General features: G+C 54.9%; 19 protein-coding genes and 1 non-coding gene across 20 annotated transcripts in view; 7 read left to right on the top strand and 13 right to left on the bottom strand.

Annotated features, from left to right (window-relative positions):
- Nucleotides 1-3,733, bottom strand: part of NCLIV_063510 (GH23102, related) — a gene marked incomplete at both ends in the record, with an annotated part of 4,491 nt that extends 758 nt beyond the window's left edge. The window contains 6 exons of the mRNA XM_003885902.1: nt 89-380; nt 567-732; nt 1,169-1,319; nt 1,816-1,984; nt 2,319-2,612; nt 3,206-3,733. Of these exons, the coding sequence (XP_003885951.1) occupies nt 89-380; nt 567-732; nt 1,169-1,319; nt 1,816-1,984; nt 2,319-2,612; nt 3,206-3,733 (1,600 nt within the window). The remainder of the gene's footprint in view (nt 1-88; nt 381-566; nt 733-1,168; nt 1,320-1,815; nt 1,985-2,318; nt 2,613-3,205) is intronic.
- A 2,470-nt stretch (nt 3,734-6,203) lies between these two features.
- On the bottom strand, nt 6,204-8,510 carry NCLIV_063500 (conserved hypothetical protein; the record flags this gene model as incomplete). The annotated part of the gene is made up of 4 exons (XM_003885901.1): nt 6,204-6,720; nt 7,014-7,218; nt 7,794-7,865; nt 8,255-8,510. The coding sequence occupies 4 exons, from the start codon at nt 8,508-8,510 to the stop codon at nt 6,204-6,206; spliced, it is 1,050 nt and encodes a 349-aa protein (XP_003885950.1).
- A 2,752-nt stretch (nt 8,511-11,262) lies between these two features.
- NCLIV_063490 (conserved hypothetical protein) lies at nt 11,263-12,825 on the bottom strand (the record flags this gene model as incomplete). Its single annotated transcript, XM_003885900.1, has 1 exon — nt 11,263-12,825. One exon carries the CDS (start codon nt 12,823-12,825, stop codon nt 11,263-11,265), a length of 1,563 nt encoding a protein of 520 aa, XP_003885949.1.
- Nucleotides 12,826-14,922: 2,097 nt separating this feature from the next.
- NCLIV_063480 (conserved hypothetical protein) lies at nt 14,923-16,275 on the top strand (the record flags this gene model as incomplete). The annotated part of the gene is made up of 1 exon (XM_003885899.1): nt 14,923-16,275. One exon carries the CDS (start codon nt 14,923-14,925, stop codon nt 16,273-16,275), a length of 1,353 nt encoding a protein of 450 aa, XP_003885948.1.
- A 2,118-nt stretch (nt 16,276-18,393) lies between these two features.
- NCLIV_063470 (putative 1,4-alpha-glucan branching enzyme) lies at nt 18,394-27,730 on the bottom strand (the record flags this gene model as incomplete). Its single annotated transcript, XM_003885898.1, has 15 exons — nt 18,394-18,644; nt 18,848-18,947; nt 19,497-19,650; nt 20,361-20,449; nt 20,807-20,834; nt 21,340-21,404; nt 21,633-21,770; nt 22,108-22,162; nt 22,857-22,994; nt 23,427-23,491; nt 23,885-24,034; nt 24,400-24,445; nt 24,743-24,911; nt 25,880-26,057; nt 26,531-27,730. The coding sequence occupies 15 exons, from the start codon at nt 27,728-27,730 to the stop codon at nt 18,394-18,396; spliced, it is 2,826 nt and encodes a 941-aa protein (XP_003885947.1).
- Nucleotides 27,731-30,348: 2,618 nt separating this feature from the next.
- On the top strand, nt 30,349-30,419 carry NCLIV_t140008. Its single transcript has one exon. It is a non-coding gene; the product is annotated as a tRNA-Gly (tRNA).
- Nucleotides 30,420-31,420: 1,001 nt separating this feature from the next.
- On the bottom strand, nt 31,421-33,315 carry NCLIV_063460 (conserved hypothetical protein; the record flags this gene model as incomplete). The annotated part of the gene is made up of 3 exons (XM_003885897.1): nt 31,421-32,029; nt 32,518-32,780; nt 33,078-33,315. The coding sequence occupies 3 exons, from the start codon at nt 33,313-33,315 to the stop codon at nt 31,421-31,423; spliced, it is 1,110 nt and encodes a 369-aa protein (XP_003885946.1).
- Nucleotides 33,316-38,086: 4,771 nt separating this feature from the next.
- NCLIV_063450 (uncharacterized protein) lies at nt 38,087-40,216 on the top strand (the record flags this gene model as incomplete). Its single annotated transcript, XM_003885896.1, has 1 exon — nt 38,087-40,216. One exon carries the CDS (start codon nt 38,087-38,089, stop codon nt 40,214-40,216), a length of 2,130 nt encoding a protein of 709 aa, XP_003885945.1.
- Nucleotides 40,217-41,784: 1,568 nt separating this feature from the next.
- On the top strand, nt 41,785-45,821 carry NCLIV_063440 (putative zinc finger DHHC domain-containing protein; the record flags this gene model as incomplete). The annotated part of the gene is made up of 4 exons (XM_003885895.1): nt 41,785-43,219; nt 43,419-43,504; nt 44,566-44,618; nt 45,740-45,821. The coding sequence occupies 4 exons, from the start codon at nt 41,785-41,787 to the stop codon at nt 45,819-45,821; spliced, it is 1,656 nt and encodes a 551-aa protein (XP_003885944.1).
- Nucleotides 45,822-46,947: 1,126 nt separating this feature from the next.
- Nucleotides 46,948-53,004, bottom strand: NCLIV_063430 (conserved hypothetical protein; the record flags this gene model as incomplete). The annotated part of the gene is made up of 6 exons (XM_003885894.1): nt 46,948-47,282; nt 49,154-51,122; nt 51,304-51,476; nt 51,837-51,974; nt 52,274-52,487; nt 52,915-53,004. 6 exons carry the CDS (start codon nt 53,002-53,004, stop codon nt 46,948-46,950), a joined length of 2,919 nt encoding a protein of 972 aa, XP_003885943.1.
- Nucleotides 53,005-56,928: 3,924 nt separating this feature from the next.
- NCLIV_063420 (conserved hypothetical protein) lies at nt 56,929-60,845 on the top strand (the record flags this gene model as incomplete). Its single annotated transcript, XM_003885893.1, has 6 exons — nt 56,929-57,275; nt 57,856-57,936; nt 58,177-58,370; nt 58,914-59,023; nt 59,704-59,780; nt 60,287-60,845. The coding sequence occupies 6 exons, from the start codon at nt 56,929-56,931 to the stop codon at nt 60,843-60,845; spliced, it is 1,368 nt and encodes a 455-aa protein (XP_003885942.1).
- Nucleotides 60,846-62,953: 2,108 nt separating this feature from the next.
- NCLIV_063410 (putative G10 protein) lies at nt 62,954-64,263 on the bottom strand (the record flags this gene model as incomplete). The annotated part of the gene is made up of 3 exons (XM_003885892.1): nt 62,954-63,004; nt 63,366-63,544; nt 63,843-64,263. The coding sequence occupies 3 exons, from the start codon at nt 64,261-64,263 to the stop codon at nt 62,954-62,956; spliced, it is 651 nt and encodes a 216-aa protein (XP_003885941.1).
- Nucleotides 64,264-66,028: 1,765 nt separating this feature from the next.
- On the top strand, nt 66,029-68,207 carry NCLIV_063400 (conserved hypothetical protein; the record flags this gene model as incomplete). The annotated part of the gene is made up of 3 exons (XM_003885891.1): nt 66,029-66,136; nt 66,417-66,880; nt 67,361-68,207. The coding sequence occupies 3 exons, from the start codon at nt 66,029-66,031 to the stop codon at nt 68,205-68,207; spliced, it is 1,419 nt and encodes a 472-aa protein (XP_003885940.1).
- Nucleotides 68,208-70,135: 1,928 nt separating this feature from the next.
- NCLIV_063390 (putative ABC1 family beta-lactamase) lies at nt 70,136-75,979 on the bottom strand (the record flags this gene model as incomplete). The annotated part of the gene is made up of 2 exons (XM_003885890.1): nt 70,136-70,261; nt 70,721-75,979. 2 exons carry the CDS (start codon nt 75,977-75,979, stop codon nt 70,136-70,138), a joined length of 5,385 nt encoding a protein of 1,794 aa, XP_003885939.1.
- A 3,850-nt stretch (nt 75,980-79,829) lies between these two features.
- On the bottom strand, nt 79,830-82,243 carry NCLIV_063380 (hypothetical protein; the record flags this gene model as incomplete). The annotated part of the gene is made up of 3 exons (XM_003885889.1): nt 79,830-79,911; nt 80,278-80,893; nt 81,622-82,243. The coding sequence occupies 3 exons, from the start codon at nt 82,241-82,243 to the stop codon at nt 79,830-79,832; spliced, it is 1,320 nt and encodes a 439-aa protein (XP_003885938.1).
- Nucleotides 82,244-83,953: 1,710 nt separating this feature from the next.
- Nucleotides 83,954-87,431, bottom strand: NCLIV_063370 (conserved hypothetical protein; the record flags this gene model as incomplete). Its single annotated transcript, XM_003885888.1, has 7 exons — nt 83,954-84,353; nt 84,713-84,819; nt 85,307-85,474; nt 85,932-86,059; nt 86,285-86,396; nt 86,627-86,706; nt 87,260-87,431. The coding sequence occupies 7 exons, from the start codon at nt 87,429-87,431 to the stop codon at nt 83,954-83,956; spliced, it is 1,167 nt and encodes a 388-aa protein (XP_003885937.1).
- Nucleotides 87,432-89,192: 1,761 nt separating this feature from the next.
- Nucleotides 89,193-89,879, top strand: NCLIV_063360 (conserved hypothetical protein; the record flags this gene model as incomplete). The annotated part of the gene is made up of 1 exon (XM_003885887.1): nt 89,193-89,879. One exon carries the CDS (start codon nt 89,193-89,195, stop codon nt 89,877-89,879), a length of 687 nt encoding a protein of 228 aa, XP_003885936.1.
- A 1,805-nt stretch (nt 89,880-91,684) lies between these two features.
- On the bottom strand, nt 91,685-93,696 carry NCLIV_063350 (putative vacuolar ATP synthase subunit G1; the record flags this gene model as incomplete). Its single annotated transcript, XM_003885886.1, has 3 exons — nt 91,685-91,888; nt 92,656-92,756; nt 93,606-93,696. The coding sequence occupies 3 exons, from the start codon at nt 93,694-93,696 to the stop codon at nt 91,685-91,687; spliced, it is 396 nt and encodes a 131-aa protein (XP_003885935.1).
- A 5,582-nt stretch (nt 93,697-99,278) lies between these two features.
- Nucleotides 99,279-103,984, bottom strand: NCLIV_063340 (hypothetical protein; the record flags this gene model as incomplete). Its single annotated transcript, XM_003885885.1, has 9 exons — nt 99,279-99,422; nt 99,550-99,738; nt 99,967-100,026; nt 100,183-100,419; nt 100,550-100,690; nt 101,143-101,395; nt 101,820-101,893; nt 102,358-102,732; nt 103,502-103,984. 9 exons carry the CDS (start codon nt 103,982-103,984, stop codon nt 99,279-99,281), a joined length of 1,956 nt encoding a protein of 651 aa, XP_003885934.1.
- A 2,825-nt stretch (nt 103,985-106,809) lies between these two features.
- NCLIV_063330 (Ubiquinol-cytochrome c reductase cytochrome c1 subunit, related) overlaps nt 106,810-109,472 on the bottom strand; it is a gene marked incomplete at both ends in the record, with an annotated part of 3,045 nt that continues 382 nt past the window's right edge. The window contains 5 exons of the mRNA XM_003885884.1: nt 106,810-106,995; nt 107,512-107,759; nt 108,080-108,272; nt 108,742-108,930; nt 109,312-109,446. Of these exons, the coding sequence (XP_003885933.1) occupies nt 106,810-106,995; nt 107,512-107,759; nt 108,080-108,272; nt 108,742-108,930; nt 109,312-109,446 (951 nt within the window). The remainder of the gene's footprint in view (nt 106,996-107,511; nt 107,760-108,079; nt 108,273-108,741; nt 108,931-109,311; nt 109,447-109,472) is intronic.

Below are 109,472 nucleotides of genomic sequence, written 5' to 3'. Positions count from 1 at the left end.
TACCTCCCCCCGTCTCCCGTCCCATCCCGCTTTATCCCCTTTCGGGAGTCGTGCTTTTATGTCGCAGGGAGAGTCTCTGCCGTCTCACCTCCGAGCCGCACGGACAGCCCGCCCGCTTCTTGGTGAAGGGCCTTTAGAGCCTGGAGCCTCTCCACAACGGACGGCAGCGCTGCGGCTGTACCCTTCCACCTCTCGCACAGATCAAACATTTCTTCTACTCGCTGATCGTCTCTGTGGCTGTTTCGCGTGGCCAGCGCAGACTCGCGCTCTTCGCCGTCCTGGCCCGAACGCCCTTCTGAAACTCTCCCGCTCGTCTGAGAACTCGCCAGGTCGATCTCCCGACGCCGGTGCTGGAGCGCATGCAGTTCGTGCAACAAGCTCTGAGAGGCAAAAGCCACACAAAAAGGAGGCGTGATTTCGCAGAAGGCGGACGCCTTTTCCCGGCGAAACGCACCTGCCAAATAGTCAGGGTCTCTGCGGCTCCCGCGCATGCAGGCGAGTCCAGGGAACCCCTTCCGCGAGAACCTGAAAGACCTCGGCACTCGCGTTTTCGGCCGGAGACTCACTTGCGTGCGCTTGTGAAGCTGTTCCACTTTGTTCTGGTCCAACAGGGAAATCTTCTGAGAAATGCTCGAGACAGCTTGTTGAAGATCTGCAAACGGCAACAGGCTGATGTTGCTCATGCCGATCCGACCCTCAACCTGCGCCAAACGCCTCTCCAAAGTCGCCACTCTGTCCACGCAAACATTCAAAAAGAGAGAAATACATCGACCAAGAATCCTGACGTTCGTCATGCCGGCTTCGTCCACACACCCTCGAAGCGACACAGTCACGTATTGACACATCCACGCAGTTACGCATCTACATGCATACCTACATACAAATATATATACATTTATATGTAGATATAGGTAGGGTCGTCCAGACACGTAGAGGCATGCGCACAGGTATGAAAAGAGAACTCTGAGCACATGCAGAAAAGATTCTTTCGTTTGCCCCACCTAGCTCCACCCTCCCGTTCTCCGCACTGGAAGCGTGCGAAAGAAGACCCGCGCACGCCTGCAAGGTCGGAAAAACGCGGACTTCTACGATATATGCGCATAACTGATTCCATTCATCGGATTTTCACGCGCGCGCCTCAGTACTGGAAGTGTGACAGGCTCCTTACCTGCCGCTGTCGAGCAACGGCCGCAGCGAAGGGACACAGTAAATGTCGTACTGCGTCGAAACCGTGCCTTCGCCAGAGGCGCTCCCCGCGCTGGGCGCGGTCGACGTGCCCGCAGGCAGCGCATGCGCCTCGCCGTTCGCGTTTTTCTCTGCTGCGAGGACACACAATTCCGCAAAGAGGCGAGGGGAAAAAAGGACGGCGCTGGGTGTCTAGACGGGAGCCCCTTCACCTAGAAGGTGGAAAAGAGCCCGGGCTCCACCGCAGGGTATGTTGGGGCTTTAAGACGATGGAAAACGCGAGTTCTACAGATTCTGGAGAGACGCCTCGGGTACACCTGTTTGCGTTGGCTACGTCAGTCGGCTGTGCGAGGCAAAACACACGCGGCGCAGGTAAGCCCAAAACGGGCGGGAAACACAAATCCCCGTGTCCCCCCCCCCTCCCCCAACCCCAGAGACCCATGCCGTCGCCAGCCCTTTTTCCCGCAAGGTTTGCCTCGGAGACTGCGCGAAAAGGCCCCTTCAGAAGAGCGTTTGCCTCGTGAAAGAGAGAAAGACCCTGCGTGACTTCGTGGAAAGCCGCGCGCGTGTTCCCGCTGTCGAGGCGCGAGCGTCGCTAGCGCTGCGCAGCCGCATTTTTGTGTCGCTCACGCTGCTTCTCTTCTTCACTCTTCGAGCACGCCCCCGCGACACTCGTCAGATTCAACTTGACTTGCGTGAGGTGTTGGAGCAGCAACTGTGTGCCGCTCTTCTTCCCGGTAGTCGGCTCTACCCCCGCAAAGAGACGCTGCAGGGACGGGTCGTTCATCACGCTCAGAATCTGAAAAAGCGGAGAGACACCAGATATCCGCGCTGCCGTCGTGCACTCAGACGTCCTCTCGGCTCCCTCAACAACGCATATGAACACCCATACGCACATGATCGGTAGTTGCAAAAAAACTTGACTGTTTCTTGGTCTATCTATCTATCTATCTATCTATCTATCTATATCTATCTATCTAGGTAGATGAGCATGCGGCTTGCAGCGCGGTTGATCCCCTTTAGGACGCACACGCATGTGCCTGTGTCTCTCTGTGTAGATGTGAGATGGCTTCGAACCCGTGGATTGTGGCCTCGATAGATCCCTCGCGTGTTGAAATTGAGTTCTCGCGCACCTGCATGCGCAAGCAGTCGAGTTCGCCCATGAGTGACAGCGGATCTCGACCGAATAGCAGCGTTTGCTTCTCCTCAGGCGTCAGGATTTTCTGCGTGTACATCGTCCGCGACCCAGAGCCCGCAGCGCCGCCGTCGGTTGTCTTCTCTGTGTCCTCGAGGCTAGCCTCGTCCACGTTTTCTCTGACAATGAACGAAGAAACAAAGTCCAGCATCTCCTCCACTTCCATGCGCAGGCGCTGCAGCCGCCCCAGAGGCGTCTCGAAGCACGTGTTCCCCAGCTCAAAAATCGACATCTGAAACCAAAAGCACACGTACAAGCAAGGCACACAAAACGCTTGTATACACCTGAAACTAACCATATGCTTATATATATGTATATACAAATATCTATCTATCTATCTATCTATCTATCTATCTATCTATCTATCTACTTATCCATATATATATGCATCTGAGGTCCACCTCTGTGTTTCATCAGGCAGTTTTGTGTACACTGGATTCACATGCGCACTGTCAAACTCGAGACTCGAAAAAAGAGATATGTGCATGGACAGGTGGACAAGGGGAGAGTCCGGGAATGCTCCACACCCAAAATCCCGAAGCGAGTTGATTGAGCGCCGAAACAGGTCTACACGAATGCGCGGATGGTCAGAAGCCCGCTGCGCAGCTCCGCTTAAGTGGGCAAGGAGAACCCGAGAGAAGCACGAGTGTATGTACAGCTCTCGAACGCGCTCTAGGCAGAGCGTGGGCGTTCCTCTGAGGCGCGTCAGAGCCACCCGTGTTTAGCTGTCTGTGGGTTTTTTTCGGGTCTTCTTAGGCGCAAAGCCGCCGCGGCGTGCCCCAGAATCGCTGGCCTTTCTCGTCTCCTCGGTTTTCCCCAACGCACCGATTCGAGTTGCTTGACGCCATCGCCGGGTCCTTTCGAGCCGACGCGCGTGACTTCGACCTCAGGGGAGGCGTCGTAGTCGCGGAATGCGCGCGTCTTGCGCGCGTTCGCGGCAGGCTGTTTGGCGAATCCCTGATTGAACTGAGTTGTTTTGTAGGTTTTCCCTCGGAACGTCTCGAACGCGACGCTCGGCTCGATGCTGTCGTCGTCGACGTCGTTCCGTCTCCCGCGGAAGGCGCGGGAGGTGGACCGGGAGAGCTCTTCAGTCTGCGAGTTTTGAGGAGCGAGCGAGAGAGCAGGGTCGGGGATGTACTCGTAGACTTCCTTGTCCAGCGGGCCGAGCGACGCGGTCGGAAGTCCCGGCGCAGTTTCCTCCGCGCGACCAGCTGGTGGACTGCCTAGACGCGTGGCCTCTGACGAGGACGCGCGAAGAACAGCCACCGCTGGGGGGGTATGCCGCGCGCTTGCCGGGCGCTCAGACTGAGCTGAACGCGGAGGTGTATCGGGAGACTCTGCAGACTCCGCCATTGCGAATGGAAGAGGGACAGGAAAAAGGAAAGGAAAAGGACAGGGGGAAGGGAGGGGGAGGAACAACACGAGGGGCGGGAGAGAGACAGGAGGTGAGAACGTCTGAGAAGGTGTCCGACGGGCCAGAGGGAAAGAGAGGAGAGGAAAACAGTGGGGCAACCGAACACGGGAGAAGAGAAGGCAAGACAGCAAGACCGAGGGGGGCTGTGGAACCTCCCGGAGCGGAACCGTCGTGCACAGAAAACAGAGGGCGAGACGCACAGTCACCACGGGAGGCAAAGGGAGTGAAGTGTGTGCGCAGAGCTCTCAAAGAAACACGCATGTATACATGCATGTGCGACGTCGATCGCGACTCTCTTGAATACACATCTCGCTAGACGGAGGCTCCTGTGCGAGACAGCGAGAGGATCGAACCCTGGGACTCGAGTCACTTCACGAGGCAGCACGCGTCTGCTTTGCGGTTCAACTTAAACAGAAAAAGTCTCTGTTCTCTCGCGAACAAGACACCTTTTTCGTTGCGAAACCGAACGGGCGGCGGGTTTCCTGCTCGAACCGCTCTCGCAGCAGCTAGAAACCGGGAGAGGCGCGGTGGTAGGCGGAGAGGCGCGGGGCTCTCGGAAAATTGGGCACTCTGCGGGACTTGCGGAAGAAAAAGGGGAAAACGCGTTTCTCGACGGTCGCGCGTTTCCCCGAGGAAGGCGCTAGACGGGCGAAGGCGCGCGCGACGGGGTCTCAGCTAAGCTGCTTTCCAGAACTTTGACGGTTAGCCGGCACCTCCGGGACGTTCCGTCTTTTTCTCAGCTCGACTGCGAGGAGAAAAGTGCGCCCAGACATCCTCTTCTCTTTTGCTTCACTGCGAAGTCGGCAAAACGCCGAGAAATCGGGAAAGCAGCCTTGCCAACCAAGCGCGGAAAAACTCTCTCCAGCGCGCCCGGGAGGCCGCCGTAGTTTTTGCTTGCATGCGCGTCCTGGCGAGCTTTCCTGACGGACCGTCCCCCCTTCCTGCTTCACTTCCGCATTCAGATTTGCGTTTCTCTGAAGACACCCTGGACTGTGAATGCCTCTGTGACGCAAAGAAACAGAACAGAGGGAAGTGGAACAGGAGAGGAGCGAAGCTACCCAACACACGCGAGAGACCGAAAACTCACAAAACTGACAGCGCCTCCCTGTCTGTGTCGTGCTTTCCTCACAATCCGATACGTTGACTGTACACCTTACAGGTGTGCCCCGTCTAGGACTGTGCGAATGGAGATTTTGACCAAGGGATCATGGCACACACACCAGTCACTATCCGATCGGCTGGACATCTATCTACGCTGCAGCTGGCTAGATGTCTCGACCTCTCTATGAATCTTTCCCGCTGCAACACGGTATCGGCCTTGTCTCTGTCTCTATATATTTACGTTCACGAATCTGCGTTCACCTCTATATCCTTACCACACACGCGTCTCCAAAGTGCGTTTAAAATGTATTCTCTACATACAGATATATATATATATATATATATGTTTATATTTAGGATCTAGCAGAGAGAGGCCTGTTTGTGTTATCTGAACCGCACTGGCCTTTTTTCAGAAAGAGCGTGTTTCTTATCGGATTCGACTTGTCAGAAAAGTAACTGATGTGCAGAGAACGTTCGCTTCTTCGGAGTGGTCAACTGCCAGCGCCTGACTGAGTTATTTGCTGAAGCCTGCTGACGTGTCAGGACACACCGAGAGATTAACGAGGCGCCTTGCAGAACAGGTTCTGCTTCCCAGGCCTTGGAATGACATTTTCCTTACGTTTGCTGCTTCGATATGACTAGGCAAATGCAAGCGTGGACTTTCATGAAAGGTTAGTCTTCACATATACCATCTGTCTCCCCACTTGGTCCTCCAGAATCGGTTTCTCTCTACACCCCCCCTGTGTCTCTCTGTGTGTCTAGACCTCTCGCCCGCCTCTTCCGTCGCGCCTTCTCTGTTTCCTCTGCCTCCTTTAGCACCCCCTGGACGCAAGGGCGAGTCCCTCCCCCTCTCAAACCTAACCCCCCCTCGGACCTTGCTGCCAAAAACACCCGCGCCCGGAAGGCGGTCGCGTTGCGCATACTCGCGAATTTCCCTTGGGACGAACTCGAAAGCAGAGGCGTTTCGCTGCGCACCTTCTCCACGCAAAACATTGGAGACGAAGCGCCTGCCGTCTGGCCTGTTTTTCGCACGTCGAGGGCCCCGACCCCGCGCGGTAAGTGCGCGCAAGCAAGAGCCAGTCAATCCGAGTCCAAGTTTGACGCGCCCAAGTGTGTCTGTGAGAAGAGTCTTCGCGTCACCTCCGCATGTTTCTTTCGCGCGTTTTCTTTACGAAACACAGAAAACGCCCTTGCGCCATGTATCCCCACCTCTCACATGGATCCCGTCATGCGCGCGCCGCCCGGCTCTGTTCACTTGGCTCTCCGCTCCGTCCGGTTGCGTCTTTTTTCGCTCGGGTCCTGCCAAGTTCACTTCCTCTTCTTTCCCCATCTGCTTCTCTGCCGCTTCTTCCCGCTGCCCTTTGCGTCTGCATCCACCTCGCCTCTCGCGCGCTTCTTCCGCAGTTGCCTCTGCGCCCGCTCCTCCTCGAGGCTGTCCTGATCCTTCTTCTTGACCCACGCGTCGAAGGCCGACTCGGCGTCCTGGTAACCGTCTCCACTGCGTGAGCTCTTCGCCTTTTGCTCGCGATCTTTCTTCCACGCCGCAATGTCTTTGAGCTCGGCGTTGCGTCGACGCGCCTCCTCTTGTTCGCGAACCAGTTTATGCCCGCTGAGGCGCTGGAACTTCTTGTTCATCTTCTTTCGCTTCTTCTCCTCAAAGTCCTCCAGCTGGTCCTTCTCGGCGGCAAGACGCTCGCGCACACGCGCCATGTGACTGTCGCTTTTTAGCATCTCTGCGAGGAAGTCGGACGGCCGAGTGAACTTGAGGTGGAGCTGCCGAAGCCGAGTCAAGCCCACGCGCGCGGCCTCCGTAGTCAGCGAAATGCTGAGAAAACCCGCAAAAAACTTGAGACACGCCGGAATACAGTCTGGACCCAGGGGCGTGGGCGGAAGAACGCGTGACACAGCGAGGAACAGAAAGAAACGATGCGAGATCGACCAACAGACGCGGCATTCCCCTGCGTACGCGTGTTGAAAGACATGCTGACACACATATACACATACACCTATATATATGCGTCTATACATGTATATATATATATATATATATATATATATGGGCGTCGGAGGTTGAAATCTCTCAGCGTGTTTGGCTGTTTGCGGAAACGCGTTTCTTACAAGTATTTTTCTCTCGCGAGGTCTTGACTGGCGCCTGGCAGATGGGTCTTCTTTTCCTCGTTCCCGACTGGCTCTTCGCCGTCAGCTCCAGTCGTGGAGGCCTCAGCCTGAGGAGAGGCTACGACGGCGAGCGTCTCGATCCAGGGCACGCGCCGCATCCCCGCCGGCGGCTTATACCGTATTTCCTCCAGTTTCTGTTCCAAGCCTACAGTCGCGTTGATACGACAGGAGACAAAACAGCCGCGCACATGGAACATGTGTCTCTCTCTCACCGGGGGGGAGGGGGTACGTGTAGACCTCTTTGACTAAACAGAGACAGGGTGTCTGCGCTACTGAATGAGACTCCAGCTGGAAGAGACATACACACTCCAGCACGTTTAGGAATGTGCACAATTGGATTTCTACGCTTGATCAGCGTCACCGCCCGAGGAGTAATATCGGGGCCAAGATCACATGTGGAACCGTTTATAAGCATCGGTGACTGAAAACGTCTCGGGGTTGTGGCGACAACGATTCGAGGCCCTCACAACTGGCCTTTCTCTCCCCGATGTGCGGCACCGGGATCGAGACTACAGCGCGTTGCGACGGCTCGCCTTTGCAAGATGGTGAACCGGAACGGCAGGCGACCTAGAGGCGTCTTGCCTCCGACCACTCAGCGAGGATGTTTTGAGGATGCCTCGAGAAATGCGAAGAAATGGAGAGAAAGAGACACGTGTGCTCCAGTTGCAGATGCGCCCACGGCCTTATACCTCTCCGGGTCCAACAGAGGGACCAGCCTACCTGCCACGTCGTTGACTGCGATCATGCCTCGCGTGTGGTTTCGCGACTCCGGCACAAACCCAGCTTTCTGATCTGCAAAGAGAACGAGACGAGACACGGAAAGGCACATACGTTGGCCGCAAAAGGCGGCAAACGCACCACCATTCTGATGGAAAGAGGTGGTTACGGAAACGCGCGGAAGACCGGCTACCTTCTTCTCACTAAAGCGAGACGCACACACATAAACACATACGAACTCTTGTACATATCCATATTCACATGTGGATGTACATATACATACAAATATATACACACATACATATACACATATATATGTATACATGGCATGTATTCGTAGCTGTCTGAGGCTATGGAGCATTTGTTTCCGTCCAGATGGGGAGATACAGACTCCTCAATCTCGATTTGAGATGCATGCTCGAACGGCAACTCCTCCTTTTTCTGGTGATAGCGTAGTGACTCACTTGCTGAGGTTAGAACCCGTTCATGGGGAAGTCTTTTGTACCCTAACTCGGCGAGTCTCTTGTCTCCAATTTTTTCTTCCTCGTCAGAAGCTTCCTCAGCGGCGGGCTCTCCGTGCAGCCCCGCCAGCTTGCGTCTGAAGTTCGCCAGGAGCAACGCCTGTTCATCTTCACTCAGTTCCTCGTCTTCGGCAAAGGCTGACAGCGAGGACGGGAAGCCTGGCCGCGCCGGCTTCTGTCTCTGTCGAGATGTTCCCATGGCGGCTCTGCGCTGAAGTGTGTCGCCTCGCACAGAGACTACAGGCAAGAGCGTGGAGCAAGAGGCGAGATGAGCAGCGCTGAGGAAACGAAAGCGGACGCTAGGAACCGGAACGTCTGTGAATTAGCGGAGACTGTGTCCGCTTCGGATTGACAACTCTTGGGTTTTCCCGAGATCTGTTTCTTCTCAGAGCGAGACGGCTCCGTGGCGAACCGTGTACGTTCAGTTTCAGGCACGCGATTCACCCCAAAGGAAAATGTAGCAGTCGGCGCGGCGAGATCGCCTTGTTGCCTGAAGAAAGATAGGCAGAGCAGACGAATTGAGCAGGAATACCCGGCCAGGCGGTATCTAGGAAACCGGCGAGAAAACCGAGATGGGCCATTCGCGAGGCCGCGGAAAAGGTGGGTTTTGCAGGGAGAAAAGAAAGAATCCAGAGGCAAGGCCAGTGTGGCTGTGGAGGGCGAACCTGACTGGGGAACGCAGGAGAGATTCCCGAAATCCTTGCTGGGAGAAGACGAGGACAGGGGAGACGCAAAGAAACGGAAAAGAAGGCAAGGCCGCGAACCGCCTAACGAGGAAAGGGATGTTAATTCCGAAAAGGCCTTTTTCCTCGACCCCACACGATGGCTTGGGGGACTCAACTCAAAAAAATCGAGCTGGACCCTTCCACATGCAAACTTGCGCAAAAAAGGCGCGATTTCTCTGCGCGGGAATTTTCGCGGGCGCATGCGACCGAGAGGAGAGCCGGTAGCTCCGCCGTTTTCGGCAGAGTGACCCGCAGAAAAAACGTTTTCTGCGGATTCTCGCTCTTCCCTCGAGGGTTTAGTCTCCTGTCTCTCTCGCCTCTCCTGTCTTTCTGCGTGTCCTCCGTTCTTCGCCACTCCCGCTGGCTGATTCTTCTCACGACTCCTGCTGTTGTTCTCCCGTCAAATTCTCGCGTCTCGCTTGCTCCTTCTGGGTGGTCTTTTCTCTCTCGGACTGGGTCTCTGGTCGCCCGGTGCTCAGGGGACCGCCTCACCGAGAGACACACTTTACCTTCACGGGAATAAAAGTTCAGGAACCTGCGCAGTGACGCTTTTCTCTCTCTGGGAATCTTTGTCGGAGTGAGGAAAAGCGTAGGACACAAGGGGAAAAGGCCTCTCTACAAAGAGGGGGTTGGGCGGCGGAAAGGCGCAGAACAAAAAAAACACCAAAGAGTGAAACATCGAAAGCAACACATCTTCGGGGGTTAGTTTTCATCGTGGGTGTCTCCGAAACACACGCATAAAACACTCCCCCCTGCATTTCCGTCTCTTTCGTTCACGACCACGAAATCGCCGGAACAACATTGCCCAAGGGCGCCAACCGCCCGTCAGTTGCGAAGGCGCTGCGTCAAACGCGGGGGGGGAAGGACCGAGGGTTTGGCGTGAGATAATTATCGCCAGAATGGGATGCAGTCAGACGCGTTTCTTTATGCTTAAAACGATATCTTTCAATGTATGTTTCCATGTAAAAGTATATATATATATATATATACATGCATAGCGCCTGGAGATGTGCCGCAGTCGGGTGGCAGTAGAGAAAGGAGAACAACAGGTGTGTACACATACTGCGGGAAAAGTGGGACCACTCCAGGGTTTAGGACGAGATATCTTTTCACAACCTCCACGCCGTGATCGCGACAGTTCGTTTTTCAGGGGTACGGTGGTGGGTTCCTTCTCTTCTCGCCACCGTCCCCGTACGACGTGGGCTTCCTAGTTGAAACGAACCTGGCAACGATGTGCGATGTATATATATATATATATGCATGCATGTGTGCTTGTAATCCCATCAACTGTACTTTTATGTATAGAAGTATTATGTTGCGTGCGTTATCTCTCGCCGTTTCCTCGAATCAGTCACTTTTCACGGATGAACCGCCTTGAGGACTTTCCGCTTCCCGCGTCGACAGAATAGAGCAGTAAACCTGGAAAGAATATCTTGCGGAGATAGGTATGCCTATGAAGGGGAAGGCGGGTTCGTCTACCAGTGTAGGAATATGCACGATAATCTCGAGAGGCTAGCTTTCCCTACACTTTTCTCCATTGGACAGCCAGTCTCTCGCGTATCGTGTGAAGAAATAGAAGTCAGAGGAGGTTGTGGATTCAGACCATTCAGAAACCAAAGATATCGTGGACTGATCAATAGCGACAAATGTCTCCGGTTCCGCACAATATTTTTTCCCCTGGTCAGTAGCAAGCTGCCGAGCGGTCAACGGAAAATGCTTCCTTGAGTCAAAACTCGTGCGAACTCCCTCGACTCTTCGAAAGCAAAACACACACATCGGCAAAATCTTTCGAAAAACACATATAGTACATCCAGCGTGAGTACACACGATCACACGTTAGATCCCTGAAGACTCGGTGTTCCTTGTATGTTCAGCCCTCCCGCGTGGCCGTTACGCTGTGCTCCGGAAATTTGGAGACCGCTTAACGCCCCAGCCCGGGAAAAGACGTGAGAAATCAGACAGAATCGCGGGTGGACGGGTGTCCTTCGTGGAAAAAAGGAGATCCTCTGCCAAGCAGGTTCGTATAAGTGTCTGGGTTTTTTGCTCAAAAAAGGCCATGATTAGGCCAGACCAGACACAAATCAAAAAATATCAAAGCCGCGGTTTGCTGGCGGTTCCTGCCAAGCTCCAGTTTGTGCGTCTGTAAACGAACACACAGGCCTTGACGACGCCCCGGTCGTCGAACTGTAACTTTCGTTCGGGGGAAGCTCGAGGCGCCTGTCGCACTCAATACGTTTTCCCCCAGGTGATAATATTTCCGTGGCCGTAATATGCGTGGTGCGCGGTTGCTCGGTTGGCTAGGGCGAGGGTCGCGTGCTGTGCAGCCCCGTAGTCCGAAGGCACATAGATCCCTTTAGGGTCATCTTCGAATTTGCTGGCCGTCTCTCGGGTGTACATCTCCGTTTCCGAAGGATACTTTACTCCTGCTTCGCGCAATTCTTGCGCAGAGGCTTCGATATCTCCCTCGTCGATTTGCGTGGGAATGGTCTCGGCGACTCGGTGCGCGAGCTCGCCTACCTGCGTGAGTTTGTCTACCACGACGTACGGCGTCTCCCGAGCTGCGTGCGCCTCTGCGTCCGCGCCTGCGGAAACCTTTCTCATTTCCTTCCGATAGATTTCACTCTCTTCTGCAGCCCGGAAAACCGCGACAGCAAACGGAGTGAACTGACCGCTGTTGTCTGCTTCGTGGGCTCGGATCAGCGCGTCGAGCTCCTGCGTGATCGGGACATCCACCTCAACCAATTCTTTCCTCAACTGCGTAGCTGACAGCCGGTCGGCCAGATAGAGGGCCACCAGTTTCTTCAGAAAATGGAATTTCTCGGGGAGCGAAGAAGCGTCCTCCCCGTCCGTGGCAGCCGCTCCTCTCTCGCTGCTGCTCCGTCCCTGCAGCCCCGCCGCCAAAGGCAAGTTGAGCGCAAGGTGTCGGACGTCTTGCGGATTGACAGGCACGCCGCGAAGCGGCTGCGGCGGCGACCAGGTCACTGGGTTTCTCCTCGGTTCGTAAAACGGGATGCGGTCCGCCACGGGAGGCAGGGGAATGTCTCCGGGATGGCGACTTCGGGACCGTCTCAGGGAACAAGAGGCGAGAAAGCCGCTGTCGCCCATCATCAACGTCTGCATGACCTGCGAGAAGGCGACGCTGCCGCTCGGGCCGTAGGTCGAAATCAGTCTCTCGAACTCGGGCGTCACGCAGACCCCCAGGCGCTGAATGGCCTCCTTGAACTGCCAGTCGCGCAAACAGGACCGATCCCACTGCGCATAGAGTCGGCGGATCGCGTCAGTCAGCTCGGGTGTATATACACCGTGGTCGTCGTCTCCCATCTGCTCGGAGTCAACACCAAGCGAATCGTCGCCGTCGCGCGCGACGTCTCGCTGGCAGGAAGCGAGGCGCGGAAGCGGAACCAGCCGATCCTGTTCACGGTTCGTGGCTGAGGCCAGACTCTCTGTGATGTGGTCTTCGAAAACGTTCGGGAAAGGCCGAGTCGCCAGCATCAACTCTTTGAAAATCACGTAGCCGTCGTCGGTCACCTGGCAGTAGCGCATAATCATATCCGCCTCTGGAGTCCCGTACTTCACTCCCATGTCCGACAAAGCTGCGTTGAATCTCTCCGCAGTCGTCAACCCCGTGCCTTGTTTGTCGATGCGCTTTAGTACCTGACACACTGCCGTCAAAAGGTGAGGATTTTCCAGAGAAAACTGCGGGGAAGGCGTCGCTTCGCTGTCGCCCGAAAGGCAGCCTCTCCCCGAGCCCCGGGGCAAGCAGTCCTGCTCCGCCAGTGGAGGAGCCATTCTGACGGGGATCAAAATGGAGATGAGTCAGGAGAAATATCCAGGGAGAAAGAAACCGGACAGTGAGAGGCAGGAGCCTCGCGGAAAGAAGGGCGAGAAAGACACGGAAGCGGGGGAAAACGCTACAGCACGGTCCGCTAGTCTCTGAAATCGAGAGTTTCGCCAACCGGGAACAAAAGCCTATAAAGTAACGCGATGCGAGACTCCACTCCCTCTTCGGTTTGTTCTTTTGCTCGGGTTTTCTCGCCTCTTCGAATCCTTCCCGCCCTCGAAACTCCGTGAAAGACAGCAGAGACAGATAAAGGCACTTTTTTGTGCTGAATCCCCGAGGCTACACGCCAATGTAGACTCCCCTGAGGAAATGGGTTTCTTCGGTAACTCCGATTTCGGAGAGCGGCAGATACCACCGCTCGTTCGCCTGTCTGCTCCGGTTTTCCCCTCGGAATCCGTAACGCAGCCGTCCAGTCAGCCGACTTGTTGGCGGCGAAAGACCACGAAACGCTGCTTTGCCTGTCACGTGGGGGTGGGGATGAACGTACAGATGATCTGAGTCACTCGAGCGGGCCCAAAATTGTCATTCATAAATGCGCCGATTTGTGTAGGCAGGTTCCTGCGCGAGGCCTGGCACGAGGAATGGATTTCGCCGACACAGCTGGGTCCCCTTTCTCGCAGTGCCTTCGCACAGCCCTGCACGGAGGAAGGGTACTCTCTTAGATGAAGTTCCCTTCTCGGGCCGAAAAGGGAGAAAAACGCGGCGCACGAGCGACTCACGGACGCCGATTCGCCACGAGTCTCTCGACGAAAAGCTCGCCGGGCTGTCCGTGCAGCCACTCTCGCTGTCGCAAAAGACACGACCCGTCAAACGGAGTTTCTAAAATGGACAGCGAGTGAAAACACGTAGGAAATCGAGAAGCGGCAATCTGCGGAGAAGTTCCGTCGAGAAGGAAAGTTCCCACGAAGCCATTCAGGCCTTTTCGCGCGTGTCTTGGGAGCTGTATCTCGCAGCAATGTGCGCGAACGGCGAAATGGACTGAGCGAAAAACTTTTGATAGGCCGCACAGAATCGCGTTTTCTGAGGGAGAATTCGCTTGAGACGAACAACAAGGCATGCGTGGAAGGAACCCAGAATAAGCCTCGAAGGCCGATGGCTAGATCGCAGAGAAAAAGGAGACCGAGGCCGCCTGTTCTCATTCGCGTTTTGAGAGAGCGGCTGTGGAAGCGCGCTGCCTCATCTGCGGTGAGAGAGCTAGCGGTGGGCGCGTGTAGGAAAAAGATGCATGTCCGCTGTGGAGCTGTAGTCTGTTGTCTCTCGCTGCACGGGATATGCCTTTCTTCCCTCTTGCGAAGGATTTTTTCACCTCAGAGACCAAGAGAAAAAAATGTCTTGACGCGGGTTCGCTGGCTCAAAGCCGCTTCGTGCCCGAGGTCGCGAGACGCTTGTCTTGCCAAAGAGTCCAGAAGGGAATTTTAGCGACGGAAGATGCTGCGTTTGCCGACTTCGAGTCGCCAAGCGAAGTGGTCTCTCCACTGGCATCTGTCTTCCTCCGGCCTTGCCGTCTTTCCTTAGCGGCGAAGATAACTTTTTCGTCAAAACCGACGCAGGCGAGGCCCAGAGGAGACTGCCACGCAACGAGCAGTTCGTTCTCAGCTTCTTCTCCCTGGAAAGGGAGACGCAACCTCTCAGTCGCCACATTTGACCTGCAAAGGGGGACACCGAGCGAGCGGAGACACTGTGACGTCCCTGTCTTCCTCTGGCTTCGCACACGGCAGCCAGCAGGCAAAATCGGTTCGGCTAAAAAGCTGTCGCTGCGCAATGTCTGTATTCATTCAAGAGCAGGCGAGGGAAGAGTGTACTCACCATGCGTCGGGCGCCGCAACGCCGTGAGGGGAGATTTGTCGCTTGCAATCTAGCCTCTGCCGTCAACTCTCGTCCACGCCACCCCCTTAGTTTCTCAGACGGAGACCAGAAGACGCTCGCTCCCATCCCCCGTTTCCTCCGCTCTGTCCCTTCCCGTGCGTCTTTCCGTCCCTCGCTTCGTTCTCTCTCTGTCTCGTCTTTCTTCCGCCGCGCTGCTTCTCTCGCTGGCTCATTCCACCATGGAGGGCGGCCCTCTCGCGGGTTTCGCGAGCGGAGACGAGGAGCGCAGCGAAGAAGACGAGACAAGCGCTGCGTCGCTTTCTCGCGCTCCCCCCACATCTCCGAATGTCGGCGGCTCGTCGTGCACTGTCCATGCCTCGGGAAAGGCGTCGGTTCCCCTCTACGAGGGCCCTGACATCTTTGGAACTGAGGCCTTCGACGCAGTCTGTTGCGTCGACATCCTCGATCAGTCGTACAAACCGGAAGTTCGCCGCATCCTTGCTCTCTGGGGACTTCTGTTGCTGGCGTCGACGAGTCTCCTCCTGGTTGGGTTCTTCGGCGCGTTCCGCTTTCTCCACCGCGATGGAACCCTCGACTTGACGCACAACCTCTGGAAACAGGATTTGTTCTGGTCGGCCGTCGTGCAGTTCATGGTCACCTCCGTTGGCGTCGCCTGCGGCTTCATTGCCCTCGTCAGCCACACGCAACTGGGCACGTCGTGCGAAGTGCACGCGTTCCAGCGGTTCTTCACGTGGTGTCTCCTGTTCCACCTCGCGGGGGCTCTCTTTTGTTTCGTGGCGGCGATCAAACTCACCGCTGTCAATGTTTTTGCGCCTTCAACAACGCCTCTCGCTCACCGCGCGGTCTCTCTCCCACGCGACCACAGGGTCTCGCTTCGCTTCCAGGACACTCCTCCACTTTTCTCTGAGGCATCAGGCGCCTCCCCTGACGGCTTGTCTCCGAGGGCCGAGCCTGTGGACCCTCTTCCGGGGAAATCCCACTTCAGAGTCGCGCCGGCGTCTGCCGAACCGTCCGTCGCTGCCTTGTCATTGTCTTCTCCTTTCGCTCTGTCTCCTTTCTCGGCGAAGCGCGCGCTCGGCTCTTTCCAGTTTTCGCCTCCGTGGCAAAACCCAGATCGTAGCGCCGCAGCACACTCGGTCGCTCCGACTTCTTCTCGCGGGCGCCAAGGCCCGACGGATCCGCAGGCAGACGGAGAGGCTCTAGAGCCAATCGTGAAATCCGTTTCTCTGCGTTCTATGGGGACGGAGAGATTCCGTGTCCCGAGACCGAATCGTCTTTCAGTCTCGTCCCCGTCGCTGTCTCTTGCCAGATCTTCCAGTTCCTTTTCTCCTTCCTTTGCAGAGAGGCTCGTCGCCAGGACTGAGCTGTCGAGCGCCAGCATTAACGCACACAAACTGCGGGCGGCGCCCCCGCCGAGGGAAAGCCCCATTTACCGAAAAATGCTGTTTTCGTCTCTAACAGTCAACTTTTTTGAAGCGGTTTTGCATGCGCTCTGCTTCGTAGCCACCTGGCGCCTCGCTCGGAGACTCGGGAGGCTTTTCGGACTCAAGATGCCCAGAATCCCTTTTTGACACAAAAGCTCGCGACCACTTGCTAGGGGCGATGTTGTGGAAGGGAGTGTGTGTGTGATGGAGGGGCCCGTAAATGCCTTACACAAAACTCGCAGAAAATGAAGCGCGTGGACCCTTGCATGCATGCTTTTCTTCGTGAGTCCACATCTCGATATATACATTTTCACGTAAATACGAAACACATGTGGCTGCATGCATGACGAGATCTGTTTATACGGGGACGGTACGCGAGACTGCCAGGCAGACGGCTCGCCGCGTGCGCCCAAGTCGCCTCAGCCTCAGAATCTTTGCATTCCTACAAGACCTTTATGAGACAACCGCGCACGAAAGCGGGGCCCGAAATGCGTATATGCACCTGGACGAATAACGGATATATATATCTATATATATATATATATATGTTGCAGTAGTATATGTGTAACATGAGCTTGTAGTTATATAACCTATTATTGCATATATTGCTGCATGCGGATGCAGGTATTTAGTTCTTGTGTATGGGATCTCGATCCAGAGGGGTCTTAATTCTTATGTGTTTCTCCTCTCTTTCAACAGAAAGCAAACGCAAGTCTCCCAATGATTTGTGGCAAAACACGTAGGGGTTCCTGTGTAGAGGCATGCAGCGGTGGACGGCAACTGATAGGTGAAGCCAGTAAAGGAGAGACTGAGAAGCGAGACGGCGCCGGCAGAGAGAAAGGAAAAGAACAGGAGGGATGGTGCATTGTTCGGCGCCACGAAAAGGACAAGTCGGGTTCGCTTTCCTTCGTCCTCCTTTGGTGTGTTTCCTTTCTTTCGTTTTTGGAAACGCTAGACAGTCCAGCGTCTCTCGGTCCTCCCTGCTCTCGCCGATGCGCCTTTTCCTGAGAGGCATCGACTGTTTTTTTGCCGTCCTGCCTGCTTTTTCATTTTCCTCTACTCACGAACCGAGACTTATTCGCGGAAAATGGAATTCCGAAACCCAGAGCCTCTCTGTGGCCATTTGGCGAAAATGGAGGCAACCCGAAACACTGAAAAACCCGGACGCGCCGCTGCTGTTTAGGATCCGGCGCCCACCTTTGAAAGCCCCTAGAACTGCTCCTCTCAGACAAATAGTTTCTATCCTCCAATCTTCCTCACGGTATATATACATATAAATACATATATTTGTTTACTTTTATTGATATATCAGTGGAACCATGTAGCTGCTCACAGGACGATGGAGGGTCACGCGAGTCTTTCCTCTGTGTTATCAAGTGCGGAGTTCTCCCACTCCGACAAAAGGTTCTTAACGGTTCCCTCCTCTCCCGAAAGCCTACGGCGCGTTGCGGTTTACTCAGAAAAAACACAGGTTCTCTTTACATAAACGTACATACAGAGGTATACGCTGAGACAGCTGGTCCGTGTGTATAGACAGCGCGTAAATGGCTAAAGCGCTTCTTCAGTTCTGTGAAAAAGACGCGCGAAAGACGCTCTCTGCAGGATGTCCCCTGTTGTCTTCCTCTTTTCTGCGACTCGGCCGAGTTGCTTTTTGCCAAGAAGGCAGACTTTAACGGCAGAATTTTTTGGGGGGCGGCGAGCTGAGACAAGGCAACCCTCCCACAAGGCCGAAACGCGTGTCGCCAGAAGGAACGCGTTCCCGGTGAATCCGCGTTTCCTCCACGAAAGAATCGGAGTTGAATTTGGCGAAACTCGAAAGGCACAGGCAACACACACGTTTGCGTCTCACGCTTGCCTCGGCGCCTTTCTGCGCCGCATGCGTTTTCCCCGGTTCGACGCAATGTCCAACCCTGGCTTTCTGGCTTGTTCTCAGTGCGACATTTCCCGTCTGGGATTGAACCCCACCGTGGCCGGGATCGATGAGACGCCGCTAGTCTAGACATCCGTGCAAATGCTTACACAAGAGTTTGTCTACTTCCAGAGACTACGACGCGTGCACGCCTGCGAAGGAAACGTGAATACGGCGTAAGCGAGTCTGCCACGTCCTCTCGATCTCTCTCGCTCCAACCAAGTATCCATGAGGCGTTTGGACTGTTCGGTCCCGATCTGCGTCCATGTAAAATGGTACCGAACCGCACATCCATGGGCGACAGAAACGCGAATACACGCGCACGCACTTGTTCCCCAGAGCTAGAGCTGACTGTCTCAAGCCTGAAGCTCGTAGACAGTGACGGACCATTTCGGCAGATTCACGGCCAGGCGTGCTTGCGCGGAAGAGACAAGATTCCGGTCCCGAGAAGACCAACTTCCTTCCCATCCCCCGAACTCAGCGGATTGCGAATTGAAGATTTCCTTGAAGCTTCGATTCGCGCACTCAGTCAGGACTTCGTAGTCGCGATTCTCCCACTGCGACTCCGAGCAGTTCAACACAATTAGCAGTGACCCGCGAACAAAGCCTGTAGACAGAAGAAGGCAAAAAGGACAGAATGCGAAAAGGCGGAAGAGAACGAGAAAAGGCGAAAGAGAACGAGAAAGACTACGAGAAAGTGCGGCACAATTTCGGGAACTCGAACCGGCAGAAACCTTCGACTTTGACGCGCAGAGCCTGAAATCGAGGGACGAGAGAAGGAAAAAGACGGGAAGAAAGTGACCAACTTACCCAAGACGCGGTTTTGATAGTCAAGGTGAGGAAAACGGACAAGAGAATCGTCGTCGGTCAAACTCGGGAAGGAAAGGCGCAGTTTGTTCGCCGCAGCGACCTAAGAAACAACTCACATCGCGCAGGCTTCCGACTTGCCTCTCGCAACAGAGAAATCTGGACGCCAGGTAGCCTGTCTCCCGTGAATTCAAAGAAACCGAAAATTCTGTTCGCCCTTGTCTCGCAGTCGAGCTTCTTGCATACCCCTTATTGATATGCAGATGTATGTACATGTAAAAGATAAATGTGCATATCTGTTTATATAATATCGACAGAGACGCGTGCTGACACAGGTATACACCCGTGTGGATGCACGACAGTCATGGATTAAAGATGTGGCTGGGATCTTTACAGAGATTGCATTTCACCCAATTCTTCCCATGCGCCCTGCCAAACCATCGTGGATATCGACAACGCCCCCATTTTTCACCATGCAGGACGAGTCCACAAACACTCCCAGCTGCGTACATGCATATATATATATATATATATATATATGTCGATACACATGCCTGTATATGGGTAAGTGCGAAAGGAGAGTAAGATCTCGACACACTCCCGCTTTTTAAATGCATAGAACTTGATGAGATCCCTTTGAGAGCACGTTTACCAGTTTCATCATTTCCTGTGCGTGGGAGTCCTGGCCGTCGACAAGGCCCCAATTCATCCTGTGGGATTCAGCGCAATCCCACCAGCCGTCTTGGTGCGTCTCCGTCCCCATGAACATCATCGGAAGGCCTCGACTGACTGCTTGCAAACTGTACCTGGAAAACCGAGCCGAGTCACCCGAAAAACCAGGTTCGTTATGACTGCCGTACACCACCACCCCACTGGGGACTGCTTAAGACAGATAAAAGTGTGGATTTCAATATCCTGCTACTCATTAATGCTACTCCACATCGGTTATGTTCTAGGCGCAACGGAGGTTAACAGAGGTTGATGGACCGACAAGCGGTGAGGAGAGATTGGCGGCCTGAGTCTCACCCTTGTGTGATCGATCCTCCGTCAAGATGGTTTAAGGGAACCAAAAAGTGCAGGCACACGCCCACAGATATACACGATGTACACAAGTATACACAACTATATATATATATATATATATATATACATGCATGTTAATACGTACGAATGCACACGGGTACAACTGTATGCACGTATCCACACATACGTTCACATGCACGAAAAGATATACAACTATGTGCACAAATACACAAATGCATTCACGTGTGTATCTGCATATGCTGATGGGCACATCCCTGTTTCTGCATGATGACATATGGACCTCGAGGAAGACTAGGACCGTCGTTCAGAGAGAGGAAAAGTGTAAAGGAGGCACGCATGCTGGAGAGACCCAGAGAGGAAACGCCGACAGAACAGGGAGACAAGCAAGAAGAGCACGTGCGCTCAAAACGGCAAGGGGGGAAACGAAGTGGGAATCCGGAAACCGCCGATCGCTGCCTGAGAGTGAACTTACCACATGCGGCACTGCGCGCGACTATGCCAATTATTCCTGCCTCCGAACAAATTCACAAAGTATCGCCCCGCCCGACCGTCGGTGTGTCCCTGAAAGAAAAGGGGGGGGAAAAAGACCCATGAGACGAGATGCATGCGCCCGCTGAGCTTCGTCGGCGAGGGCACCCGGCGTGAAATGGAAACAGGTGAAAGATGGTCAACTCGAAATTATTTGCCGGAATCTACCGCCTGCCGATCTACGTCAACTTGTGCTTCGACTCATCCCTGCATGCCCATCGAGAACTACGTATTGCTCTACAGATACACAGACACATACGCTCCACCCTTATATGCTTGTGTACATCTGGAGACACAAACATGGATAAATATAAAAAAGTGAACAAAGACGGATGCTTATAAGCGTATATCTACACAGGGCGTTTGAGCACCGGTCAACTTGGGACGTACGCCTTGTTTGTTTCCTGCCTGGTCATGGCTGCCAAGGACAGAGTTCACGCATTGATGCGATTTGTGGAAGCCTCTGCGCGTTTGCGTGAAACACAATGGAAGTTAAACAGTAAAAGAAACACCCCTTTCCTCACAATGGCTCTCGTTCACGGGACCATGTACGTGCATGCATGTGCATGCCTACACACTCATCCATTTAGGTATAAATATCAGTGGAGCTGATGTGCGGTTCAGTCAGTGGATGAAGTTGCGAGCAAGCGAGGGGTACCCTTCCGGTTTCCGTGCAAATAGCGCTGCGCGCGCTCCAAAAAGCTTAGCAGAAGTATGTTTTGTGGTGGAAAGCGAATGCGTTTCAAATACACTAGATAAAATGAGCGCATGAGACACCCACAGAGGCTGTCCTTCTCCCGTTTGTCTCTTGCCGCTTGCTGCCTTGCACCGTTCTGTTACATGTCGTTCTCTCTGGCCAAACTCTCTCTCAAAAATCTCGTCTCCCTTCTGTATCCGGTAGCGCTGGTCTCTCGCTCACGCACCGGTGGATGTCGATCATTGCGCGGAGCATGTCGACGTGGTGATTTCCGTCTTGGCCACGCGTGACCTGAGAGATGCGAGCCCAGAAAGAAGCGCGCACCGCTAAAGCCGAACATGCGGAAGAAATCCTGGAAATCGCCTCAAGAGCTGATGTGTGTTCTACTCTCGACCAGCCAGAGCGTTACAGGTGACCATAACTGCAGCTAGAGATCGGCAGCGAGAAAAAGAAGGCAGAGTCCAAACACAGGTGTCTGGGCACAGTCGACAAAAGGAGACACAGAAAGGTGCGCCTTACCTTGACTGCGTCGTAATACGTCGAGTGTATCCAGCACGAGTCGAAACCCGCGCCGTTGCAGATTTGCGGATTTTCCGGAGTAACTTCGGCGATCAAAATCTTCGACGGATGCTTGCTGCGAACTGCATGCGTCAGCTCCTACACCACCAGACAGCAGGGAGGCTCCACGCACGATCCGCATGACAGTGCCGATCTTACGTCGCCCATCCATGCCCAAACCTATCTTTCGACATACACTGACATGTACCTATATGTACGCATCTCCAAAGAATATCAGTCTCCACCTACGTGGCTGATCCACCAGCTGACGTATGTAGATGCGGATAGATATGCATGCAGATGCACGCATATGTATGTATTCATACTCACACATATACATGTACGTGTCTATCTGTCTATCTACATATATATATATATATATAGGTGAAGTGAGAGAGGTCAGAAAGAGTGCGTTGGAAAGCAGATCGGGTCTTACCTGGAGGAGGTCCCACGGCATATTGTGGACGGAGTCGAGTCGTAAGCCGTCGGCTCTGGATACAGCGCCCGCATGCACAGAAAATGCACGCACGAATCTCAGGCGGCAACGCGCTGTTTGAAGGCGAGAACACGTGCGTTCACACAGAGCGCCTGACGCGCTTGCCTGGCATGCCTCCGTGTGGAGAGCACGAGGAAAGAAGCGACAAAACGTCCTTCATGTCGGCTGCTCTGTACTGAGAATAAGGTAACGTCTTCTTCCGAGGTTTTATGAAAGATTCGCAAGTCGTGTGTTTCGCAGGTCAACGGTGACTCTAAAACCGCGCAGACGAAGCCTTGGAGGGAAGCAGAGAGAATGGCTTTCCTCGCGTACTGGGTGAGAAACGGTTTCCAAGTGGCGTATAAACTCTGTGAAAACGTTCTGGACCTATCAAAGCTCCGAACGTTCAGTTCCATGAATGCCTCGACACCGTCCGTTGGCCACCTAGGCGGCACAGGTCTTGGGTCCGACGCACTGGACATGACTGGAACCGGAAGAATATTTTGTCTTCCCCGGAAACGATTCGCATCTCCCTTTTCAACAACGCTCTCTCTCCCTCACATTCGTCTCCAGAATGCGCCTCTGCTTCACTTTGAGTTCGTTCTCCTCTCCACCCTCTGAAACAGCTCGCCCCTTTCTCGCTTTTCCTTCCTTTCTTCTTGGGTCCTTTGCGCTGTCCCTGCGCGTCTCTGCGAATTTCACGGGCGTACCCAAATTCTTCGACGAAACAGAAGGCAGCCGCGATGATCATGTCGCGAACTTCGCGTTTGTGGAAACTGAACTTGCGGCCCCAGCCGCTGTCGCCTCCGCCTTCGAAGTAGATCCCGCCCGACGAATCCTTGCCGTATCTGAAAAAATCGAGCAGAGGATCGCACAGCTTCCACTCTGCTTCTTGACCCAGCCTCTGCTCCTGTCATGCCTGTCTCTGGGAAGGGCGCGCGGACCACCGCAAACGAAAAGGGGGGTGGACCTGGTTTTATTTTAAAAGAAAAGGATTTAATTCGTGTACACGCTGCAAACTTTCGATCCTCTGTGTCGTCGCTCTCCTTCGGGGCACGCCTCGCGGTCCCAGAGAGAAAAGACTTCGTTCCTGTTTTGGCCTTTTGGACTCGCAGTCGAGCTTGTTTCGAGAACTCCACGGTGGCGGAGGACGTTGAAGGCTAACGAGCTCAACTCGCCGTTTCGCCTGCGAGGGAGACGCGGCCGGCGAGTTTCTCCGCATTTTGCCTGACAAATTGGTGCCTCCGAGCCGTCGCGCGACGCCGTCAGAGACTACGTACCCGTCCCAGTTCCACAGCGAGTTCAACTTTGAGCTTCCGTGGTTCAGCACGAGATCGAAAATCACCTGAGAATGAAAGACAGAAAACGAGGCATGCAGCGGTACGTGAAAAACAGGAGACAAGGCGCGAAAGGGAACAGAGACACAGAGAGCGAGAAGAGATAGGAGACAGAAAAAGGAAAGAGAACAGGAAACAGGAGAAAACAAGAACAAGGAGAGAACGAGAGAGAATAAAGGAGTTCCGTTGCGGATGAGCGATTGTGCAGCCCAATTCAGAGATTCAAAAAAACCTCAGAACTCCCGCAAAGTGTTTGCAGAGTCGCGCCCGAAAACACACAGGCAACTTGGCGTCTGCGCCCTTCACGCACATTCCGTCGCATTCTGCGCCTCTGTCTCTCCATTCTCGTTCTTCCCTTTCTCTTGCTGTCTCGCTGTCTCTTCGGTGTGGGGTGCACGTACCGCAACACCCTTTTCATGGCATTTGTCGACGAGTCTTCGCAGCTGGTCGGGAGTTCCGTACTTGCCGTGAATCGACAGAAGCAGCCGAGGATTGTAGCCCCACTCCCCGCCGAATTCTTGGACAGGCATGAACTCGATGGCGTTGAAGTTCTGTTCGTTCACAAGATTCCCAGGAGAAAGAGTAAAGACAACCAAGACATGCGAAACGGGGGCTACACGGAAGCTGCGCGGGGTATTGGCAGCGACGGGAGGAAGGTGAGTAAGTCTTTTGGAGTCTCGAACAGGGACTTGGGTCTCGAAGGAACGCATGTCTGTCATGTTTTGGAGTACACCGGTCATTGCAACGAAAAAAAAAAGCGAAGAACTGAAAACGCCATCGCATGCAAGTGAACAGAAAAAGAAAAATCAAGAGGCTGGGCAAACCGGCTTCAGATCAGCAGAGAAGAGCGCCACACCCGAATTCTCCGGTCGTTGCTGGTGTCTCTGCATATCCTCTCCCCGTTAACAACACCTACCAGCGACTGAATATAATCCAATTTGTCCATCAAGGTCTCAAATACCCTGGAAGAAACACAGAGGCGAACCCCCTAAAATTCAAATGAAAGGATTATATTATCGGGGCAAGAGACATACGCATATGCATGGTATATATATATATATATAGGTGTATATATATATATATATATATAGGTATATATATATATATAGGTATATATATATATATAGGTATGCATGTGGAACCCGGCATCTCCTACAACTGTATCGAGACAAAATGTCCGTAATACGCGCGAATCTTCATACATCTATCCACGTCAATGCAGGCATATGCAGAGGTATATGTAAATACTTTGTTCCTACGTGCGGCCTGCGACTGCAGGACTAAAGGTTCCTGGGTGTAGCTCGTAGATGATGAGTTTGTTCCATGTAGGGGCGTTGTAGGTTTGGAGGTGCGTCCAGGGAAATCGCGAGGCGTCTGTTACGTAGCATGTGTTGCTGAAAAAGTCCGTTTGGCGAGCGTAAGGATCCCCTGTGGAAAGAGCACACAGACCCGCGGAAAACTCGAGGAAAAATGACCCATCTGCAACCCTCTGTCGAGAGAGCTGGGAAAAAGGCGTTGTTGGCGCGCCTTTTGAACCGCCATTTGGAAGAACATGGACAGTGCTACTGGAAGTACAAATGTACAGTTTCACCACAGTAGCGATGAAACTGTGTAGCAGAGATTCTCTCTGGGACGTTCCTCACTGGAACAGATGGAGAAAGCCGCCTTTCACTTGGACTCGAAATTCTACGGTACCTCCGGCGACACCGCAGCTGGCCTTCAGGGTCCATCCGCTGGCCGTCAGCCCATGCCGTCTGCTTCCCTTTACACTATTCGCCCTCACACTGGTGCGGTGTTTTCACGCCGCCTCGGCCTCTCTTAAAGCTCCGAAAAAAGAAAGAACTGCAGATGCAGACCTATGCTGTTACACTTATAGGCACATATATATATATATATATATATATATATATATATGTTCGTATGGTCATGGTACGCGTGTGTGCCCAGCTGTAAATACACCCTAGGCCCCTACCGAATTCAGAGCAAAGACTGTGAGGGAAACGAGCGCCGAACCCAATGGTGCGGTAGATGTGCAACTGCGTCAGGCCCTGAGAACGCGATCTCCCAGATAGAGAGTTCTAAATACAGATAGATATAGTCAGTAATAGATAGATATAGATTTACACAGATAGCTATATATACATAGGTGTAGGTAGAAATTGATACGTATATATATATATATATATATATGGAGATATGTGAGGATACGCATAGATATACATAGGTATAAATATAGATAGAGTGATATGTGTAGATATGTATGGGTAGGTAGAGATAGATACAGATGTGTATAGATGAATACAAGTCGATACAGATAGGTGTAGATGCATATAGGTAGGTGTAGATATACATAAGTTAGAAGGGAGCATGTGTTTGGTCGTGGATGCGTGGCTTACTCCTGTGAAGTTCGTGGCCTTCCTGGGCGAAGCAGTCATTCCAATTGGAGTGGATGACGAACTCATAAGGCGTCCCCAAAGGCACGCCGCGGAGGACAGTGCCCCAGAAGGCCTTGCCCTCGTTCTGCATTTCGAAGCGACGGGGACTGTCTCCTTTCTTCGGAAGATTCAGCTGCACCTGCGACAAGAAAGGAGACACGGAGGTGGAGACGCGGAGGTGGAGACACGGAGGTGGAGACACGGAGGTGGAGACACGGAGGTGGAGACGCGGCGAGAGACGAATCGAACCCTCGGGAAAGAGCGACAGCGAAGGAAAAGGAAGACGACAGGAGGCAGGCGGGGGAGAGAAGAGGAACGACAACAAAGGAGGGCCAGGAAGGAGAAAAAGGAGGCAGAAAGACGATGGAGACACGAGGATAAACGAGGAGGGAGAACGAGGGAGCAACGAAACGACACACGACGCGATAGATGAAGGGTGAGGGGAACCGAGAAAGCAAGGTCGCTGCTGTGCGTTTTGGTAAAGAAATCGACGGCAGGCATCCCCTCCATCGCCTGTTCATCGAAATTCCGGGAAGGAGAGACTGTGAACACTCTGGACCCCAGAGTCCCTGAAACACATTTCTTTCCCGTCTGATTTCTCCTCTCGCTCACCCAGCACTGCGCCACATGCGGACCCCAGAGTCGAAAGAGACAGAGTTCCTCGTCGCTGTCTCCCAGAACGACCGCTCCCATTTTCCCTCCGTGTTCTCGGAGGAGTTGCGCCGTCTCCGCCTCTTCCAACTCTCGGGTGTCTCTAGCCTCCAAACTGTCCTCAGACGCCCTCGTGGACCTGGATTCCGCTGCACTCTGCTCGCCCCTGTCCCTTCCGCCGTTCTTCGCGGCGCTCTCTCCCTCGACCTCTTCGTCTCGCGCCTCCCCATCTTGGCCCATACACCCCCGCGGAGGCGGGAAAGCAGAAGACGACGCGTTCGTCCCCGCCCTGGCGACGGCTGTGTCGTGGATGGCTGTCTCCACCTCACCCTCTCCTGGTGGCGAAAAACACGGCGACCCTGGGGCTCCACACGGTCGCGGCGGCGGCCCGGCAGCCCCGTCCGCCTCCTTGCCCCCCAGCAGGGCGGCGAAGAACCCAGACAGGCCTTGCGACTGAGAAGCGGTGTTGGGCATTTCGCGAGAGCCGCACCCAGATGAAGCCCCATCTGCAAGTGCGTCTTCTCGCTTTTCCTTCTGTGGCCAGTGCCTCTCCCGAGACGAGCTCGCGGGGAACGCGCGCAATCCCGCCTCCCCACTCTTGACCTCCGACTCGCTCGCTGCGCCGCTCTCGCCTTCACCGGACCCTACAGACGGCCCCTCGCTCTCTCCTGCGAGATGCCGCCCTCCTGTGGGGTCAAAGCCGGCGACTCCTTCGCTTCTCTTTTCTTTTTCCGCCCTCGTTTCTTCCTCAGCCGCTCCGCCTCCTGGGGAGCTTTCTGCTGCGGTCGCAGGGTCGTGACTGGTCCCGACAGGAGCGGAGACAGGCAGCCGTGAGAGGGGCGAGAAAGGAGGGCGAGGCGAAGAGAACTGTTCGCTGTCGCCACCATCGGGGGAGAAGTCGCCGGAGTCGCCACAGCACCTCGGCGCGGCGTCGGTCATGCCATGGAGTTTCGCCGACGCCCGGAGATTTCCCACGCTCATCTTTTCGCTGTCCTCGCAGATGCGTGTCTCGTCGGCCGTCGATACAAAGCAGGCTTTGGTTTGCGCAGCTGCCTGGCTCGGCTTATCTTCGGATGCAAGTGCCGCGGGGCCGTCGGGAGGACTCACGCGCGGGTCTCTGGAGAACAGAAGACAGGGTGCGTGTGTGGGGGTTGTGTGCATTCTCGGCAATCGAATGAGAAGGCCGGTTCCGGAGACAGTTCTCCGAGGGCGGCGCTTTTAATGCCGAGACACGCGAAGAAGGCGAGCGGACCTTCGGGGGCAAAAAGCGGCCGGCTACTTTGCTCTCTGCTGCGGATGTGCCAGGACACGAGGGCTCTTCGAAGGAGAGAAACTCCCCACAGAACCTGCGCACGCTTCGAGTTGCCGGGTTTCCTGAACTTCTCGCGAACGACGCAGCTGGCAACGCAGAAAGGGTGATCGAGGGAGAAACGCCTCCCATTTGCTGAGACCAGGATCCAGGGAAACTCCCTTAGCGACACAGTCCCGAGAGAAGAGGAAAGCGCGAGGTAGCAACACACGGGGACGTGAAGAGACAGAGAGAAGACGAACGCGGGGAAGAGCGAGACAGAGAGGATCCCTGAGAGAGCAGAGTGCAGGATGAGGCGCGAGGCGAGGAGAAAACGGGAAAAAGAATGGACAGGGAAACGAGGGAGGTTGGCGGTGAAAGGGGAGAAACAGACTGAAGGTGACGAGAGAAAGGTACACAAGGCATAACAACTGACGAGTGGGAAGAACAAACAACTCAAGGGGAACTGGGAAAGGTGTCGATGGGAGGAGGAGCAAAACGTGGCAGGGCGACGGCTCCTCCCATTCAAATGCCGCCCAAACCAACCACGAACGCCGCAGGAATTCAAATATCTACACGTACACATACACAGTGCAAGTGTATGTGGATATATCCCTACACGCAAATATATAGAGATATTTGTATACTGATTTCGGTATGCATGTATATTGGCGTCTGTAGGTCTCTATGTACGTGGATCTGTTGCTGCCTTGGAATATAAAAAAAGCAGCTGAGGAGTGCGTTTACGCAGAGAAGGCACGGTAGCGCTGGCGTCGAAAGGTGTGAAGACGCGCGAGGAGGATGTTCCGGTTTGTCTCCTCCCCAGGCGCGAGCAGACAGCAAAGTGACATTGCCGCTCCAGAAGTTGGGGAGTTTTTCGCGACGGGAAGGAGTGAGATGGGCGGGCAGATATGACGGCTCACCTCCGGCGACCTGTGCGCTTCACGTGAGAGCGAGACCGCCGGCAGAAAGGCGAGTTAAAATGCACGGAATCTGCATGAACCGAAGGTTAGACACAAAAACGTTCAGAGTGTCGCAATGTAGGCAAAGTGCATATACCCCGATACACACTGACACCGTACTCTCTTTTCTTTTTGGTCTGTTTTTGGGTGAACGCCGACTTTAGACGCCGCGTCGAGTGGGATAGCGGCGCGCTTGTCTCGTTGCCTTGTCGGCATGGGTGCGTTTTTCACTACAAAGAGGGGAAAAGTGGGGATCTCAGAGGACCAGGCAACACATGACATGCGAAGGGAAACGCAAAGTGGAAAACACATATGCAATTCTGTGTTTGGCGGCGCAGGGATTCGGCAAAACACATACGACGTCTTGTCGATTTGCGGCGGTGACCAGCCGCATCTCAAACCCGTGTGCGCGAAGCCGCGCAGCAGAGAACGGCTCTAAAAATAATTAGGGAAGATCTCCCCCATTCAAACCAAAACAGCTTTCGTCTCTCAGCGAAGAACAGAAAAGGAGACACGTACCCACGCAAAAACACAAAAGAACACTTGGTTTAAAATATATAATACGTGTAGCTTGAGGTAAGCACGTGCCCGTGCACCCGTGTTGCAAAGGTGCACATGCACGTATGTGCAAAATCATGTGGGTTCTTTTCCACAAGCATGCATCCAAATACACATCTCCACGTATATTTGTGGGCACAGCCAGTTGCTCGGCCTCTGTAAAAAGAGTTTGGCAGCTGGAGGAATCTTTTAAACCACTACGGATGTACAGGAGCACGTTGGGATGGGTCCAGGAAGGCGTGCTGAGCATAGGACTCGACGCCAAAAACGGACGGAAAGTCGCTTTACCTCTTTTTTCCAGCTTCCAAGTTGAATCCCGACTAGCCGCTCCACACTTTTCCGTTTGCTGTCCCTCCACCGCGTTTCTCTCGAAACAAACGCGTTTGTCTTTACACGCATGGAGAAAGAGGCGTCTACCAGGAGGTCCACAGCTTTCCTGTTGACGTCATTTCCTCCTCGTCCGCGTCCATCGACTGGGAGAAATAGAGTGGTTCAAACCGCAACGGTGGTCTTGCCTTTGAAGGACCGTCTGCGTCCAATACATAAATCTAGAGAGTCGAGAAACCTCGACGCAGAACGAGGAAAAACAATCATGGCCGTGGCCATTCCACTCGATGTTTGGCTGTCAGGATCTGCAGGCATGCCGTAAACAGCAAAACTGCACACATAGAGAGACCAGCAGTCTACATTGCGTTTTCTGTGCTTGAACGGATGCAACCGACTTGAGCGGAAGCCAGTCCAGTTCGCAAACAACTTGTGCAGAGTCTTTTTCTTCACCGTGGACTTTCCCGCAAGCAGCGGGGGTATCTGCTCTAGTGTGTGAACTCGTGTCAACTGGAACTTGGAGATACGCAGAGCCTTCTACCGCTACAGAGCAGCGAAGCACCCGCACACTTCACGCTGGGCCTGAAAATCAGAAGCACCGATAGAGCGATGCGAAAGAGTAGATTGAAGAAAAGGGATAGGTGGCAGCGTCAGTAGTCCAGGGGTAGGATGCAACCCTCCCAAGGTTGCGACCCGGGTTCGAGTCCCGGCTGACGCACGCACTTTCAAGGAAATTCTGCTCGGATTGCACCGGTTGTTCTCGGCAACTCATGCAACCTGTACTTCTTTTGCTGACATACTCGAGGGGAAACCGAGCCAGGATGTATCGCAACTTGCGGTGCCGCACACGGGGGGGGCATTCTCACCCCATCGGCTCGTCGATGTCAAAAAAGCGTACCGGCTGCAGATGCAGCTCTGTGGACTTCCAGGCTATTTCTCCATCCGTGACGTGCTGTCTGTCTTCCTGTCCCTTACGCATGCGTTTACGCGTTATTTTGAGCACGCAGCAAGTGAAAAAGCACATGCGGATTCACGGTTTATTGCCGGATCGGTATCGAGCGCGCGACCGTCCAACTGTCAGCGGAACGTTCAGCCGCAGAGAGGCGCCCCGCCCCGGAAGAGTTCCTGACGCCGGGTGTACGAACAAAAACGCTCGGACTATTCCTTGCGGACGCGTATAACTTTGTTTCCAACTGTCAGTCACACAAAGCATTTAGACCTCGCTGTCGCGCGTAGTTCGCTAAGCGTAGCAGAACCGTCTCAGGAAGGCCGGAGCAGCGGTAACAGAAAGAGAGGCGGCCTCGTCAGAGAAAAACCAAACTGAGCAACAGGCTGGATTAGCCAAGCTCGCAGCTCCAGTGACAAAAGGCGGCAGTCCGCATCTCTCGTGCCGCTGTCTTTTCGCGTGAAGACGTGTCCGAGCTGGTAAACATATTCCTGTACATCATAAATCCTAGGAGTCGACACGTGCGCATGCACCTATCAATACATCCATATAGGTACGCAGCTCCGCACTTGCAAAGACATATGTACGTCTATATGCATATAGTTTATGGGTATGTATATATACATATATATTTATATATATGTATATATACATGAATAAAGGGGGTTCCCACAATTAGATGTGCAGGAAAGCATATATATATATATATATACATATATGCATATATGCTTGATTCTCCATTGACAGATGTTTCAATTAGCACGGCGAGATGTTTAAAAGAGGTGTTCCTTTTGAAAGAATATATCGGCTGCGACGTCTCCAGCTTGTCCTGAGGGCCACGCCCCGCCGTCTACGTGGCGCTCGTCTGTTACGGTTTCCTCTCCTGCCGTCTCGGCGCCTTCCTCTCGGTGCCTGTTCCGGTTCTCTGCCTGCGCCACCGAGGCGGTCGCTCGCTCCCGCGCTCCGCCCTCTGCATGCAGTTTGCCGAGACTGGCAGCGGTCGAGCGGAGGGACCAAGACGGCATGAGCGTGTTGATGTTAACGTCTTCAGGGAGGTAAGGCGCCAAGCCCTGCGGCGTGGTTCCCAGGATATGCTTGTTTGTCGCCGTGGTGAGGATTGCATGCGTTCCTAGAGACGAGGCAGTGCGACTAGTAGAGCCGCGCGAAGAGCCTCCGACAAACGACGACCCAGACAGACCTGAAGAGGTCGGCACTCCGCTGGTGGACGAACTGTCGACGGGGCGAAGAACGAAAGGCTCTCCAAGCAACGGCGAGGTATTCTGCATGCTTCCCGTCGGTGTAGCGCGATGGAGAATCAGCTCAGCCGCTGTCGACTGTCCACACGCCAAACTGTTGCTCAGACTGCAGAGCCGGGCACTATCCTACAGACCAGGACAACCGAAGAAGACCCGAGGGCAAAGCTGCATGCGCACTGCAGACTGAGAGGGGCCGAAACACAGAGAGTGAAGGCGAGGAACAGCGTGTGCAGAGACGCAGCGGAGAAGAGCAAAAGCTGTACGCCCGCAGAAAGAGACACTCCGGTTTGTGGAGCGACACGATCGGCGAGGCCTTAACAGCGGCACAAAAAAGGGGGGAAAGCACTCGTGCGCTCGTGGGTATCCGCCTCGTACAAAATGACCGGTCGAATCAAAGGTTAGGAAGACACAGTCAACAGCGGAGAACTGAACGGAGACGACAGGGACAAGGGGCGAGAGAGGAATGAGCGAGAGAGGAAGGAGCGGGAGAGGAAGGAGCGAGAGAGGAAGGAGCGGGAGAGGAAGGAGCGAGAGAGAAAGGAGCGATAGGGGAAGGAGCGAGACAGGAAGGAGCGAGGGAAAGCGAATGATAAACCTCAGCCCGCACGACCTACCAAAACGACGCTCGGCTGGACGACATATCTCTGCGTGTATTCTTGCACCGCTGCATTTGCGTCTTCTTCTTCAATGCACATCGACGAGGGAGGACCGGCCGGGCGTCGCGCAGGTCGCGGTTTTTCGTCGCCTTGCGCCGGAAGCGCTCCCGCTATGCTTTCGTCGCTCTCGGGTTTCTCCACAGAGGCCAGAGCGCCGACTCGTGCCGTGTGGCGGTAGTCCACAATCTCTGCTGCGTCGGCTAAGAGCGAAAGAGTCTCTCCTGATGGGGAAAGGACACACACGGAGTCGTAGCTGTGGAGAAAATCTCCGAGAGGCGAGAAAGAAGGGAGATCCAAGGAAACGCCTGGGGCTGGCGCGGCAACCGTCTCTGGTGTCGCCCTCCTGAACGGTATCTTCTCCCGAGAAAGACGAAAATTTTCCGAAGCAAAAAGGGAAACAGTGGGAAGAAATGATGGAGTGCTGCTCCGGGACACACGTCCCCAATGTGCGCGGCACTTGCTGAGAGACAGTCAATCCTGAGAACACAGAAAAGAGCGGGGATGCGTGACAGCCTCACTTTGAAGAAGGTCGATGAGAAGATGGACCACCCGATCGTCGCGTTTTTCGATGCCCGCCTCCGCAAGAAGTCGTTGGACGGTTTCGGCCATCGAGGGGAGAACCACGACGCCGTTTCCCTCTCCTTTCCCTTTAAACCCCTCTTTCTCTGCTTTGCCTTCTTCTCCATCCTTTCCTCCTTCTGAGGAGTGCAGACGCCCTCGCGGCCTCATCGCAGCCCCGTTGCGCTCTTCCCTCATGGTTCTCGTTCGCTGACACGGCAGGATGCTTCTTTCCAGAGACTTCCGCTGGAGCTTTCAGCCGACTCTCTCGGAGTCTCTGGAGGGGAACCTGTTCAAGAGGCGAACCCCCGGCGAGATGGAGAAAGCAGAAAAGAACGAACCCGCGGCGCGAAGGCCTGCAGAGTGCAAAAAGTGCCGAGAAGAGGAGGAAGAACGCGAACCGGATCAGGAAGACGGGCAAGGAAAAGAGGAAGGTAGAGCGTCAACAACAGGAGAGCGCAGATCGGATCATGTTTGAGTGCGTTGTCTCGGGGAACAGGGAAGAGATTGTCTTCCTTCGCAAAGAAGAGGAAGCGAGAGGCATGAGAAAAAAGTAGAGAGGGAAGAGAAGAAGAGAAAGCAACCAATTGAGCTCAGCGGGTTCAAGTCGCGTTCAAGTCGCGTTTCGAGATAAACAGACGGAACGCCGAGAGAGGAAACAGAAAGGAGGCTGGGAGTCACGCGCAAGAAGAAGAACGGACAGACTGGAAAAAGAGAAGACCATCCCCTGACTACCTCGGAAGGAAAGGGTGTTTGGGGCCATCCCCTATGCGGGTGTAGGCGCATCAGGGCCGAGGCGACGGCAGCCACGTTCGTGTCACGGGCATAGAAATGGGGAGAAAGTAGTCCTGGAGACGGAAGGGAAGACTGCAGAGAGAACTAGAAGTCGCGGAAAACGAGTCGTATGGGAGTCCCTCGCTTTGGAAGAGCAATTGCACTGAAGGTCAGCGAGAGTAGAAAGGCGACTCCAGAACAGTAGTGCGCATGCGTTCAAAACCTGTTCGCAGACGAGGGAAACGGCTGGTCATACCTTAGAGATGCATGTGGAAGTGTTCTTCGAGCTGATCTTACATGCTTTACTGTAAACAGAAGTAACAGGAAGCAAATTCACAGGTAAGGAGACGGTCAAACACTGGCATGGAGGAAACCGGAAAGTATCCGCCTCCGACATGCGCAGTGTGCCTGCAGCGAAAGAGGATGCTGTCGAACAAAGACCGTCTCCATTTTTCAACGATGGACGGTTTGACCAGAGAAACTCCTCGAGGCGAATCGGAAAACAGGGGAACTGAAGTGGACACGATTTGTGTCGTAAGAGAAGGACTCAAGACAAGGTTCTCACTGGCGCATGCAAACCATCGAGCAGGCCGGCAGGGCGTCGTCTCTCAGGGCACAGGAGACATTGCATACTTAGTCGGGCTATGTACATATATATATATATATATATATATGTCGTGTATGAAGTGTGAACAAAATTAGCGATGCAATATGCCTCTGTGTGAGCATATGTGGCTGAATAGCCTCTTCTCTTGATACGACACCTGACTCCGTGTGTTAGAACTTCACAGTCGCCTTTCGAGGCGACCGGCCGTAGCCTGTATTTCAGTTTCACTTTAGGCCCGAGTTTGTTGTATTCCGTGTTTCCTTACCTGAGCAAAATCTAGTTGTCTTTGGGAAGTCGTTCCTTTGGAACATCGCCGCTGCAAGTTTGATCAACTCCGATTTCTACATTTCCAGAGAGGCCACACTTGCTTGCGGTATTCCTTTTTGCTGTTTCCAGCGTCTGAATCGTTTTCTAACACAGTGTGCCCTGAATCGTGAGCGAGCGTGAACCATCGGGAGACAGACAAGCTGCTTTTTCCCTAGTCTATTGCCTAGCAAGATTCCAAGCGATGATTTTATTTTGGATTCACACCTAGCCCTTTAGGGAGGAGCAGCCATCGTAACATCCGACATTCAGGAAGGCTGCTAAAATGAGTTTTATACTGCTCCCTGGATGCTGAGTAGTTCAATGCGATAGTCATACCGACAGTCATACCCCGGGGAATGTGGATTTGCACCGAGCACGAGTGCTCCGCTGTAGATAATGCCCCGCTTTACTCTTGGCCCGTGTGTATAGTGTCCAAATGCCACTGCGCAGTTCCACTGGATGGCCAGGCTGCCGTCCGACCGATGCAAAAAACGCATCCTTTCTCGTTGAGCCGCATACTGCTTTCTGCACCATGGGCACTTACACCCGAAGAAGGCTTCACTTGTTCCCCAGAGGCGTCGTCTTCCGGCAGAACAAAGGCACCCTTGTAGCGTACTAGCGTTTGTGAAATTGTCAACATGTTGTTTCCCTTTCTTAAATAGATGCAGCCAGCGCTGCACACTTTACATGCATTTTGCTGGAAAAAACCGAGAGACGCGTCGACGCTGACGCACACTCCGCTGGTAAGCTTCATAAAGCACCCAACAGTACACCAGAGCCGAGCGTTGCATTTGCACTATCAGGACTCCAAAAATCGGGATGAAACCAGCGTTCATGAGTCGCTCACCGTGCAGTGTTGCGGCTGTGTGCGTCCACGCCGCTTAATGGCGCCATGCAAACTCTGCAGCACAGGCGGATCAGTTCTGCCTGTGTGGTCCGTCTTGGCCGTATTAGGGTCACCAGCTCTCCTACACTTCAGCGCAGTCTCTCGGCGGAATCGTGAGCTTACATCATGAGCGCGTGCATTGGTCGCGGCGGTCCTTGGCTAGTAACACAGAAACTGAGTGATGCGCGACGGTGGCAGTCTCGGGTCTCCAGGTGTCATTGCTAGGTGCCGGTAAATGTCGACACCGCTCCAATTTGCAGCAGATTCACCCTGCGACTACGGACGTCCTGTGTAAACCAAAACGCCCAGCGGCTAATCTCGCCGAACACAGCTCCGGGCTTCCAATCACGCCGACGAGCCTTCCCACTCCCTGCATCTAAGACGAATGGCAGCGACGCCTGAAGTTCTGCTACAGTTGTCATGCGGCCTTCTCGTGACATATGATGACTCGACCTGCGATTTTTTGCTGCCATTCGTATCCCAAGACGTCGAGGTTGCAACCTCCATCCAGCGCGCCACACGCAAGCGTGTGAAGCTAGACGAGCGACCAGTTGCGCGACCGTCCGTGGAATGTTTCTCACGCAGTTAATTCGACGCATGATCTACATTTCTCCGCTTGCACATGCTGACATAGGTCATTTTTTCTTCCTTTGTGTTGCTCATTGATTGGTCTTCACACGCCGCCTTTTCTACCCTGCCGGATCCAGCAAGCTATCAGCCCGCGGATGCCGGGCGGCATCTTTTACAAATACGCAGTGTTGGGGCATCACGTTCTGGATCGTAACTCAATTGAATCAGTCTTCCTGTCACTTTGTTCTATCTCGATTTTCAGCCTGATAGCGGTTGCTAAACACTAATGTCGGTTTGTCGTGTACCGGTACTTATGTGTACCTTGGAACGTGAAGAGACGGAGAGTTACCGCGAATGGAATACTTGGATGAACATCCCGTGGTTCTCTCCGGCGCTTTTCAATCTCCCGAGGACTGGTCTTTGCCACGAATAGGAGTTCGAAATGGACTACAGCCTCTGTGGAAAGAAAGAGCTTCTTCCTCCGTTGTTGGGCTGTCACCCGTTCCACATATTTATTCGTTCCATGCGATGGCAGCAAGTGGAAGCGAGAAGTAGCAAGAACCGAAGCAGGAATTGTGATCAATCTGTGCGAGGACCTACGTGAAGAGCGTCTTCTGGGAAGGACAGAACTAGGGGCTGGTCATAGTCTGAAAAAGTGTACCACAGAACGGAGGGGGAGAGACGCGGAACGAAAACACGTAAAGAGTGCGCTTTTTCTGCCTCGCGTGAGGAGCACAGAGAAGAAAACCGTGCAAATCGAAGTGGTTAATCCGAGCGGGTCTTACGTGTCCGCATCTTCTCTGCCTCTTTTCGAGTAAAAGCCCGACGACAAAGAGGAAACATGTCCCAGTAGCGGTGGCACAGGACGGAAAGATGGTGAGAGAAGCCAGGTGTTGTTGAAACCATCGGGTGAGAGGTGTAGATGCAGAGGAGCAGAACTGGTTATGTAGGAAGAAAACGATTCGTACATGCGCCGAACTCTCAGGGGTCCACGGAGAGGAAAGGAAACAGGAGAGCACGTAGCGACGGAAGCACCAAAGAATACGAAGAGCCCAGCCTCGAGACAAGAAGAGAGGTTGATTAGGATCAAAGCAACGTGGCTTACAGGACTACAGAAAGGAAGACAGTATCGAGGAATCGCAAGGCGCTCTGGTCCAGCGATGGTCAAACAGCTCAGGACAAACTGGCATTGGGCCGTGTGGCTCTCGACTTCCGTCTTGTAGTATCGTGGTTCCTCGATGTTCTTTCCCGTCACTGTCTCTGTTCTTCAATTTCCTTTCAGATAATCGATGGGCTTTAATGCTGTGCCCCCCTCTGTCGCATTCTATGAGGTGGGACAGCAACACAGCATCAGCGATACTACAGGAACGGAAAAGGTGGAAGCATCGCATCCCTCTGTGGAAGTGTTTCCAATCTGTGGAAGTCCACCGGGAACCTGCGAGCCGGTCAACTCCTTCGCCTCCTGCACTTTCTCGCTTAGCCCCAATTCTCCAGCGAGTACTGCTTTCCGGTCTTCCCCAGTCCCTTTGCCTTTCTACAACTTCATCATCTCCGGCTTTCGCTCCTGCGTGGGGCGTATCTGCCTAGCCTCCACTAGGTGTCTCTCTTTACGCCGTTTTGCGTGCTTGTTTGCCTCGGCCATTCTCTTCACCTTCAGCAGCTGCGTCCTGTGCCTCTAGCTCGCTTCCATAGTTTTTCTCCCGCTGCCTCTCTCCATTATCCAGCTCTGGTTTCTTCTTCCGGGTCTTCTTTGTCAGCCCGTAGCGCTGCGACCTGCAATAAACAGGACGGTAACGCACACAGAGCGCCTCTGTGACATACCAAGCATGGATGTCGACTGGCAACAGCAGTTGGGAATGATGCCCCCCCTTGTGCATACCGTACCCGTGTTTTCTCTAGGAGATATCCCAGAGCGACTTCCGTCCTCCGTCCCCTTGTCAGCCGTGGCCCGTCACGAGAACAGACCACATTCTAGCAGTAACCTCCAAAGCTGTCCCTTCAGGGATCAATCCCACAGAGTCGATAAGCCGCACGGAATGAAGGTCACTGAAGAGGAGAACCGTTCTGCGCCCGGAGGCCCTCTGTTCCTTAGCCTCCAAGAAGAGATATTAAGGGCCAAGGCGGGAGAAAGCGTGTGTGCGCAATCCACAGGACAGCACCAGAGAAGGAGCAGAGAAGAGAACGATGCCGAAGTGGACTGGCACGCGCCAGTGCAGCCGACAGAAATCACGAACTATACAGCAACGGGAAATTCCTCCGTCGCTGCGACAATGCAGACAGTTTCATTTGGGGACAGTCACCGTGACGAGTACGGTGTCGGGCACCAGACGTCCCTCAACAGAATGAATACTCCCGTATGCGATACTCACGAGACAGCGGAAGTTGTAGTCCCTGCATCTCTCGGAGTGAGAAACTATCCATATCTAGAGCAGGAAGGCGCTTGTCTAGCATGGGTTCCCCAGTGGCTCTCCCAGTCTCTCCCTTACGCCAACTTTCACCCTCTTTACTCTCCTAACCAAGTGAGTTCCCTCTGTTCCTCCTCATGCTGCAATTCTTCGCCGGTACCGTGTCTGCCAGAGTGTTCCTCTTCGGTCCCCGTTTTTGGTGACGCGTACCGTCAGTCTAATTTTGAACCAGTGGCAGGTACGAATAGCGTGACGTCTTCGTATCAAGCTTGCTCTCACAGTGAGGAATCTCAGCACCTTTTACGATCTTTCTGGTCTTCCACGGGAAGCACCTGTCCACGTCTCCCTCTGCCTATCAGAGCAGCAGCGCAGGCGAACTGTTGTCCCTCTCTCGCCGACGAGGCTCTGCCCATGCACGTTCTGCCTTCGTTCCCTCCTTACTCTTCAAAGCCTTCTCCTACTGCTTTGGATCGTGACACATCCGGGGGCTGGCGCCGAAAGCAACGATGCCGAAAACAAGAAACCGACCACCGGAAAGAGAGGAAGAAGGCTGAGAGTTACAATGGTCGAGTTTCCGGACACCGGGGGTCGACTCAATATATTCGGGGTCACGGAAAGAAGAGCGGAGAAGAACTGCAGCTGTCGGACCGTCACGCGGCAACCTTTTCTCTGCCTCCCTGGTGTGGATCGCCTCCGACACTGCCTGACCCGGATTTCTCAACACCTTTTTCGGCGTGCCATGGGGACGAAACTCTCAGTATACCAGAGATGCAGCATTTCCCTCTTTCGTTCCCAGGCCGGTTTTCTGGCGTGCCTGCTTCTGCTCCATCCTTTTCCTCTTATCCTAGTGAGACAGGCCAAACAGACTCTAGTCGTCCGCCCCCACAAGTCCCTCCCACGAAACAACGGCCAGGTGGGGTGTTGACAGAGATGTCGACAGGACGTACAGGCCGCCGTGGGAGTCGCCAGCGCCCTCTGTCGCCTTGTGTTTCCTCTCTCCTTGGCCCACTAGCCGCTGTCGAGTGGAGAAGTCGAACAGCTGGACTTCGGCTGTCTACTAAATTCGGTTACTTGCAATGTGACCGGACTGGAGAGCCTCTCTGTTCTCCTCGTTGGGAGAGCGGGTGTGAGGGAGTCTTTTTCGACAACCAGAAAGGTCTATGGAGAGTGACATGTTCTGGGGAGAAGAAAATAACAAAGAGTTTCTCTCCAAAACTCCTAGGCGGGTTTGACGCGGCAAAGACTGTAGCCATGTTGTACCGGATTTGGGCGGCAGAACGAGAAGATGTCGTGACAGAAAAATTGAGTGAACTTGCTCTGGAATGGAAGCAACACGAGGGGAAGATTTGTGGGGATGTAAACTCACAGGAACGCGGAATTTGTGTATCAGGAGCCTCAACCATGAACCGAGAGAATATAGTGATTCCCTTTTATGCGCCGTCAGAGGCAGTTGTGGAGGGCATCTTGAGGAACGAAGCGGAGTCGGGAAGCGACTCTCCTCACTCGCTTCTTGAAGCTGCAATTAACATCGTCTCCCAGATGCACTGCTAACAGTTCTCCGCGGAGTAACAAATGGGACCACGGGCAACGCCGGTAAGTGCGTCCAAGCCCCGCAAGCATCCGATGTCGTGGCTGTACGGCGATGACCGCTCTACTGAAAAGCTATTCTTCGCCAACAGTCGGTTTTATGGGAGCTTGCAACACAGGCAATCGACGTTGCTCCTGTTGGAAGCCATGAACTCCTTGCCGAGCACCCAGTCGAGGTGAACTTTCCGTTCTGCATGAGTATCAGTGCTTTTTTGCCTGTTTTCCCGGTGATGAACCTGATGGCCTCTCTTTAATGGCCGTAGCCAGCAGGCGACAGCTTTCACATTCTTTCAGATATCAGCTACTCTGGAGAGCGACTCCGATGTTTAGCACCGATTACGGGAAAACAGAGTTGCGTCTTGTATTTTGTCATTTATTTCATCTCCATCGACTGCTGTTGAGATTAACGACTTCCCCCAAATGTAGCGACAGCCTTCCATGCCACCGCAGGTCCCCCGCGTGATTGTCATACGAGGAAAACTGCCCAATCGTGACTTGTGAGGGCGTTTTATGTCGCTTCCGTGTGCCTTCGTACGGAAGATGATGTGGTGGCATTTGCTTCTCGGCAGCGGTCGTAACCGTATGTCTCTAGCACATGATAATAAGCTGGTGTTCTAAAGCGAGGCAGTTTTCATAGAGCACGCCCCACTCTTGTCCCTTTCATTCACCTTAAAAATTAATTCTGGTGAACATACGTAGGAAAACCAACATGGCAAAATCCTGCCCCTGCCCCGATCGAGAGACTTATTGGTGCTAACTACCGTTCCAGTTCTTGTCCAGCACCGAATCTGGGTGTTCTACCGTTGCTATATGCCTCGCTCATTCATGGGGCATCTTCTTTTTCGCCAATACATTTCGTCGTGCTTAGTGCCGTATTCAAGCTGCTAGTTCGTCGAATTCGGCGACGGCACACTGGGACACTTTGAAAAGTGACAAATGGAGGGAAGGGGAGAGTAGAAGAAAGCAGAAAGCACACTTTCTGTTGCAGCTATTCCACGTAATCAATGCTTCAGCGCAAATTCAGGGTCGATCAGGAAATAGCACTCTGATTAACTGAGGGATCTGACTACAAAACAAGTTCTGCTACATGCCCTACACACTACGGTTTTCATACTTGATGAAAACGCAATATCTCGGAGAACTCCCGCGAGCCACCTCCCGAAGAGCGCGCTCCGGAAGGTCGCAGACAGTAAAATCTACCGATATAGCAACCTGCCTGTCGGCTTTGCGCGGCTAGAAAAGTGGAGCTTCTTAAAAAAAGCGCCTGATACACCGTTCGGTCTACGGGTTTCAATGGATTGTCAGTGAGCCACGCCAGCTGCGCAAGGTCACTGTGTCAATCTGCCTTCGACCCTCCGTGGGCTGCTTTTTCCGCACTTCATGTGAAGTACTTCCGCCCTGTATCAGGCGTTCCTTAACCTGTTCTCTGCTCTCCGCGGCCATTCCTGTTCGCTGCCATATCAGATTTACACGCTGTAATGCAGTCATCCGTTCCCGGAGCTCAATGACGCGACTCCGTTTCGCTTTCCGCCATGAAGTCACCTGCAGCCCCGCACCCTGCTCGAACTGGAATGGAAGCTCCACCGGACGATGATGGAGCACAACAAACTTCCCTAGTCGTCGAGCCGAGGAACATTTGGTTAGATGGATGTGGTGACCGACCTTCGACCTGCAGAACATCTCGAGAGCAACGTGCCTGTAAAAGTGGTCCAGCAGAGAGGGGCACCCATACTTGCCGCCAGGCAGAACCCTCCTCCTGGCAGACCTTTCCCGCGTATCCATCTCCCCCATCGCGTACCCGAAGACAGCAGAAACGCACCGGCAGCATCCACCTGGCCGCCGACGGAGATCAGACTCCACTGTCGGATTGTGTTCAAGGAAATGATATTGAAGAGCAAGCTTCAGAACCACCTACGTTTCATCAGGAAGCCTCTGCGTTTGCGCGTGCCCCTTTTTCGCTCGACCTCTTCCAGATTGCTGATGCATCCCACCCTCCGGGCACTTCCACTCACGACCCTCACACTTACACGATCTCAAGGCCATTGAAGAGCTTGCGGGCACGCTTCATCAGCACGATATGTGCGTTTTTCTATGTTTCCACTCTCACTTTCTCCGTTGCCTTTCTATATATCGAAGATACGTCATGTCGTCAAGCATTTGCCGAGCGTAGGACATTCGAGTGTCTACTATGGGTTGCTGTACACGTCTGCGCCATCGCCTTCTACATCTGGGTAGGCATTAACCCCGGCTACATCCGTAAACCTGAAGAGTACCCCGAAGGCCTGTCAACGACGTTTCCAGTTTCTGTACCCGCAGAGGGCGGTTCCATCCATCGTATTTCCTTCATACCCAGTCACACTAGCGACAGCGAGAAGGACGGTCACCAAAGCAATGTGACTGGACACAGCTTTCTGGAAGTTTGCACCCAGCATACGCTTTCTCCCGAAACAGGGTGTGACAAGGGTGGCAAAATGAGGAGAGCAACCTCTGCTGTGTCGATGTATGAAGACTTGGCGGCAGCCACGTGTGCAACGGACGTGGTTGCAATCACGTGTTCAACTGACATGGCTGCAATCACGTGTTCAGCTGATCAGTGTGGAAATAAAAGCCAGTGCTCATCGACGTGCTATGTTGGTGAAGGGAAGACCCCCTCACCACGTGACTCGTCGAATTCCCAGAGACGGGCGCATGCCGCGCACTGGGAAAGCGGGGCTCTCTGGAAAGAAACGAACGTCGACGGGAACGACGATCCCATTGATTTCGGATGTAGCGTTTCCGAAAAACAAACGACTGCTGGCGTGGAAACTCGAGACAGTCTTATTGTCACTAACTCAGGCTTTTGTGTGCTTGACCGGCGATGTTATACGTTTTGCATTTACTGTCGGGTACTCCAGCCACTCCGTACACGGCACTGCGCAGAGTGCAATCATTGTGTTCTCACTTATGACCACCACTGCGCCTTTCTAGGTAAGTTGAAGAACTGGCCCCATCCTAGACTGGAGATTCCTCCACCTTTACTAGAGCGGCTACCTGTTATTTTGTTGCGTAACATAGCGAGAATGGGAACAGTCCGTGGCAAACCTTGAATGATGGGGCACAGTTTCTGCCTGCAAACTGACACCATGACGAATTCCCTCTCTTCAGCATGGCTTCTGATTACTTGCAGGATGCTGCATCGGAGAGTTCAACCACTGGAGATTCTACCTCTTTCTTCTTTCACAGACAATTGCTGTCACATGGGATTCGGCAGCGGTGAGACTGCTAAAGCCCCGTCTTTGCATGGACGGAAAGGCCCCGTTATGGCCAGATTTAGCCTTTGGTAGGACCCCAGATTTGCCGAGGATCGGGATCTACGAAGAATGAGTGAATGGCAGTTTCAAATAGTTTGTTCGTTGTAACTACGCATCCATCCCATAGCACCCAAAAAGCAAGACATTCAGACGAATCCGCTTTTACTAGTTCCTCTCGAATGGATCACTGGAGTTCCTTCTACGCCTTGAAGTGACCTCCGCGGTCGTGGTCGACGACTCACAAACGTTATCGAGCACAGCGTGACCAGGTGGGGAGTCGCTTGAGTTGTGCGCCAAGAGTGCATCACCTGTCCCCTTTTTGTCATCGCCACTATTGCACAGGATCTGTGTCTTCGTCTAGGCTTGGACTGGCTTTCAGAGGCGTTTCCGCGTAGCCGATTGGGCAATTCGTAACTGCTTCACAGTTCTCTTGTGGGTGCCGATGACCCTGACAGCCATTGGACTGGTGCGCAAGTTGAGAAGGAACAAGATCTTTTCATGTTGCACATGAAGGAAAGTGTGCGGATGTGCAATTCAGAACTGTCAATGTGGAGCATGCAATCATACAAAACCAGCTGTGCAACTTCCGTGAACCAGCTCAACTTGGACACCATTGTCTTGGTCACATTACCGAAAAACAGTAAAAGTTGTCTTCTGTCTCCCCACTAAGGACCTCACCTGGGGTTTTTCGTCTGGCATAAAAGCGGTGCCACAATGAACTGGGCGCAGCGCCACCGATATACGTCAATCCGACTCACGACTTTGACGCGTCACGAAAATGCAGGGCTGTGCATAGCGAGAAGGGGACGATACGGTAGCCTTGCCTCCTCACTGAAACGTCTCCGTGTCTCGTTACTATAGCATGTACTATTCACGGGGTGGCCACATGCGGGAAAACGTCCCAAACACAGGCTGATGACGCTCACTCTGGGATCGGAACTTCTTTTTGCCTCCGAACAACCAAATCTGGTCAGACAGGTTTGAGATTTTGACAGCACTTTTTCGTGCTTCTGTGGGTTTCAGGCAGGACTCCTGGCCTACCACACGTACTTGATCCTCTCCAACCAGACAACGTGGTGAGAGAATCATCAAGTCGGGTAAAAACGAAGTGGTCTCTCACGCTTGCTGATTGCGTCGATAAACGTTTCTTGACCCTGTAACGGGGCGTGTTCTATACTACTGCAAGACAATTCAGCTTTCTTGCTGCAGGGGAGGCGCTTCCGGGTTCCAGAGCACCATTGTGTGGCCTTCATTTTCGGTGGCAGCTGATGGTTTCACCGTGGTAGGGGGTTACTGGGTGGCCATAGCCGAACGACAGCTAGCTGCAAGAAGAGTGTCAGTCAACGAACCCAACTGACGAGAGCAGCCGCTGGTGATTTGATGATTTGTACATAGGATTCACCTTGTATACTGCCAGCCTGAGGGGTCTCGACAGGCCGCCGCAGTCTCCGGTACCTGGTGCTGAGCAGCCCAGCTGTGCAACGACTTTCTTTCACGTCACGGGAGGTGTCAAACTTCGGGAGAAAATCGCCTCGAACCTGAGCATAAAGCTAATTTGCGCTGTTCGATTTCGACTAGAAGTCGTATTCTTCTTATTTGATCTATTCCCCTTCCCATCGGTGGATGTATGCTTGCAGGGAGCACCTGCATCGGCGGCGCATCGCGTACCTACGACATTTGCCTAAGAATGTTTTTCCCTTTAGCCAAGGTACGGGCCGAGCACATTTCCTTTCCTTCGGCACTGGCGCATCTCCCCAATGCATTGTGAATGGGGGGAATAGAACGGAACCTTCATGCCGCGCATCGCGTTCCCTCAGTTCTTGACTCTGAGTGCCGCTTCAGCGGATTCTAGAAAGAGGTTCCAGTCATTCTGGCTTCTTTATGCCCCCTCATGAGTACAGGGCAGGGATTCCGGAGTCTTATAGAGAACGCAAAACTTTTCTTCCATCGACGAGGTCCCCCGGCAAAGTGAGTAATCGCACAGTTTTGCGAGATTCGAAAGCACTTGGATGCCAGATTCATCTGCACCCGTCCCCCAGAGTACCTGACTCCTCTTGGGTGTAGCCATTAAGGACAACTTTGAGTACGGTACTCGGCTGTAGGCGCGTCGCGGCACAGAAACGAAGGCGTGAGAAAACCCTACCGCACAATCGACGACGCGAGTTTTTCTGCGTAAATGAATGCGGTTTTGTTGCAGGGACTGGCATTTAACCTGGAAACACGGCGACGAGATACCGTTCAACGTCTTCGACAATGACTACTATGACTGTGGTTGTTGAGGAGTGTCTGCAGCCAGAAAAAAACAATGTTCTTAACGGAGCCGATCATCGTACACAGCAGCTGATTTTAGCAGTGCCTAAATTTGCACGAGAGGCTCTCTCCTGACTTCACTATCTAGTTGCAAGCTACGATTTGCGGTTTAAGGAAATCTACACATCTGCTATGCAAACACCTCTACGGCAAGGGAGGTACTAGGTTATTACCCCTGTTAGTCTATTCTTGATACTTCGTAAAGTCGCATCGGTCCTTGCACTCGGCCGTCGATCTTACTAGCGACTCGTTGATTTCGGCTGTGATCCCAATAGTTCTCTATCTCTACAAAACCCGAGATGTTGAGTACGGTTCGCAGCTGCTTACCGGACCAGTTGGCAACCAGTTGTTCTGTGCAAGGAAACGTTCCCGATACGGGTCACCAACGGATTAAACCATAGTAAAAAGTAGCATGCCGATACGTCAGCAGCCTGGTGAAGTAGTCCCTTGAAGAAGGTCGAACTGAAAAAGTGTCTGGCGTGGCAAGGGCGTATTTCGCCGGCAGCTGTGAGGGTAATCAGCCCTATTTGTGAGTGAAGCAGGTTGGCTGGCCCGTTAACCACCGCGGCTGCTATCATTGCTCAAAACAGTGAATTGTAAAACATGAAGTTGTGTCCTCTTTTTTTCGTAACACCTTAATCAACTGTTCTGACGCGTACGGATTCCATTGTCGTGGTCTGTGTGGATAACCGCGAGAAAGCTCTGCCCGCTCTCGCACCCTCACGACTGGTGCATCGGTGGACTTCAGTGCCGGCGCATACCACGGTTAATGCACTCCACTTACGAATGTGCGGTCTATTCCGCATATTCGTTTTTGTTGGGAGCTCAAGAAGACATCACAGTGGACACTCTTTCACGGATGCCTTTCATACATTGCCTGATTTTGAGGAGAATAGTGAGCTAGCAATGTCAAACGCCAACGAGACACGAAGTATGTAGCCGCATAGAAAGGGTCAGCCGGTGAGCCGTTGGTCAAGACGTTTCACACAGTTGAACGGAAAAGTAGGAAACAGACGGATCTGGTGAAGGTGACTGTCCCGAACAGACGATACAGGTTTTGTCCGTCAACGTTTGTGTCTCGAGCTCTGTGTTTCACTACGGGGGTAATCCAGCATCTTCGAAGAGAGCGTTGGAGTGCGCCAGGAGTTCTTCCATGCTCATCTGCGTAGGGTCGTCATCCGCATCTACACCCTCAGCAAGGATGTCGGGGAAGAACCTATCTTCTGGTTCTTCAGATGGATGCAGAGTGTTCTGCTGGAGCTGCATAGAGTAAAACTTGTGCATGGCGGCATAATACTGAATTTGCCACCGAATTTTTGCTTCCTGCAAGGCGAGGGCCATGTCATTGGGAGGCAGTGGAGCAAGAGTTCGTTCCTTCTGGCGGAACGTTTTTTTTTCTCGAAAGTGCTGTGAGCCGCATTCCGGAGCAGCTGCGAGGAAGCACGCACGCACAGACTCCACTCTAACTGCTGACGGGTGCTTCTCCGTAACTCCGCTGCACGGTTCCCGTGAGAGCCCCAGCTTAGCAGTGTAATCTGAAAGGAGGAACGGTCTTCTCGCCGCTGTGTTTGGCGTCGGTACACATGTGTTTGTGCACGACGGCATGATCACTTATCTAGGCAGTCTTTTCCGAACTACAGACACTTGTCCTGCACCATACCGGAAACATGGTTTTCCTTCAAAATAGCAGGCTTTCCAGTTGACACTTTCGCTACCATGGCGTTCTTATCGTCTGAATGGTCAACGTTCCGAGAGCTGCTGGAGGGGCATGGAACACTCGACTTCGGCTGTCCGGGTGCTATCGAAGACTCTTCGGCGTGCGACACAAGCACGCTTGCTGCCACCCCCGAATATCCTTTGGCATGTTCGGAACCCAAGAGACGAGATTGGAGTAGGCCAGGGACCTCCGTTGTCGACCTGTTAGCCTCCTGTATGCATGCAGTTGCCTGGCCAGGGGAGGGCGAAGCTGTCCTATCGCTGCTTCCTCTGCGTCCGACGCCCGAAGCCTGCTTTCGACTCTTGTACGAACGCCACAGTTTCTGAATGGTGCGGGCGGCGCCGGCGCGGACCCGCTGCATGACGTCAGACTTTATGTCACTCCCAGTCTGAAAGCAGTGCACGGAGATATATGTGGAAGCTCTGAATTCAATTACAGCCGTGTGTAGATTGCGTTCCGTGAATCACCAGCATCCCATTATGTGTGACTCTTCAAACAAGGTACCTCTTCGTCGAAGCGTGACGTTCGCGTTAAAGTCCACCGCTGCCCGTTGGCCTCATAGATACGGGATCGGTTTCTGGTCCAGCTGACCGGAAAATTCAGCTGAGATGAATCAGGCCAGTGAGAAAGAATCGTGTTGCGCGAGACTTCCCCTCTCGGTTTCTCGTCCCGCACGTGCGACACTGCGACAGTGGGTTCACGATAGACAGCGCGCTGCCTCACACCATCATGTGTCAGACTGGCAGAATGGTGGTCGATAATGAATCGTGACTGCATGCCGGTAGCTCACTAGGCCGCTGGGAATGCCCCAGGTGGTCCCCCCTCGGTGTCGTCGGCAGTTACTGGGCACATTCGCGATTGGCCGTAACCAGCCTGTGGACGCCGCTTGTCCCTGACGCAGTTCTGCTCCGGTTTCCTCTGCCAAGCATTTGAAAGGGTCAACTGCAGGTGGAGCTTCTGCCGGAAGCAGTGGACTAGCTGAGCAGGAGTCTTCGCTGAGACTCATGTCAACTGAGTCAACTCCAGGCGATGCTGAAAGCGAATCGCACGAGATGGATATCCGACTGGATTCGTGGAATATCAGGCCGCCGGAAGTGCTGCTTGATGTTCCTGACAGGCTACTTGTCAGCGGTGTAGGTAGGGATTTCACCGGGTCCTCGGCGGCTGTGGACAACAAGCGACAACAGGCTTCTATCGGCACACTGTGTACAGAAACAAGTGATGTCTTCTCCGCGACGGTCCTCTTTCTTTGTCGCTTTTCGTCGGTTAGAACACAGCTAGTTCGTGTTGGAAGGCGCCGTCGACGCACAAGAACAGAGTCTTCTGCCACATCTGGTTCATCATCCAGGAAATAAACACACGGCGTCCACCGGGTAGCGAAAAAGATCGCTGCCGCCATTGTAGCTGTTGGCAAACGTCGAGGACGTTCACCTGTATCCCAGCGTCAGACACTTCACTTTTCTCAGCATGCACGCGGAGTTGCGTGAGCCGTCCGCCCTTTTTTTTACAGGAAATAGGTTCTTCTACCCAGCGTGAGGCCGTGTCTGATAGGTTATCTCTCGGAACTATTGGCCGAGGACATACCCGGAAAAGTTCCTGGTGACTTGAGTGGGCGTTTCTCAACTTCCTTGCTCCCCTTTGTAGTGTCAACGCCGCAAGCGGCCCCAGTAACCGGCACGTGTCTTTCCTTTTTTGCAGAAATCCACTCCTCTGGATGGTGCACGCTACCCTGGGAGGCTGTTGGGACTGTGTAGTCTTCCGGGGACTTGCCTGCGCCGGTAACGCTGCGGGGGGAAGGCGGTACAGGCGGTTTTCTGCAATGACCTGTGTCCGATGAGAGAGGGCTAGCTCCCAGTGAAGACTTTTGGAAGCCTTCTCGGCTCATGACGGAGTCCCCCCTCCGCGGCCGCTGACACTTTTCCACACCCTGCGAAACAGCGCCTTCTGCTCGTCCTTCACAGTCACGACGGGAGGCTGATGCGACGTCTTGCGTGGTCAAGTTCGGTTCGCCCTCCGGCGGAATTCCGCTCCAGCCCAAGGTCTTAAGGGTTCCGGTAGGCTCGGAATCCTGCGTAAATACTCCCCGAGTGTCTTGTTGACGCAGAGTTCCGTTATCTTTGCGTTGGACTTCCGTCAACTCTGCAGCGAGGGCCCGATGAGGTCGAACCTCCTGGTCACTCTGATCTTCTTCCGTGCCTGGTCCGGCCTTACGCTGAGGAATGCACCAATCATCTTCGTGGCTGAGAAGGCTGTTTAATGCCTCGCTGCCTCTCGGGCGAAACGGGTGTGGTGGACCAGTGCAAGCGTCTCCTCTGCCTTTCTCTGTCTCGGTGCTTGAAAGCGGAGATTCCGTTGTGTGACCTCGTGCAAGTTGCCAGTCGGATGGTGAGTGGAGCTTCAGACGGTTAAGGACAGCATGGGCGCTGCTGGTCTCTGTTGACACAACCGAGCACTTTTCGGCTCGAGTTTGCTTCCCTGGGCGTTGCCCGTCGACAGCCGGTTCTCCATAAGGAGATTCGCTCTCAAAATCCCCTGGAAGACTGCGAGGAGACGTGGGTTGGCAGTGAGGCGTTGGAGGGGCCATTGGCGTGATGAAGGAAACGTTCACGGACGGCGAGGGTCGAGTGCTTAGCGTCACGGGAAATGCGCCGCCGACATCACTCGTGTTGTCAGGCGGTCCCTCACTACATACTCGGAGTGCTCGGTGCCTGGCCTCGTCTTCTCCTTTGGTCCGCTTTTGGCCTGCATGCTGCGAGTGACCTGGGGACTCTTCCACGCGTTTCACAAATGAGCTAGCCGTCCTCTCTGTGGGCGGGGGAATACTCTCCCTGTCGGCGACTGATTCCACATGAGATGACAAGGGCTGAGCCTCTGGATCGGACGCAGTGCACCAGAGCGGCGGAGTCTCTCCTCTTGTCCATGCCTCGTCATGCGCTCGCACATTCTCGTCAAAAGATAGCTGCTCGACAGTCAACTGAATCGCCGCTGAGGAGGAGTGTTTCACTGGTTCGCCAAGGTTAGGTACTAACACGGGCCCCGCCTCGCTTTCCGAGGGCTCGTCACCATAGCCTTGCATCTGCGAAAGTCCTCTAGCCTTGAGAAGCCTAAGACGATCTTCAGGCGTTGAACCTCGAGATCCAGTCCAGTCTGTCGCACTCTCTGTTGCGACGTTGGATCGCGGAACACCAGGTGAGGACGGGAGCAACACTCTGCTGTCGCCTGACGGCGGGAACGCCCTGAATTCGGAGGCACTGGGATAGACGGGCGAACGCCCATCAGGCCGTGAAGCACTGAAATCGCTCGCTGGTTTCGACAGCGAGCGGCAAGCCACCCTCCCGCACGGGCTGGGGGCCGTCGATGAGCCGGCGAACTTCTCCATCTGTCCTGATGGACTGAGAACGCGAGGGTCCAATGCAAAAAAGCTGGGAGGCATCTTCTGCATGCGGTGACGAAGCTCGACAACAACGTCCGGTACATACAGCTCGAGAATCTGCAGAAGAATCTGGCGATTCTCCTTCTCGCTCGCCAGCTCAGCGCGGAGTGCAGCGATTTCCTGTTACGGAAACGGCAAGGACACTTCTCAACATACGTCAGTCGCAGGTCACCTCTCGTTTTCTCGTCTAAATTAAAAACACACATTGCTCCCTGCCGTCTAGCCAGTGCACAGAACAAGCGTTGAGAGAGGCGGACACAGGGGCATCCGCATCGACACAGTCCTGGGACGCGGGGCGAACCTGTGCTTGGCGACAAGCTCGTGCCTCGGTTTGAACGCGGTGACGCCTGAGACTGTCCATGCGTTGCATGAAACACGCGAGTTGCTGCTGAGCCTTTTCCGCTCTTCTCCGTTCCCCATCGAGTTGCGCTCTTGTCTGCGACACTTCCTCTTGAAGCTGACGGCCTCGCTGATCTGCACAGCCACAGCGGCGCGCCCGCAGCGATTTGCACGCTTCAGACCCTCAAAGAAAGCTGCGAGCATTCGGTGGGGAAAGAACCCACGTGCAGCCTCGTGCCGAGCTTGCGTTTCGTTTCCCTGCAACGGCGGGCCGTTTCTTCATGGAGGTGACACGCAGCTGGACAAAACTGTCGTCCCAAAGTGTCGAACGAGGAACCAGGTGGTGCGCGACAGGTGAAGACCTGGCAGGCTGCCGTCAGCTTCATCGGCAGCGGTCACCCTCCGTGAGGCGTGTTTGGGCGGCATGGGGCTGATAGCGCGTGAGCGAGAGCTGTGTTCGGCTCTGAAGTCGCGGTGTTGAGCGGCGAGACGCACCTTTCGCTTTGATAGAGCTGCGCAGCTTCTCGAGCTCGCGCAGGACGTTCGTGACCCCAGCGGGAGATGGCTGTTGCTCCGCCCATGCGACGGCTTCTTGGTTTCCTAGGCCTCGTCGTGCGCCTCGCGACACTGGCTCTGACCACGCAACCCCGATGGAACGATTCAAGAAATCGTCCTTCCCCCAAGGCAGGCCCCGTTCGCGAGGGGATTTCTTCACTTCCCCCGTGCTGTGTGAACCCCGTGTCGTGGCACTAACCTGGTTCGATTCTTTCCGTGTTTACCATGTGGAGGTGCGAGCGTGTGCCTGCAGGGTAGTCTTCCTACTTTGAAACACCGGAAATGCGTGGCCGTGAACGCTTCCTCAAAGAAAGGGAATGCAAAAACACGCAACGCAAGGCGGTGGCTGCTCTGTTGAATGAACTGGACAAACATACGTTTCAGGCTACTCAAAGCCGTTTGGAGCTTGGCGTTTTCCTCCCGTTCCGCCTGAAGCTGCTGCTTGACCAGTTCCATCTCCATAGCCTTCGATTTGATCGTCTCTTGCGCGTCACACAAGAGAGCTTTAACCTCATCATGGGCGGTCTTGGTCACTGTGTTGGTCCGCACTTGCTCCAGGCATCCTTCGGCGGCCGCGAGATCTTCTGTGAGCTACGAGTCGCAGAGCAGTCGGAGTGCCACGCACAGACGCACTGGATGCGAGAGATTTTTGTCGAGTAGAAATAAATGCAAATCAAGAGTCCACAGCCTTCGGCCCACTCCCAGCAAGGAAGAACCCGTCCTGGTGGCTTCCAGTCCAAAGAAGGTTCGTCATTGGAGCGAGAACGAGGAACGTAAGCTCTAGTTCGAGTGACCACAGAGTCAATTGCAAGTGACCGTTTTTCTGGTCTCTACGTTGTGTCCCGCGTCATTCTGTGTTCATTCTGTGTCAGCACTTTACCCCCTCGTCCACGTAGGCGATCTCTATCGACTGTTGGGAGGTCCCCTCGTCACAGGGGAAACAACCGTCTTCGTAGCTTCTAGTTGAAAAGGTCGAACACTTTAGTCAAGCTCAAAGCTGCGGGGATAGCGCAAGCACCTTTCTGTTGGTTTCCTTGGCTTCCTCGAGCTGTCCAGCAGACTCCTTTGCCTTTGCCTTGTACCCTGTATTCCGTTCGAGGCAGAGCATTCCTTCACGACTATGTGGTCACTCCGCTCATCCAAACGACGGATCGATATGAATTCAGAAAAACGTGCCGCCCCCAAGCACCTGTCAGGAAAGCCTGGTTCGCCCTTCTCCACTGTCGACGACGCTGCCTCTGGTGCTCACAGTCTGGAAACACTTGGGATCTTCACTCCTTCCTGTGCGACTGGACTCACGCACCTAAGGATCGAAGGGTATGAAAGCTGGACGTACCCGCTGCCAAACGGACAAGATTCGAGTATTTCGCGGTTAAGCCTTGCAACTTCTGCTGGAGAGCTCGATTCTGAGCGGAGACAGAATCGGCCGCGATCTTCCGATCCGCAGCCTGCGCACAACGTTGACAGACGTTTTTGCATCCAGGGGTGTCTGGTGTTCTCGCCAGTCTTTTTTACCCTTACTCCGGTTCATGTTCCAAGATAGCGGCTAGGAGTTTGGAGACTGCCTGCTGTCGCGGGTTCGCAGTCTGCGATGCGGCAATTGCCTGTCTTGGCGGTTTGTGGGAAAAAGGTTTCGAGCCGAGAACCCGGCCTTCTTCTCTGTTCCCGCACAGAGGCGCCAGAGTCCAAAGGTTGGCCTACTTGCGAGCACTGTGTCTGCGTCTTGATTAGGCAGCAGGAATTGGAAACCTACCTTGGCTGCGGCAGCAGCCCGAGCGGCTCTCGAGTCCGATCCCTTCGGCGAGGGCGAGCAGCTGGACCGGTGCGACACGGGACTTCTGCGAGCGCTTGGTTTTTTCTCGTTAGCCGATGTCCCTTTCTGGGATCGCCATGCGGTAGAAGACTCGCTTCCGCTATCCCGTACAGGAGAGGTAGACCGGGAAGACGCGTGCCCATGAGTCGCCTCTCGTCCCTGCGGCGGAACCCCCGAACCTGTACGGTTAATGTGTACAGACTCCGAGTTTGGTCAAGCATTCACGATCGGAGACGCTGCGGTCTCGAATCACGTGGGTGGTTGGGTGACTAGACATGTGCAAGGTATAGCAAGGAGAAAACCCTGTTGAGTCCGAGGGCGCCGACATTCACGGAACGTACCCGCTCCGTCGCTCCCTTCTGTGCGGGAAGACAGTGGGAGTCGCTGCTGTGGAGGCCGAGCGCCCTGCCGATAGAGACTGGTGGGAAGTCTCGCTGACGTCACTCTTCCCAGGACAGCACGCCGGGAGTTTGGTAAAGTACACGGACCTCGCGACAGACTGGTCTGCGTAGATACGGGGCCCGCCGTTGGACGCGCTGGCTGTTGCGTCTTGCACCGGCGAAACTGAAGATACCGACGCCACACACACACGGTGGCTACGGGGTACTTGAAGCCTCAGTGTAGCGGGGAAAGGCACTCCGGCTACCGAGTGAAAAGCACCCCAACACCAGACTAAACGTTTGTGGTGCCTCAGATGATCGTCGAGGAAGTGCAGTCCACCTCCCGAGGAATACAGCTTGTTCAGCACCGCTGTTTACTGTGTTTTAGCCGGCGTGAGAGGCTCTTTTTGCAGCCCAGGAAGGTTGCAAGAAAGTCTTATCTCGTTTGCGAACCTCTTGCCGACGAAGCAAAGAGGCACTGAGTTCGTTGAGCTACGCGAAAAAAACGGGGTTTTCAAGCAGGCACAGAGCCGTTTTCTCACTAGATCGTTCCGCAGCAATTTCAGGTGTCTTGCCAGGTCAGCTGAGCTCACAGCACCGGCCTCGAGGCCGGCCGAATCGCCCATCTTTCCGGTGAAACTCGGTATGCCTCGCCCAACGACGGAAGGTGCCTAACTGCTATCCTGTCTGAAAGGATCCCAACTGTCACTTTTCCGCGCAAGCGCATGCGATATCGCTGGTCGGCGCCGCCAACTCTGTTCTACGGATTTGAAAACTTTGTCTAGTTCCCGTGGTAAGCAGAGAGAGCACACCCCAAGCGGTTGCTCCTGTGACGTCGCTTCCAACGCCTCCGCCCTGTTTCTTGACTCGAAGTTGAAACAACTCAGGCGCTTCCAGTACTCGAAACTGGAGCCTCCTACTGTCGGTGCATCTGTGGGTCTATACGAGAAGAGAGGGAAGAGTTGCGGCAGTCGGTGCGGAACCCGGGAGGCAGGTTTTGCGGCACGAAGGCGAGTTACGGCGTGTCCGTACACCGCCGCACTCGTGCACGTGACGCACTGGAACGGCGAGCGGAGGATCACACACAGGGAACCGCGGGGCGAACACGCGATTTCTGGAGTTTTTTTTTAGAAGGCACCGTTCGGCGGATGGCAGGAATTCACCAGGGTGTAGGCGCTCCGCGTTGCCTGGGCCCCGATGAACGTTAACTCTCTCGTTGACGCAAACGATTCATTACGAACGGCACCGACTCCAGATGTCTCGCAGCGTGCCAATAGGCGTAGAGACGCAATGTTCGAATCTTTCCGAGAGTTGCAGCAGACAGAGGCGCGAAACGACGCGCGCGCGGATGCTACGCGGAAAAATGCTCTAGCAGAAAAGATCCAGCCGCTTAAACGCGGAACGTGGTCCCGCACTCTGCCTGATGTGCAGGGGGGAACGAAGGGGGTTCACTCTTTTGCGCGAAAAGACGGATGAAGATCTCGCGGTTTGTCAGAAAGCTGGAAGCCAACTTTTCCTCGTCCGGGAAAACGGTGCATGCAACCAGATGTACGCGGGGCTCGACGCCCAGTGGGGCTGCTGCGAAAAGAACGGTCGATTGAGTAGCAAACGAGCCTGGGAAGGGAGCGCTTTTCGCTGAAACGGAGTTCCTGCTTTCCGAAAGGCGCTCCGGATAGTCTTCCTTGTCCGGTCCTTTTCTCAGTGGCAGTCTCTGCTCTCTGGTTTTTGTGTCCCCCGTCCTTCACTTCTTCCGCGGCAGGCCGCCAGCCCCCACACGGGAATTGAATGCTCTGTCTCGCGTAACTTCTTCCGCTCTCTCCTCCCGAGGGACAAGTCAGGCGACTCGAACAGAATCTGTGTCCAGGAAATGAGAGACACGATTCGACGGTGAGCATCTGCGCAGAACCTGCGCGGAACTCGGGCGTCCACAGTGTGGCGCTGTGTGTGTCGCCAGTCGTGTTCGCCAACTTGTAGAGGCCAGACCGCCGTGAAAACGCTTTTTGAGACGCGCCTGTCTTTGTTTTCTGCGATCTTCCTGGGTCCGATCCTTTTCTTCCGCGTCTCCCAGTCGGCGCGTCTAGCGGGGGTGGGGGAACTTGAAGCGTGAACAGGCTTCCCCTGTCGAGTCCGATCCCGACCTAACGTCGTGGAGTTACATGTTGCGTACATTCCCCTTAGTATCTGGAACAGCAGATTATGAATAGGCAGTGGAACAAGGGGAGAGCCGAACTGGACGACTCCTCTCGCGGTGCGTCTTTTGCTTTCGTGTCGCTTTTGAGGCCTTGACTCTCTCTCACTGTTGGGCGTGGCCAAGCGGAAGAGCCGCTGTCTCTTTATCTCGCTACGAGAAGCTGCGCCAAGCCGCGACGTTTGTCGGAGCGTCCGATCCCTCGGTCGAGGGCCCCAAGCTGCGGACTCCGAGACGAGCACAAGTTCGAATGCACAACCCGTCCGTCCGCACGCCTCATGTTGCGTTTTGGAAGTTCGTCTTTCAGCAGCTCTGCAGAACCCAGAGAAGCGTGAACCGGCGGGACCGCTGCAGGGGAACTCGCAAGTACTCCCTTTGGCAGCGCATGTCGAGTTGCCGAGCTCTTTGTTCCACTGCACAGTGTAAAGGCGAACTGCCGTGGTCTGCAGTCGTCTCCCCCGCATCGCTACCTCGCGCTGCTTTTTCTCGTTGACCCGCCGAGCGTGCTTGGTCTCTGGCGAGCGCACCAGGTCCGCCTCTTCTGTTTTCACCCGAGACTTGCTCTTCCGAGCCGGCATGCAGGTGGTGTCCCGGACCTAAACAGATCGGCTCCGCTTTTCCTCCTGTCGCTCCTCCCTTCTCTGCGGCAACATGGCGCAAGTCCCGTGGGAGAAACTTGCGCAGAAACCTGTCTCCGAGGCAACGGCCGGCGAGATCCTCTCGCGATGCCTCCTTCAGCTGCGCCGATGCTCCCTGTACTCGTCTTCCGACGGCGCGGGCACCGACGGCGCCTGGATCGAGCAGAGCGAAGTGGTTCGGCAACTCCGCAGTGTACAGGCAAGCGTCACGCGCTCCCAGCGTCTCTTTTCTTCCCGGAAAACAGGCGGAGGATCCGAGTCGAAGCTGCGAGGCGACGAAGGCAGACGAGACAGAGCCGACGGCGCCGGCGGACATGCAGGGGACCTGCGCAGGAGTGTGTTCCACGTCGTCCGAGCAAAGTAGGCGCCTCGGTGCACACAGCGCACGGAGCCGTGCGTTTCCGGGACAAAAGCGCGAACAAGGTTGTGTCTTTTTGCGGCTTCCAGTGGTCCCAGGGCGGCGCGGAACAGTTCGTCCGCGCGGATTTGCCGTGCACGCGCGATGAACCCCGCGACGCTACAGCGCTCAGACGGCGGGGGGGGGGGGGGGGGGGAATTGGCGCCGCTTTTCGGGCTCCGGGAGGGAGGCGCGACTGAGATCTGCGCTTCAAAACTGTCACGTAAACCTATCCACTCGCGTCTTTTTTGCACGTCTTCTCTTGGACCTTTTCCTGAGACAAAACAGGACCAAGGCAGCCCCTGCTCTTCTCCTCACGCAGGCTTCCTCTTTGTGTCTCCTCGTCCCCGGTTTTCTTTCACGCCGCAGCCTCGTTCTCGTCCCTAGACAGTCGCCTGTGTGGCTCTGCGCCCGCTCTCTCCCGTCTCTGCGTGCTGCGTCTCGTTGAGGCCACACCAGCGTGGACATCCGCCCCGCTGGTTTCTTTCTTCCAGAGGAGCCTCGCTCGCGCTTCCTGCGTGTGTGTGTGTGTGTGTCTTTCAGGGGCATGATTCAGCTGCTTCCTCGTCACTTGGGCAACGTCAAGCTCGGCATTCAGTTGTATCTCCTCAACTTCCTTCTGAAGTGAGTCGCCGCTTTCTCAGGCTTGTGGGCCGGGCGCCTTGTCGGGGCGTTTCTCAACGCGTGTAAAAAGACGCGTGGAGCCACGGGCGCCGAGCGACAAACCGATCCCCGTTCCCCTCACGGCTCTGTGCGTGCCTGCTCTGCGGAGAGCGCAGCGTCCGTTCGTGCTGCATGCAGTCTGTCTGTGCTCCGTTTGCGACGGGTACAAGACCTGTGTCGGAACGCTCGTTTGATACTCAGGTACCTTCCCGAGTTCAACGGCGTTTGGCTAGCCGTCGACGGCATTCGGGTCTTGCAGCCCAAGAGCCGACTCGGCGGAGTCCTTTGCCCTCTGGGCTACATGGTCCCAGATGCGGATACAGGCGGCGGCGTCATGCTCTTCGAGGTCGAACTCGACTGCCTCGTCTTCAAACCGAAAACCAACGCCATGCTCAGTACGTCTCGCCCGTCCCCGGCGCGCCGCTTTCACGTACACGCTTCTGTACAGAAACTTACCGATGCGTATATATATATATATATATGTATATATACATATATATCTGCAGTTCGGTGTACGTGTGGCGTGTGGATGGTTTTGTGTCTCTATGCGTACATTTCCGTTTTTGAGGCTGTTCCGCCGTTCGCCACGTTGCGCTCCACTCTTGGCTTCAGTGCAGTCTTCCTCTCTACACCTCTTGCTTTCTGTGGTCTCTCCTGTTGCTGGACTTTCCTGTTTCTTCCGCTCGGTGTTTGGTCGCAAGCTCCTCTTTTGCGCGCGTCTCCCCCTCCTGGCACGTTTTCGCGTGCGCCTCTTTCCTCGTGTTGCGCTTTTCTTCGGCCCTCAAGGGATGCGCCTCCTCGTTCTCTCCCAGTGCACACTCTCGTCGCTTTCTGTCTCCCGACCCCTCTCCATATTCACGCTGCTGTCTCGCCCGGGTTTTCCAAGGCCCTAGGCTCAGACCGCCTTTGTGACCGGCTTTGCGGTTTCATTTCTTCAGTTGGACGCTTGCAGACTGTCCGACCGAGTCACGTGCGACTCCTCTGGCTAGGCCTGTTTAGCGCCGTCATTCCTCGCGATCGGCTCTCGCCCTCCTACGACATTGACAAAGTAGGTCCTCCCGCCAAACGCGTTTCTGTTCTGGCGAAAGGACGTCTTCTCAGCCACACAAATCGCTACTGCTTCCAGCGACAAAAAACGCGTGCGCCTCGGGTTCTGCCCTCATCTGTCGTCTCTGTCGTCCTCTTACCTGGTTCACTTTGTCCTGTGCACACTTCTGGATGTCGTCTCGCTTAACCCTTCTTCGTCGAGCCACTCGTTTTTCGTCGTGGACGTTTGGAACGCGGCATGTCTCGTCGGCGATGCCTTCTCTGCCGCACAACTCGTCCCTGCAGGTGCTGCCGAGTTTGGAGAGTTTGACGTTTGCGCCTGTCGCTTAGCCCTTCCCACAGAGCCTTTCAGCAGTGACGGGGGACTTCAGACTCCGCGAGCAAGAGAGGATTCCCCCTGCCGACGCTCCTGTATCTAGAATAGGTTTCTCTCTTTTATAAATCAACCTAGATCATTCCTCGTGGCTGCACATGTATTGATTTTGTAGTGGAAAACCCGCATACGCTTGTTCGAATTCGGCTCTTCTCAAACATGAACAATCGATTTGACTCACCTGAAAAACCCTTGAGTCGGGTGGAGGTAAACGGAGGGGGGGGTTTTCTGTTTTCGCCGCGTGTTTGTGACGGATTTTCGGCTCTCGGACCGCTGGTGCGACGCACGATGCGCGCTTCGTCTTGCAGGAACAGAGAAAGCTGCAACACAAGAAAGGCGGCGCAGACATCGAAGAGGGCGACCGCGTTTGCTTCCAGCTGACGAGGTGCGTAGAAAACACGAAAGACAGAGGAGTATGAAGAGAAGGATCTCACAGAAAGGACCGAGAGGAACAAGAGAAACGAGACAGAAGATGCAGAGGGGACGGAACAGCCAGCGGGGCCTCTTACAAGATCGAACGGAGGCGCGAGAGGGAACTGGTTTTTGGAGCGTCTTTTCCTCTGTCTTCTCGTTTTTCGGTGCGCTGTCTTCTCTCCTGCTCTGTGGGGAGAGCCCATGCACTGTACGCGCACGCAGCCGTTTGAAGGCGAGACGTCTTCCGTCGCTCGGCCCGTCGTGCGTCTGTTTTTCCTCGTTGTTGGAGTGTGTCCAGGTGTGCCTGTGCAGCTAGAAGTGGTTGTGCACTAATCTGTGTAGACCGGTGGGTGAGACACGAGGCGGGGACGACCGGAGCGGCGACGAAAGACCTTTGGCATCTCTCGGGTTCTTTCTTTTTCGCGTGTCTCTGTGCATCGCGCCTCTCTCCATCACTCCCCTTTCTCTGCGTTTCAGTTACACGCAAGGCTCGCGCGCGGAGCTTCTGAGTTTGGAAGGGAGTTTGGAGTCCGGCTACGCGGGTCTCGTGACTGATGGGAAGCGCGGGGCGGGCGAGGGGCGCGAGAAGAAGAGCGGCGAGAAGGTGCGTGACGCGCGGGAATCCAGGGTAGAGCCTGACAGCAAGAAATCCGAAGGCGATGGCAGCGAGAAGGGAGATGCTGAGCCGAAGAAGAAGCGAAGACGGCAGGAAGGCGGAGAGGAACGCGAGAGCGAGGCAGCGCCGAGAGAGAGCGCGACAGAGAGCAAGATCGCTCGCAGCCTGCCTGAGCAGGCAGACTCGGCGGAGGACAGGAGAACGGAAAAGAAGAAGCGTGAGGAAAAACCTGACAGAGAGGCGACTGCCGATCCTTCTCGGGGAACGGAGAAGGGATTACGCGCTGCGCCCGAAAAGACAGAAGAGAGGCACGCCCGGACAGGCAGCAAAATGAAGGCGAGACTCGAAAGGCGAGAGGAGGAAAGCGAGGAAGACATCCGAGACGTCAGCCTTGAGCATCGAAAGAAAAGACGGAAATGACTGTCCCGAGTTTCCGGATCAACAGTGTGGCTTTCCTCTTTCCCTGCGCTTTTTTTCCCGCGGTCCCTTTCCCCCTCTTTTTCTCTCCCCTTCGTTTTGCTCTCTGTTTTTCCGCCGTGTCGCCTTCTGTCGCGTTTCCACTCTTTCGGCGGGGGACTGTCCCCCCTTCTGCTCTCTCGGATTGCGTCGGTTTTCTCCCGCTTTTCTTCTCTCGCCTGGTCTTTCTCTCATACGTGGTGTTTCCACCGCCAAAGGCCTTGTTTCTCTTCCTTGCGTTCTCTTGCGGCCCGCAGCCGCTACAGAGGCCTCTCTGTTTTTGAAAACGTCCTGTTCTCCCACTCGACGCCCAGCTCTCTGTCTCTCTTCTCTGTCTCGCTTTGCTCGTCCGAAGGCGAAACGAGAAGCGAACAGCCGGTCTCCTCAGCAGGCAGACCTGCTCTTCGCTTCTCTTCCGCGTCGTCTTCAGTTCATTGGGGGTCTAGAAAAACGCGTTGTTGTTTCACGTTTTCTTTTCTCTGGGGTTTCCGGGCAGTCCCTCTCTTGAATGGAAACTGCGGCAGCGGCTACCTTCTTCCGCACCGAACTTTTTCTTTTTCAACTTCTGTCAATTACGTGCGAAGCTGCGTTTGCCCCTCACTTGGCAAAACGAGGCAGCGCGCTTGCAGTGACCAGACGAAGGTGGAAAACCTAGCAATGTGTGGGGTGTGCCGCTGGCGGGCTTTCACTGCGCGCATGCAGCCAGCCTTTTTGCATGCAGGAGACAGGCTGTTTGGAGCGCATGCGAAGGGGAATCGGAGCGCCAGGACGCGGGTTTGCTAAGCTTTCGTGAGCGATCCAGCGCCGCAAACAGGGGAGACGAGGCCGCGAAGACAGCCGAATTGGTTGTTCTCTCGGCAAGTCCACAGGGAACCTCGAGGCTGTGCACATCCCCCCGCGTGGCCAGAAACGAGTGAAAAGGTGGAGAGAAGACACCGGACCACGCGAAGAAAGAACGTGAGCGAGGGGAAAGCGAGCAACAGAGTTTTAGAGGAGATCCGTCTACAAAGACGGGAAGCGACCGCACAGAGTGGAGAGTGCACGGAGGGAGAAGCACACGAGGGGTTCGGGAGCAGACAGAGGCGGAGGGAGAAGAGGAACAGCGACACACCGAGAACGGAAGAAAAGGGGGACAGGAAAGGGGAAGAGAGAAAGAGAAACAAGGACGCGCCGTCCAGATTTCGAGCGTGACGACGGCAGTCCTGCATCGCGTAAAACGCGTCGCGGCGACGAGCGGAGGCTAAAAGAGGGGAGGAACGAACAGTTTAAATTGCAGGAAAAGTAGAATGCCGTTGGCCATCGAAAAATCAGAAAGAGAAGAGCGACGTTGTTTCTGCAGAAACGGTGACGTGTGTCTCGCGTCAGAGGCACCATCGAGCAAACCGCCGTCACCCTGAATCTTTATTCTTTTGGCCGTGGGCATGTATACAGATCGGGTGCATTTACACAAGGATGTCGATTCATAGACATAGGTAATCCGACAAATAGAGTAGATGCACGTGAACAGGGGGCCTAGATCGCAAAAGGCAAGCAATTGCAAAGGAGAGACGAGAGCGTGTGCGACAAAGCGAGAGCTTGGTGCGTCTGCATGAAGGGATGGCCCAGACGCAGAAAAAACCGCTTCTGGACCTTCTGCTCAAGATTCTTGACACGCGCGTCAGTCGCCGCGAGAAACCCCCGCTAGAACACATGCTGCACATTTCCCGGTTCTATCCCCCTCCCTCTCCCTGAAGGCGCGTTCGCGATTTGGGAGGAAAGGGCGTGGGGTCGGAGGCGCGTCCTGCCTCCTGCGCGGCGTCGGTTAAGTCGAGAAAAAAACAAGACAAACAGGAAAAGGCCAAATCGAAGCAGGTGCGCCTTCCCGCTTTTCTAAATCTCTCCAAAGTGCCCAGAAGCGGTCCTCGAAATCCATACCGGTCTCCCGTTGTCGCGAGCTTTCCACAGTCGCCTCTTTTGTGCAGGGTGAAGTCTTTTTGGGCGCGCAGAATTGCGTTCTTCGGGATTCCGGAGACGGACGCCTCGCGCCAAGGCAGCGGAGCGAGGAAACGCGGAACACCCCCAAACTCGCCCAGTCAGTCACCACTCGCGCAGCCTCTGCAGCCGCAGTGGACACACTGAATGTTCTGCGAAAAACACACACGTGTCGTCCATAAGCCGATTTCCAACTCGTGCACCATCCTCACCCTCCCCTCAAAATCTGTCCCAGCAACGGAAAAACAATACATGTACAGAGGTACATATGCATACATTCCTATATACATAACTACATGTCTATAGATAGATAGATAGATATTGCTGCGCAGGCACTTCACCAGGAAGCACCGGAGTCTTTCACTACAGATGTTCCATAATCGTGAGTAGAGGTAAAAAGACAAAAATCCATATATATATATATATATATATATATAGTCACGCACAAGTTTGCACGTGGGGGTGTCTGCGCACATGCGATCACTATGTGTCTGTGGAGATGCGCATGTTTACCTGTTGAGTGTCGGCTAGGCAGTTTTTCGGGACTCGGCAGATGCAGGTAGTGGAGAAGTTTTGGTCGGACGCTTGAATGCAACGCAAGCAGCAGAGTTTCTCGTATCCTGGTTTCTTCCACTTTGCAATAAGCTTCGCATCCGCGTAACCTTCTCGCAGGCAGTACTCGTACAGTTCCTCTGGAAAAGGACGAGAGACAGAAAGGAGACACCAGCGCGGGCGGAGAGAAGTGAGGCGGAGAGGGGATAGACACGCGAAACAGGGGAACGAACCAGAGAGGAGCGAGAACCAGATGCGAGCCCAGAGACTGAGGTTCGGAGACGAAAGAGAGGGCAGCTTCTCTGGAATCTCGAGAGGCGAGCAGAGAACAAAGAAATTCAGAGGCAGAGTGAAAGAAAAGGCCCCGAACGACATAGGGTCACGGGGATACGGCCTACGGAAAACAGACGACGGAAGGAGAAAAGAAGCCTGATCAACGCGACTCAGGATGAAACGCCACAGCCCCGCGTCTGCCTCCGAAATGCTGGATGGCAAAGAACCCCAATGAACGAACTTCATCGCTCCCCGTCCAGTCGTCCGCCAAACCCGACTCTCCGACAGACGCCGCTCGCTTCCTAGAGCCGAGCAGCGACGCGCCGTCCAGTTTTGCAAAGACTCCTGTGTCTACGCAAGACCTACTGGAGATCGCCTTCCTTTTGTAGTAGCAGTCGTAGATGTATCTGGAGCGCTGGTGGTGGAGCTTGAAGATCGGCCACGTGGACTCGCACTTCCTCTTTCCCTCGTGGGGCTCCAGTTCCGCCTCCCGCATTTTCCGGTTCAGCTCCAACAGGGTCACCTCGATCAACTCCCACCCCTCAGGAGGCTTCTTGTTGCGGCCGAGAGTCCGGATTTTCGGCATTTTGCCCAGAAAGAAAAGCCCACCAAGACGCGAGCGGTGTGAATGAACGGCGACACGCGGGACACACCGGCGGGCCAGAGGGTCCGCTGCAGCGGGGATCAGCCAGAGAAGCGCAACAAGACGATACGGAAACGGAAAGAAGAAGGGGAGATACGGCTATCTCCCTTGCTTATTGGTTCGTTTTTCACCGGCGTACTAACAGCCAGGAGTTGCGGGCTGTTCAAGCGCGCCCGGCGCTGCGGCACGGGAAGATGAGCTGCATGCGCGTGGAACGAAACAGGCGGGTGAAGCGTTTGAAGAAAAAAGAGGACTGAATGAAAGAGACGACTGGGAGAGTAGAAAAGAGGCTTCCAGAGCTCTACAAACTTCTTCCGCCGGCACGGACCAGCCCGTGGGTCTGCCTCTGCGATGCAGCGTCGCCTACGCAGACAGACACCGCAAAGCCATGGGAAGAGGGAGAACGGCGCGAAACACCAGGCCAAAGAAAGAATACGTGACTGCTGGAGGTTGGGGAAAGGCCGCGGTGCATTCGCATGGTGAAAAGGACAACGAACGGAGCGAAAAATCGACAGAAATTCGCCATTCCCCGCCGCGAGTCGCTGGGCGTGCCGCGCATGCAGCGGGCTGCATCTCCCCAGGCTCGTCGGGTGTACAGACACACCGCCAGAACGCACCGGCATCACAGAGCGCTGTGGCACAAACAGAAAGGTCGATTTCTCCAAAGTACACGTTCTCGGTTCGTGGTTTCCGAGGGAAAGTGGTATGAAGAGAAGTCGAGCCCGAGTTCACCATCGAAATGAGTCAAGCTCCTCTGCATGCCGCCTCACCGCTGGGCAGATTCGCGACGGGGGACCGCTGTAAAAAACCTTCCTGCTGAGGTCTAACCGCAGCTTTCGTTTCTTTACTTGACTACCTTTTCTTCGGCCTCTTCCGTTTCCGTCTCGTGGAAAGGGTGCGGCGGACCCAGTCTGGCGCCAAGGAGTCGAGAGGCTGTGCGTTCTGCGCGATACCGGGTGGCCGAACGCGTCCGAGTCGTATCTTTTTTAAGACTGAACTCCTTCTTGTCCTTGCTCCTGTGTTTTCTCCCTCGAGTCTCTTTCTCTCTGGGTCAGAAAGCGGCCTCGGAACGTCGGATTTCACAGAGAGGCGCATCTCGTGCCTCTTTTTTCCAGCAAACAGTAGTGACCTCCAAGCACCTCGTGAAGACGGTGTCGCTCTGGAGAGCCTCAGCGTCCTCAGGATTTTTCGTCTTTTATTCTTTCATGTCATTTTCTTTCCATACTGCGTTTCTCGCTTCTTCCACGCGTCGTCTCCTCTAGAGGCCGGAGAGCCCGCAGTGCCTGTCTTCGGCGCAGTGAGGAGCGGTTGCGCGTCGCGTTCGGTTCCTCTTCTTCCTCGTTTCCCCTACTCTCGTCTTCGCACGTTCATCATTCTCTTTCCCCCTGGATCGTCCTCTGCTTTTCGCTTCTTCACGATGCATCGCCGTCCCTCCACGCCGCGATCTCGAGGAGGGCCGTGTTCTCGCCCGACCGGGGCTGCCTTCGCATTTTCGTCGGGCTCTTCAGATCGCGAATCTTCCTCTCTCTTGTCTTTGTCCTCGCTCACGCCCTCTGCTCTTTTTGGGTGTACGTCCGTCGCTCGGCCGGCGTCTCCTCGTCCTTTCGCGTCCCCCTCTCATAAGTCTTCCTCACCTTCGATCTCCTCGCCCTCTCCTCCTCCTTTGAGGTGTTTTGCTGTCTTCGAGTTAACTGCAACTGGGACAGAGATGAAAGCAGTCGCCTGGCGCCTCAGCCGCGCCCAGCGACCGCCGGTTGAAAGCGTTCTCCACCGTATCTCTGCGACTTACCAGGTGCGGGGACACCCCAGAAAACGCGTAGAAAACGGAAAAGGCGAAATACGGACGAATCTCTGAATCAGACGAGACGCACCTCTCACTGGCGAAAGGGAAACATCTGAGACATGAAGGAAAGTCGCCTTTTCTGCGAAGTTTTCAGGTCAAGCCGGTGTTTGGTCCTTCTGTCGACGTGTGCCCCGCATAACGCAGCTCATAAGGCCAAGACGGCAATCGCGCGCTCTATGGCCGAAGAAGCGACTTCCTCGCGCGAGCGCGCCTTTTCACGTTTTTGTCTCTCCGTTCCTTGCTTCGTTCACAGGCGCGTCTCTCCGCCCCACGTTCTTTCGAAGACTTCGAGGAGGTGCGACACAAGCTCGGGCGTCAGCAACTGCGGTGGGGCACAGGCGCTGTGTTTTGCGTGCTGCAAGAAAAAAATCAGAGAGGCGAGTCGCCGTTTCTTCGAGCAGGAGCGCAAGCGAGCGAGGCGGACCCAGGCCTTCTCCTGTATCTCGCTGTCAGTGACGCAATGCTGTTTCCGCCCCGTGTCGCATACGAGCTCCTGAGGCTCGCCCACGAAGAATTCGAGAGTCTCGTGGAACAGAACGGCCTGCGAGAGAAGCCAGAAGAAAGGGAGGCGGAAGGTTCTTCGCGTGTGTTCCCGCGCGCCTCGGCAGGGGCGGGGTTTGGCGAAAGACACGCCGCTGCAAGAAGGAACGGCGAGAGGTGCGCGGAAGAAGAGAGCGGGGACTCAGAGATCGCGAGATCACGAGACAGCCGACAAAGGTAGAGAAAAAGAGCAGGTTCAAAGCGAGAGCGACAGAAGTCGGCGTCAGTGCGGGTGTATGTTTATGGGTAGATAGAGAAAGAAAGAACGAGGAAGAGTCTATTTGTGCGATCTCTGTATGAGTGCTTGCGACGGTTGAGCTCTTTTTGGCGTTTTTTGTTGACTCCGGCGGGGGCGTGGGCCTCGTTCAGTGCCCATTGAATGGTAGAGTTTGGTAGAGGAAGATAGCCATACCCATAGCGGGATTCGTTGATGTCTGAGGGATAGAGATAGTCGTCGGCTGACGCATATGTTCACCGATACATGGACAAGTGGACTGAATTGATTGCTCTATGGTGCCGTGCATGCAATTTGGTTTATCTAGGGGTGGATATTCTTGGATTTTGTGCTTGCACAAACGAGGACATGACAGAGTTTGTATTTTTGTGTCATGTGGTTTCGTCAAGGAATCTCTATCTCATCTGTTGTTTCTTCGTCAGAGTTCAGCGCCCCCTGGAGAATTTCCTGCATCTTCTGCTGATTCTGCCGGAGCCGCGGCTGCTTTCCAACTTGAGACGGCAGCTGTCGTCGTCGTCTCTCTCTTCGTCTTCTCTTTCTTCTCTCTCGGCGTCTTCAGTCTCTGTGTCTTCTCCCTCTCGTCGCCGCTCTCCTGCCTCCTCTCAGGCATCGATCGAACAGCCAACCCCGCAAGTTCCGTCGTACGGCGAGTGCGCAGATGTGCCAGGCACTTCTTCAGGTCTGCCTGCTTCCCCGATACCCACGAATCAGCAGGACGCTGAGCGACAGCTTCCTTCTGCCCCTTCTTCCTCTCCATCTTCATCTTCCTCATCATCTTCTTCCTCCGCTGCCTCAGCTTCCGCCTCTTCATCTTCTTCCTCCGCTGCCTCAGCTTCCGCTTCTTCTTGGCCGTTGACGTCTCCGTTTTCTTCTCTTCCGTTCCGCTTTCTTTGCTGGACCAGTCCGGCGCCCGGTGAGGATGTGTTTCAGCAGGCGGCTCCAGAAACTTCCTTCTCGCCTGAGATCCGCCCCGCGCGTGTCTCTCTCGCCTCGGCACCGGGCCCTAGATCCTTGCCACAGCTCGCCAATGTGGCCGCACGCGTGCAGTCGCTGAACGTGCTCTTGGAAGACAACCTGCGGCTGCTGTACTCGTCCTCCGCGTCTCTCGAAGTTCTCGAGCAAAAAACGTCTTCTCTGTCTGGGCACACCCGCGTCTTCGCCGCGACGTCCAGGCACGTGCGACGAATCATGTGGTTCAAATCCAAGACCGTGTTCTGCATAGTCGTCGGCGCAGTCGTCCTCGCCGTCTTCGTCGTATGGGTGCTCTGAGAGCGGGCCCCGGGTTGCCTTCCTTCTCGGGGGGAGGGGGGGAGGGGGACAGAGAAAAGCTCTTGGAACAAGGATCTCGGCGGGGAAAGCTGTCTCAACTCTCGGCAGCGGCCACGCGCCCTCCTTTGTCCTCCAGTCTTCGCGCACAGGAGAGCAACGTCTCTCCTCAGAGAGCCTACCAGCGAGTCGTTCCCATTTCGCTTTTGGGCGGCTGTCTGGGGCCTTTGCGCCGAATGCGCAGAGTGAGTTTCGAGCTGTCTGGGAGTCTCACGTGTATGTGTGTATGTCGGCGCCGAATCCTGGGCATAACTCGGACGCCATCGAAAGGGGAAAAGGTGTAAAGGCCGAAACGCGTCGGAGTCGCGCGAGGTCGAGAGAGTGACGCATTTCCAGCAAGCGGAAGCCTTCCGACTCCCCGTGGCGGAGGATCCTGAGTCCGTTCTGGGCCTCGAGACGTCACGGTTCTGGCCTCCGCCGTCGGTTGTCTCCAGGGAAGTTTGATCCCGGCAACGCGGACCGTCGGCAGCTGTATTTGACCGTGCCGATCTATCCCAAAATGGTGGCCGTGGAGCTCCAAACGCGTCAAAGCGCGTGAAAAGAGTGTGCAGGTTCCTGGCAACAACTCTTTGAACAAGAAGTTCCACAGAACGAAACAGTTTCAGTGGGGTCGCCCGCGCGTAACTTGAGCAGGCAACGCCGTCAGAGAAGACGTCCGAAGGAAACAAAAGCGGGGGAAGCAGGTTCCCTCACCTGCCGGTCTCATAAACTGTCGACTGTCAGTGAAACTCAAAGGGCGAACGGGCCGCGCTCGTACTTTCTAGCTTTTCTCGAAAGGTGTGTGTCTCTGGCCTTTTCACTTTTTTTAGTGTAGGGACTCGCGGCGTTTTCCTCCTGGAGCGCAAATGGTATAGAGTTCAAGGTCGGGCGTGTGCGGGATGTTCTTGTCTTTCCGTTCACTCCCGGCGCAGCATGCGCTTCTTGACTTCTACCGTGGGAAGAACGGCAAAAACGTGCGCAGAGGCACGCGCGAGACAGCGCAAAAGCACAGAAATCGGTTCAGACGGAGGTTTTTCCGCCGAACTTTTCGCGGAAGGCTCACCTGGTGTATCGAGTTAGAACGAGACTGCAAGGAAGGGAGACTTTGAGACTTGTTTAAAATTCGCTGCGGCGCGGGGACGCGCCAGCGCTCGCCACTCATCCGCAAACTGGAGCCCGAGCTCGATTCACCACCGAAACTGGCCTCGCTTGGAAGGAGAAAACACAGAAAGCTGCGGCCGAAACGGCCGAAAAACGTCGACTCAGACCTCTCCGTAAACTCGCATCACCTCTCGCGAACCCACGTGCTTACACACATAGAGGCTTCAAGTCGCAGTCCAAAAACACGGCCAAGCACGCGACTGCTCTGCCGAGCTCAATCTCTCTGAGGCTTCAAATGCGCGGCAGCGATTTGGCGGACGCGTTTGACTGGACGCATGCGTGTGATATTTTCAGTTTCACATCAATCGAAGGCACGAAACAGCTGATTGGGGGGTAACCCCTGGAACGCGCCGCTCTTCGCTGCCTTTCCCCTCCTGTCTCTCCGCCTGTGCGCCCCTCCGTCTTTTCTCCGAACGAGAGCAGCCTCACAACGCCCCGTCGAAACCGCGAGTTTGCGAAACCATCTGTCTGTTGTCCCTGAGAGAGCACACGCGGACACTGGCCAACTGCGCACCCCCCCCCCCCCCCGCGCCTCCCCCCTGTTTCTACACCGATAGATAGAGAGACAAAAGGAGACAAAGACGGTGTGCGAGACAGAGACACAGAGACGCTTAGGGGCCCGTAAACGCGCACGCGCAAAAGAGTAGGGCCGGCACTTAGATGTGTTTGTGTGTGTGCACGTGAGGTCTGTAGAATGCAGGGATAGAAGCTTCACCCTGGGGAAAGACATTTCACTTTGAACTCCGCTTCTGCTTCGGGGTGAGGTTTGCTAGGACCTCGTCAAAATCGACGGCTGTCGTCCATCTCGGTTCGAGGCCGAACTTTCTCAACAGAAACTCCAAAATCTCTCTCGAGGCCTGCACGAAAAAGGCGGCACAACACAAAACAGGCTTGGGCGCCCTCGCGTGGTGTGCGGCATCGACGCAGATTTGTTTTCTCCACTCTTTCTTTGATTCCTCCGCACGCTCTTCTTCTCTAAACCCGCGTCCCCTGCCTCCTCCGTCACCGTCGCCTTCTGATCCTCAACCGCTCTCTGGCCCAAAGAGGCTCTCACCCTCCTTTCCTGTTCTTCACCCCCTCCGATCCTTTCTCTCGTCAGCCCGGGCCCCCCCCCCTCCCCCACGCGCTCTGTTCTGTCTCTCTCTCCTGTCTCTCCCGTGCGCAACTGCCTCGTGCTTCCTTCCTTCGCGTCTTTTCCTCTGTTCTCTCAGTGTCCCTCGCTGCCCCGCAACATCGACGGCGATCTCTTCCCCTCCTTCTCTCCCTTCTTCTGTCTCGTCTGCATCTGTCGCTCGACGGATGTCGGTCTCGCCCACCTGCGGCCCCGTTAGCACGTCGTTGACCAGGATGGCGATGGACAGTTTGAGTTCTGGAAAGCACAGCGCGACGCTGCCGCCAAAGTCGCCGTGGCCAAAACCCGTGACGGTCCTCTCCTCCTTTTTTCCTGGCCCTGGAGACAGCGTCCGCGGGCTCCTCCCCCCCACACCTGCATGCGCCGACGCCCCGTCCCCTGAACCCTCCGCACTGGGGCCACGGCCCGGAGACACAGCGCCGCCGGGAGAGAAGGGAGACAGGCTTCCCGCGGGGAACTCTCGGTCGCCGGTGAACTGGCGACGGAGCATCCGGGCGGCTGCAACGGCGGAAGAAGGGTGCACGGACTGTCGGCGCGTGAAGGACTGCGCGGCACGCAGCCGCATCAAACTGGCGGGCGACGGCGGCGGCGGCAGAGCGAGCTGGTTCGAGTCGACCTTGGCGCACTCGTACAGCTGGTAGCCAAGGCCCCAGACGCGGCTTCCGCCGCCCGTGAGGAGCAGTGTCTCCAGACTGTCGTCGACCGTCGCGGGCGTACGCGCAGCGTCCATCGTAGGTCCGTCGATGACCTCCCCTGCCGCGATGGCCGCGTAGAGCTGTGCGAGGCCGCACGCAGTGAAGCGTCCGTTCGTGGGCGGGACGCGCTTGGAGACGATGCGCCGGCTGTCGTAGAGAAGCGGATCCATCACATGCGGTTTCTTCCGGATCAGATCCAGGGCGGAGACGCGGTGCACCGGCGCGTCTCCGCCCTGGCCTGGAGACAGAGAGACAGGCGAGAGGGGCGTGGAGGCCGACCCGCCCGACCGCTGCGCGGGCGCACGCTTCTCTCCGCTGAGGCTCGGCGAGCCTGCGGAGACGAGACTGCCTCGCCGCTCCAAGTCTTCTGGTGACGCCGCGCTCCGCCCCGAGGAGGAACCTCTCCGCGAGGAGCCGCGAGAAGACAGCGCAGACAGGGCACTCGCAGGAGACAGGAGACTCGCCTGGCGACAGTCGCTCCCCTTCGACTGGCTCGCGGAGCGCAGCCCACGACGGGCGAGGCCACCCGACAGACTGAGCCTGGAGCCCCGACTCGCGAGCTTCTCCCGCCCTCGATCTTCCTCGTCCTTCGATCTCCGACGCTCGAAAGCATCCCCTAAACTCGCACACGGACTCTCCTCACTGCCGTCCTTCGTCGACGGGTACAGTCCGCGGTCTTCGCTCTCGCCGCGTCCAGGGCCCGAGGAGCTGTCGCGGCGCTGGCGCCTGCTGCTTCGCCGGCGGCGCGTCTCACGCGCTCGCTCTTCGCCCCCCCACGCCCGCTCGGCGTCCTCTCGCCGCCACACCGCGCCCGCGCCCGCATTTCGCGCCCGCCGGAGCTTCTGCATGGCCCGCTCCTTGTGCAGGCGTTGTCTCCGCCGAGCGAGGTCGCTCGCGGCCTTCGGCTCCTCGGCGCTCTTCTCGCCAGCCTGGGCCTCCGCGTACTTCTTCGCCGCCTCCAGCTTCTCCATGACTTCCTGCTGCGTCACGTTGCCGAACGAGATCCGTCTGCGGGCTGACGTGATGCGCCAGAATAGTGGCGTCTTCGCCGTCACTGTGCACACCCCCGGCGGAAAGCGCGCACGGCTCTCCACGCTGTCTTTCAGGGAGGTCTCGCCGCTCCCAGCGTGTGCCGGCAACGGAGACGGAGACGACGAGGGGGGTGAAGAAACCGCAGACGAGGGGGGTGAAGACGGGGTGGAGGCTGACGAGGGAGGTGGGTGTTGAGATCTCGACGGTTCCTTGTCGGCGCTTGAGTGGGCCGTGTGCGAGGCAGGAGGGCCGAGGCTCGGCGGACCTACGGTCGCGCCTCGCGGCTCCGACACCTTCCGTCTTCCTGCGCCTTCGACGTCCACGTTCACACGCATATACCCACAGGGCTCTTCACGCGCGGCGGTTTCTGTCCAGCTGTTATCGCTGCTCGAAACTGTTTGCTGAGACGGCGCGCAGCCGCCCGTGGCTGACGTGTCTGCCTCCACCAAGCCAGCTCTGCTGTCTGAGGAAGGCCGTCGTGGCGACAGGCAGCAGCAGCAGCTCTCCGGTTCCTCCGAAGACACTGAGTAGTACGCACTGCGCCGATCGCTCTCGTCTTCCAAGACTCCCGCTTTCGTCGCCGTCGACGCGACGCTGGAGTCCACCGTGCAGGCGGACGTTTCCCTCCGATACATTCTCACAGCTTTGTCGCGTTTCGGATCCAAGGCAGCCTGGTTCGGCAGGTTTTCTGTGAGACTCGCTTCGCGCGACTCCCCGGGCTCCCCCTCGTACAGGAGAACGCTTCCCGCTTCCGAGTCCGGGGACGCCGCGTCGGGTGCGTGCAGAATCACCGACAACCTTCTGCCTCGCTTCTTGTTCTGCTGGTCCGCCACGCTGCCGACTGTCTCTCTCACTCGAGCTCTGTCCGGCGCCCCGAGCCCCGCGGTCGGAAACCCTCCGCTTTTCGCTGCGCCTCGCCTGCGCGTCTCTGCTCCGGGCGAAGCCAGGCGACCGCCAGACTGTTCACTGCTCGTTCGCTTTGGCCGGAGGAAACTGCGGACCGAGGACGCGAAGGCGGAGACGCGCCGCGAGAAAGCAGCGACCGGATGGGAGGGGAACGGATCTGTTTTGTGCGGAGCGCTCGAGTCTTCGGGTGGGTCTCGACTGCCCTCAGACGCCACGCTCTGAGTGCGAGGAGACCCGAGAGGCGTACCGCAGACTGAGGGCGGCGCTGACCGGGCTAAGTGCGGTCTCCCCTCATCTGCGGCCGCAGCGGCCCCGCAGTTTCCAGGGGTCGACGGGGCCGAGACGCAGACGTCGGGCCCTTCGCGCGAGAGGCGACACGCGCCTGGCCGGCCAGGGACTCCCGGGGACTCCGAGCCTGCAGTGTCTCCTGCGTCCTCGCTTGAGCATGGTCCCGCGTCGCCCTCTGAGCCGTCTCGCGGCTCGGGATGGCCTGCGTCTCCCGCGTCCTCTCCAGACGCAGGCTTGGCACTGGACGCGTCCTCTTCTCGTCGCTGCGTCAAGAATTTCTGCCCGAGGCGCTCGGTCAGCAACTGCTGGCCGCTCGCGAGGCTCTTGGTGAAGGAAGAGAAGGCGGAGACAGCAGAGACAGCAGAGACGGCGGACGGCGTCCCGGCTGCCTGCTCCGTGGGTTTGGTGTCTCGCGTGTCTTCTGCGCTGGGAGCAGCAGCGCCCGGCTCAGACGCAGTGGGCGGCGTCGCGTCCTTTGGAGCCGCTTCGCGGCCTTCTGTCTCCGTCGCGGGCTCGGGACGCTCGGCCAGAAGTCCGTCCTCAGGCAGCGGCAAGAAGATCGAGTTCTCGAGGCCGTACGGCTGCAGCATCTTCTCCCGGATGTAGTCTTCGACTGGGGAGCACGCGACAGAGGCCACCAGTTCGCTAACGGCCCAGCCGTAGGTCAGGTACGCGTACCGGCCGACGAGGCCAGGCACGGTTGCCGGCGGCGCGTCTTCAATGACTCCGACCATCGCCGCGTAGTCAGTCAGCTTCGAGAGCGTGAGATTCGCCGGCAGCGCGCGGTGGAGGCCGGCTCTGTGGGAGAGGAGTTGGCGAATCGTGACGTTCTTTTTGCCGTAGCGGATGAAGCCATCCCACCAGTTCGAGACGAGGTCGTCGAGGTGTACCTCGCCGTCGCTGACGAGCTTCAACAAGGCGGTGGTCAGCAGGCCTTTGGAGACGCAGTAGCCGCAAAAGAGGCTGTCGGAGGTGACGGGTCGGGCATCGACCGGCCCCATCTTGCCGATGCACGTGTCGACGAGGAGCGCGCCGTCCTTGACGACGGCGACTTGGCAGCCGAGCAGCAGGCCGCGCTGGAAGAGACTCCGGAGGAGGCGGTCGACGCGGCCCTCGAGCTGCGTCCGGGGCCGGGACGGTCTGCCGAGCTTGACGTAGACGAGCGGCGAGGGCGGAACGTAGCGCTCAAAGAGACACTCTTGCGCGCGCTTGACCATTATTTGCAAAAAGGGGAGGTGGACGTTCAGCTGCACGCAGAGGCCGTGGAGCAGCGAGGCGACTCGAACGAAGAAGATGATGTCGCGTGGCCAGTCTTCGAGTGGATTCTTCTCTTGCAACTTCTTCCGGTTCAGCCCAGCCTTCTGTGCCGCGCCGAGCGTCTGCCCCGCGGACTGCTTCAGCGCTTCAGTCTCCTCCTTCTCGACTTCGCCGTCCCGGAGGGCAATGCGGAGTGCATCCATGTACACCTCGGGGTCGATGACGGCTCCGGCGCCTTCCTTGAACTTGAAGCCCATGTCTTCGAAGGCCTCCATCAAACCCATCACGTTCATGGACGCGACGGCGTAGACGAGTTTGGAGAAGGCGAGTTGGCCAGCCGAGTCGAATTCTTTGACCAGACCCCAGTCGAGAATGATCGGCGTCGCCTCGCCAGTCGCCTCGTTCACCTCCACGAGGATGTTTCCCGGGTGAGGGTCTCCGTTGAACAGCCCGTCAATGTGGATCTGGTACGCGAAGCTGTCGCACAACTTGAACATCAACTCGCGCCGGTCCACCTTGTAGGCGTCGAGCTTCTCCGTGTCGGTGATTTTGAAGCCGTTGACGAACTCCATGACCATCACCTTCTTCGCGGTGAACTCCGGGTACGGCTTGGGGATCTTCACGTCGATCCCGGACTTTCGTAAGCCTTCGTACGCGCGCAGCTGGTGTACCAGTTCGTACCGGAAGTCGAGTTCCTTCGCCGCCGCTTTCTGCCACTCTTCGAGAATCGGCGCAAAGTTCAGCCCCGACTCGAGCAGCCCAAACGCCCAGGACAGCTGCTTCAAGTTCTGCATGTCGTGACTGAGCAGCGTCTCGACATCCGCGTGCTGGACCTTGACGACGACTGGCGAGCCGTCCTTCAGCCAGGCGCGGTGGACTTGTCCGATCGACGCGGACGCCAGCGCGTTCGGGTCAATTTTCTCAAAGATCGCGTCGACGTCGCCCAGCTCGTCCGCGATCGTCTTGCGAATCGAGGCAAAGTCTGACGTCGGCATCATGTCCTGGAGCTTGACCAGGTGATGGATGTACTGCTGCGGGAGCAAGTCGCTCCGTGTGCTCATGAACTGCCCTACCTTGACCCACCACCCGCGCAGCTCTTTGATGTTTTCCCAAATCACGTTCGCAAAGTGTTCGTGGCGCTGCTCCCAGAACTCCGCCTGAGCCTCCTTCGGCAGCGCCCGCGCGCGTGCCTGGGAAACTTTCCATCCTACGTACACGTTAGACCAGCACCAGAGAGTCCTCCACTTCCGGTTCCACTGCTCCATGGCGAGAAGTGCGAGGGAGGTCGGCGGGAAACGTCCTCGAAAAAAACGCCGCAGGCTGAGGCGCGACCCGCGCGCGATGTCTAGACACCTCGTGCGAGCGGAGGGGGCAGACCCGGAACGCGCACGGCTCTCCGGAGAAACCGCCCCCCGCGAGCTCGAGAAAACCAGAGACTCCCCCGGGAATCCGCTACGGGGGAAAACGCACTCGCGGCAAACACACCACGAGAAAGTCCTACCAACGACAGCCCAGAGAGGCGCGAACCTGGTGCATGCTCACGCACGCTTCTCTGCCCCCGCACAAACCTTCTTCTCGCTCGGCAGAGACGGGAGGAAAAGGAAGGACGTGTATTCATCGTTTCCCGGCCGTCGGCAGCTTCGCGTGTGCAGAGCTAGCCGCCGCGCCGACGAAGGAGCTTGGAAAGTGTCTCGAAGGAAAAACCGACCAGTCGACAGGGAAGAGCGAGGAAAACGGATGCAGGCACTAAGGAAGAGGCGTTCACCTATCTAGTTAACATAACTTCCCCCGGAAAAACCATATGGACAAACGGATAGGAGACAGAAAAAAGGCCCGATGGGCGGGGAGAGAACCGCCGCCTCAGTCGGGAATCGAGCAACTGGAAACACGTGCGGGAAGGAAAGGAGAGGCAAAAGAGACGAACCGATGGGGGAAAGACGCGAAATCCACTCTTCTGGAAAGAGGGCACCCTCAACACGATCAAGCAGCAGAAACGGGCTTCGTTGTTCACGTGCTTTGACCGCCACCGGGATGCGCAGTTTGTGAGACGACGGCCGAGGAAAGAATCACAGAAAAACGGCATTGGTTTGCCACACCTTTTGGGAAAGAGTCGCACGCGACACCGCACAGAACTCCATCTCTTCGCCTCCGAAACGAATGCAGAGCGGGGCCAAGAGACTACGCCGTTTCCTGCCTCGCAAACGGTGGCCGAGTGCCGAAGGCTGCCCGTTGTAGCCGACGAGAAGAAGTGGAGAGTCTCCTCTCTTTATATCCAAACAATCGCGTGGACCTGGAAAAAAGAAAAGGCGAAGTGGAAAAAAAGAAGCGGCAAAAACATGCCGGCCCTGCGCCTGAAGGGTGTCGGGAGAGTCGTCTCGGCCCCCGTCCACACGGACGCTCTTCTGCCTGGATGAACCGCACACTGTAGAAGGATGCAAGTCTTACAGGAAATGCGTGAGAAAAGGAAATAAACAAAAAGCAGTGAAGAGAAATGTTGGGGATGGCGGTGTGGTTCCCACAACCAGGTAGACCACGAACGGGTTTCTTCGACTCCAGCTGCGTACACACGAGTGTATTTGCCGTGCGTCTACATATTTCCGCAGGTACATCGTGCGTACGGCATGCACACACACCGTGTACCAAAATAAATCGATGCGCGTTTGTTTGCAGATGCACAAACGCTGCAGTGCGGGCGAATGAGAGGCCAGACGGGTTAAAACGCCGCCATTCGCTATGCGCTGAAGCGCAAGGCAGAACCCAGGAAGGTTGGGGCCGAAAATGAGACGGAAAAAACACACGCTACAAAGGCCACCCACTGTTCACGAGGCGGAAAAGGGATCTGACGAAGGCGCGCCTCAGTTTTAACGGCCTGAAGGAACAAATGGTCTAGGAGCAGATTGAAAAAACGAAGCAAATGCGCAAACCCGGCCCGCACAGTGCCATGGGCGGCGAGAGGCGACGTGACGGCTGACGCTTTTCTCCCCGGCTGTTTTTGTGGAAAAAGGAACCCGAAGTTGACGAGAAAAAAGGCGAGGCAGAATCTTTTGCCACCGAAAAGCAGCATGCAACGGTCGAGTTCACGGGAAAGCGCAGCAGTGACCACCGGTGCCCGTCCGTGTCTAGATAGCGCAGGGTACCTCAAGCTCTCGGAGACAGCTGCGGCGCACGCGCGTGGACAAACGGATTTCTTTGATGGAACAAAAGGGCGCGAATGTGCGCGAACTGCGCGTTCTTTGTTGGGCCCAGCAGGAGGAAAGTGAAGAGTTGCAACGGCAATAAAGGAGGACGAGACTCAAAGGGTTTCTCTCTCTCTCCCCAGGATATCAGCCAGTGCCGGTCGTTGTAGGCAAGTTAGGAACCGCGTGCCATGTTTTTCCTCTGGACGTGCTCGAGGGGCGGCTGTTATCCTTCTTTCCCTTGAACCCCCCCGAATTTCCGCGGGTACGATTCTTCTTGAGTCTTTTACAGATGCTGACGAGGTTGTTAGGGGAGAAGACCAGAGGATCGAGGAATCAACTCTGGATGGCACTTAGCTACGGACACATCGGCCGCATCCGCCAGGAGTCAACAGGGTTTCGAGAGCGGAGGTGGACAGTGAAGTAGCCTGCTGCCCGACTCACGTGAGTTGACGAAAAGGGACGGCTACTTTCCCTTTCGTGCTTCGGAACCACACCTCACGGGAAACGTTCCCCTGCGGAGTAGTTGACACCAGCTGCTTGGTTTCGTCGTGGATAATCGGGTGTAGTGCCTTCCGAGCGAACGAAAGTCTGCTGCATCCAGTTGATTTTGCTTGGTTTGTTGTCCGCACATACGTAAAAGGTTCCTTACAGGTTCACGTACCCTCCCCCCTTGTTGGCGAAAATCCTTTGCACTGAGGTCGCACCGAAAGAAATATGTCGCTATTTCCGTACTTCAACACGAAAGAAATGCGTCGAAGAAAATCGAATACTCCATGTTCTTGAAGGACCAGGAGCACAGTCAAGTAACGAACGGAGACATTGGAGGGCAAAAAAACAGATGGAAATGTGTACGAGTCTCTTTATTTCCGGGTGCAATCGAGAGGCGGATGACCGCGGCATTCTTGAGCTGAGTGGGTCGGCACGTGGTAAGAGGGAACTCTGTACTGAGTCTGTCATTCGAGGAACGGTGGATCACTGTCCTGTGCTGGCGTTCTGCAGGCAACCTGTTTTTTCTGGGTTAGACGTCGACTACCTATCAGGCCGTTCGATGGCCGTGTTTGGTGTTTCGGGCAGATCCAGCACATTGAAGGTCCAGAGGGGACTTAAGAAGCGCCACGCGAAAGTCCATCAAGACACCAAAGCTATCTTGGCATGAAGCCCAAATGAAATAGCTCGCGCCACAGCATTCCGCTGCGCGGCCAAGAACTCTGGCCACCCAATGGACAAGCCCACAATACGAAACTCACGTTAGAGAGAAGGGAGTACCACACAAGATATGGTAGAGTTGGTAATAAATCAAAAAAGTCGCTTGTGGAAGCAGTGCAGAACTGGGTTCTCGTGCCTCTGTGAACTCTACCTGCAATTGTATTCTGGGTGAACGGGTTACACCCGGAAAAACCCCACAAAAAAACGCCGACTGCGTAACTTTGAGGGAGCCCTCTGTCTATACGAGGGCCTTCAAATATCCCTGCATGAAAATCCCACCCTGTAAAGGAAAAGAATAGAAAAACTTCAGTCACCCGGGAAGCCTAAGCGCCGACTGCAACAAATCTGTGTGGCCGCTTCCCTCCGTCACTTAGCTGTAGAAAGTTTACCCATGCAACCTAGAGGCAACTCTCATAAAGTTTTGTTGCCGTTGTTGCTCTGCTCCAACCGAGTGTTTACATGATCTGCATGTCGTCCTTGCTTTGCCGCGGGGGAGCGAGAGGCCTCCTTCCAGACAACGTATCTTGCCACACGCAGGATCTGCGAAGTTAGCCTCTAACAGGCAGGATTTGATGAACTCAGCCGCTGAGGGTTGCGCGAAAGAAAATCGCTTGGGGTCTTGTGCTCGATATTTTTGTTCGCGAATTCGGTTGGGGAGTTTCCAAGCACCTGAAGGGTTAGCTTTTACTGAGAAACAGGTAGGTTCATTCAAAATCTGCCGCGTGGCATCTCAAGACCGTGTGACCGGTTGAAATTTACTCGTCGGAATTCCGGCGGGTGGTACAAGCTGCAGCTCCCAGAGGGGGAGATACCTGTGGGCATACGGAAGGCATCAACGCGTTACTGCGTAGTATTTGTCTGTTTGAAGCAAACACGAGTTCCTAGCTGCAGAACCTGTAACAGACAGCATGGTTACGGGTATTATCCAAAAAGGAATAACTGCATTCGTGTATGCCGGAAGACAAGATTCCTAAAGCGTTTCGTTCGATTCTCGCTTTCCTAATCACCCGCCGAACGCTCCACTCGATCCTCCCATGCTGCCGGAGGTCTCCCTAACAGGACTTGAGGAAACAGCTAACCATCTATATAACGTGTCTGTCATTTCTGGAGCAATGGATAACACAGAAGAAAGCCCTCGCTTCGTCTACAGACTGTCAAACAGAAACCGTTTTCCTCACTTGTAATCTCTAGGATTGAAACTCGCAAGTCCCAATGCAGGGGTTGTCAGCGGTGTGGTCCCGTTTTGTACTCCATTCCTGCCTGCCTTGCAGTTCTGCCACTCCTGATCGCCTGTGCCCGTTGAGCGTCGCCGAAGCTGTCCACTGGGGGTTCCTTCGCCAGCAGGGATTTCAGTTGCCCAGCAATGTGTTTTGGGGATTCCCTGCATGGGAGTGGCTGCTCTTGATCCACAGTGAGAATGCGATACTATCCCACCCGGCGGGGCTCCTCGGGGAGCCATAACGCAAGCGTGAGAGCAGTGTTCTGGGCAGAGGGAGCAGAGGTGAAGTTGGTGCCTTCCGTACCTCCAACAGCTCGGGCAAGGACAGCCAACCGTTTCGCTTGCATGCGGAGCACAAACAGCACAGGTACTCGTTAAATTTTGGGCTGTACCCCGGGAAGCGCTGCAGGGAGCAATCCCCGATGGTTCAAAGTGTGGCAGGGACCGCTCTGTCTGTGCGATTGAGCACGTGGGGTTGTACGGCAGATCGCAGCTATGCTGGATGCCACCGTTCATCTCCCGCAACGATGTCACTTGCGAAGGATTCCAGGTTGGAGCAGTCGATGCTTGCGGTTCTGGAGGTACACACGCCAGCGACAAAGAAAGGAACCGAAGAATATATTCGCATGCTCCATTGCACAGTGCCTGCCTATATAACGAGCATATATAATCGTAATGGAGCAACTACCACCCTAGCTGTGGCACGGGTAAATAACACAAGGGACAGAAAGTTACCCGGAACTTCTGCAGATGTGTGACGGACTAGTTGTGTCCAGGGACTCACAGCATACAAGTATGCACAAATTAGGAAACGGTGAGGACCTAGATTCATTCGTGCACTTTCAGAGAATAAAGGCCTGATGCTGCTCCCGCCACATGAGCATGCCAGGGCCCCGGCATGTTCCGCGTAAATCGGCTCGTGTCTGTCCCGAAGAGTGGCTTGGGAAGTGCTGAGAAGCCGCTGTCTCGCTGGACTGTGCTGAGAAGCCGCTGTCTCGCTGGACTGTGCTGAGAAGCCGCTGTCTCGCTGGACTGTGCTGAGAAGCCGCTGTCTCGCTGGGCTTTGTATCGCTTCATATCGATGATCTACCAGTTTTCTGCACGACTCTGCTTGAAGGGTCTACTGAACCTACATTGACGGCACCCGCCCGCGTCTCTTGTCCGGTGAACTCTACTGCGCTGCAAGGTTGAAACGGATCCACCTTTTCTGCTGTAAGAGCATCAAGAGGGAAAAGCTGTGAGTGGAAACAGCCGTGAGAAGAACGATGCGAAAGAATCAAAAGACACCGAAGAAAGTCCACACCTTCGAGCGGCGTGTCGTCTGGGTGAATGGTGAGGGCGAAGTGGTCTACGTAGTCCGTCGTATAGACGCTCTCGGGAGGGTGGTTGCGCCTGGATTCAGCCTTCAAATCCAATAGAAGGCCACAGTCTTTCTCCCTTGATATAGTAGATCGCTGGAGAGAACTGCCGTTGCCCGGTACGCGGCGAAACTGGGTTGTTCTGGACAACAGAGACCGCGGTGGGAGTCCGGTTCCATGGTCCTCACGCACAGGCCATGCACGCCCTTCGATACTCGCGTGAGGTGCTAGTCTCCCATCTAAAGAAGAAGGCTCCACATGCTGACAAGGACTTGCAGGGTGATGGTCCCATGTGGACGGAAAAGTTTGTCCACACAATTCGGTGTACCCTGTTGGCGAAACCTGTCGGCAGTTGAGCGGAGAGTCTGGCGACTCTACATGAGCGCGATGCGTGCATGGTGAATGAGGTTCCTTGTGAAAACAAGGAGCGTCAGAACAGACGGGATTTCTCCGTGGGGCGGGAAAGTAACAGTCGTCGACTGCGTAGGGAGGGACTAGCCACGAAGGGTAGGAAAGCCCCGGGTTCGCGGGAACCCGAAATCTCCGGCTGCCTGCTGTGCCTGCCATGTATCACCGCAGACCTCAAAAGAGACAGAATCCGCACTATACTCCCATCAAACGCGTGCACAAATCCCCAAGGGGAAAGCCTGGTAAGGGAACAAGTTTTTCGGGACGGAATTCGGTGCATCGGCGTTCGCAATGGACGAGACACCCGCCTCAGAGGGAAGAGAGCCTCGAAGGCCAAGATTTTCCAGGCCTGGGAACAAGAGGCGTTTAGGCGAGGAAAAAGTCTCATACGAAATATTCACGAGAAACAGAAAAGGCTCTGACACTATTTGCTGTGCGAGGCCTTAACTAACAGAGAAAAGGGGCGTATAATTTCTGCTGTGACATCCTCGCTCGTGCTTTCGAGCGGCGTAGAAGGAGGAGCGCTCGGGTTCAGCGACAGCCGATCGAGCAGTTATCGCGACGAGAGCGGCGGTGACGCGTGAAGCAACCTGACCGCAAATCTTGTTATGGCACTTGAGTTTGTTTTGTCTTTTAAAAATGCATGACACGAGCGCTTTAGAATGGCCACTATCCTATCACGATGCAATGAGACAGAGTTAACAGCACTGTTTCATCCAGATGTGTTTTGTTCACAAGCGTCTCAGGCGTTTCCCATGCGCCTCCGGCGAAGTGATGCGCTCAGCATTTGCACCGAAGATCACTTGCTAGCAAAAGGAGCTGTTCCAGTTAACACCTTTTACCTCTATTTTCTTCAACCGTGTCACACACCAAAAATTCAAAAGCCACGTAAGCCGAAAAAAAAGCTATTACCTCAGCCGGCACAGATTCTGAGACACTGCAGCCTACCAACGTTCTTTGCATTCCCTCGGTCACCAGTCTGAAAACACCTTCCTCGGATTGTTTTTTCTCGAGCAGAAAAATCCGTATTCCCGGTAGACATGCGTTAGTCTCCATGAAAAAGAGGACCTAGGAAACGCGACTCAATGATATATCTTCTTTTTTGTCCTAAGACGGAAGCTGTCCTTGTCAAAGGATGCACACGATTGTCCCGTCCCAATGGTATATACCAATTACAAACGCAAACTCGTCGGGTCTAATGTCGTCAGTCGCTGAGCAGCAAACGGACACGAAAGTGAGGAAACCAGAAGGTGGAGTTATCGGACGTTGAAGACGGTGTACCCTATTCTAAAGCCTGCGTAGGCCTCCAGCGGGCTGCACAGCAAGCGGCAACGTGTGGTCTCTGGAAATTTCCGGTGTCTATGCGACATAATGAATCTAAGGTGCAAATTCTGGCAGTCTCATTGAATAGTCCTCATAGCCTTTTACCGTGACGAAATGGAAGCCAGCGTTTCAAAGGCAGACGAGTTGAGGCCTGCTTAGAAACGGGTTTTCCTAAGGACAAAATCTATTCAGAGGACGACAGCGTCACCTTCACAATTGCCCAACATCCACGTTGCCGTCCATCCTCGAATTTCCTTTAGTTCGTATGACTATTCAACGAAGCGTCCCCATCAGCAAAACAGGCAAAACGCAGGAAAAGCCAACAGTCCCTTCAAACCGTGAATCCGTGGAACTGGGGAAACACAGACGTCCAGTTGCACATCCTGCGCACGCTTCCTCCCGTGTGTACCGCAGTTGAGAAGCAAACAACTCGTTGGTCACGAGCAGACAAAAACTGGACGGTATGCATGAGAGAGCTATCTGTGTAGGCAGAGGAAAGGAAACACGTGTCCAAAAGGCACCGAGCTAGCCAGCTTCACAGCGAGTTTAGAGTTCGTCGTCTCGAGTCAAGGGCTCATCATCTTCTTCGTCCTCCACGTCCTGCTCCTCGCTCTTGTCTTCTTTCCCAGAATGGTCTTCCCTCGTTGGCGATGGATCGCCGTTTTCTGTCTTTCTGTCGCCGGATGGCGCCCTCGACTTCGTCGGCCCAGATGCAGCCTCCTTGGGGTTCCCAGCCTGCTGCCCGCCAGCGATTGCTATGTCTTCGCCGGTCTCCTCTTCTTCCCGTTCAGCGTCGTACACGTAGCTCTGTTCGCTGTCCGAGAGATAGGACAGGTTCATCCGCGCTGACCACGATTCCTCTTTGTCTAGCATAAACGCAATGACGGGTAGAAGGCCGTTGCGGTAGAAAGACTCTCCCAGAGCTCGCAAGTACATAAAACTGGCTCTGCAGGACACACAGTTTTTGCCGGGGCATCAAAAAAAGACGAGAGTGAACATGCCAAAACGTAGGAATCAAAGCACCCTCAAAACAACCGCTTTCACCAGTTTGTGCCGGAAAGGAAAACAGCCCTGAAGTTCCGCATACTTCCCGCGGGAAAATACTGTTCTGATGTATTTTCTTACAGGTTCTTTGAGACGCCCTCCAACTTACGGAACCCCGGCATTGAAGGGGTTTTAGCCGGGGCTTCTTTCTCCCGGTCCTCCATAATTGCATATCTCCACACGCAGAATGCAGCAGTTGCTTCACGGCGTTCTCTACACGTATATGCGCCTGTGTGAATTCCGTGGAAAGTCTCAACTTACTCCCAGTCCCACGCTTTGAATAACGGGGGAAGAATGAAGGACCACATAGCGGCAGATGGCATCGAACCGTAGACATACTGGAGCACAACCGCGCCTTCCGTCTGCGACTGAAATGACACCACGCACACACACTGGGCCAACGAAAGGCAGTTGGTATAGGGAAACCCTCACGGCGGTCGCGACCGGCCTATCTCCTGTGCCTCGTGATAACTCCAGGCTGCCGACGCTCGGTCCCGCAGTTCCCCCTTACGGCCCCTAGAGCCTGCCGCTACGCAGTTCACGAACGGGCATATGGAACCCGCCGAAAACAGGGTCATGGAGCAACTGCAGATGTAAAACGTGAGGCCTTTTCGTCCCTACAGCTGCCGACGTCTCTGTCGTCCAAGCAACAGAGACGGAAGACCGAGGTCATTTGACTTATCTGATTTGCCTCTAAGAGCCATCATCATATACAGCATCACGTACTTGGAACGACACTGGACAGGCAAAAACGGCGTCCCGACGTGGAAAAAAGGACACACCCTGGTTCCGATTAAGAATCTCTCTCGGGCAGTGTCGTCTCCTCCAACAGGGGAGTTGCCCGCCAGAACTCACCTCAGTGCTGTAGAGCACTTTCTGTCCCTTTCTGATCCGGAACCCGTTTTTCCACAATTCCCCCTCAGAGCCGACAGGCTCTATGCGAGCCTCCACTCCTCGTCGACTGAGGAGAGGCGCAATCAAGACAGGGCGGTGAGGCGCACGGCGTTGCAGGCGTAAGGCACCCTGGAAGGCGTTCAAGGGTCCGGCAGGCATCCAAAACAGAACATAGCCAACGTTGCTCCTGGCGGACACCGGCGACAGCGAGGCCCAGGTTCACCAGGATGCTTCAGTCTTTTAGCGCAGCTTTACATCACGGACAGTGACGACTCGAGAGAAAGGTTCCAACACGTTTTCGTGTCAACGACAGAATTCATCCATTCGACTCGAAAAAACAACCGCACGCTGATCAACGGCGCTAGTAGAGTCACTATTCCGCCCCTCTGTATCAAGATCCCCGTCGTCAACGTCGCCTGCCTCCAGTCCGCCCCTCCCCCGTCGGCGCAGGGAGGTCGCGGTCTCCCACTGTTGAGTGAAAATTCGTGCAAGTGTGCCTAGGGCCGGAGAGAGACGCCAGGTGGTGCAGGGCGGCGCCAGCAGTGCTAACGAATTCGGGGCAGTCCGTTAGGTATCCCAAATATACCTCAAGAGCGAAGTAGCTTTTGGTGACATGCGATTCGTAGACCACGCCGTTGTAGCCCGTTCGGGAGCCGGAAATCAGTATATATTCGTCACCATCTGCATAGATCAACTTCGCCCATGTTGCGCCGCCTGTCACAGCAGAGAAAACGCGGAGACCCTTTGTCGACTCGCATAGAAGAGAGATCCAGCGTCTCACAAACCATCTTGCTGATTTTTACGAGAACAGGGTGCATCCGATTTCGGCAAAACAGCTCTGCAGTTGGAAACGAAGATGACCCGTAGATTCGCAACCGCGACCTTCCTAGTCTGTGGACGCGGTGCACATGCTGACACAAAAGCCGTGGTGACACCTACCTTCGTCGTATTTGAGGGTCCACGGCGTGTTCACCCAAAAGCCGCCATGGAAATTGGCGTGGAGCATTGCAGAGATCATTGTCACCTGTTCCTCCAGAGTCATTGCATCATCCTGACAACAGAAAATCCCCAAAAGAGGGCAACACTTCAAAAAAGCCTCACCAAAAGATTTTATGGGGTGTCTCACGTCAGCAGCAGCTCACACCCTCCGCAACCGACAGGCAACTGAGACTCTGTTCCCGGCGCGTGGCTTAATGTGTCTGCACCATTAGCTATCCCTGTTGCCTCTGGATGCACAAGGAGCCTGTGGGATCCATGAGATGTGCCCCGTAACGAACTGACCTTCGTCCCCACTTCGCCATCTGGTCCCATGCGTCGCTTGTTGACGAAGGTGACAATGTCTTCCACGCACACCGCTCCGCCTGAGGACAGGCAGAACTCCAGATGCACTTCAGATCGCATATGCGTTTCACTCAAGTGGGCTTCTGCTGCTGAGGCAGCTCGACAGGGATTCTCTCCGGATGAAAGTGCAGTGCGTCGCTCCGCCCAAGTCTGCTGTCCCAAATGTGTGCTACGCCACCCCCGAGAAGCTAGTACACCAAGTCAACGGCACCCAGGTAGAAGGAAGCAGAGAAACGGACGCCACACTGAAAAATGCTTCTGCGTAACGTGATCAAGGTGACTCCAGCGCAAACGGAATATGCACCAGAACAGAAAGAGAACGGAACGCGAGATTGCCTGATGGAAAATCGACTCATGGCCTGCACGTGTTAGCCACTTCTGCCACGCCTGTTGGGCACTCATGTGAGTGTCCGCCGCCTGTGCGTGAGTATCAGTATAGTCTGGCAATTTTCGAGGCGAGCACTTTCCTTCCATCGCGTTCAGCATAGACATGAAACGGCAAGTCTCCAACGTCACTTCAGCTAAATTTGCGTATTCTCCGTCCCTCGTGAATCTTCAAAAGGTTTTACGTACTTCTATTTACGAAAGTCTCCGCCTCAGAGGAATAAACGAAATTCGGTTCGCGTCTGCTTTCTCGGTCCGACGCGAATATGCACGGGAACTTTATGCCGTCGCGGTAGTCGAAACTCATCAGCACAGCAACGAACACAGCAAGGCAAACTGCCAAAAGAACGCATTCCCCCATTGTTCATAGCAGCTTCAGAAACTCCACCGCGGACGGACACAGATGGATACGGAAGGTGCTGTGTCGGTAAAACAAGTGATATTGCCCCGGTTTGATGCTTTGCGCCAAAAACGCTCAACAGGTTAGCAGGACCGCTGGTACCACAGGCATATCACATCTAATCAGGGAAGCCAGGCAAGCCTGCGCTTTCAACAAAATTGTCGCCCCTCTCGCAAGCGTCGCCGGGGCCACTTGCGTTTCGGCACTGAATGTCTAGGGTCAACGCGTGAGGAATTTTCGAGACACACAGTTGCTTTCTGGCAGGCGCAACAGAAACGCAGCTACCACGAAGATGGGTAGGGCGTTGAACGGACTGTACATACACAGCAGTGAAGAGGCAGTCACAGTTGGGCGTTGAAGTCGTCGAATTCACAGGCATCCGCGCCACTACGCCGCACCAGTAAACAGTGCATTCCGAGGCGTTTCCACAGAACGCAAGAAAGGAGAGAGGGGTACTCCTCAAAAAAGCAACCTGCAGAGTTGAGAGGATGGCCTTTTTCGAGGAAAAAAAGGACAACAGGTGACGGTGTCTCGTGAAGCAACACGGAAGTACGCTGTTACCGCCAAACCGTGAACAGGACTACGCCCCGTCCCTGTGGAGCAGCCAGAGCGCTGCGGTTGCAAAAAACAACGGCATTCAAAACTTGTCACAAAAAAGAAGATAAGCCGCCTGCCTCCGCTCGACTTACGCGGTGGCACACGTCTGCATTGGTCATCGTTGATCTGTTTCTTGCTGATGTTGCCAGCCCATACACAGCTCCAGACAGCGTGTGTATACGCGTACACATGCATGCGCGGCGCTGCGTCTCGTCATGCAAGCGCGCATGTGATGATAGCCCTGGACCAAAGGATTAGAAGTTGCGAAAAAATCAGCAATCGCGTTTTATGATAAATCCTTTTCTGCAGGAAGCACGTCGGCCATTTTTTTAGTGGACCTGGGCGTGTGGCCTTCGGGTCGCCGGAGCATCGTGGCGAACCGGATGCGGCAAGACAACTGGCGCGTTGCTGAAGAACTTCGCTGGTCAGTTCCGTTTCCGTGTTTGTACGTGACTCATAGTTTTTCGTGACTATGACCACAAAAAGGAACCGAACTTTTGTCATTCGCACTTCATCGGAAACTGACAATTGGTCGACCTCAGATGACGACGGCGTGGATCGAGGTGCAGTGCCCTGGAAACGTAAACAGCGGCGACGGTTCCTCCATGAGGGCAGCTGCAGCAGCATCACTTTATGGATGACTGGTCCTTTGTCATTAATGATTCATGCCCATTTCCCTGAGACCATGTGAGTGGTTGTTATGGGTGATGTCTCTGAAGCCTTACCGCATGTCGAAGGAGAAGTCGGCGTGGACCTACGGTGGCTGGCCGTGTTCCCATCTGTGTGACGTTCTTTGCCGTTCCCCGGTGACGTACAACAAGTCATCCTAAAGCCTCGAGCCTAATCTCTTTCGCGTAATGGTCTGCAATCGATAAAAACAGTTTCTTCTCTAAGCGGTGCCATACAGGGGGAAAGCACTTGCAGTTGAGGCAGGCGGTTGCCGCCCACGCAAGGGTAAGATAACGGTGCGTCCACACATTTTCCTCCCTGTGGCAGTGTGCAAAGTACAGCCTTTTTTCCGCTTGTCAACAGCCCACAGGAACAAACAGCGTCACGAGGTGGAGTGGGATTGAGTGCGGTGTCGAACCACCCGAGCCTCGCCCGTCTTGAAGTTTTGTCTGCACAATGTCTGATGATATATCGAAGAGTCTCTATGAGAGAAGGAGCGGTGCCCTCGTGTTTAAGGGCCGGGGAAGTTTGAAAGATGAGAAGAAGAAGGAACGCAAAAAGAAGCACAGGAAGCGGGAGAGAGAAGGAGATGAGTCAAGAGAAGACGAGGAGGGACTCGAGCTAGAGGAGGTTGAAGAGGTAGAAGGAGAAGGCCGCATTGTTTCCAGCGGCAGCACAATTCAGGGCTTTGAGACCAAATTCATGGATCAGTGTGAAACAGGAGATGTTTTAATGATCAAGCATCCGCTCACACACCAGGTCGAAAGGCGGATAATCAGTAAAATCATGACAAATCGCAGCATGACTGTCTCTGACGGTTTCTCAACAGATCTCGTCAGCACAACCACTTTTGCAATCAGAAAGGAAGGAGCTATCTTGCGCAAGAAGGCACAGAAAGCAGCCAGCCGCGACAGAAAGCGGCAAAAAGGTGATTCCGACGGAGATTTTGACAAGGTCATTCAAGATGAGGTCTCCAGACAGCTTCAGAAGAACCTGAAAAAAGCCGCCAAAATTGTCACGGTTCGGGAAAAAACGGGTATGTGGGGATACAAGGTAGTTTCCCGAAAAGCAGACCACGAATTGACTGCTGAAGAAAGACTGGACGAACGGTGCAAGCAAGGACGAGATAAGTTTTGTTGGTGATCTCTAGACCAGTTGAGAAGAAAGTGCAAGACGAGCGTTAAGAATCCAGAGTGTCTACATCTCGTCCAACCGTTACGTATTAAATAGCATTCACACGAGGGAACGTACGCCAAACTTGAAGCATCCATGAAGAGGGGCCATCCCTGGCATTCCTAAGCGAATGTGGAGCTCGATTGAGTTTTCGGGTTTTGTAAAAGGATAGATTTATTCCCGGATACTGAGTTGCTTGTGACGGAATTGGTTGGAAATCTGTCGACTGCCCTCGCCACCTTATCGGGCTAAACCGGCTGAGAAGGAACCCCGAAACAGTCTTGTCGATGATGTGTAACAGTTTTGTAAAGAGAAAAGAAATTTTCCTTGGTCGTCACAGGACGGTTAAACCGATGGAAGCATCCTGATGTGACTCGTCCGTGGTTGTGCAAGAGATTTGCCAATTTATTTTCTCCAGCGGTGCCGGAGTTGTCATAGTCCGAAGCGTTTCAGAGCAAAAGCTCTCGGTAGCCTTCTCTGGAGTCAGGTAGTCAACCTGAAAGACTGCTTGACCTTGGGTATTCCGACTGTCCGAAAGAGCACACCTGTCAGCGGTAGACACTTATCTCCTAGGCACAGAAGAATTCGACGCGCATGCCCAGCTTCGTTGCTCCAGGTGACGCGGCAGAGGGTAGCCTGACTGCAAGTCCTGTCTACATGTCGTTCGGAGTCGGCGGTCCCATTTGGGCAGTGGAGCCGTTTTGTTTCTTGACCACCAAGCTGCTTCGGTGTGGGCATGCTTCAGACTGTGGGTTTGTGAGGGACGCCGCACATGTAATGTCGCTTGCGGTTCATTAGAAAACCGTAATGCTTCTCGGATTAGGAGTACGAGGGGAACGAATCAGTTGTCCCGGCAAATCACGACGGTCGTCAGGGCTGTAAAAACACACCGTGCATTTGCACTTCGTAGCTGCTGTTGTGCATATGGGACCGCTAGATGATAGAGGATCACAAATCAGTTTATTCAGACAAATAATATGTGTATTAGAAACAGGAGCTGAGAGGTAACAGTCGTTCGTGCTGGCTCACTACGTGTGTTCGGGCCGCTGGTATACATCTCAACATATCCTAGGAGCAGACAACCGAGGCGAGGGGCTTTCTGTTCTTGACGCGAGAACAATCCAGAAACAGGCATGACGGCTCCGCAAGCGGAAGTAGAATTTAAAAATACGAAACCTATAATAGAGAGGTTCTAGTAATTCGGCAAATGCTCACGACGTAGTCGCGACTGCAGCTCAAATTCCACCTCACTGTCTCCAGGGTGCCTATCTGGACGCTGTCAGCTTTGGTATGATTGAAGTGCACAGCAGCTTTCTTGCTTGTGCAGGGTGGTGCGAATTTTGATTCGTACATTTTCTGCCTCACCGCGTTGGCGGTTTAGGAGAAAAGTACAGCCCTGAGAGCGGTTAGATTTCGCGCCGATCACAGCATTCTGCAGGTATCTCTGGTGTCCTGTAAGTGTATCCAGTGACCGACTGTTCTGTCTTGTCACAACCACCGCTGGTTTTTATAACTATCTCGGCCCCCGTGTACACTCAGCCAGAATCCGCCGTCATTGCCTTTTTTGAGCACGTGCATCTGCATGCGCTATGTTTTGTTTCGATTTAGCGAGCAGCGAGAAGCAAGGACTCCGCAGCGTTTCGACTCTCCAGTCGTGTCTCAGTGTCCCAAGGACAAACACACGAAGACGCCCGCGACAAAAATTTTCCACACCAGAAATGGCATCGCATCAGAAACGCCCCCTTTTTATCCACAGGTTCGATGCTCCGCGTAAGTTACGGAGTCACGCCTCGTTTGTCGCAGGTGCGTAGCACAGCAATCATCTCAGTATCCAACGTAAGATCAACGTCCATGACCTTTCTATGAATAAAATCGATGAGTTTGTCTTTGTTCTCCATATAGTCTTGTTTGATGCCCTCGATCTCGCCTTTCGTTTTTGCCTCCAAGCTCGACACAAGAGAGTCTTCTTGCCCCGCTGTCTGTACAGAACGGCAAAAATGGAGCCACAAAAAAGGCGAAAATGCCTCATGCAAGTTCTCCCTTTCAGCGTTTGAAACGAGGACAACGTAGTGGGGTGGGTATGAGAGTTAAAGAATAGCCCGTCGAAGATACCAGGAACCAAATGTTCCTATACCGTGAAAAAAAGGTTGAACCATGTACGCAAGTCTTCATGGACTTGATCATGGAAAAGAAAATCGCGAAATCGTCCCATTCCGTCAGATTCTTCGAAAGCGGAGGCACACACGCGTCTATCTGACAACGGTTTCCCACGCATGCGCACGTTGCACTTCCCGCGTGAAGCTCTAAGTCTTTCTCCGGACACGCGAGAAAAACCGACAGCGGCGCGCCTTGCCGAATCCCGGGCCGTTTCTCAGTGTTACGCGCGAGTTGCAGAAAACTAATGAAACTCGGCATCGTTAGGCTCCCCTCGAGACCGCATATATATGACCACAGGGCACACAGCCTAGTAAGCATCTTTTCATCGCCTACAGCTACGCTGCACATTGTCACAAACGCGCTGTTCCAATGCGGTCTGTTCAAAGTAGGTGTGACCCGCTTATGTGAGGCTACCGCAGATCTACAGCGATACGTACCCACAGATAATCAGCTGGAGCTTACGACATGAGGGGCGGGAAACTGCCGACAAAGACCTATGAACGGTTCGACTTGACCACGCACGCCACCATACTCAGGCGTCGCTCCCAAAAAAGCTGCATGTCCCCGAAGCTTCAGTGGTGGCACATACCTGTTCGAATTCCGCCTTGAACCGCTCTTCTTCTTTGGCGCGGAACACCTTCAGCTCCTCCTCAGCGCTGAAGCGTGCGTCCTTAAGCATCTTCACTCGGTCTACGTAAAGAAAACAGCACACGCTATTAAGGAAGGACTGTCGACTGAACGCATACGGAAAGCGCACGGCGATTACATGACAGAAAGAAAGTACAAAGCGCACATAAAGAACCTGGACTCGATGGCGCGTTCATCTCGTCCACGGGCCTCATTCAGTGTTTTGTACACGTCAGTTTCAGCCCCCACTCCATCGGCGGTGCGCTGGCAGCACACAGCCTGTTTTGCATCCCGACATCACGGTAGAGACGATCGAGGAAAAGTGGAGGAGACGAAATCCCCAATAATGGCCGTGACACATCTGCCACGGACAGAGTCTCGCATGCTTTTCAGGATGGATGCCGCACCCTCTGGAAAGCAAACAGTCTTCCTGACTGTGAGATAGCAGAACTCAGCACGGCCGTCGGGGCTATAGATACTGCAACATCCCCACGAGAATGCCCTTCGCGAGCGCGTCGAAAGTCATGTAGACTTCCGATGTCAGTACACCAACTTCGCTCGGGCTTCTCCGGACACCGAGCAGAAGGGAAGAAGTTCGGGTCGTCTACAGAGTGTCAGACCGGTGGGGAGTCCCAGTTAACGCCGCAGAGAGACGCTCGCGCGGGAAATGAAACTCGAGGAAGGCAGACCAGCTCAGACTACGATGGGTTTGGAGAGTGCTGAGAGGTAAACTCCGGCGGCCGCACACGCGTGACACGTCTCCCTGTGTCTTCTCGAAATCAGAGAACGAAACGTATCCTCTCCCAGGGAGTGTATGGATGGGAAGAGACGTGGAATCTCTCCCTCGTTCAAATTCACACTGCTGGCGAGCAGAAAAGGTAAAGTACCAGCATACATTCGGGCTGTACTCACTTTCCTTTGCTTTGTTGACGATCGTGTCGGCCTCCTCCTCTGCCTCCAGAAGCTGTTGAATGAGGGCGTTCGAGCCCTTGGCTCCTGCCATGGTGAATCGCCGATAATAAAAATTCGTGTGGCACGGTGACGTCGACGCAGGTCGCAGCAAACTGCCTTTCTCGATTCCGGACGGCGAGGCAGGGCGTTTCACGCGTCAGATGTTCACAGAAACAGACAAACCAAGAGCCCTCGTGGATACACGAAAGAGGGGGAGGGGGATCTAGGAAGATTGCAGGAACCTTCACGAGAATTCCCCTCCTGTGTATCCCAGGCGGAAGACGAAGAAGACGGCAGCCGCAAGGCAAAGAAGAGATGATGAAGGGGAGAGAGTCCCCCTGATCCAGTCCCAGAGGAGAGAAACGCCCTGTCTCTCAAGAAGGGGGCACAGCGGCAAGTTCACTCGAGACAATCGCGCGTTGCCGTATAAAACCGCGTCATTCTACCTGTCCACACAGCGCGTTACGCAGAAGGTACGTGGAAGCTGGAGGAACGACACCGCGCGACCTGGCACTGAAAGTGGATTGGGGGGTACAATATGCCTTCACGGAGGACGAGATCTGCTTCGAGAGTTTAACTGCCACAGGGGGGGGGGGGGGCTGGGTTTGGCGATAAATAGAAACATGAAGCGGCTGAGAAGCATCAAATTGCACCCTTTAATCGGCTTCAAAGGTGCCGCAGCGAAAGCTGGACAAAATACCCGCCAGTATTGGAAACAAGAAAGTCCGGCTTGTTACAGGGCGCTGCGTTTTTTACCGAGCAGAGAAGCCCCTCGAGAGAACCGAGTGGTGAGGTGGCGAAAAAACGAAGAATAAACGGACGAGCATCTAACCGCAGCACACCAGGAAATGGTCGCGTGTGTAGTCATTGGCGAATGTGTGAAAAACCGGCTCTTTCTGCAAATTGAAGGAAGGAAACAATCCAGAGTACGAAAAGAAGTCGACGCTCAGAGCCTTCCATGTCACAGGTTGCTTTCTTAGCTCCCAGCAAACGACCCTACGCCAACACGGGAAAAAGAACACACTTGGAAACAATTGTGGAGCAGAATTGCGAGCAAGCTGTCCTGTGGAAACGGAGATTGTTTTCGGACTGCTCTCTTCCACATCAACAGTCATTTCGCTTGCCTGTGGATGCCGACGAAGCCTGCGATTGTACAGAGAAAAAGTACCAACCGTAAGAACCCCTCTGAGTCGTAAAGGTAGCACCGAATATAAGCCGATGTGCAGGCGGTGGCGCAGCGGCTGCCGCACAAACGGCAAGCAGCCCTTTTTGATCCGTGAAAAGTCAGATGCACATCTAGTCTCTGCTCTCTCGTCCGTGATTTAGCGACTGGCAGTTCTCACCTGCTCAGAAACGTTTTTTTAACCCTGAAAAAAAGAGAGAGCGGTCATTTCGCCACCCCCCCCGAAAAAAGACTTGCACATGCGTGTACCGTTCTTGTGCCTGGCCTGTAGCCGCCTCTCCGGTGTCCTTCGCCTCTGCTTGGATACAAAGCAGCGAAATCCGTTCTTGAAACACCTGTCGGCCACAACACCAGTCCCAGGATCGGAGTAGGAAAAGCACTTCCCTGCTGTTTATCACTGGTCTCATACCGGCCGGCGTGCTGGTGTTGCAGGGCGGATCAGCGCATTGTAATGGCTTTCTTGATCAGGGTGTTCACAACTCCTCGGCGGGCTGTTGTGGTCTTATTCAAGCCCTTCATAGTCTAAAAAACTAGGCCTTGATTTCAGCGCCATATCACCCGTTTTCACCTGTTGCGAAGAGCGTCCCTTGTGAGTACGGTAACTGTCAATATACTCTACGCTACTGAAGAGGGAAAAGGCGAGGGTGTTAGCAGAAGCTGCCGCTAAGAAGGCTCTCAAGATCCTGCTTCATCCAAGTCCACTTCAAGAAGCAACTCCACGAGGGAAAACGCTGCTTTTTCGAAAGTGGCGAGTCACCGTAGCATACCTTGTTCGCTATCTCGGAAGCCCTGGTTTGAAGCGACCTACCAAGACGGAGCTACTGTAATTCGATGGTGGTGTGAAGGGACAGCTGCGTGTGATGTCACTGAATGCTTCTCTCAGTCACACCTCCGAGAAAATCTTGCTTCTTAAACGGCACAATTTTAGCGATTCGTTTGACGGCTTGATGGCGTATTGTACACTAGAGTGTCAGGGGCCACGATGCAGCACAGGTTAATGCCACGGAGTGCGGACGGGGAGTACGGCTGTTTCAGCGTCAAAAAAAGTCTCATGAACTTCTTCCCAGACAGTTCGGAGTTCGGATTTCTTCCCAGACCTGCCTCCTCACCATCTCGTTGCCAGAATGGTGGCCTTTCGTCGTCTCGGGCCAGGGCCGAAAGGACTCCTCCCTGTTTGTCTCCGCACGCACGAAAAGCAGCAGAGAAAATGACATGCGGGTCAGAATACGAGAAACGCGCGTGGGGAGCGAATGCGTCGGAGCATCTAGTGGTCCTGTCCTGTTGATATATGGGAGCCTCACGTCGTGCACGATGATATGCCTTCCTGTATTGGCTTCGGTCTCCCACAGTGTCGTTTCGAGGGACACCAGCTGGTTCCCTTTTTTCTCTCTTCTCGTACTTTTTTCTCTTGCCTTCTTTCTCAACAAGACCCTTGTCCGCTCCACTGCTGGCTTCACACACAACACACCAGAACGCATGCTTCGTCTCAACAACACACAGTGCGGTTCGGAACCGGGCCCCACCTCCGCCAGAGCGATTTTAAACGTCTTATAATGTGGCACAGAAAGGCTTACTAGCGGCAGCTGGCGGTCCAAGGACCTTGTGGTCGGCTGTAAGCCAAACTCAGACAACCGTCACCCCGTGAAAATGAGAGATAAGGGTAAACTCGTCCTTGGTAGAGACAGTCAAGAGAAAGACCAAAATTGTCCAGGGCTCGCCTCTTGGCTTGTGACAGTCCTGCACCGCAGAAAGCGCGAACTTCCTTATATCACTTGTCGTGTCAAGAGGCCGTCCAAAAGCCCAGTTTTGGTGACACTGGTCGCAGTGATCTCGTTTTCCGCAACTGACGAGACGTCTCCAACTGCCCAGCATCCACGGACGAGCTTTTCAGGGTTCGTACAAATTATGTTATTTGAATGCTCAGAGAATTACAGCCGGCACCGTTTGAAAAGTCACCGCATCCGAGTAAAGAGGCATCATTTCTGCCGTCACCGAAGAGAGCTGACAACCTCTTTGCTTCTGTACCTTGCTCGCCCGTTGCCGGATACCGAAGTCGATACGACGTCGGCTTTACCATTCGCATGATCGAACAGGTACGACTTATTCGCGCGGGATTCCAGACGAAGCGAATGTAAAGTAAAACGGAATCCAGTGGGACCGCTGGGATGAAAGGATACAGCTTAACAACGAACCTGCCTAATTAGACAACGCAGGAATCTCGCAGATGTAACGAACCAACCAGATCAGGCCCACCGCAAGCCGGAGTGAGCGAGGCAAGGAGGGACTTGCGAATTCGAATAGGCAAAATAGGTCCTCGATCATCGCACCGAGCCTGAGAATACGCTGTTCAAGCACCAGAGGCTTTTTGTGAGTTGCGAAACGTTCAGGGAAGAGGGAGGGGACAGGCAAAGCACAAGTCGGGCTCCGCCCCTCCAAGAAAGCCTTCGTCCACTTCGCAAGCTTACCGGAGTACGTTTGAGCGACTGCATCACCGAAGAAGATCATAGTCGACTTTAGGACCATCTGCAGTCTCTTTCTGTTTCCCCTTTCGATGCATGGGACACTTTTTCTGCCACGTCCTAGGATTGTTCTCTTTCGTTTGAGCACGTTCTTGTACACTCCCCACCACCGCACGCCGGGACTGCATCACAAACACTGAATAACCTACGTATTTAAATACCCCTACGTAACTATTTACACACATATATATGTATATATATACTTTCAGGTGTATGCTTACAGAAAACAACGTCAGCGGGAGTCTAAATTTCGGGCCGTGCGTTTGATGGCAGCAAACCTGAACACTTGGGGCAACCACATTAAGTGCTGTAACTCGCTAGCAGACGCCCAGACGTTTTGAGAAGAAACAAGCTGGTAGTCGGAAACTGTAGATGCTGACCAATGTATTGAACTCTCAACTATTCGCGAAGGCCTTTTGCCGGTTGATCCGACCATGTTATACCTCAGTGGACTGTAAAATATTCTTCATTGACGCTTTCGGCTGATACAGAGCCAGGGTGTGCCACAACGAAAGAATTTTACCCAGTCGGACAACCGCTCAATTTGTGTTGGTGACGGAGGGGAGTTTTTTTACTTTCTAGGCATTTTCTCCCGCAACCAAATGCGACGCTGCCCCACGGGAATGGCTGAGGCACTTACCACACACATTGAGCAATCATCCGAATTCCATTTTCTCAGTTTCGCCTGTATCGTTTCGAGTTGGAAGAGGATCAAGGCGTCTCTCTGGACGCAGTCCCAACTCTCCTCCGACTGCAAGGCGACACCTTTATCATTCGGCGGCGCGAACTAGCAAAGAGCCCGTGCAGTATGCCACTCTGTCCTCTCTGGTTGGTGAAAAAGTAGATGTAGGAGGGAGACCGAAAGTGTACACCCAGGCCACCTCTTCGTCGGGGGATTCAAATGTATCAAAGAGCCGGGAGGAACCATTCCCCGTTCACCTTTTCATTCCCATACTTGGCGAGGATGCTGGAGATGTCGAGTTTGCCGAGAAATGTATGCAGCTTCAACAAATTGCTTCCGAAGACGGATCAACTCAGAGAGGCGACAGCTTCTCATCACGAGCATTGCCGATGCCTCTCTTCATCGATCTCTGTCCTCGGCCGAGCACATGACATCAAACGGTCCCCTACAGTCAATAGAGTGCTAACTCTTTTCTATCTGCGTCATCTCATAGACGTGAAATCCCAAAGACGCAGGCGTCTTTTGGGTTGTATCTTCATTTCCCAATCGGATTCTTTTTTATCTCCGTGCGTTCTTCCCTGGTAGGGAAGAAACGAATGTCACACTTCAGCTGGTCCCCCACGCTATCTATGCGGGGACGGTTCTGCGAGCCGATGTTTTTGTACCTATCTGGAACCGTTTTATCGCAAGCACCACTGCCTTCCATGATTTGTGGTGTCTAGGTACTCACTCTACACCATTTGGAAGCAACTGCTGCTTTACAAACCTGCTACATCTCCCCCCGAATTCTTTGCCTCAACATATCTGACTCATGCTGCATGAAGAGCGCGGCGTATCTATATGTATATATATGTCGGTATAGACACGCCAAACGAAAAATCAGTCGCTGTGGTACGCAGGCGCTTCAGGTACAGCCTAATTATTCTGCGACTTAGTCGTATATATATATATATATATATCTATGAGCCCTTCGATTATTATGGGCTCCTCCCTCCGTGCTCAGTCCGGGGATTTGTTGCCGACACTTCAACCACGAACGACATCCTCGTTGAGCGATGAAGGTTTTTTTCTCAGAGTAATGCGCGCTCTGCTCGAGCTGTTACGATTGGCGTCAACCGCTTTATACACTTCGTTAAGCGTCTGGGTCAGATACCGAGACAATATTTTTCCGCGGACAACGCGAGCCCACATTGGAGGCCGCTCGTGCAGCTTCAGTGGCGTTCACGGTACACGACACTTTAACGGTTTTGTCACAACTCACGCATCGACGGAGCATTCATTGACCTCTCCATCATCAAATCCTGTTTGCGCATATGCATGCCGGGATATTCATTCAGCACGTTCGAAAGATACGCCCTGTTGTCGTCGCTGTGCACCGCGCGCGCGATACCGACCTGCAAGGACCAAAGAAAACCCAAAAGAATATTCATCACACTCTACCACCGCAGCTCGACTCTTTACCGACGGGTAGCGGGCATTGTCGGTCAAAAACCCAGCTGAGTGGCTCGACAGTTTCCTTACCAAAGACGGCCGCGTTCCGTCGGAACGTCGGAAGACAGTATAGTAGTGCCGCATGAAAGCGACGGATCCAAGAATGTACGCATGCCCGAACTGGGATGGTACGTCGATCTGCATGTACGCTGGTTTGCACTCGTTGCCCTTGCTTCGCACCAAGTACTGCTCTGGTGTCAGGGGGAACTTCACGCCTCCCTGAAAGCAGAATCCACCGGAAAGATTGCGAAAAAGCGTTTTCGACCCGAGTTGCCCACGTCGGTTCCCAAAAGCACGTGGTGCCCGGACCACTGTGCATGGCGCAAAACAGTGTGTGTGGCCTCTCTCACTCTCAAAGTTAGCGTCTCAAAACAGATGCCGAATACGTTTTAAAAACCCGTAAAAACAGCGCTACTCTGCTGCCAAGACTTTGGTACGACAACTTACGATCACGTAGGTAATTGTAGGGAAATCCTTGGTAAATTCGGGATCTTCCAAATCGCATTCCTATGAGACAAACAGACACAACGCCAATTGCACCTGATGCGACACACCACTGGGGAGTCCCACGTGTAGCTGACGAGGAAGGGCACTCGGGATCAGACTTTTGGCATACGGCTTCAAAACTTTCCTGGACAACACGGCCGACACCCCGACGCGTACCTGGGGGGGAATCATTTCCAACAGTTTGCCGAGCTCGCCGCTAGGCATGGTGTTGAAGCTCGTGCCCGAGTCAAGGATGACGTAGTTGTTCGTGCCTTCGTCACAGCAGAACTTCTTGTCTCCAATGTAAATGGCGTCGAGGGGAGTCTCCCAGTAGTGCTCGCGTGTCACGGGGAACATGTGGATTGGGGGCTCGTAAAATCGCGGATCAACGCCTCCAAAGAACAGAGCCGAAACCTGAGGGGTGCAAAAACAGATCGGGAAGTGACGCGTCATTTAACCGAAGAAGCCGACAAAACCGCCGTCCACGTCTGTCGACTGGAATCCTCCCCCGTGAGGAAACACCTCGAAAAGGGGGAACACTCACCTGGGAGCCCTTTGCCATGTAAAAGGCAAATTCGTTCTCCTTCAGAGTGCCTTGGTGGATGATGTTGTCGTAGATGGGAACATCCCCCGTGCTGGACATCTCGGGGAAAGCGAGACCGACAATGCCTTCAAAATTGATCGACTGGACGCAGCAACGACAAGTCGAACCGCGGGGGAAAGATGCAAAGTGAACCAAAACAGAAGCCGAGCCTCATTCTGCACTCCTGAATTCTCACTGTGACTGAAACACGTGTAAAGCTTTCTGGACAAACACAACCGTGTCACACGCAGGAAAACGGTGAGTGGAGCAAGGACCAGCTGAATTCGAAGGCCCCAGTCAGCTGCCGCATCTGATGCGCCCTGCGTCGCGCGAGAGAAAAGTCTACACTCCTGCTCACGCGCACGGTTTCCTCCACGCTCTCCCAGGAACGCATCTATCGAACGCCCGAAGCGTCGTGAGGACCCGAAAATTTGCCACGCGAATCGAATTCTGAGCTTCGTCCCGCTCTCCCCCCGGAGACTTTGCAGTGCGACTGGCGTCTCCAATGTGTAGCACTCGCCTCTCGAGACCGCTCCCTGTCCGACATTGCTTACCTTGAAGATGTTGCCGTGCATGTTGTGGCCGCCTTCACTTTCCACCAAGCCGAAGGACTGTCCCTTGACCAAGAACGGTCCGACTGTGAAGTCGTCGATTCCCGTGCTCCCTTCGATGCGGCCAGTACCGAAGGTAATATCCAGATGCACTGGGGGACTGGCCGTTCTAAAGGTGGACGAGGCAGAGGGATCGAATTGCGTGACCTTGGTGCAGGTGTCGTCTTTGCATTTGGAACCAACCACCCAGAGATTCCTGCAAGACACGCACGGACATGCAGGCGAGCAACGATCGGAAACTCCACGCGAAAAGAGCGGGTGTTTCCGCCCCCACCTGGACCGCCACTGCAAAACAGGCCGTCGCCACAGCGCGCGTCTATCTACGCCACGTTCCTAACATAGGTTCCCGCATTTTTAATTGCGAACGCGTCTCTTGCGAACGCGTGATCTCAGACAGCACCCTGAAGGCGTGTGGCATTCGCGCGAGTTCCGCGCATCTCTGGAATGAAGTATCGCGGTTCCTAGCACCACCGATCTAGGACTCCTCCCCTCCCCCCCCTACTCGACACACATATATGTGTCGGATTCGGGAATTCGTTTTCCTATTTACGGTTTGAATAACGCTCGACAGGAAACTTCTCGGGAATGAGGATACAGGTACGCATGCATCCAGGTCTCACGTGCTGCCAGTGTCGAAGATCGGTTTGACGAACTGAGGCGGGGTTCCGATTCCAATGACTCCAACGTATTGGCTCTGCAATGGAGGCAACGCCGGGAAGAAACCCGTATGTGAATTTTTCCAAAAAACAGGCAAACAAGGGAAACGAGACGGGCGCTGTCTCCACCTCTCGGCCGATCCGTTTCCCAATTCTTGTCCAAAAATCGCATAAACCGACACACAGCCGCTCCCTCGAGTCTCTCTCGAGACGCACTTCACGGAAGAGGAACCCGTGCAGAGACACACAAAACGACACGAAACACGGGATGCTCGGTGCGACAGTGGAAACGCAAAGATGGCCTTCTACACAGTAACTGGCGTGGGAGACTTTCGTGTTTGTTTTGTCCCTTCAGCTCTCCCAGCACCTGTCCAAGCGCGAACCGCTCCCGTCACGTGCATATCCTGCGCTGTGAAGAACTACACCGTCTCTTGCAAAAGTTGTGAGTTTCTTCCGCATGTGTACATCCTTCCTTTCTGCGCGCGCTCTCTCCGAGACTTACGTCTTTCATCTGCAGGATGGGAACGGACGTTTCGGCGAGCTTCAGATCCAGGTCCGAGGTCGTCGCTTCGTTCGAAACGTCGGCACCGCCGGCTGATGCTCCGACCTGCACGTCTCCAGGGTTGCTGTTCTGGCCGCTGTGCGTCTGAGCGAAAGAAGCAGAAGGGAGCTCGGGAGGAACAACTCCGAAAGCCACCGCTGCATCCAAACCGGGCGTTCCGGGGAGGTTCCCGAGGGAACCGAACGGCCCCTTCCCGCGCAGCACGTAAAAGTTCTTGTTATCGTTCAAATGCGTCCTGTGGTTGGCCTCAAGGCGCGCCAGAGTCTCCTCTCGATGTGTGTCGATGTTCCGAATGGGAGTCATCGGCATCATGAACTGAAAACACACACAGAGGGAACCAGACGGAACCTAAGAGAAACCCAGATCGCGCCCGACGCGCTCCGTCTGTTCCGTACACACCCGCACAGCGTTTTTCGAAGAGAGAAAGCAGTCGTCACGTGTGCGCCAGAAATTCCCAGCCCGCTGCCATCGAGAACCGCGTTTCCACGGGGGGACTGTGAACACCACGTCCTGGACAAGAAACACGGCTTGCGTAGGGACCACTCACGACACCGGATACACCCCAGGAGCGCTGACGCTACGGATTCTTTGCATATGCGTGTTGACTGCAACGAAGATCCAGCCTTTGCACATCACTTTGAAAGGGCGACCGTGTCCACAAAAAGCGCCGGACGGACGCGACTCAAGGACGGCCCGGGAGAGTGCAGAAAACTCCGCGAAACCAAAAACGGCCAGTTGTCGGCCGCCGAGGACGCGCCGCTTGACACAGGAACGTGCACGAGACCGGTACGGAGTAAGGCGGCGCTTTCAGGGACGAAGAACTGGTCTTTTCGCTGGTTGAACCCCCCCCCCCCCCCAGAAAAAGAGAGCTGGAGAGCCCCAAGCCAGGACTCTGCGACTCAGCAGCTGCCTAGGCGGCTCTCTTGGCGTTTTGGGCGGAGCGACGAAGTCGCTTCAGCACGGCGTTTTCCAGGACCCGACATGTACATTTCTGCAAGGACATCTAACGAGGTGAAAATCCCACGGGGGTGAGGTTTAGAGTCCCCCCCCCCCCCCTGTTCCCTTGCACGAAATCTGTTCTTACGTCGGAGGCGACTTCTCCATGGAGACAAAGACGGCAGCCTCCTTTGGCAGCGTCGAAGGTGCTGCATGTGTGGCAGAGAGGAATGCCTGAAGTGGCTGAGTAGGCTGACGACCGGTGACTGGGTCCAGTGTGGTACGGGCGAATGAATTTTTCTGTCGTCCGCGTCGCCGGAGCCCGTGGCGCTTCATCTCGGACTTCAGGTGAAGACCCAGAAGAGGCGATTTCCTCGATCCTCAGAGCGCTTCCGGTTCCGGACGGGAGCGACGAACTGTGCGACGCGTCACGCCGATTCCCAGCCAGACGCTCCTGAGGAGGTTCCGCCGGCGACTGTGAAGACGCAGCGAGGAAAGAGGGTCCAACTGTTTCGCTGGACGGAGGAACGAGGGCGTTCGCAGAAGAGAGAGGCAAGGCAACAAGACAGCAAGAAAGAAGCAAACAGAAGGCGCGAGCGCGTCGCCCCGCCGATGGAGCCGCGGTATCCATCGCAGAAGACCTGGACTATTTCGGGTGACAAAAAAGAAAGAGGATTCGAGCCCGATGCTGCACGGGTGTTTTGAGGCGGGATTACCCGTCTCTATTTATTTGGAAAGCCCCCGTTTGCGGCTTTCTACAAATTCGCCCCGCCAGAGAGGGCGGCGACGTGCGGCAGAGAGGAGCAGTGCTGAGGAGACGCCAGATTTAGAAAAAACCCGAAAACGCGACTAAAGGATCCATCTATAAATACAGGCCGCACGGGAAAAAATTCCCGTGGTGCCAAGGAACTTTGCAGCCGGCGGGTTTCAAATGCAAGTTGCATCTCCGCCGGCCTCCGCCGTCTGTTTCTGCGGGCTGGACCTGGCCGTTCGCAGCCCAAAATATACAGGACAAAAAGGGAGGCGAAATCAGGGAAGAATTCAGATGCTCCTGCGTGGCGACTCTCGCAAACCCCAGAGAGCGACACCGGTCGAGTTTCCAAGCTACACGCCGCTGCCAAGCCTGGAACTCTCCGTTGCCGCCAAGCACATGCTGTCCCAGTGGTCTTTTTCTTGCGACGCAGTTAGTTCCAGGCGCCAGCTAGCCACCGCCAGAAAGGAGAAGCTCTCGGCACAGCCACACACATGCAAATTTACATGCAGAGACCCGAAAGGTGAACACGCCCGCCCAGTCGCGCGCACCCACGGGGCTGTCTGAGGAACTCTCGCCTCTGTGCTCTCTCTCTTTCTTTATTGCGGAAAAAACCAGCTGCGTTTTCCGGGATTCCGAGGGGGTTCGTTTGCTTTTGGAAACAGAAAAGATCAGACGACGAAAAGCAGCCGATACACTGCCGAGTGGAATTCACCTTGCTCCTTTAAAATCACCAGTGACGGGACGAGGACAACTGCCACAGGCGCTGGGCAACGACGGGTCATCGAATGCCTGTGTTTGGTGTTTTTTATCCAAAATTCAAGAACGCGATCTTCCACTAGCGACGGCAGCTAACTGCTCTCTTCCCGCAGGTTCGGCGCGGCTGCTAGCTAGAGACAGGCGGTTTCAGAGCCCAGAGAGAGAGGGGGGGGAGACGCGCGTGCGTCGGTGGGACTGTGGCTTGTAAATCCCACGTTCACGGGGGTTTTCGAGTGACGCAGTCGATAGTGTTTGGGGATGCGAAATGGGACCAGTGCAAAGCCTTGAGGGCGCGCTTTCTCTGAGCGAATACAGCGGAAAAAAGAGCCCGAGACACCAAAGTTTCAGGAGAGAAACGAACCAGGTACGTGTCGACGCACCTGTTTAATGCTAGCTGCTGGCGACCGCTGAGCAGGAAAACATGACGAGGGGAGGCGTTCCAGGGTCGACGCTTTCTCAGTTCCGGCCTTCTGGAACAAATCCGTGTACACCCGAGACAAGGGACTGACGCTCTCTCAGACTCTTACTACCCTACGGCGTCACATCGGCTCCGAGCGGCTGTCGGGCCGATTGAGTTGAGACCGAAGTACCACTTTTTTCCGAATTCGAAGGTTTCGCTGAGGCTACACACTTTTTTCCGGGAGGGCTGACAGAGACTAAGACCGGAAAAACCATCTCGAATCACACGACCAAAAAAAACAGCAGCCTCTTGTCCACGTAGCCGTAGCAACTGCCTTCACGACTCCGAGATGTCTGCACACTCGTGCGGATGAATGGACACTCTCTTCTACGGTTGCTACCTAGGTGCGGCAAACCGACATGTGCAGAACCCCATGTCGATCTACCGGTTTAAAACTGTACTCTCAGCAGGGGACTGCTTCCGACCGGCCGTGACATTCTTTCCCTGGTGTACAGCCAGGTGTAGGTACACTTTCCGGACGGCATTTCCACGTTTACTGCAAGGTGAAAGTCTCTTGCTGATGGGCCCCACATTGCTTGCCATGTGTTTCCTGGCATGTTGGAGCACTAAGCCGGCAAACATTAATCCGGTTGCGAGCTGAGAACACTTTTTTCAGTGAACCGCGGAAGAGAAAACTGTCGACAGCTGCCTCTGCGAATCTAAAGGACAGCATAAAACCGTTCTCCGCGGAGCCGCTGACGCTGAGGTCTTGAAAACGCGCGCTCACGAGGGTGCTCCACACACTGGCCGGAACTGGTAAGGTGTACGACTTTTCGAGTGAGATCTTTGAGTGGCAAAACCGTTTGGGGACGAGCAGGCAACTCTGCAAGGCCGCGAGATGTGGCCCTCGTGCTGTGTGCGTCTGCGACGTCGAGCGAACTGGGAGATACCCCCGTCCATTGTGTTTCCAGCGTAACGCAGTCAAGCGACAGGTTCGCCGTGCGTTTGGCAGCTCAGAGATTCAAAGAAACCCCAGCAACAATTACAAAGCCGCCCACGCGTCGGGCGAGAGTACAAGGCCATGCCTGTCGGCAACGAACACAAGCGAGAAGTGTCTTGTCTCGCGTCCTTGCCGAGAGCGCGGAACGAGGAGAGCAGACGAAACACGGCGACTTGACAACACAAGAGACGACTTACGAACGCGCTTCGCGCAAAGAGAGGACTCTCCTTTCATCTCATCGGCACCGATCCTCTCTCTGCAACCCCTACCACCCGGCAGCAGTCATGCTGCGAGAGAGCTCGTCTGTCCTGTCCAGTTCCTGCTCGCGGAGCCCGTGGATGCTTCTCGTTTTTCTCGCGTTTCCACGCTTGCTCCCCCCCCCCCCCCCCGCAGAGAGAGAGGTTTCTGTGCACGTGAGAAGCGGGTCCTTTCGTCGCCGAGAATCGAACTCTGTCGCTCTCTGTCCATGTCTGTGAACGCGTTTATTTGCCTACAGGTCACAAGGGCTAGTTGCGTCGGGAGACGCAGCGGCTGAAGCTGCCGTCTCTAGAGGTACTTCAGCTTTCCGAAGTCGATGCGCCGGGTTGCGTACATGGCCCAGTAGAACCGCCACCACAGAGTCATCAAGACAGTTCCGATGGCGATCGCGCTCACGCACTTCAAACCGTACAGTTTGCGCTCGTCGGCCGTCGGCTCCGTTGCCCAGGTCAGAAAGTTGACGACGTCTTTCGACTGCGGAGCCACAACGAGAAAGCGGAATCCACGATGAATTTATCGCAGGTTCGGCCCAGAGGGAGTTATGCTCCTCACACACGGCTTCTGCTGCGCCCCGAGAAGACGCGCCTCTCTATCGACAGGCCAGAACCCCTTCCGCGCGCAGGCGCTTTGCGGCGCACCCCCTCTCACGACTCCCGTCGCGTAGATACCTACCCATATATCTGGTTTTTGTTGCATTCTCGGCTAGTATCATGTTAAGTTTCTTACCTATGCATCTCCTTGAGCTAACTATAGACACAAGCAACTTGACACGCATTACTAGATTTACATAAACGACAAAGACGCCACGGTTCGAACCCTCTTTTCGAGAATCCCGAAAATCGTCCCCAGGTGAGCCTTGCTCTTGGCAACACGTTTCGCGTTTGAATGCCTCGCAGTTTTTTGCCTCGCGGCCACGAAAGAGCGACACACCGTCACCTTTGTGGCTGCCCACAGTTTTGCAGCCGCGCGCCTCCGCCCCCTTCTCCTTACCATCTGCGAAATGTTGCACGGAGTGCCGTCTTCGTAGTCGATCATTTCGTCCATAAGAGGCGGAGGCATCGCAATCGCGTTTCCGGGGAACCACACGTTCCAGTACAGGCCGGGGCGGAGCTCCACTCCTTCAGGCGGGTCGCGGTACCCGCCGAGCAGAGCCATCAGGTAGTCCGGACCAAAGTGGCGGGCGGCGGTGATGAGGGAAAGATCCGGCGGATACGCGCCTCCGTTCGCGTACCGCGCAGCTGCGGACAGCAAGCGACAAAAAGCGGTTGCGACACGACATGGGGAAGACACGCCGGAGACGCGCACTGCGTGGGGACTACGTCCGCGATGTGCAGTGTGTGGACGCCCACAGGACGCCGGAACAGGTAGCCTTAGACCCGCGCACATTGACATCCGACGACCAGTTCCTCTGAAAAAAAGCATGAAGACCCGCGCGCGCCAATGGAAGTCTGGACAGAAGATCGCCTAATAGCCGGGAGCGGACGGACTTTCGAACACGTCTGGGACGTTGTGCGTGCAAATCACAGCGTCTCTGCGTGTCCCGTTCGCGTGCGGCTACCTTCTTCGTTCGGGTAGGGCGAGGGAAAGGCGTCTCCGAGGATTCCAGGACGCGTGTACATTTCTCCCTGGTCGTTCGGACCGTCGGTCACGTCGTACTCCGCCGCGATCTGCTTCACACGCTTCTCGGGAAGAACCTCCCCGACCAGGTGACGGAAGTGCAGCTGCTCCATCGAGTGGCAAGTCGCGCACACCTGCCAAAACAGACACACAAAACCGCGCGAGCGGAGACCACACACAGAGCGTCGTCGCTGTCCAGAGAGTCGAGAGTCCTGCGCTTCCCTCCACACTCCAGGCGAGTCGAGGGCGTCGCCGCTGAAACCCGGACTGAGAGACGAAAAAGGCCCCATCTGCACACTGCGCGACAGGTGGATGCGGCGACAGAGACCGAACCCACGGAGACGCGATGAAGATCGGAACTCCGCAAAAGGCAACGGGGCCCGCGATGTGACCCCGCGCGCCGCGTGCACTGCACGTACATACCTATTTCCACGCACATATAGACATGAAAATAGGCGTGTGGACGGTTCGTGGGGCACGGGCGAAGTTTTTGCGACTTTGTCACCTGGCGCGTCATGCTGTCTCGTCTGCGCAGAAGCGAGAGTCGTGGAGCAGAGGGGGGGGGGAGGCACGAAGCGCGGCGCACGGGAGGGCGAATCTCACCTTGCGGTAGACTTCGTAGCCACGTCGGACAGAGGGAATGTCGTGAGAATGGAAGAGCGATTTGAACCAGAAAGGGTAGCTCGGCGGGTGCGGGGGTTCCTTCTCGAGACACCACGCGACCGGTCGCCGCTGGTAGAAGTAGTCGTGAACGAAGGAGGCGCCGAGAGCGACCGCCAAATACACCGAAATGCTGGAGACAAAAACATGGTGTACCGACAGAGCAGAACGAGCTACGAAGCCGAACAAGGCTCACCGCGTGCAGGCAGCTATCCACGTCACAGGCGCCGAGTCGGGCGAGGCGCTCGCCCGCCGCCACCTGATCCGCATACTCTAGAAGAAGGCTGCACAGGCACCGGCGCGCACGCACGAGAATATACCGCACCGAAGAAGCAGAACGATGGAATCGACCGGCGCAGAAAAACAGACGAGAGAACACTGTACACAGGCGTGGTCTCCTGCCAGTCTCTGAGTCCTGAAACGCATGCACGGGGCACGTCCCCTGAGAGCTCGGGCGTTTTCGGCTTGGCGGGGCGGATGTCCTCGGAGCAGGAAAGAAGAGACGCAGCTGACCTCTGGTAGCGGAACTTTCTTCTTTCTTCTTGTCTGCTCCGAGTAGGGCTCGAAGTGACGGGCGAGGCGCTGCTGCTCCTGCGCCGTTGGGAGGTAGAAATCCGCGCCCTCGACGAGAGTGCCTCGACTGATTGTCTCTTTAGTCGACGGCCGGAAGGCGG

The sequence above is a fragment of the Neospora caninum genome, chromosome XII (assembly GCF_000208865.1).
Source record: "Neospora caninum Liverpool complete genome, chromosome XII".
NCBI lineage: Eukaryota > Apicomplexa > Conoidasida > Eucoccidiorida > Sarcocystidae > Neospora > Neospora caninum.
The sequence above is the reverse complement of the archived record's forward strand: the minus strand, read 5'-3'. Positions and strand labels throughout refer to the sequence as shown.